The sequence below is a fragment of the Oncorhynchus nerka genome, linkage group LG22 (genome assembly GCF_034236695.1).
Source record: "Oncorhynchus nerka isolate Pitt River linkage group LG22, Oner_Uvic_2.0, whole genome shotgun sequence".
Lineage (NCBI taxonomy): Eukaryota > Metazoa > Chordata > Actinopteri > Salmoniformes > Salmonidae > Oncorhynchus > Oncorhynchus nerka.
Genome location: NC_088417.1, coordinates 92,111,641 through 92,255,819, shown reverse-complemented (window position 1 = coordinate 92,255,819; position 144,179 = coordinate 92,111,641). Strand labels below are relative to the sequence as shown.

Here is a 144,179-nt window from a genome sequence, read left to right as displayed (position 1 = left end):
ATCGACTAAAAACGCAATTAAATTGTTGCCATAACACAGTTACAGTCACTAACCCTCTAGATAACAAGAAAACAGCTCTGCTAGGCCGAGTAAAATGTCCAGAGTGAGGTGTTCTCTCATTTGTTTCTGGCAGTAGATAGCAAACTAGCCCCATTTAGCCAGTTAGCTTGGGTGCTTGACTGCCATCGTGAGGTCAATGACGCATGGATCATCCTTACTCCTCGGCCAGAGCGTTCAGTGTGCGCTCTGAACGCCCCGAAATATACGAACGGACAACCTAAACAAAAAAAAGCACTGAATCTGCACTTTGGCACTCCAGAATGAATTTACGAACTCACCCGAATGGCTCGTTGCTGCACTCTGGTGGTGATAAGGGAGGCTTGCACAAGAGAGACTAAATCAAATTGTATTGCTCACATACACGTGATTAGCAGATGTTATTGCGAGTGTAGCGAAATGCTTGTGCTTCTAGCTCCGACAGTGCAGTGGAGAAACTAATGTACTGTAATTCAATGTAATCTTTTGTTGCACTTAGAATGAGTGTTTGTGGTTATATTTTATCTCACATGTATATACTTTGTATCAAATGAAGTACCTCAGAGGAAGGCCCTAAATATAGTCTGTTCACACTGCTGCTACTCTGTTATTATCTATGCATCGTCACTTTAATAACTCTACCTACATGTACATATTACCTCAATTACCTCGACTAACCGATGCCCCCCGCACATTGACTCTGTACCGGTAGCCAGCTGCTAGCTTTTGTTATTTTAATGCTGCTCTTTAATTATTTCTTGAGTTTAGCATTGTACAAATGACAACTAGTGTGTGCTCTCTACTTCCCCCCAAAATATGTTTTAAGGTTAGTGGTTTGACGCACTGGAAACTCCCAGACTTTTCCATGGGATAACCAAAATAGGGATTCTTTGGTTGTCAGTTATTGGCGCTTTCAAGACAACTGGGGACTCGAAAAAATACGAGCCAAAATATGACGTCAGTGATTTTCAGGTCGGAAAGTCGGAACTACAAAGTAATGACGGGCATTCCGTCTCTTTATAGTGAGCCGGCTCGTTCGGCTCAGATCACCAAAAAGAACCAGCTCTTTTGGCTCGCAAACGGCTCTTTAAAAAAATATGTTTTGTATTTTTTCAAGTCAGTTTGCGATAGTTTGACTATGATTGATGTGTTAAAACAATTCTAATTAAGTTATTAAAATAAATCATACTCTACCTTAACCACAATGTTTTTAAAACTGCATTGGTTTGTTATGAAAAAGAATGCTATTAAACATTTGCATTTAAAGTATACATTTTGAATGTATATTAACAAAGTGCATATAAATGTAACAATTCAAAACGAATACAATCTGAACAACATAATAATAGAATATTGAACCATATCAAAGAAAAATAAATAACAATGTACACAACTGCAGCATCCCACTTAAAACATTAAACTGGTCCCTCTTTTCTCTCTCTTCTTTATTACCATGTTATAACCAGCAGCACACAGCAATGCTGACCATATTTTGCTTTTATGAGAGATTTGCATTCAGAAATGCAAGCTGCCTCACTTTCAAGGGGCTGATGCGGTTTCTTCTCTCGGTAATTATTTGTCCCGTTTTCGAGAAGACCCTCTCAGAGGGAACGGATGTGGCCACTATGCAGAGTCTCTATGTCAGGACTTTAGTAAGCCGTGGGTAGACAGAGGCCTTGTTCTTCCACCAGCTCAGAGCATCTGCAGATCTTTGGAGGAAGAATTTCTTGTTAACAATTGTTAGTTTTGGCAAGTCGGTTAGGACATCTACTTTGTGCATGACACAAGTCATTTTTCCAACAATTGTTTACAGACAGATTATTTCACTTATAATTCACTGTATCACAATTCCAGTTGGTCAGAAGTTTACATACACTAAGTTGACTGTGCCTTTAAACAGTTTGGAAGATTCCAGAAATTGATGTCATGGCTTTAGAAGCTTCTGATAGGCTAATTGACATCATTTGAGTCTTTCAAGGCCGACCTTCAAACTCAGTGCCTCTTTGCTTGACATCATCGGAATATCAAAAGAAATCAGCCAAGACCTCAGAAAACAAATGGAGACCTCCACAAGTCTGGTTCATCCTTGGTAGCAATTTCCAAACGCCTGAAGGTACCACTTTCATCTGTACAAACAATAGTACGCAAGTATAAACACCATGGGACCACGCAGCCGTCATACCGCTCAGGAAGGAGATGTGTTCTGTCTCCTAGAGATGAACGTACTTTGGTGCAAATCAATCCCAGAACAACAGCAAAGGACCTTGTGAAGATGCTGGAGGAAACAGGTACAAAAGTATCTATATCCACAGTAAAACGAGTCCTATATCGACATAACCTGAAAGGCCGCTCAGCAAGGAAGAAGCCACTGCTCCAAAACCACCATAAAAAAAAGCCAGACTACGGTTTGCAACTGCACATGGGGACAAAGATTGTACTTTGTGGAGAAATGTACTCTGGTCTGATGAAACACAAATAGAACTGTTTGGCCATAATGACCATTGTTATGTTTGGAGGAAAAATGGGGTGGCTTGCAAGCCGAAGAACACCATCCCAACCGTGAAGCACGGGGGTTGCAGCATCATGTTGTGGGGGTGCTTTGCTGCAGGAGAGACTGGTGCACTTCACAAAATAGATGGCATACTGAGGTAGGAAAATTATGTGGATATATTGAAGCAACATCTCCAGACATCAGCCAGGAAGTTGAATCTTGGTCGCAAATGGGTCTTCCATATGGACAATGACCCCAAGCATACTTCCAAAGTTGTGGCAAAATGGCTTAAGTGGTCAGTGGTAAGGCAAACTCCAGTAGCTTTTTGGACTCTTTCTCGCACTGAAGCCTGTGTGCTCTCGTACAGTCGTGGAATTTTTAAAGGGTTTTCCTGTTTGGAATTGTTTGCTGTGGGTTGCGGAGTAGGCCTACTTGACTGAGTGGATACATCATGTGTGGAGGTTCTGGCTCCACCACCATCACTAGCAAGCTCGCTAGTTTCTCGAAGCTCTGCCACAGCTAGCTTCACAGTTGGGTGCACAGTTAGCATATGCCGGTGTAGGTTGTGCGTAGAACTGGCTTCATATAAGATTTTGTTTTGGCATCCAAATGCTACTGTGCTTCCGACTCATTTTCCAGCTGTTGTTTTCACAGCTGTCCTTCCTCTCTTTCCTCGGCTGCTAAGTGTGTGACTGTGAGTGAGTTGGCTCGGCCCTCCCTCACGTTCATTGGTTGACACTCCATATCTGATTGACAGGAACAACAGGTGAGGCTGTTCGTCTGAGCAGACAGTCAGAACGAATGTGGGCACTTGAGCATTTAGGCCTATATTATTTATTTTTTTAAATTGTTCTTTGAATTAGTCATTCTATTCATTTAAATCTTTTGATTATTCATATCTTAATTTTATATATTTTTATAAATAGATTAAGCTCTTCTGATATGCAAGTCGGCTCCCAATGTTCACCTACAAGAGTCGACTCTTAGAGCCGACTCGTTCGCGAATGACCCATCGCTACTACAAAGAGGCCAGAGTTCCCAAGTTTGAATTCGGGTGTATCGAATGTCAGTTATTTTTAGTTTTTTTAACAATTAATTGACTGACATCGTTCAATCACTTGATTTCAATTTCGTTTTTAGCTCAATGTGCACATTGCTCTGCAGTTTCTCTAGAGATAAATCAGATCATGCACAAACTGTGCTATCTAGTAAATAAATCAAATCAAATGTATTTATATAGCCCTTTGTACATCAGCTGATATCTCAAAGTGCTGTACAGAAACCCAGCCTAAAACCCCAAACAGCAAGCAATGCAGGTGTAGAAGCACGGTGGCTAGGAAAAACTCCCTAGAAAGGCCAAAACCTATGAAGAAACCTAGAGAGGAACCAGGCTATGTGAGGTGGCCAGTCCTCTTCTGGCTGTGCCGGGTGGAGATTATAACAGAACATGGTCAAGATGTTAAAATGTTCATAAATGACCAGCATGGTCAAATAATAATAATCACAGACAGAACAGTTGAAACTGGAGCAGCAGCACGGCCAGGTGGACTGGGGACAGCAAGGAGTCATCATGTCAGGTAGTCCTGAGGCATGGTCCTAGGGCTCAGGTCTTCCGAGAGAAAGAAAGACAGAAAGAGAGAATTAGAGAGAGCATACTTAAATTCACACAGGACACCGGATAGGACAGGAGAAGTACTCCAGATATAACAAACTGAACCTAGCCCCCCGACACATAAACTACTGCAGCATGAATACTGGAGGCTGTGACAGGAGGGGTCAGGAGACACTGTGGCCCCATCCGATGACACCCCCGGACAGGGCCAAACAGGAAGGATATAACCCCACCCACTTTGCCAAAGCACAGCCCCCACACCACTAGAGGGATATCTTCAACCACCAACTTACCATCCTGAGACAAGGCCGAGTATAGCCCACAAAGATCTCCGCCATGGCACAACCCAAGGGGGGGGGGGCGCCAACCCAGACAGGAAGATCACATCAGTGACTCAACCCACTCAAGTGAAGAACCCCTCCAAGGGACGGTATGAAAGAGCCCTAGTAAGCCAGTGACTCAGCCCCTGTAATAGGGTTAGAGGCAGAGAATCCCAGTGGAAAGAAGGGAACCGGCCAGGCAGAGACAGCAAGTAAGCAGTTGTAGTTTCCATCAGGCCAATGTTCTACATAGTCTAGCGCAAAAAAAATGTGATAAGTAACTCAATGACCATAATCCATTGCGTGGCTACTTGTCTGGTCTATTGTTTTTTTTATACCTTCTACACAAAAGACAGAAGAATGCTTGATCCAGAGAGGATACACAGAGAGCAGTTTCTGCACAAGGTATCTCTACCTGAGTGATTAATAATTGGTATTCAGCAGGCATAAAAATATGCCTTATTTACTTTGAAGAACTATGAAAATTGTGATTTTGTTAGACAGCATAGGCAGCAGCTCTATAAGGATGAGATGATAACTTGGAATTGGTCAAGTGTCAGTTGTGCAGAGGTGAGGACGGAGTCAGGCGTAGGACACAGAACTGAGTAAAATAACGTACTTTACTCTGAAACATAAACAGCCAATAAATCCACGCAGGGAATACAAACCCTAACACAAAATACTAACACAAAACCAGGAACAATCATGCACAAAACATAATGGGAACCAGAGGGTTAAATATGGAAATAATAATAACGTAATGGGAACCAGGTGTGTACAATCAAGACATAACAAATAGAAAAAGAAAGCTAGAAAGCCAGTGACGACGACCGCCGAACGCCGCCCGAACAAGGAGAGGCACCAACTTCGGCGGAAGTCGTGACAGAATTAAATAATAAAGTAATCAAATAAAACCAATGTAATATACTCAACAATATAAATATTTTATTAAATTGTCCATCAGCAGTTGAAACAATAACAAAGTGATTTCCCCACCCCTGTTTTGGTAAGAAGCTCAGGGCTGGAGAAATGTAACCTCTCTCAAATGCATAGACAGAGCTATGGATGCAAGGACTAACCATCCAGGATATAAAAATGATAGTTTTAACCATGTTTTGAAGCTATATAGTGTTTGTTTATATTTACTTTGTTTACAAACGTTGGGGTAAAACAGTTTATATTTATGGTTCTCATGGAGTGTGAAAGATGAACTAAGCTCATGAGGCATTTATAAGTTATATTCTTCAAAAATCAATGTGTATATATCATTAATTTATCATTCCAAAAATGGACTCAACTTTAAACTTCTTAAATGTAACTACATCATGTAATCTAAAATGTAATCTACGTAATCCCCGAAAGTATTAAATAATGATAATAATATTTATCATGAGAGGACCATAAACAATAACTAGTAATGCTGCATACTCCAAGAAAGGTTCAAAGGCGTTACATTGTTTAGTGTTAGAGATGTTAAATTGGGTTCAAGTCCAGGCTCTGGCTGGGCCACTCAAGGACATTCAGAGACTTGTCCTGAAGCCACTCCTGCGTTGTCTTGGCTATGTGCTTAAGGTTGTTGTCCTGTTGGAAGGTGAACCTTCGCCCCAGTCTGTGGTCCTGAGCGCTCTGGAGCAGGTTTTCATCAAGGATCTCTCTGTACTTTGCTCTGTTCATCTTTCCCTCAATCCTGACTAGTCTCCCAGTCCCTGCCACTGAAAAACATAATTCAGGTCAAAGGGTTCAATCTCGGTTTCATCAGACCAGAAAATCTTGTTTCTCATGGTCTGAGAGTCTTTAGGTGCCTTTTGGAAAACTCCAAGCAGGCTGTCATGTGCCTTTTACTGAGGAGTAAATCTGGCCACTCTACCATATAGGCCACTCTACCACCTTATTGGTGGAGTGCTACAGAGATGGTTGTCCTTCTGGGAGATTCTCTCATCTCCACAGAGGAACTTTGGAGCTCCTTCAGAGTGACCATCGGGTTCCTGGTCACCTTCCTGACCATGGCCCTTCTCCTCCGATTACTCAGTTTGGCCGGGCAGCCAGCTCTAAAAAGAGTCTTGGTGTTTCGTAACTTCTTCCATTTAAGAATGATGGAGGCCACTGTGTTCTTGGGGACCTTCAATGCTGAATAATTGTTTTGGTGTCCTTCCCCAGATCTGTACCTCGACACAATCCTGTCTCAGAGCTCTATGGGCAATTCCTTCGACCTCATGGCTTGGTTTTGCTCTTCTTACATGCACTATCAACTGTAGGACTTTATATAGACAGGTGTGTGTCTTTCCAAATAATGTCCAATCAATTGAATGCTCCACAGGTGGACTCCAGTCAAGTTGTAGAAACAACTCAAGGATGATCAATGGAAACAGGATGTGTCTGAGCTCCAAAGGGTCTGAATACTTTCCAATGGCACTGTATATATATATATTTTTTAAAGCACTAATCACTCAGCACTACCTAGCACAGACCCAATCTTTGCACTTGAGGTGAGAGAACATTTTAATTTTGATCAACGGAGCCTCCTTCCAAACTAATGTCAGATGTTATTTAATACCATGGTAGAACAGATACGTTTGGGACAACAGAAGGAAGAAACTGGTATCTGAGGTAAGACACACCAAGATCCTCAGGGTGGAGCCACTGAGAGAGGAATAGGAAGAGGGAGCCCCAACTCGGTAGAGTTTCATTGTTTTGCCCACCAAGCAAGGAGTTTTTTTTTATGGAGGTCAATGAGAGAGTGTCGAATTTGGTACCCCTAAAATCTATTATTGTTACTAGTGTACTGATATAGTAGGACACGTGACATCCCGTCAACTTGTAAGTAAAACAAAAACTTCATATCGGTGTTGTCTCGAGATGGCTATGTCACGAATCCCACCGAAGATGGTGCCTCTTCCTGTTCGGGTGGCGCTCGGCGGTCGTCGTCGCCGACCTACTAGCTGCCACCGATCACCTTTTCTGTTTCATTTAGTTTTGTCTGATTAGTTGCACCTGTTTCTTGTTTAGGTTTTGGGCTATTTAAACCCGGTAGATCCGCCGGCTTTTGTGCTGGCTTGTTTTCTGTTATTTGATGTGTGTGATTTCTGTGGAAGTATTTTTGTTCTCGAACCGTTTCGTCCTGTTGTTTTGGACTGGGTCTTATTGCGCCCGTGTGTGTGGCGTTTGACTACCCTGCTCTCTGCGCCTGACTCCTCCACCCACTACTTCTAGAAGTACATGACAAGTTATGCATATTCATGGCATAAGGCTAGTAGCATAGCATCACTCTACATTGATTACAGGCGGTTGACGTCAACAACCTTCATCGAGTATTTCAAAAAGGATCACAATAATGAGATGTATCCACCAATCCAAAGAAAGGATAGGCGAAAGCTACACAGCGCGCCTTGCCGCTTTGTGGACAACAACTCCCATTGGTAGGACGGAGAAACATGTATATCCATCAGTATATCCATCATCTTTGACTAAACCAATCCCTGATTAGAGGGGAAGAAGGGGGGAAAAAGCTGTGCAATTGGTTTTAAGGGTCCAGGATTGATTTTGCGAGGTATAGACTGTCACAAATAGCATACAATCATTATCATGGCACATGTTTTACAATGTATTAGTGAGCATATCTTATGTGAATTAGAAAAAAAGACCAGAGTTGATGACTCGGTTTCAATTTGATGACCGAGATATTTCTTTAAGCAGGAATCATCGTCAGCATTTCCCATCAGCACCACCCGTCTTTCATGTCTTTAGACAATGTTTATTTTCTAGGAAATTGTGCAATGGACTGACTCAATCCATTCTTACTGTAGAGTTGCCATATGACTGAGACAGAAAGTGAAACTGCGTTGTCACAAGGTCTATAAGTCATCAAATGGTTCGACTCACAAAGAGTATCAAACAGTATCAAATACCTGGAGTACAGTAAACAACTGTGTTAATATAAAATGTGGCTGGAATCACTAATTTGCCTTCTGGGGTTTCATGGGAAGCATGGAAGGGAACTGTTTTTTCAATAAAATCCCCCAAAGTTGGACATCTCTGTATAAACATGTTATTATCTCTGTATTACACTTAGTAACTGTACAAGATATACAGTAAATAAATGCAATGACGAACCATGACCATAGGACCTAGGCCTTCAGAGGGACCAAAAATCTTCCAATAAGTTGTATGAAACGTAAAAATCTAGTAAATAACACAAAACAGAGCATCACTTAAAGCTACAATATGTAACTTTTTGGACGACCAGACCAAATTCACATAGAAATGTGCATTATAGATCTATCTTTCTAATTGAAAGCAAGTCTAAGAAGCTGTAGATCTGTTCTATGAGCTATTTCTATGCTTCCCCATTCTGAAGTTCTGTTTTTGTGTCTTTTACTTTCGGTTTTGTACACCAGCTTCTCACAGCTGAAAATACAATATTTTTGGTTATGGAAAATATATTTCACAACTGTTTAGATTGTACAATGATTATCTACACAATGAACGCTTGTTTTGTCACAAACTGAAATTAGGCGAACAATTAGTATTTTTGCAACCAGGAAATGGCAGAGCGATTTCTGCACAGTGCATCTTTAATGCACCTGACATAACTTCTGTAGATGGACCATTCTAGTTCTAAGTGAAGGAGAAGCAATGCTTTTTGATGACATTATGAGAAGGCCTAGACAAAGATGTTTATTACTAACCCAAGATTGACCACAGCCTGTCTTTCCATTGGGAGTAAATTAATCATAGTGGGCAGAACAAGCAAGGAGGTGGGCAGTGCCAAGAGCGAGCTAGTGAGATCCTATTTCCATATTTCCATTAGGGAACACCTACTCTGTGAAGTGCTCAATTCACCCTTGCACTCCTAAATGCCATTTAAAAAAAATTATAATTGGCAAAAGTCTATCAAATGAAATCCACTCTGTTTTTTACAGATTATAGTTTTGGTAACAGAAAACTGTATGGAGATCAAATGTTTAATCAATGAGAAAATTAGCAATGTTGGCCAAAATCCATCTCGCTCCATCTTCTCCGGCAACTGGGCTTCCTCTCGCTTCCTCTCATTAACATAATTGGTCGTGAGTGGAAACGCCAACCGGCGTAACTTTTAGATAACAGAAAATGTAGCATGATTAAACTGTTCGTTGACAATGTGTGTGCATGAGTCTTTTGTGTTCTCAGTCTTCTCCTGGCAGTTTACAGTCTCAGTGAGGAGTCTCTTTCTCTGTTGCCTTCTGGTACAGGTCACTGACAGTCACAAACAGTCTATCACCAGGATCAGTTGGAGCTGCCAAAAGGGGTCCAGGCAGGTCAGAGGTCACGTCTCTGTTGAGCCCAGGAGGGTGTTAGATCTTGAGGGTCCTGAGCCTCCCTGTGAACAGAACATAAAAGCGGGTTATAGTTTACAGTCCGAATGTTGCATGAGATGTTCTGCTGAACCTATTCATGTTATTGCTTAGAAAGTAGTAATGCCATTTTGTAACACTTTTAGTGTCTAAGGTTGGGACTTTCCTCTTTCTCGCTCTTTGGTTTTTAACACGCTGACTTCTCAAAATGCTATTGCAGTAATACTGTAAGTACAAACCATAGGAGGCTCCTGAGGGAAAGAATGGCTCATAATGGTAACCATGTATTTGATACCATACTATTCCATTCCAGCCATTACCACACGTGTTAGTGTTACCCTGCCATAACCCTTACCTTAACCGTTTTTTAAATTCCAACTTAAATGTGGTGTGGTCAGAGATGGGACGTCGCAAGGATCCCCTTTTGACTGTTCCTTACCACAATCCCATCCTCCCCAATTAAGGTGCCACCAACCTCCTGTGTTGTAAACTTGATTGAGACTGATAGGGGACTTTTCAAAAAAAAAATAAGGAATGACTAGCTCTATATCAGCCTGCCGGGACTTTTAAAGTAGGCCTTTAATACTCATCTCTATCGGCTACCCTTCCTATTAGAATTTGATGGTTGCTTTCATGATATGGTTAGATATATTTGTTTTGTTTAAAAAATATTTTTTATTTTATGCACTTTGAAATGTTTCTTTTTTAAATAAAAAGTACTTTACCAATGTAATAAATTATTATTGTTATTTATATTAGTAGTAGTAAACCACCCACATGATTTACCACAAGTGAACCCCCCGCAACACAAAAACAAACTGTGGGGGTGTTTCCACATGTGGCAGTTCAGATAGGTTTAGAAAGCACACACTCATGTTCTCACATGCTAAGTCATTGTCACAAGATTCTGATTTTTTTTCTTCCAGTCTCACACTAACTGTACATGATCATTCTGGCTTCAACATCAGTTACACCTTTAGAGGTTAAAGTACAAAGTACATACTTCCTCTCTAGGCTGTCTATCTCAGGCAACATGAAACAGTGGAAACTCCTTGTAGCAAACTTGAGATAAAAATGTGTGCAAATCAATTAAGAACTGAAGAAAAGTGAAATGTATGTTACCTTTCTGTCTGCGATACCCGAAGATGGTAGCTGCAATGATCATAGTCACCGTCAATGTCGTGCCCAATACAATAGAAAGGGTGTTAGGTTTACTCTCAATCACAGGTATTTCATCTATGGGTACAAAAGATAGGGAGAGTGAAACCATTTTATTTTTCATCATAAACTGTATATAATACTGCCTATGTTCTCAGTTAAAATGTCTAAACATTAAAAAAAAAACATTTAGGAAAGAGAACAATATTACACCAGATAAAGGGTTTTCAGAGAATTTCCAGAAATTGGTCAAGCTAAAAACAGCGAGGGCCTCCCGGGTGGCGCAGTGGTTAAGGGCAGCGCTAGCTGTGCCACCAGAGACTCTGGGTTCGGTTCGCGCCCAGGCTCTGTCGTAACCGGCCGCGACCGGGAGGTCCGTGGGGCAACGCACAATTGGCCTAGCGTCGCCCGGGTTTGGCCGGTAGGGATGTCCTTGTCTCATCGCGCACCAGCGACACCAGCGACTCCTGGTGCAAACCAAGGTTGCCAGGTGCACGGTGTTTCCTCTGACACATTGGTGCGGCTGGCTTCCGGGTTGGATGCGCACTGTGTTAAGAAGCAGTGCGGCTTGGTTGGGTTGTGTATCGGAGGACGCATGACTTTCAACCTTCGTCTCTCCCGAGCCCGTACGGGAGTTGTAAGCGATGAGACAAGATAGTAGCTACTAAACAATTGGATACCACGAAATTGGGGAGAAAATTAGGTAAAAATAAAATAAAAACCACAAAAAAAAAACTACAAAAAAATAAAAACAGCGCCACTACCAAGCAACGATGATTGGTAGAAGTTCTGACAAAAATGAGGTCTTCATGAAAAGATATATACACTATCTGCTAGTCATCTTCAAAGCCCATGTTTTTTTCCCCACATTGACTTATGACGCCTACAATGTGATTCATTGAATGGAAGGGTAAACATCACCCCCCGACACCTACGCTTTACAGCACTATGCTCATTCAGGAAAGCACCTGCGTTAAAGCACCTTATCACATCTACGTACTCTAACCCCCACTTTCCCCACTTTCCATTCAGAGGTTCAATTGACCTTGTTGTGCTTTCCCTATAATGTCACACTATAATCTCACAAGGTATTGCTTATAAATGTGTTGTGTATGAGTTATGTATGAGTTATGTATGAGTTATAAATGTGTTATGTATGAGTTATGTATGAGTTATAAATGTGTTATGTATGAGTTATGTATGAGTTATGTATGTGTTATGTATGTGTTATGTATGTGGTATGTATGTGTTATGTATGAGTTATGTATGTGGTATGTATGAGTTATGTATGAGTTATGTATGAGTTATGTATGAGTTATGTATGAGTTATGTATGAGTTATGTATGTGGTATGTATGAGTTATAAATGTGGTATGTATGAGTTATGTATGAGTTATGTATGAGTTATGTATGAGTTATGTATGAGTTATGTATGTGGTATGTATGAGTTATGTATGTGTTATGTATGAGTTATAAATGTGGTATGTATGAGTTATAAATGTGGTATGTATGAGTTATGTATGAGTTATGAATGTGGTATGTATGAGTTATGTATGAGTTATGAATGTGGTATGTATGAGTTATGTATGTGTTATGTATGAGTTATAAATGTGGTATGTATGAGTTATAAATGTGGTATGTATGAGTTATGTATGAGTTATGAATGTGGTATGTATGAGTTATGTATGAGTTATGAATGTGGTATGTATGAGTTATGTATGAGTTATGTATGAGTTATGTATGAGTTATAAATGTGGTATGTATGAGTTATAAATGTGGTATGTATGAGTTATAAATGTGGTATGTATGAGTTATAAATGTGGTATGTATGAGTTATAAATGTGGTATGTATGAGTTATGAATGTGTTATACATGTGGTATGTATGAGTTATAAATGTGTTATGTATGAGTTATGAATGTGTTTATGTATGAGTTATGAATGTGTTTATGTATGAGTTATGAATGTGTTTATGTATGAGTTATGAATGTGTTATATATGAGTTATGAATGTGTTATGAAGTCCTTATGTAGATGCCCTTCAAAAAGTGTAACCAAACAGGTAAATTCACCCACTTCATACCTGGGATGTCAAACCTGGCTGATGGACCCTTTGTAGCTTCACCTTTCTCCACCAAGGCACATGTATAGTTGTTTTTCTCAGAGTATTTGACTGTTATCTTGCTGGTGACATGGAAAAGCTGGTCTGGAGTTTTCACAACGGTGTCGTTGGATTTGATGTTCCTGAGACTCTTGTCTCTCCAGTTGATTGTGGCAAGAGGATAGCCCTCAGACTCACAGGCCAGCTCCACCTCATCTCCACCTCGTCTCTGCATGCTTTTGATGATAGTCTTATAGGTAGCTAAAGGACACATGAAAGTAGAATGATAAAACATTCAACTCTATTCCAATGCAGTGCTTATAATGTGTAACAACATGTGAATACAGTGTAATTAAAGTGTTGTATAAGAAAAACAAAGTAAAATGTTACCACATCTTTTTCAGACAAGTTCATTACTTAATATTGATTGACTGCTTATAAAAACTACGGTACTGTGCTATTGCAATGAAAGAGTTTTTAACTCACCTTTGACAGTCAAAGTGGTCTGTTTATAATCAGCTCCCCCCAATTCCACAAGACATCGGTACACCCCAGAGTCGTTGATCCTCAGACTGGACACATGTAGCTTGGCCCAGCCATTGGTCAGCTCCTCCGACACCAACCGTGCCCTGCCGCGGTACTGGAGATTCTGAGAAGTGAGGTCCTCCTGTCCGTTATCCATCCTGTACACCTCTACATCTGGAAGAGGCTGGACCCGTTGCCATACCACCGACAGGTTGGGGTCCCAGCCCCCAGGTTGGAACCTGCAGCCCATGGTGACATCACCATGGAACTCTGCCACGTGTGAGAGACTGTCCACCTCCACTGTGAACAAGGCTGGGGGGGGTCAGAGTTAGATTAGCAACATTGACATTATCATCCATATTGACATCAGATATCCAACAGTCAGTCAGAAGTCACAATAACCAGTCTAAAGTGTGCTCTAAACAACGGACAAAAAATATGAATGTGGCTTTGAGTCTATTGTATTATCGTGAATGTACTTTCAAAAGTCAATGACATACCTGCAAGAGTTGGCCATAAGACTACATGTAAAACCAAAAGAAAAGCCTGCTCCATTTGACCTAGAGAAGGAATGACATGTTTGAATTTTGGCAAACAATAGCTTTTGCAAGTGGAGTCCTGAGTTAAATAAAAAATGAGTCAGTCCTTTGAAATATAACAGAAATTGGCACACTAGAACTAGTGTATAAGTCTGGTCGGAACTGGTTATCTATCGGGTGCTCCAGCAACTGATGCAATGGAGAAAAGGCATGAAAGAATATGTATTCATTTGTTGCTGTGTAGTCTAACTTTATCTCCTGATTAGACCAGACTGGTATGAGTCAGCAGCATTGGCAGAAATAGAGCATATTACTTTCCTATAGGGGAGCTGGTAGCCTAGCGGTTAAGAGCATTGGGCCAGTAACTGAAAGGTTGCTAGTTCGAATCCCCGAGGCCGACTAGAGGAAAAATCTGTTAATGTGCCCTTGAACAAGGCTCTTAACTCTAATTGCTCTGTTTAAGAGCGTCTGGTTAATGACAAAAAAATATATTTAAATAATACCACTACTGATCATGGGTACCATTCTGCATCACGTACAGGCTCTCTCTGGTTAAGAACAGGGGGTGTAAATAAATGGAGTTGATAACACCAGGTTCAGTGCAGCTCTGATTTCATAGATTCCACTTTCAATCAATAAGAATAATACATCTAAATCATGGAAATCAATCACCCTTCTGAGGGTTTTATCACCGCAGCATAGTAAACCATGGTAAATGCATTTGTGTATAACAGAGGGTATGCTGAAACATAACAAGAGCTTTTCTGCTACAGTGAATAGGTTATTATGGGACATTCATTTAGTTATTTAACCCAAATAGTGGATTGGGGAAAGCCTTTCTCAGCAAAAGTCAACTCAAAATGTCCTGTCAGAGACAAATATATTATTTGTTAAAAATAAAATAAATCCTTAAAGTAAACATAACTTTATTAGTCTCCACAATATATCATCAAGTTTAAGTTTCTGATAAGCAAATAAAAGCTTTAAAATAATAGAAATGTATTAAAACAAACCAATAAAACATTGGCACATAAACTAAAGGAAGTTAAAAGCACTAAATGTAGTGTTCTATTACCTTTGCTGAAGTCTTGCTTGTTGTTTCAGAGTTCCTCTCACATCACATCAGTCATATATTCTGTTTTTTAAGAGTGCAACTTCCTCTCGATCTTCTCCCTCTACTGTTATTCTCGACATCCTCCCGTCAAAAGCCGAGCAGTTTCCTGATAGTGACTGTGCATACGAGATGCGATCATTTACTTATCTGGGAACAAAGAGGTGAATAACCTAGTATAACAACATTAGCCATTTATCACTATAAATTATCACTATTAACATAAACACCATTATAATTTAGGGCCAGGAGAATTCATGATAAAAAAAGGAGATTGGGATTGAGTACGATCGTAGAATCTGGATAAATTATATCTGCCTCTACAGATCTCTTAATTTTTATTGTTGATTTTTGTCGTAAATAGTCCTGGCCATAATGATAACGTTCATCAGAGTCATTTATTGTTACAATCCTCCTTTCATCTTGCACAATAATTGTAGGGTTTTTGTAATATCGAATGTAGGCTAAAGGAGGAAATCATCGAATCCCTCCCAAAATTACAAACGTTTTACTGTCAGGGTATAAAAAGTTATTTAACCCCTTATTTACTCAACAAGGAAGGACTTGGAAGTTACGGTAAAGGGGTAAGCCTGGCAGTCTATTATGATAGTCTCGGGCAATGAGCCAAAATACCCACTACAGCAAAGGAACACCCCAGCCCATACTACTTCCTTGTTCATTTCCATACGTTATTTATTAAAGGCCCAGTGCAGTCAAAAACGTGATATGCTATGTTTTATATATTGGTTGGAATAATACAGTGAAATTGTGAAAATTATGATAATGCCCTTTTAATGTAAGAGCCGTTTGAAACGACTCTTGAAATGTCAGCCTGTTTTGGCTTGCCTGGCCAAATGAGTGAACAAATCAGTAAGAAAGAAAGTTCTAAACTTCTCTGTCAAAAACAGCTAGTTTTGAGTTTTCCCAACTCAGACCACTCCCAGACAGTCCTGGCACAATTCTTGCTTGAGAAATTGTTCTTCGCTAACAAGCTATTTTTGTTTATTTTTGACCCTTTTAATTGAAAACAATCACAGTAAGTGCTTAACTGTTACCCAAAAATGATTTTACATTGAGATAAAAATGGCTGCATTGGACCCGACCAAATTCACATAGAAATACATGTTATAGATCTGTCATTCTCGTTGAAAGCAAGTCTTAGAAGCGGTAGATCTGTTCTATGTGTGCTATTTCTATGTGCACTGTTCCTAAATTTCGGTTTTGCATAGGAGTTTGTGTTCACACATGCACAAGTGATTTATTTGGATAAAAATGCTTTATCTGCCTACTCAATAAAAACTAGTTTGAACATTTTATGGAGAAAAAAAATGTATGTTTCTGAACTATGCATTATGCTGCCTTGATAACGACATGAGTGGCGCAAATTACTGTTCGATTGGAGAAAAGCGTTCCTCCCTCACCGCTTTTGCCTATTCATCACGGGCCATAGCCTGTGCACCACGGTTCAGTTTAACCGAATTTCCTCCGTGGCCAAAATCCGACCAATGAGAGAGTCTCCCGCGAGCTGTGGTCGTGGCACGCTAGTTTCGGGGACATTCAGGGTTGACGTGTTCTCGTTTTTCCAGTCAATTTTCCAGTCAAATTGGTACTTTTGATAAATTCGCTCAGAAGTGATTTAAAGTATACTGCATTATGTCAACTTTTCTTATGGATAACCGTATAAAGCGAAGGGTTTTACTCATGATCAGTTTTAGGGTCTGGAGCGCAGCGCTAATGGACATTTGAAATGGGCTTTATGGAACTCCGACTCAAGTAAAAGTGAAAGTCACCCAGTAAAATACTACTTGAGTAAAAGTCTAACAGTATTTGGTTTTAAATCTGCTTACGTACAAAAGTAAATGTAATTGCTCAAATATACTTAAGTATCAAAAGTAAAAGCCAGGGGCACGCTCCAACACTCAGACATAATTTACAAACCAAGCATATGTTTAGTGAGTCCGTCAGATCAGAGGCAGTAGGGATGACCAGGGATGTCAATTATACAATATCCCTGTCCTGCTAAGCATTCAAAATGTTACGAGTACTTTTGGGTATCAGGGAAAATGTAGGGAGTAAAAAGTACATACTTTTTTAAAGGAATGTCGTGAAGAAAAAGAAAACGTCAAAATTCTAAGTAGTAGAGTAAACGACTTAAGTAGTATTTTCAAGTATTCTACATAAGTACTTTACACAATTGGAAATGTCTATATTCCATTGGAACTTGTGTCAATGTAATGTTTACTGTAAATGTGTATTGTTTATTTCAATTTAGTTTATTATGTATTTCGCTTGCTTCGGCAAGTTGACATGTTTCCCATGACAATAAAGCCCTTTGAATTTATTTTGAATTGAGAAACACGAGTTTGAACTTCACTTAACTTTGTGGAGCAGCAGTCACCAACCAAGAAGGAGCGCAAGAAAGTTACTGCACACGCGCACTTCACAGAATACGAATTCCCTAACGGGCCCAGGCAGCGGGCCCAGACAGCAAAACTAGTGCACTGTAGTCTTGTTTACCACTGGCCAATCGGATGGCTCAGATTATCGTAGCAGGCATAAGAAATCTACAGGAAAGTTGATACTGTGAGATTTCAAAACCTTTAAAACCATGACTAGAGAGAGACTGTCAACGAATACAGCAAAGAGCTGCTGTTTTTATGAGTGAGTTCATGTTTAAGTTCTTACTCAGCACTGTCAACACTTTGTATTCAACACTTTTATAGGCCATAAAATGTGTTCTTCCTATTTCCATGAGCAACAACAAGCAGTAATGAATGAGTAGGAAAGTGTATCCATAGGTTTGTGTTGTTATTATTAACGGCTTGGGTCTTTTTTAATATCAAGGAATATTTAACTTTCTCTGTTCATAGGAGTAACAACATGAATTTGCGCATGAGGCAGAAATAATGTGGTGCGACTTGAGTTTCACCATCAGCTGGAAGACGGTGTCCTTTTTTGGTCAGTGTCAATGGAGGAAAGGTTGAGCATAGGGATATTGAGAGGCAGACACTCAGCCTGCTGCTCTCCCCTTCAGCAGAGACTGACCATCAGATGGAGGCACCATCAGCCCAGTAAATGAAAAATGAAAAGGAAATTATTGAAACGGATTCTCACTCAGCTGTTCCTCACAAGTAATAAAACAACAGATCTATTACCAGCGTGATCATATGGCCTATTTCAAATGTTTAAATATATATCTTTTTAAATGGCCTGAACAACAGTGCATTGGCAGGGCAATTCAAGCAAAGCCAATATGCAATGATAATGCACTGCACAAACCTCATTACTACAGAACTGTTTTTAATTGGTTAATGTTGCATAGGCTTACGTTTTTTAAGTCATGTTTTTAAAAAAATCTGAACTGCAGATCTCGGCTTGCAATTTGACTCAGAAAGTGATCATGACTCAGAAAGTGATCATGACTCAGAAAAGGTTGGTGACAACCGTTCTAGAGTTTTCCCTGTTAACACCATCAACGTTTCCCTTTACTGTGGCAATTGTGATCGAATCAATGCAATATTAGCCACTTTCAATGCAAAATACTGAAACAAAACAAACTATGCAAGATATTTTGTTGTAGGCTGAACGCATCGGAGTAGGATGCTATTGCATTGACACGCACTACTCAGTCCGTACTCCACACAGACTGGAGCGGCATAAACAATCAGAGCTGCATTCAACCTAGATGCAATAGGCCATTTCCATATATGGATCTATGCCATTTACTTTGAACTGGACTGTGTTTACAGCATGAGCAGTTCTGAGTAGATGAGCTTGTTTTGAGATCAAAGCGAGAGCTGCATGTAGCCACCTGTGCACTTTTTGTTCATTATCTTTGCTAGTTAGTGAGTTATTAGCCAAGTTATAGATCATTTGTAGTCAAAAACAGGGGAGTGATTGCTTCCTACTAGAGCACAAAACATGTACATGTCTAGTCATCTTTGAAAAGCAAGTCAGGTAAAGAGTTTTTTTTTGTCTAAAAGGGGCAGTGTTGTATTTTGAGAAAGGCTTGAATAAGCTAAGTAGCCAACAGGCAGAGGGTAGCATAATATGTCTGATTCTCTGTAATAATGGTATGGAAATAATTATGCATTTTATTGGTGGTTTATTGCATTAAACAACAAAATTTTCAGTTACATCCTTGTCTGAAGGACAAGTGGATAAACAGGTTAATGTCAAGCCCTGCATGTTTTTTTCAAAGGTAAATAAATAGCCTATAACTCAGTTTGTTGTAGAATTGTTTTATTATGCAATTATTAATGGCCATGTTTAGTTAATTAATTTGAAAGTTATCAATTGTGATCAGAGCTCTTTCGCAAATGCATCTTCTCACATTTAATGTCGGTTTCATTGTGGATTTTTCTCTTCTTGGATATGATACAAAAGCTTTGCACACCTTTATTTTGGGGATTTCTCCCATTCTTCTCTGCAGATCCTCTCAATCTCTGTTAGGTTGGAAGGGGAGTGTCGCTGCACAACTATTTCCAGGTCTCTCCAGAGATGTTAGATCGGGTTCAAGTCCGGGCTCTGGCTGGGCCACTCAAGGACATTCAGAGACTTGTCCTGAAGCCACTACTGCATTGTCTTGGCTGTGTGCTTAGGGTTGTTGTCCTGTTGGAAGAGAACCTTCTCCTCAGTCTGAGGTCCTGAGCGCTCTGGAGCAGGTTTTCATTAAGGATCTGTCTGCTCCTTTCATCTTTCCCTCAATCCTGACTAGTCTCCCAGTCCTTGTCACTGAAAAACATCCCCACAGCATGATGCTGCCACCACCATGCTTCACCGTAGGGATGGTGCGAGGTTTCTTCCAGATGTGATGCTTGGCATTCAGGCCAAATAATTCATCAGACCAGTTGTGCATTTTACTGAGGAGTGGCTTCCATCTGGCCACTCTACCATAAAGGCCTGATTGGAGTAGTGCTGCAGAGATGTTTGTCCTTCTGGAAGGTTCTCCCATCTCCACAGAGGAACTCTGGAGCGACCATTGGGTTCTTGGTCACCTTCCTAACCAAGGCCCTTCTCCCCTGATTGTTCAGTTTGGCTGGGTGGCTAGCTTTAGGAAGAGCCTTGGTGGTTACAAACTTCTTCCATCTAAGGATGATGGAGACCACTGTGTTCTTGGGGACCTTCAAAGCTGCAGCAATGTTTTGGTAGCCTTCCCCAGATCTGTGCCTCGACACAATCCTGTCTCGGAGCTCTACGGACATTTCCCTCGACCTCATGGCTTGGTTTTTGCTCTGACATGCACTGTCAACTGTGGGACCTTATATAGACAGGTGTGTGCCTTTCCAAATCATCTCCAATCAATTGAATATACCACAGGTGGACTCCAATCAAGTTGTAGAAACATCTCAAGGATGATCAATGGAAACAAGATGCACCGGAGCTCCATTTTGAGTCTCATAGCAACGGTTCTGAATACTTATGTAAATAAGGCATTTCTGTTTTTTTATACATTTCAAAAATGTCATTGTGGGGTATTGATGAGAAAAAAAATGTTTTTTAATCATTTTTAGAATAAGGCTGTAATCAAATCAAAATCAATTTTATTTATAAATCCCTTCTTACATCAACTGATATCTCAAAGTGCTGTACAGAAACTCAGCCTAAAACCCCAAACAGCAAGCGATGCAGGTGTAGAAGCACGGTGGCTAGGAAAAACTCCCTAGAAAGGCCAGAACCTAGGAAGAAACCTAGAGAGGAACCAGGCTATGAGGGGTGGCCAGTCCACTTCTGGCTGTGCTGGGTTGAACAAGCTGATGTCGTTCACCCCCCGGAAATCGTTCCAGAAGCGGAGGCTCCGTCCGGTTAGGGCACCAACACGATGGGGCTGCACCCTGCACTGTGGGACTCTTCTATGACCCCCATCCTCAGCATTGCCTCCACTTCCTGTTTCGCAGAGAACACCGCCGTGTTCCGATCGACCAGCTCCCTGAGCTCTTGCTTCTGGGTAGGGTCGAGGTCCTCATTGCTCGGGACCACCCCTGGTCCCGTTGGCGTCCTGGGTCCTGACCATAACACAGCCAAGGCTGTTCTCTCGTGCCACTTCTTACACAGGTTCACGTGGCAAATCTGTTGAGGTTTCCGTCTCCCCGGTTGCTAACCACCTCGAATGGTCCGTGCCATGTTGCCAGGAACTTACTTTCGGCCGTGGGGATTAAGACCAGCACCCTGTCTCCCACCTGGAATTGTCGGGGCTGGGCTCCCCGATTGTAAACCTGGGCTTGGGCGCTTTGGGCCTTCTCCATATGTTCCCTTATGATGGGCCATATGGCTGTCATCCGCTCCCTCATCGTCTCCACGTGCTCTACCATGCTGCGTAATGGGGTCGGTTGGGCTTCCCACAACTCCTTTGCGAGGTCCAGTAGGCCGCGTGGCTTCCTCCCGTAGAGGAGTTGGAACGGGGAAAACCCCGTGGAGGATTGGGGTACTTCTGGGATTGAGAACATTAGGTGGGGTATTAGCTGGTTCCAGTTCTTCCCGTCCTGCTCGATGACCTTCCGCAGCATCTGTTTGAGCGTTTTATTAAAGCATTAATTAGTCTTCTAGGTCAACATATAATGACAGAAGATACGCTGCATCTACAGTATCTAATTAAACACAAGTTGACTAACAAATAGGCTACCAAAATGTCGGAAATTAGAATCAGAAACATATCTAAATCAGGCAAAAGAATCCTGCACCCCCCCATCAAAAAATGGTTCTGTCGTCTGACTGTAGTCCACTCTCTTCTGTCTGTTTTCCGTAAACAAGCACTCTAACATGGAAATATGGCCGCGTGGGAACCCTAACCCTATAAAAGGTGTATCAATTTAACCTTTCGTTATTATTATTTCTCTCCAATATGAAAGATAAGGTCCTTTTTCTTGCAAAATCGTACCGCAAGCAATGCATGTCAATATTAAAAAATATAACAAAACTCCCCCCTACAAATGATGCCTTTGTCCAATGACTCTTATGTGTGATGTGATGGAACTGAGAGTTATGATGAAGGTCTAGCTATAGCCTAACCATCGTCAGAACAAGGCATTTCTAATAAAACAACAGATTAAATTCAAATGGGCTCAACATGAGTCTTCCCTAAAATAGGATTATTCTTTTTATGGTGTTATTTAGTTCGAGGATTTGACATACTCAACCAGTATTACTAACGATTTCCCCATTTTTGACGTTAGAAAAGTGTATAAGGCCCAAAGTGATGACAGCCCTGGTCTGTTATACCTATACAAGGTGTGGCCATTATCCGTTTCTTGGAGGAGGAAAAGGATATACGTTTCAGCTGTAAAACTGGGGCAAAACTTGTTGAAATCACAGCATTATGACATTAATAATGATCAATGACGTCTTCAAAAACCAGTTTTGCCTGGTTTCTGGTTGTAAAGACGTCATTTAAACGATTTTTTGCCCACTGGGTAACACACATTTTATTGATGCTCAGTATTTTCCCCTAGATTCTAAAACATCTCAGTAACACAGTAACACCGTCTTGAAGATGGAGTGAGGTGCTTCCGTTTGCTGGGGCTGAAGCAGGGTGTAAAACAGATTTGATTGGAATCGTTAAAAAGGGGTGGTTTTTGTGCAACAAGCCTTGACCAAAAGCTTTTTCTCTCTCCGTATTGTGGCCCAATACGTTTTTGATTTATTTTTTTGCCTGCGAGGCAATCAGCACCTGTGATCTGTGGTTGTGGCAGACCAATGTCATTATCAGACAATAGCCCATTGGGGGTGACAGACTTATTACTGTAAAATATTGTTCTGTTTTCCCCCACTTTCTCCCCTCTTTTACCTCCGCAAATGTAATAAATAATGACTAATGATGATTGGTTGATTGATCCCAAGCTTTCCAGATCGAGATTGGGGCTTCAGCATTATGCTCTGGTTCAGGTCATTTGGATTACTCAGATTGAGACAAATATATGTAGATATACATTTTTCCTGCAGGTTTTTTGAGGGAATTCAGGTATTCTATGATGTTTTTCCACAAGTATGGCATCTTTAACCATATAATTACATATAGCCGTCCCATTTCCCAAAATGAATCACATATAGTAATTCTGTATGTCATCGTGACTTCATGACAGCTGAGACTACATGTTCTGTATAAGTGTGTAATGTACAATTTGCTCAGACTCAGAAGTAAATGCATGTACTTTATAATAATTTTTGTATCTCAGATGTATTTTTTTTAAACAACAGGTTTTCGTGAGGATTAAGATATTCAATGGCATTTGTGGACCACAAGTTTGGCACCTCCTAACTGTCCTTGTGAGATGTGGCAGTAGGGTACATCAGCAGAGCACATGTTCTTCAGAAGCTTTTCATGTGTAATGCACCATTTACCATATGCCACATCACCATCATCATTGTAAAATGTGGTGGGTACATCTCTAACCGACACCGTTGTGTTATCAAGTGTCTAATACTGTGGTGACATTAATATGACTGTAGATGAAGAGAAAAAAAAAGTATTTTCTGGACAAAATCGATCGCATAGAATCAGAACATTACTGTTACCATCTTCTTCTCTTTGTAAATTACTATCTGACACTTGGAATGGTAATAGATGGAATCGACCTGGCAATTTAAAAGGATATCTGGCTCATGCAGCCTCTCCTTCTCTCCTACGTTAGGATTTCAAACCCATTGCATGTCAGGCAGAGGAGGAGTGTCTTTTCAAGTCATATCAAAGTAAATGACTGTTGGCTCACTGCTCGCCTGAATTGGACCACATGCTCAACAACGTCATTGGTCATTGTTGTGGAATCTTACAACGTTTTAAGTTATTGTCTATGACTTGATGATTAAATGGAGATGGTCAGTTTGTATGGGTACATCGTGCGTGATTGAAACTTATGACATTTTCAATTCATCCACTTTCAAAATATGAATTAAATATAGCCTACAAATTATAGGGATGTGGATCCTGATGTTCTGAGGAATGTGAAATAGAATAGATGAGTATTACACTTATCATGGTTAGTCTGTCATTTAAGATAGGCCTAGTCATTGACCCCCCCACTGTCTTTTTCACGAAGCTCATGTTGTTTACCTGTGTATGACGTAATGTGAGATGAGAAAACCATATAGCAATCAAAAGTTAGAGCTCATAACTAGACTCAACACACTAAAATAAAAGTTGTCTCATTGGTTTGAGTCGGGTTTTGATTATTTGAGAGGGTCCTGTGTTGAGTTGTCCATTTGATTTACTGCTCAGTAAAGGACATCATTCCACACGGCCTTTAGGAAATGTCAGTGAACTTCCTCCACACATTTCAGCGCCCATTCCACTTCATCACCTTTGTCACCTCCATGTTACTCCTCTGTTGTCCCTCGACTCTCCTCAGCCCACCCCTCTCCCGCCGAGTCACCCCTTCCTGGGGAGTCAGAGCAGACTTTAAGAACGGTGTCTCTTGGTGACGTCCAACTCCATTTGAGCATGATTTTGCAGTTAAGCCTTGAGTTGGCGAAGGTGAAGGGTCTTAATATGTCTTAGCTGCAGAGATTCAGACGTTGGCCTAGTGCCTTAGTCAGAGACATCAATGTTATCCAATGTGGTACACAATGGAAGGAATGTTTCCTGTCTGCCAGAAGGCTCTTGTGAGCTCCTATGCACTCTCCGAGGTAGATAAACAGTTAAGTGGGGCCACTACCTTACGAGGACCTAATAAAATACATTACACACTCCACTGAAGGTCTAAGCCTTTAAAATACACTATACTTTATATACTAACTGCACATATTTTCTCCAACAGATCTGTGATGTTTTCATATTTTTTTAATGAACAAAATGATGCTTCCTTAAAAGCAACCTCTGGTTTGATGACGCGGCGCCGTTGGTGGCAAAGGCTGAAATCGATGTCTGGTGGCCATATGGTCTAACGTGTCAGACCCATTGAAATGACTGCAGATGAGAATTCCCTAGCTGTCTGATGGTTATCAGAGAAATAGCAGCGTAGGCGGGAGTCCTGCCGTCCTCTATGTCACTACCTGACCAAAGACACCATGTGTTCCAAATGGCACACTATTGGCTAACGAGTGCACTTCTTGTGATCAGAGCCCTATGGGCCCTGGTTAAAAGTAGTACACTATATACGAAATAGGATACCATTTTTTGGACACTACCACTGGATTACTCTTCACTTCCCCCTCTGTGACCCGGCCCAGGGAGAGGCCTGGACTTGGGAAGTGATATATTCGGGACAGATCCACCAATGAGCTCTCTCCCACTCACGTCACAACACCATCACCTCCATATGCTCCATTCATGTTGCCATCTATAAAAAAATATGTGGAGCAGCAGCAACTCCCTGAGTTAACAGTACTCAGTTAATGGCGTTAACAGCACTCAGTTAATGGCGTTAACAGCACTCAGTTAAGGGGAGTTAACAGCGCTCAGTTAAGGGGAGTTAACAGCGCTCAGTTAAGGGGAGTTAACAGCGCCCAGTTAAGGGGAGTTAACAGCGCCCAGTTAAGGGGAGTTAACAGCGCTCAGTTAAGGGGAGTTAACAGCGCTCAGTTAAGGGGAGTTAACAGCGCTCAGTTAAGGGGAGTTAACAGCGCTCAGTTAAGGGGAGTTAACAGCGCTCAGTTAAGGGGAGTTAACATTGCTCAGTTAAGGGGAGTTAACAGAGCTCAGTTAAGGGGAGTTAACAGCGCTCAGTTAAGGGGAGTTAACATGGGAGTTAACATTTCTCAGTTAAGGGGAGTTAACATTGCTCACTTAAGGGGAGTTAACAGCGCTCAGTTAAGGGGAGTTAACATTGCTCAGTTAAGGGGAGTTAACAGAGCTCAGTTAAGGGGAGTTAACAGCGCTCAGTTAAGGGGAGTTAACAGCGCTCAGTTAAGGGGAGTTAACATTGCTCAGTTAAGGGGAGTTAACAGCGCTCAGTTAAGGGGAGTTAACATTGCTCAGTTAAGGGGAGTTAACAGCGCTCAGTTAAGGGGAGTTAACATTGCTCAGTTAAGGGGAGTTAACAGCGCTCAGTTAAGGGGAGTTAACATTGCTCAGTTAAGGGGAGTTAACATTGCTCAGTTAAGGGGAGTTAACAGCGCTCAGTTAAGGGGAGTTAACATTGCTCAGTTAAGGGGAGTTAACAGCGCTCAGTTAAGGGGAGTTAACATTGCTCAGTTAAGGGGAGTTAACAGCGCTCAGTTAAGGGGAGTTAACAGCACTCAGTTAAGGGGAGTTAACAGCACTCAGTTAAGGGGAGTTAACAGCGCTCAGTTAAGGGGAGTTAACAGCGCTCAGGGAAGACATGATGCTTATCCTAGCTCCTTGAGGACACAATGGCTTTCATAGTTGATTGGTCATTTACCCTCATCACCCTTGAAAATGTGGATAACATAGAACCCCCGTGGCCCCACCAACCCCCTCAGTATCTTGAAGACCAGTATATTAGACCTGGTCTCAAATACTAATTGAAATCATTTCAAATACTTTATCTGTGCTTATTTGTATCATGGGCCCAGTAGAATAATCGCAAAAGTGCAGCAAACTCCGCCCATCTGGCACTACAGGCAGGCTATAGCGAACCCCGCCCATTTGGCACTACAGGCAGGCTATAGCAAACCCCGCCCATCTGGCACTACAGGCAGGCTATAGCAAACCCCGCCCATCTGGCACTACAGGCAGGCTATAGCAAACCCCGCCCATCTGGCACTACAGGCAGGCTATAGCGAACCCCGCCCATTTGGCACTACAGGCAGGCTATAGCAAACCCCGCCCATCTGGCACTACAGGCAGGCTATAGCAAACCCCGCCCATCTGGCACTACAGGCAGGCTATAGCAAACCCCGCCCATCTGGCACTACAGGCAGGCTATAGCAAACCCCGCCCATCTGGCACTACAGGCAGGCTATAGCAAACGCTCACAAGTATTTGAACGATTACAATTAGTAGTCCTATTTCAACCCATTCTGCAGGATATAGACTCCAGGGTTCTCCCCAAAGGAAGGTAAGAGGGCGCTACGCCACCTTGTGGACTGGCTGCGCAACTATAAAAAATAAGTTTAAATTAAATATATATATATATATTATTATTTGTTATCATTTAAGGCCAGTTCTGCTCTAGATTGCAGGAAATGGCAGTTACATATGTTTATAACTTCTAAATTCTCTGAGTCAAACCTCCAGCCGTACTCAGCACCAGCTGAGTATTTGAGGAGAACTCTGCAGTCACTAATACAGAACAGTAGCTCTTGATTTTGATGTTTTCCCAATGATTTCTTTAAGCTAATGTTAAAGTGTTACTGAATGGCCACATGCCTGATGCTTTCATACCAAAGAAGTTGTAGTACTCCCAAGAAAAGCCAAGTGGTCTTCTCTAATCACCACAACTAAGTGCTTCTCCTTAAGGTGAAAGGTTTTTTATTGATTTAGAGTTATGTAACATGCTGGCTTGTGTAATCAATGGACTGATGATGACTAACTAACAAGTCACAAAACGAGCCAATCAGTCTCCATCCCTTGTCTTTCAGAAACACCAGACACTTCCTTCAGAGTGTTTATTTTTGTTGTTTGAAGAGTTGCACAAATGATAGTTGTAGGTACATTGACATATGCGTTTTTTAAAATTGAATACCATTTCCATTCAATTGTCTGGAGTCAATACATTACATTGTGCTTTGTACTCAGATGATGAGTTGGTAGAGCATGTGGCTTGCAACAGCAAGATGTTCGATTGCTGTGACCCTGCCTCACACAGGAAGCGGCGCAGGTCCTAATCCAGGCACTTGTCATCTCCCGTCTGGATTACTGCAACTCGCTGTTGGCTGGGCTCCCTGCCTGTGCCATTAAACCCCTACAACTCATCCAGAACGCCGCAGCCCGTCTGGTGTTCAACCTTCCCAAGTTCTCTCACGTCACCCCGCTCCTCCGCTCTCTCCACTGGCTTCCAGTTGAAGCTCGCATCCGCTACAAGACCATGGTGCTTGCCTACGGAGCTGTGAGGGGAACGGCACCTCAGTACCTCCAGGCTCTGATCAGGCCCTACACCCAAACAAGGGCACTGCGTTCATCCACCTCTGGCCTGCTCGCCTCCCTACCACTGAGGAAGTACAGTTCCCGCTCAGCCCAGTCAAAACTGTTCGCTGCTCTGGCCCCCCAATGGTGGAACAAACTCCCTCACGACGCCAGGACAGCGGAGTCAATCACCACCTTCCGGAGACACCTGAAACCCCACCTCTTTAAGGAATACCTAGGATAGGATAAAGTAATCGTTCTCACCCCCCCCTTAAAAGACCTAGATGCACTATTGTAAAGTGGCTGTTCCACTGGATGTCATAAGGTGAAAGCACCAATTTGTAAGTCGCTCTGGATAAGAGCGTCTGCTAAATGACTTAAATGTAAATGTTAAATGTGACCACTGTACCTAAAATGTATGCACGTATGACTCTTTGGATAAAAGGGTCTGCTAATGGCATACATTATTTATATATATTCATTTGATATTTTTGATGTTGTCTCCCACTCCTTCTGTTTTTGGCCACTTACTGTTAGAATATTTAATGTATTGCCACCAATGACCAATGATAATTGTCACGAAAATCATCCTCACATGACACACTATAATTTACGTCTCTATTATAAGGCCATATTTGAATGTCAATTGAATCGTATTTTTTCCAACCTAATCAACCGCCAGCCTTATGATCTATCTACATATTTCATAAAGCAAGTGGCATCTTTTGACATGACTTTTAGGGAATAAAGAGCTGTCATACAAAATGCCATGCATTCTCTCGTCTCTTCTCTCCGGATGATAATGGCGGCCATAAACGGGAAACAACGTAGAAAAAAAAGCATACTTGACCCGACAAAGAGTTCACCTAGGAATAAGAGTGCGATGGCGCTAGGGGTCGAGTGATCCCGAGACCCAAGTGCGTGTGTCTCAGCACTGAATCAAAGGGTGTCTGACTGCCTTCAAAGGATGTGAGGGGAATGCATTTAAAGGCCGGCTATGTCAAATTTACAGCCGTTTTTAGAGAATGCGTTTAATCTGTTTTAATATTCACTGAGGTGACAGAAGGAGAAACAGCAACCTTTCATATCCACCCTGAAGGTCTGAGGCTTTGTCATATCTTGAAGGCACTTAGTCTTAGTGTCCCGTCCCACAGTCTCATAATTTAATTGTCATGATAATGATGGCGATGAACTAGATTGAGTGACTCACAGTTCTATCCAAGCCAGGATGTGATGTCCGCAGGTTCCACTCCACTCTCCCAGTCCTGCGTCACTAGAGTATCAATATGTCTCCTCCCTCTCTCTGACCCCTACACATCACCCTCTTCTTACATCTATTGTCAGGGAGGCACGATGCCCCACAGAGGAAGTCGCACCAGAAGAGCCTGGTGTTCAAGGGTGTTCATATGTGTTTCTCCACCTCTCTTTGTTCCTTTCATTCATTTCACACTCACATCTCTTGAAACAACAAATACATCCTGCTATTTGTGTCGAAGAAATGCACATTAGCTATAGTCTATTCATTTATAGGGTGTGTGCCTTGAGATCAGAGTTTTGCAGCAGATAACGAGATTACAACCAAAAATGCGGATTTTTCTGGTTCTAAAAAGACATCAACTAAACGTCCTTTTACATCCTTTTACTTGGTGTAACGTCATAAAAGACGTCATAATAACATAATTTGAACCAGTTTTGCACGTTGGGATGTGTTCCCTGAGCTCTGACTGAGTATGTTTCTGTCCTGCCTGCCCTGCCCGGATGGAGACACAGACCCTGATGCAGAACCACATGAGAAAGAGGCAAATGGCCATGCAGATTGCCTGGTCCAGAGAGTTCCTCAAATACTTCTTCAGCCTGGCCACACTAGGCCTCACCCTCGGGTGGGTTCTCCACAGAGTTAACTAGGCCTCACCATCAGGTATGTTCTCCACAGAGTTAACTAGGCCTCACCATTGGGTGGGTCCTCCACAGAGTTAACTAGGCCTCACCATCGGGTGGGTCCTCCACAGAGTTAACTAGGTCCCACCATCGGGTGGGTCCTCCAAAGAGTTAACTAGGCCTCACCATCGGGTGGGTCCTCCACAGAGTTAACTAGGCCTCACCTCGGGTGGTTCTCCACAGAGTTAACTAGGCCTCACCCTCGGGTGTGTTCTCCACAGAGTTAACTAGGCCTCACCCTCGGGTGTGTTCTCCACAGAGTTAACTAGGTCCCACCATCGGGTGGGTCCTCCACAGAGTTAACTAGGCCTCACCATCGGGTGGGTCCTCCACAGAGTTAACTAGGTCTCACCATCGGGTGGGTTCTAGGCCTACATCATTTTAGTTCACATTAAGCCAGGGTTCTTCAATAGTTAGACATAGATGATTGATAATGTTTTAATACAATTAGATCATTGAAAAATGTATGTTCAGTTAATAAAGAGACTAATGAAGATGAGATTGACAAAAAAGACGAGGTAACACTTTGTTTGAACTGTATGTCATAAGTGTCACAATACTGTCATAAACATGACATAACATAACATGCCATATATCATGACAGTGATATTGTTGATGACAATATGATGACACTGTTGTGCTGCTGTTATGACTTACACTTCAAATCAAATCAAATTGTATTAGTCACATGCGCTGAAGACAACAGGTACAGTGATTACTTAAAAAGAAAATTTGAATAAGAAATAAAAAGTAACAAGTAATTAAAGAGCAGCAGTAAAATAACAATAGCGAGACTATATACAAGGGGTACCGGTACAGAGGCAATGTGTGGGGCCACCGGTTAGTCGAGGTAATTGAGGTAAAATGTACATGTTGTCACACCCTGATCTGTCTTTGTGATTGTCTCCTCCCCCCACCAGGTGTCACCTATCTTCCCCATTATCCCCTGTGTATTTATACCTGTGTTCTCTGTTTGTCCATTGCCAGTTCGTCTTGTTTGTCAAGTCAACCAGCGTTTTTGTGTCTTAGCTCCTGTTTTTCCCAGTCTCTCTTTTTCTCACCCTCCTGGTTTTGACCCTTGCCTGTCCTGACCCTGAGCCCGCATGCCTGACCACTGGCTACCCTGACCCTGCCTGCCATCCGGTACCTTTGCCCCACCTCTGGTTTACTGACCCCTGCCTGCATTGACCTGTCTATTGCCCCTGTTGGATTATTAAACCATTGTTCATTCGACGTTGTCTGCATCTGGGTCTGACCTTCATACCTGATACATGTATGTAGAGTTATTAAAGTGACTATGCATAGATGATAGCAACAGAGAGTACCAGTGGTGTAAAAGGGAGGGGGCACAATGCGAATAGTCTGGGTAGCCATTTAATTAGCTGTTCAGGAGTCTTATGGCTGGGGGGTAAAAGCTGTTTAGAAGCCTCTTGGACCTAGACTTGGCGCTCCGCTACTGCTTGCCGTGCTGTAGCAGAAAGAACTGTCTATGACTAGGGTGGCTGGAGTCTTTGACAATTATTAGGGCCTTCCTCTGACACCGCCTGCTGTAGAGGTCCTGGATGGCAGGAAGCTTCAGTGTTAACAGATGGTTGGATCTTCTGAAATGCACCTAGGACCACTGCTGTTGCCATTTCTTGCCGAGCTGAGTGACTATATTTCCTACCTGTTAGGTGTGAGATGCTCACTGATCTAAAGGGTTAGAGGGGTAACTGCTTCATGTGAAGTGCAGTGGACTTTTAAAGCCAAACTACTGTTTTATTTACAGCAGTGTGATGTGTGTACACAGTTCATTACCTGCTATTCACATACAGGTAATGGTTCAGTAGTTTCAGATTCAAGTGTTTAATAGTCACATGTGCAAGGTCGCAGATGTAGTTTCTGCCCATCGACAACATCTTCGTCATAACAAACGTATAAATACGTTGCCCTCGCCCATAATGTTCTGAGTGAAGCTAGCTAGTGTGATTTAAAAATAAATCATATCAATTGTTTTTAAGCAAATCATGATTGTTATAAGTCTTTTGTGTTCTACTGTATTATTGACTGTATGTTTGTTTTATTCCATGTGTAACTCTGTGTTGTTGAATGTGTCGAACTGCTTTGCTTTATCTTGACCAGGTCACAGTTGTAAATGAGAACTTGTTCTCAACTAACCTACCTGGTTAAATAAAGATGAAATAAAATAAAAAATCTCTGTCTTTGGATGCCAACACAAGCCTAGTATAGTAAACATAATGTTTTGCTGGTTAAAGCCAGGTTTTTCTGGTTGGTTTGCAACATCTCACAACCTAGATCCTAAATGTTTAATCTTGTGAACTAAGTTTATTTATGTTGATAATATAGGCTAAATGTGTGCCCCACCCATGCACAAATGTATATATTGGTTTGGTTTCACGCGTTTGAATGATTGTTTCAGGTGTTAGTTGATCTCTGTGACTGTCTAATGTAACTCTATCCCCACGTGAGCAGGGCTATTAAGAAGAGGAAGCTGGCTTTCTGTCCCCGTCATACCTCTCAGCTTCGTTCTGGCCTATCAGATGGACATGGCGTATGGAACGCTTATCTACCACATGGGGAGTACGTACTTCTCTCTTTACCACGTGTACTGACAGCTGACCTGAAACGTACTGTGTACACTCCGATATATTTTCCACATTGTCCTTTCCAGCAAGGTTCCAGAAATTATGCTGGATGCGTAACCAGACCAACGCAGTACAGCTAGGCTCAGCTCAGTGTTGGGGAAATGGTATTAGTCCCCTCTATTTTAGCTCACAATCACGTCTATAATGGTGATGTCACCAAAATATTTGAACAAATGGTATTAAAATCTCCCAATTTCAAGACTAAAACCGCCTCAAGCAGAAAGAGTTTGATTTTCATTCTGAAAACCAGAAACCTTGCTAGGCATACCAGTCCTCAAACGTCATTGAATGGATACATTTAACAGAGTGGCTGCGTTTCTCAATTCTCCGGAAGTCGGTTCCCGATAACTAAAAATTCTAAACTTCTGCGCATTTTCGCGATTCTATAGTTTACGCACAGTCTCTGCTCTATTCGCTGCCAAGAGAACAGGGTATTCTGGCGAATGGCGCTTGTTTAAGTTAGATCAAAGCTGAATCAATGTCTGCAAGATCACAATACTAACGATAGTATTCTACATAACTGAACCGAACATAATAGCACAACGTAAGTATAAGACGAAAAACACCACCTAATTTCTTATCACATTTTTTGCATGATTGTGCAAACGGTCGCATGTTTCTCTCATGCGGCCAGAACACAACAGCACACAACTCTAGGTGTAACAGTATAGGTTCCTTCCCTCTCCTCGCCCCTACCTGGGCTTGAACCAGGGACCCTGTGCACACACCACAAACAACCACCCTCGAAGCGTCGTTACCGATCGCTCCACAAAAGCCGCCGCAAGGGGAACAACTACTCTGTCTCAGCGCGAGTGACGTCACTGATTGAAACGCTATTAGCGCGCACCCCGCTAACTAGCTGGCCATTTCACATCGGTTACATAGGCAAAATATGTTCTTTGATTGAAACAAAACACAGGTATGATACAGTTTGTCAACACCATCTGCTCTAAAATTCGCTCAGTGTACATAATGCAAAACAACACTGTACTTAACTCAAGATCTAAATGCATATTCCCATGTAACTGATTGAGATCAAATGGTTGGCAACTTGAAGAATTGTCATTCACGATTGACAGTGAGAAATGTGAAGGGAGGGTGAGCACAAAAATGTGTGCTTAAAGTAGAGGTAAAGAAACATCATGCAGAATGGAATACAGATGTTTTGCTCTGGGGAAATGGCTTCCAGGGGGCGGTTACCGTGGGAAATGCAGCCTCAGCCTAAATTGAACGTGAGAAAACAATATTATTGTAGTCAGTTACTACAGTATGGCAGCTATAATTTCAACATTACTCGGGCCAGACCACCACATATTCATTTTAATATCAGTATCTTCATTGAAAGCAAAATGCACATTTTCCTGATCTTTTTCTTTGCTTGCTTGTTTTCTTTGCTCTCTGATTGATGTCACTTTCTGTCTGTGTGTGTCCCCAGATGAGGCAGAGAGCATCATGGTCTCAGAGCATGACCGATTGGACATTCCAAGTGGTGTGCCCAACTTCGTGAGCATTGAGAAGGTAAGAAGAACTCCCTGAGCTCCCTCTTTGAGAAATGACACAGACACTGTCCTGCCATGGGTGGGTGTTGTTCAGGGTTGTTCACACCTCTGATCTCCACCCCTGGAAGTCAGTGAGTGAAGCTCCTCTGTCCCCAAGATCAATTTTCATCAAGTCTTCGCCTCAGTTATGTTGCGTTTAGAATCAGTGTCAGTCGTGCCGTTTATGATGAGGGAGGACAATATTTTTTTCTTCATGATCATGGCCTTATTTCGACTACAGCATATTGTATGACTCATTTATATTCCATTCACCTAGTTCTATGTACAGTAACATTGATAGGTTTAGGCTACAACATGATACTCTAATTTTCTCTTTACCCATCATAAGGTTGCTACAACCTAGCCTATGAATGAAAGTTTACAACTTATGTGCACACAGGTCGAGAGAAAAATGTGACGTGACAGACAGTAACACATGGATAGACAGTGACACATTCAATACCGCCCTGCTCACTCTTGCCTGCATCTACTTGATCTAGGCTGTAATCATTATTCCAACAGTTGCAAACGAGAGTTTCTATTGGACAAATTCAGGTATGTTTATCCCTGTTTCGCTACGTTTGCTTCTGTTCAAGAAAAGTTTTTCATCTACAGCCCTAATTACTCGTAAACTCAGTTCACTTTCATAGCAGCGACGTTGCTCTCCTCCTCTCACCTTTTCCCTTCATTTGTGGACTTCAATGCACAACACATCAGCTGTATGTAGCCAGGCGTATGTGACCTTTCCAAGCCAAACCATATCTGCTACACAGCCTACATCGTTGTCACCATATTAGTTAAAGTAACATCATAGTTTTTTTTTTTTACCTTTATTTAACTAGGCAAGTCAGTTAAGAACAAATTCTTATTTACAATGACGGCCTACCAAGAGGCAAAAGGCCTCCTGTGGGGACGGGGGCTGGGATAAGAATAAAAATAAGACAAAACACAGATCACAACAAGAGAGACACCACAACACTACATAAACAGAGATCTAAGACAACATAGCACGGCAGCTACACATGACAACATGGCAGCAGCACAACATGGTGAATATAGTTAGTGTAGTTTTATCTAAAAAGGATAACTTTTTAAATGTTTTACCATTTTTGTGAAATTCACTGAAGAGGATGGTCCTCCCCTTCCTCATCTGAGGAGCCTCCACTGATTCGAATGATCTGAAACTCTGTCCTGTAAAACTCCCATAACGTTCAGATGTCCAAAACTGTTCAAAATGACCTTGCAAGTGTTAAATACGTGTTGGAAACTTGGTTAGCAACATACCCAGATAGATATTGAGTTTCCGATCGTTCCGAAGGTAAAATATTACAGCCACCCATCCATAGAGGACTGTTACGAATCCCTTTTGGTCCGACAGTCTAGGGGAGATGGTAACGAGACCCGTAACATAACTCATGCAAATGATTATAGTGAAAAAGTAAAAGTGAGAACAAAATAACCACGACAACTGAAATCTACCGTCAAACTCTGGGTTTATTGGAAAACACACGGTAATGGGGGGAGCAGGAAAAGGGGCTGAGCTGGACCCAAGGAAAGAAATAATAAGTATTCAAAAACACCCCTAAGCTAGACTAGCCTACTTTAACAACAGCTAACTAACCAAAAATACAGTGGGTGGTCCGCCCAGTTCTAACTAGTGTATTTAACAAAGTTTACCTACGGGTAGTGTATGCCCATGGGCGACTTGTCTTGGTTCCCCCTTTTCCCACCAGCAAACAAACACAAACACCATAACCAAAAACAATACTCACAGGTGATGACTTCTGATTGATGAATGGTGACTGATTGGGGAGTGATGATTTTCACCTGTGAGGGGAGAAGGAGAGAAAAGAAACACACACACAGGATACTCACAGGATACTTGTATCCGTAACAAGGACACTTATTGATGTGAAGGAGAAATGATTGTTGTGATCAGAATCTGTCCTGTTTTAGAATAATCCACACCAACGGTGCTCAGATATAGAAACCCTTAGAATGTGCCCACATTACAAGTGACCTCAATTGCTCACCTGTTGAAGTCAATACTCATCCATGCATAACTGTCCACAGTGTTTGTAAAAAGAACAGTCTAATTTATCTTTTACATGTGCACTATAAATATCATATCATTTACCTTCTTTTGGCTAACAAGTATTGCCAAAGTACCAGCGCTTTACATTCATAGTCTCTTTATTGTATTTGGACATTTAAAGAAGTTATTGATCCCGAATGGTGCAGCGGTATAAGGCACTGTATCTCAGTACATTGAACATAGTATGTAACCTATTCATGGACATTTGTTTTTCAATACTGATGTCACATTGTGTGATGATATGTACATCATATTACTGCTGCTGGTACTTTCCCTAACTTGAATAAAAGACAATGGTCTGATATTTCTTGACAAAGTTTACTTTCTCAAATAGAAAAAAAACGTATCCAACCATTTCCACAGAAATGATTCATTTTCTGCTGTCATAGTACCATCTCCACACACACACACACACACACACACACACACACACACAGGGTCAGTTATTAGCCTGTCATCATTTACAACACAAGTTGTTTATTGTAGATTAAGATTTGATTGGAGCCAGTCTCAGGTGTTTAGCTCTGAGCTGTTTCTCTAGAACCACAACGACCCAAACACAGATATTTCACTGTAATTCTGCCATATGAAAGAAATTATACTCGGAATACTGAAAAACTAAAAATATGAGGTCATTAATTATTACGCATCTAAGTGTGTGCGTGCGTAGGTGTGTATGCAATGTACGCGTATGCGTGGTATGTGTGCGCGTGCGTGTGCGCGTGTGTGAGCGAGCATGTTGGGGAGGAAGGGGAGTTGGCATCAGGTTGATGTGTATGGAGAGTAGGATATCATGACTCGCACACAAGATGGTGAGGGGTAGAGACTATAAAGAAGCTGCAAATGGTAGCGAGAGAGTCACTTCATGATATCCTACTGACGTCTACATTGACTGATAGAGTAGCAACAGCATCTAAAAAAGAAACTCTTCACACTTGCACCAGGACTGCACGCTAGGGCGACTTCAGTTGATCTCTACAACGAAACCAGCTCTACTTTAACTGAAAATGACTCTAAAGCTTACTACTGTGATCCTTGTGTGTGTTGGTAGTTTGTTCTTGTGTGCGAGCGCTCAAAGCCTATCACGAGACTACGGGGTGAAACTGTGCGGCAGAGAGTTTATAAGAGCCGTTATCTTCACGTGCGGCGGGTCCCGTTGGAAACGATCATTAGATGAACACTTGGGTACGTCTGCTAAAACATAATTTACGGTCTTCTAAACGCAAACACTCGTCGGTCATGTTGAACTGGTAAAACTGACTGTCATTCGCAGCTGCTGTATAATCTTGTTACTTTCATGCGAACGTTTTTGAAAGCTGATTTAAAAAAAAACTTTAACATGAGCTACATTATTAATTTCCATTCTGTTAAAGTTAAAACAGTAGCTATATTCTAAAATCAAAGTTGTTTCCTAACGTTTCGAAAGTCACATTTTTGGAAGTAGTATTTTGTCCGAGAACGCTGAAGAAACCTAATCTGCTTGATAATGCCACTTCAGCACCACAGACAGCTCCTTGATTGGAGAATGAGCGTGCCCTACTTTTGCCTCAAAGAAAAGGGTACTCTGATTACTGAGAAGTAGCCTAATTGAAATGCAATCATAGGTTAATTGTTGTGTCAGTTAGGCTAATTTGTAATTTCCTATTCAACGGTTGTTCAGAGCTCTTTCAATTAATTTAGCCAGGTGTGTCCGCATGGCACTCAGCATGGTTTCTGAGATTGCTATCCATGCAGAAACAGTATAGGACCTCTGATTTTCCCATATATTAATTGTTAAGGTGTCTTGACACATGGTGGGAAAAGAAAGAAAAAAAGAACCCAACTCATTTTGTATTTTGTAGGGATTTTCAGGCCTTTTATGTATTCACTTTGTACCAGTATTCACATTAGTCTATGCAGTGGAGATCTTAACGGGTGTCAACACCAACTGTACCACTCCCTCTGCTCTGACTCCTTCCAGATCCCTTCCAGCCCGGTTCCTATAGTGATGTCACAGAGGGCGAGGACAGCAGAATCAACTGGCCTCACGGACATGGTCTAGACCAGGCAGCAGACCACCCTCTCCAGCTCTCCTCCTCATCCTCCCTGGCAGACCTGCTCTCACTCTTGGGCGGAGTGGGAGACCATAGGGAGTTAATGGTTGATGTCAACCCCAGCGAGGGGCTTCAGAACCAGGCTTCAGCGCTGGGAGGAGTGGCCAAGAACCCGAGCATCAACTGGCCACGCCGCGACAGACAAAAGAGGAACTTTTCCCTGGGCTTAGCTGGCATGTGCTGTAACCAGGGTTGCACTAAGAATGACATTGGGCGTCTGTGCTGAGTGAGACTGGGGTAGTACAGTGGAGGTGGACACTGGCTGAGGGAGCTCCCCCTGTACAGAACGGAGAACGTTGCTCAAATTCTCCTTTCTGTACAGGGTGAGGAGAGCTCCACCTCTCTGTGTTGATGGACTGGGTGTGAGAGACAGCAGTTTTACATTTTAATTGTGTTTCCAGATAGGTTTGGGTTGTTGATGGGAGAACTTTAAAAACGGCTTTGTATACTTTTCTGTATATTGTGAAAGGAAAATAGTTGACATTTAATTTTAATTGCTCAAATTTTGTCTCATCGTTAAATTCATGACTTTGCTACTGAAGCAAGAGCATCATTGTACTTCCCTGAGAAATAAAATAGTTTGAATGACATGAAACATGTATCTCCCCTAACAACCCACCACAAATACCCCATTACAATACTGAGAAAAAAATGTTGTGTATGTAAAATGTTAAACATCAATATAAAGTATCTTTTGGAAATCACATCTTTATTTATTGACCTCTCTTTTGTTTGACCATGTCAAAATGTCTCATCCAGTCAATGGAAAAGCTATTTATTTTAATTTTTTATATAATGCTATTGCAAAAGAAGATCTTTATTATTATAATAAAAATGAATGATTTCATACGTGCATTCTACGAGGTAAAACCACTGATCAATCAGTCACAATCATGGTTATTGCAATGACTACCACGCTTCTACAGAACATCGGTTACACTTAGCACCACTACCCAGGTGTACCTGTGACAAGACCTCAAAGCTAGTTTACTCATGACGATTCAACCCCATTTAGTCTCAAAGCGATCATGAAAGACAATTGCCTGTATTTTACCTGTAAGGCATTGAGGAGACATGTCTCGCTCAGGAGGAGCTGCGAGCATCTTCACGGTTTCTCTCAGGAGGAACTGCGAGCATCTTCACGGTGTTTCTCTCAAGAGGAACTCCGAGCATCTTCACTGTGTTTCTCTCAGGAGGAACTGCGAGCATCTTCACTGTGTTTCTCTCAGGAGGAACTGCGAGCATCTTCACCATGTGTCTCTCAGGAGGAGCTGCGAGCATCTTCACCATGTGTCTCTCAGGAGGAGCTGCGAGCATCTTCACCATGTGTTCCTCTCAGGAGGAACTGCGAGCATCTTCACAGTGTTTCTCTCAAGAGGAACTGCGAGCATCTTCACTGTGTCTCCCTCAGGAGGAACTGCGAGCATCTTCACCATGTGTCCCTCTCAGGAGGAACTGCGAGCATCTTCACCATGTGTCTCTCTCAGGAGGAACGGCGAGCATCTTCACTGTCTCTCTCAGGAGGAACGGCGAGCATCTTCACCATGTGTCTCTCTCAGGAGGAACTGCGAGCATCTTCACCATGTGTCTCTCTCAGGAGGAACTGCGAGCATCTTCACTGTGTCTCTCAGGAGGAACTGCGAGCATCTTCACCATGTGTCTCTCTCAGGAGGAACTGCGAGCATCTTCACTGTGTCTCTCTCAGGAGGAACTGCGAGCATCTTCACTGTGTCTCTCTCAGGAGGAACTGCGAGCATCTTCACTGTGTCTCTCTCAGGAGGAACTGCGAGCATCTTCACCATGTGTCTCTCTCAGGAGGAACTGCGAGCATCTTCACTGTGTCTCTCTCAGGAGGAACTGCGAGCATCTTCACCATGCGTCTCTCTCAGGAGGAACTGCGAGCATCTTCACCATGCGTCTCTCTCAGGAGGAACTGCGAGCATCTTCACCATGCGTCTCTCTCAGGAGGAACTGCGAGCATCTTCACCATGCGTCTCTCTCAGGAGGAACTGCGAGCATCTTCACCATGCGTCTCTCTCAGGAGGAACTGCGAGCATCTTCACCATGCGTCTCTCTCAGGAGGAACTGCGAGCATCTTCACCATGTGTCTCTCTCAGGAGGAACTGCGAGCATCTTCACCATGTGTCTCTCTCAGGAGGAACTGCGAGCATCTTCACCATGTGTCTCTCTCAGGAGGAACTGCGAGCATCTTCACCATGTGTCTCTCTCAGGAGGAACTGCGAGCATCTTCACTGTGTCTCTCTCAGGAGGAACTGCGAGCATCTTCACCATGTGTCTCTCTCAGGAGGAACGGCGAGCATCTTCACTGTGTCTCTCAGGAGGAACTGCGAGCATCTTCACTGTGTCTCTCTCAGGAGGAACTGCGAGCATCTTCACCATGTGTCTCTCTCAGGAGGAACGGCGAGCATCTTCACTGTGTCTCTCAGGAGGAACTGCGAGCATCTTCACCATGTGTCTCTCTCAGGAGGAACTGCGAGCATCTTCACCATGTGTCTCTCTCAGGAGGAACGGCGAGCATCTTCACTGTGTCTCTCAGGAGGAACTGCGAACATCTTCACCATGTGTCTCTCTCAGGAGGAACTGCGAGCATCTTCACTGTGTCTCTCTCAGGAGGAACTGCGAGCATCTTCACTGTGTCTCTCTCAGGAGGAACTGCGAGCATCTTCACTGTGTCTCTCTCAGGAGGAACTGCGAGCATCTTCACTGTGTCTCTCTCAGGAGGAACTGCGAGCATCTTCACTGTGTCTCTCTCAGGAGGAACTGCGAGCATCTTCACTGTGTCTCTCTCAGGAGGAACTGCGAGCATCTTCACCATGTGTCTCTCTCAGGAGGAACTGCGAGCATCTTCACCATGTGTCTCTCTCAGGAGGAACTGCGAGCATCTTCACCATGTGTCTCTCTCAGGAGGAACTGCGAGCATCTTCACCATGTCTCTCTCTCAGGAGGAACTGCGAGCATCTTCACCATGTGTCTCTCTCAGGAGGAACTGCGAGCATCTTCACTGTGTCTCTCTCAGGAGGAACTGCGAGCATCTGCATCATGTTCAGGAGGAACTGCGAGCATCTTCACCATGTGTCTCTCTCAGGAGGAACTGCGAGCATCTTCACCTGTCTCTCTCAGGAGGAACTGCGAGCATCTTCACCATGTCTCTCAGGAGGAACTGCGAGCATCTTCACCATGTGTCTCTCTCAGGAGGAACTGCGAGCATCTTCACCATGTGTCTCTCTCAGGAGGAACTGCGAGCATCTTCACCATGTGTCTCTCTCAGGAGGAACTCAGCATCTTCACCATGTGTCTCTCTCAGGAGGAACTGCGAGCATCTTCACTGTGTCTCTCTCAGGAGGAACTGCGAGCATCTTCACCATGTGTCTCTCTCAGGAGGAACGGCGAGCATCTTCACTGTGTCTCTCAGGAGGAACTGCGAGCATCTTCACCATGTGTCTCTCTCAGGAGGAACTGCGAGCATCTTCACCATGTGTCTCTCTCAGGAGGAACTGCGAGCATCTTCACTGTGTCTCTCAGGAGGAACTGCGAGCATCTTCACCATGTGTCTCTCTCAGGAGGAACTGCGAGCATCTTCACTGTGTCTCTCTCAGGAGGAACTGCGAGCATCTTCACTGTGTCTCTCTCAGGAGGAACTGCGAGCATCTTCACTGTGTCTCTCTCAGGAGGAACTGCGAGCATCTTCACTGTGTCTCAGGAGGAACTGCGAGCATCTTCACCATGTGTCTCTCTCAGGAGGAACTGCGAGCATCTTCACTGTCTCTCTCAGGAGGAACTGCGAGCATCTTCACCATGTGTCTCTCTCAGGAGGAACTGCGAGCATCTTCACCATGTGTCTCTCTCAGGAGGAACTGCGAGCATCTTCACCATGTGTCTCTCTCAGGAGGAACTGCGAGCATCTTCACCATGTGTCTCTCTCAGGAGGAACTGCGAGCATCTTCACCATGTGTCTCTCTCAGGAGGAACTGCGAGCATCTTCACCATGTGTCTCTCTCAGGAGGAACTGCGAGCATCTTCACCATGTGTCTCTCTCAGGAGGAACTGCGAGCATCTTCACTGTGTCTCTCTCAGGAGGAACTGCGAGCATCTTCACTGTGTCTCTCTCAGGAGGAACTGCGAGCATCTTCACCATGTGTCTCTCTCAGGAGGAACGGCGAGCATCTTCACTGTGTCTCTCAGGAGGAACTGCGAGCATCTTCACCATGTGTCTCTCTCAGGAGGAACTGCGAGCATCTTCACCATGCGTCTCTCTCAGGAGGAACGGCGAGCATCTTCACTGTGTCTCTCAGGAGGAACTGCGAGCATCTTCACCATGTGTCTCTCTCAGGAGGAACGGCGAGCATCTTCACCATGTGTAAATGATATTTGAGAGCTGACTGTACAGTGTAGACAGAGACGAGCCACTGATCAATCTAATATGTTTAATGTGAGGCACGACAGGATGACTACAACCAAATAACATTGCAGTTCAACTTTAATAGTGGCTCTCTTATAAATAAAAAACATGAAGGTTACCCAAAGCAACAAAATACATTTCTGACCAGTTCTGCAATAACATTGACTGCTTTGATATAAAATAGCTGATCGTTTACAATCAATTTAGCCTATGGATTATTATTCATATTCAACAACAGCAGATTTACATTCAACACGCAAACACAGGGAAATACTGGCTTGTATATAAAAATATTAAAAATACGTTTTTTTTCTAAATACTTCCCACTTCTTCATGATCATGTTATGATTTTTTAATGAAAAAAAACATGTTCACACAAAACACTGACCTTGACATGACGGCATCATGTATGACTGTCAACACAGCTACCATAACATTCAATAACAGGTAGACAGCAACAAACAAGCAGACAGATTAAACCAGGGTGCCCCAACTGGCGGCCCGTGGGCCAAATTTAAACCATGGGTGGTTTTATTCTGAGCAAAAATGTTGTAAAAAATGTGTAAGAAATCTGTATTCCCATGCATAATAGACACAATGTGATCAGATACAAATTTAAGGAAGGTTTGAAATTATTATGTTTTAGACAAACATCTGTTTGTGCTTCTTGCGGTCAATTTGCTGTTCACAAATGATTTGTAATTATGTTCCAACCCTCTGACCATCCGCTCAAAAAAACAAAAACATATCGGCCTGCTTCTGGATCTAGTTGATGATCGCTGGATTAAACTCCATTATTACAATAGAGTAGTGGGACAAACAAAGCCTGTCAGCCCACATTGCTGCTTTACAGTTACAAATCATAGAGTCACTCTGACAGAATTAAAGACAGCATTACATTGCATCTCTATGGGCATGTTCTTCACGATGACTCTGTATGGACAGGTCACAGGACAGGTCACTATGTGTTTTGTCACAGGGGGGCACTATGTGTTTTGTCACAGGGGGGCACTATGTGTTTTGTCACAGGGGGGCACTATGTCTTTTGTCACAGGGGGCACTATGTGTTTTGTCACAGGGGGCACTATGCGTTTTGTCACAGGGAGGCACTATGCGTTTTGTCACAGGGAGGCACTATGCGTTTTGTCACAGGGAGGCACTATGCGTTTTGTCACAGGGAGGCACTATGTGTTTTGTCACAGGGGGCACTATGTGTTTTGTCACAGGGGGCACTATGTGTTTTGTCACAGGGGGCACTATGTGTTTTGTCACAGGGGGCACTATGTGTTTTGTCACAGGGGGCACTATGTGTTTTGTCACAGGGGGCACTATGTGTTTTGTCACAGGGGGCACTATGTGTTTGTCACAGGGGGCACTATGTGTTTTGTCACAGGGGGCACTATGTGTTTTGTCACAGGGGGCACTATGTGTTTTGTCACAGGGGGCACTATGTGTTTTGTCACAGGGGGCACTATGTGTTTTGTTACAGGGGGCACTATGTGTTTTGTCACAGGGGGCACTATGCGTTTTGTCACAGGGGGCACTATGTGTTTTGTTACAGGGAGGCACTATGTGTTTTGTCACAGGGGGCACTATGCGTTTTGTCACAGGGGGCACTATGTGTTTTGTCACTATGTGTTTGTCACAGGGGGCACTATGTGTTTTGTCACAGGGGGCACTATGTGTTTTGTCACAGGGGGGCACTATGTGTTTTGTCACAGGGGGGCACTATGTGTTTTGTTACAGGGGGGCACTATGTGTTTTGTCACAGGGGGGCACTATGCGTTTTGTCACAGTGGGGCACTATGTGTTTTGTTACAGGGAGGCACTATGTGTTTTGTCACAGGGGGGCACTATGCGTTTTGTCACAGGGGGCACTATGCGTTTTGTCACAGGGGGGCACTATGCGTTTTGTCACAGGGGGGCACTATGTGTTTTGTTACACACCAGATAGGTGTAGTGAAATGTGTTGTTTTAACCACAGTAGTACAACGCCCCTGGAGTAAATTAAGTACTTCGCTCAAGGGCACATGGACAGTTTTTCACCTTGTCGGCTTGGATATTCGAACCAGAGACCGTTTGCTCTAACCGCTAGGCTACCTGCATACTTACTTAAATGTCCATGAACTGAAATTCCACCTCATCTCTGCACTTCTCGTCTGTTGATGCTTTCACCTACACCATTTAGTCAGTCTCATTCCAAATATTGCTATGTAGCGACACTATATTGAAGACATTTTCCAACTGGCAGTGCACAGCATCCTAGACTCGTCAAGTTATAGAATATTATAAAAGGGGAAGCACACAAGTCAACAATTCCTTCTGCATGTTACTTTGCAATAGCCCAAGATTTCAGGGTACGACTATAAGTAGGCGGGTAGAGAAAACATAAATAAAGGTTGCACCCTTTGTCAAACATCTCCCTTCATTGTTTTCTCATCACCCTTTCCTCCCACGTCTTTGTGTCTCTAAAAGCAGTATTGCTTTATTAGTTCTTCCCTTAGGTGAAAAAGAGAAATGTGGTTTGACATAATCCACTTGAGTTAAGGAAGAAGGCAGTTGAACATCCTTTACTAACTGCACAGTACATATTCTGTGTTGCTTTCCCTCACGTGCCTTCTGTGTCGCCGTTAACACATCATCAACAGCTGGGTGTTCTGTGTTGCCTTTAACACATCATCAACAGCTGGGTGTTCTGTGTCGCCTTTAACACATCATCAACAGCTGGGTGTTTTGTGTTGCCGTTAACACATCATCAACAGCTGGGTGTTCTGTGTTGACTTTAACACATCATCAACAGCTGGGTGTTCTGTGTCGCCGTTAACACATCATCAACAGCTGGGTGTTCTGTGTTGCCTTTAACACATCATCAACAGCTGGGTGTTCTGTGTCGCCGTTAACACATCATCAACAGCTGGGTGTTCTGTGCTGGAGAGAGTCAGAGAGTCTGAAAGAAGTCAAACAGTGAAAACATCTCCAAATGGAGAAATGACGGCAACAAAGTAAAAGCATATGGTAATTTCAGAGATCCCCAGAATCCCTGAGAAAGTGGCTAGGTTTGATCACAAAGTAGACCATTTTTGAGCCTTGTCCCAGAATGCCATTGGTAATACTCCCCCGTTTTCTGCGCTCTGCTCCAGAAGACGGTTGGGTCAGGTGACTTCAATGTCGTCGTCTTTTAGAGTTGAGGCGTCGTCAGGGATGTATTCATTAGGGCACACTGTAGCAAAGCGCTTTGCAACAGAAAAGGAAACTGAGCGTTTCTTATTGGACAAGTCCAGGTAATCCCTTTCAGTCCGTTTGGTGCCTAATGAACACAACCCAGGTGATCGGTGTGGGCTGGGCCAGGCCCCTCCAGCAGAGACCTCCAGGAAGGGTTCCTCAGCCCTCCTTACTGTCCCGGAACATGTCCACGGTCTGGGCTAACTTCTTGAAGGTGGGCCGCAGGGCTGGGTCAATGTTCCAGCACTCGGTCATCATGTGCTGGATCTGAGGGGTACAGAGGGAGGCTCAAGGTTACGTTGCAATCAGAGGGACACTAAATTAGACAGACAGACTCACCTCCTCAGGGCATCCCTGGGGAGCAGGCAGTCTGTATCCTTTCTTCAGGAGATCTATGAGGTGATACACTATCATCTGACCCTGCTTGTCACGGCCCATCTTATCCATGAACGCCTGGAGAAGGGAAGGGGGGGGGATGAGAAAGAGGAGCAGGATGAGAAATACGGGGAGGATGATGATGATAAGGGGGGAGGATGAGGGGAGGAGGGGGAGGGAGAAGGAGGGAGGAGGAGGAAGAGGGAGGAGGAGTAGGGGGAGAGTGGGAAGTGGCGATAGAAGCTGTGTTAATTACAGCAGGATGACAGGTAAACTAAGAGAAATGCATTAGTGGAATTATCTATAAACCTTGTACAGAGACCACAATGGGATAAGAACGTCTCAATAGACATAATTATGAATATAACAAGTGTTATTCAAGCTCTTTCCACAGTAAGCAGCATCAAAGAGAGAAAGGTTGACAGAGGAGGCATCAAAGAGAGAAAGGTTGACAGAGGAGGCATCAAAGAGAGAAAGGTTGACAGAGAGAGGAGGCATCAAAGAGAGAAAGGTTGACAGAGGAGGCATCAAAGAGAGAAAGGTTGACAGAGGGGGCATCAAAGAGAGAAAAGTTGACAGAGGCGGCATCAAAGAGAGAAAGGTTGACAGAGGAGGCATCAAAGAGAGAAAGGTTGACAGAGAGAGGAGGCATCAAAGAGAGAAAGGTTGACTGAGACAGAGGAGGCATCAAAGAGAGAAAGGTTGACAGACAGAGGAGGCATCAAAGAGAGAAAGGTTGACAGACAGAGGAGGCATCAAAGAGAGAAAGGTTGACAGACAGAGGAGGCATCAAAGAGAGAAAGGTTGACAGACAGAGGAGGCATCAAAGAGAGAAAGGTTGACAGACAGAGGAGGCATTAAAGCATTACAGATGAAAAGTGAAAGTGAGGTGGAAGAAGAGGAGCAGAAGAAGATACGTACTGCCGGAGGACTGCAGTTCTTGTCACTGAACAGCTCATAGAGAACCACTCCAAAGCTCCACACGTCAGAGCCCACTGAAAACTTACTCTCTGTCAGAGACTCCGGGGCATACCTTCAACACAACAAAGTCAAATAAACTCACACACAAAATAAATACATAGAGGATTGTGTCAGAAAAATTCAGATTACTTTAAAATCAGGAAAAAAATACGCAGACTCATTCAAAAGAGTAAGAGATGTTGGAGGGAAACAAACGTATGATTCTCCCCTCGGTCTGCTGAGAAAAGTTGTGGTATCTTTTCTCACCAGAAGATGGGGCTCTCTCCCGGCTCTCTGACAGTGTAGTAGTCCTTGTCCTGAGGCAGGACCTTGGTAAGGCCAAAGTCTCCTATCTTCACCCTCAGCTCACTCTCTACCAGGATGTTACGAGTGGCCAAGTCGCGGTGGATGTAGCGTTTGGTCGCCAGGTAGTCCATGCCCTACAGAACACACAGGTGGAGGAAAGGCTGTTGTTTTACCATGGCAAACCCTAAGGATACTCCACATACCTCAACAATATATCCACATACATACTTCTCAAATAGATATTGATCAAATACATATTAACTGATGGTTCAATTCATTGTAAGAGACATTTCTTTCCGACGGTTTCTTTTGACCTCAGTAATGATGAGCGGCAGTGATGACATAACATCAATTATCATCATCATCATTTGATTGATTGATGGTATAACATACCATCTCCAAACAGCTGTTTTTACAGTATTACAGGAGTACAGTATTACAGGAGTACAGGATGACAGGAGTACAGTATACAGTATTACAGGAGTACAGTATTATAGGAGAATATTACAGGAGTACAGTATTACAGGAGTAAAGGAGTACATTATTACAGGAGTACAGTATTATAGGAGTACAGTATTACAGGAGTACAGTATTATAGGAGAATATTACAGGAGTGCAGTATTACAGGAGTACAGCATTACAGGAGTACAGTATTACAGGAGTAGAGGAGTACAGCATTACAGGAGTAGAGGAGTACAGCATTACAGGAGTAGAGGAGTACAGTATTACAGGAGTACAGCATTACAGGATTAGAGGAGTACAGAATTACAGGAGTACAGTATTACAGGAGAATATTATAGGAGTACAGTATTACAGGAGTAAAGGAGTACATTATTACAGGAGTACAGTATTACAGGAGTACAGTATTACAGGAGTACAGTATTACAGGAGTACAGCATTACAGGAGTACAGCATTACAGTATTACAGGAGTAGAGGAGTACAGTATTACAGGAGTACAGTATTACAGGATTAGAGGAGTACAGAATTACAGGAGTACAGCATTACAGGAGTAGAGGAGTACAGCATTACAGGAGTAGAGGAGTACAGCATTACAGTATTACAGGAGTAGAGGAGTACAGCATTACAGTATTACAGGAGTAGAGGAGTACAGCATTACAGGAGTATAGGAGTACAGTATTACAGGAGTAAGGAGTACATTATTACAGGAGTACAGTATTATAGGAGTACAGTATTACAGGAGTACAGGAGTAGAGGAGTACAGCATTACAGTATTACAGGAGTAGAGGAGTACAGCATTACAGGAGTAGAGGAGTACAGTATTACAGGAGTACAGCATTACAGGAGTAGAGGAGTACAGGAGTAGAGGAGTACAGGAGAATATTACAGGAGTACAGGAGTACAGTATTACAGGAGTACAGGAGAATATTACAGGAGTACAGCATTACAGGGGTAGAGGAGTACAGCATTACAGGAGTAGAGGAGTACAGCATTACAGGAGAATATTACAGGAGTACAGTATTACAGGAATAGAGGAGTACAGGAGAATATTACAGGAGTACAGCATTACAGGAGTAGAGGAGAATATTACAGGAGTACAGCATTACAGGGGTAGAGGAGTACAGCATTACAGGGGTAGAGGAGTACAGCATTACAGGAGTACAGCATTACAGGAGTACAGCATTACCGGAGTAGAGAAGTACAGCATTACAGGCGTACAGCATTACATGAGTACAGCATTACAGGAGTACAGCATTACAGGAGTACAGCATTACAGGAGTACAGCATTACAGCATTACAGGCGTACAGCATTACAGGCGTACAGCATTACATGAGTACAGCATTACAGGAGTACAGCATTACAGGAGTACAGCATTACAGGAGTAGAGGAGTACAGCATTACAGGCGTACAGCATTACAGGAGTACAGCATTACAGGAGTACAGCATTACAGGCGTACAGCATTACAGGAGTACAGCATTACAGGAGTACAGGAGTAGAGAAGTACAGCATTACAGGAGTACAGCATTACAGGAGTACAGCATTACAGGAGTACAGCATTACAGGAGTACAGTATTACAGGAGTACAGCATTACAGGAGTACAGCATTACAGGAGTACAGCATTACAGGAGTACAGCATTACAGGCGTACAGCATTACAGGAGTACATCATTACAGGCGTACAGCATTACAGGTGTACAGTATTATAGGAGTAGAAGAGTACAGCATTACAGGAGTAGAGAAGTAGTGTACCTTGCAGATCTGTGAGGCGTAGTGCAGGAGCTTCTTGTAGTCGAAGCGGGCCTTGTTCTTGATGAGGTAGTCCCTCAGACTGCCGTAGGGGAGGTACTCCATGATGAGACGCAGGTTCCTCCGGCCTAGGAATAGGGGAGGAAGAGGGTCAGACAGGCACCCAACAGAGGGAGGGAGAGAGAGGGTCAGACAGACACAGAACAGAGGGTCAGACAGACACAGAACAGAGGGTCAGACAGACACAGAACAGAGGGTCAGAGAGGAACGCAACAGAGGGAGGGAGAGAGAGGGTCAGACAGACACAGACAGAACAGAGGGCCAGAGAGAGAACAGAGGGTCAGTCAGACAGAACAGAGGGTCAGAGAGGAACACAACAGAGGAAGAGGAGATCAGGGTCTTTTATTTGTATTTTTATGGAGAGCTACAGTCTGAACTTGTCCAATAAGAACAGATGTTTGTTTTACCTTGCAAAAAGTCTTATTACAGTGTACGCTGAGGGCCCCTCTCTTCAGGGGCCCTCAGCCGTTCCTGATTGAACTGGTCAGCTAATTAACAAGCCCCTGATTAGGGAAATCAGTCCATGGCTACAATAACATTGTGAAATATCTGGAGGTCCCAGAGGAAAAGGTTTGAAAACCTCTGCGCTACTAAACACAACCCTGGCCTGTCTTTCACAAAATGGACACGATGCACTGATCTCCTGCCTTGGTAATTCACCCATGTTATTCTTTGAGGAGAGTGTACAATTATGAACTTGAAAATGTATTAATAAACCAATTAGTCACATTTGGGCGGTCTTGAGACAACATTTTGAACAGATATGCAATGGTTCATTGGATCTGTCTAAAACTTTACACATACACTGCTGTCATCTAGTGGCCAGAATCCAAATTGTGCCTTGGCTGGAATAATACATTATGGCCTTTCTCTTGCATTTCAAGGATGAAACAAGAAACAAACAAGAAAAGCATGTTTTTTTCTTTGTATTATCTTATACCAGATCTAGGGTAGCCTAATGGTTAGAGTGTAGAGGCGGCAGGGTAGCCTAGTGGTTAGAGTGTAGAGGCGGCAGGGTAGCCTAGTGGTTAGAGTGTTGGACTAGCAACCTGAAGGTTGCAAGTTCAAATCCCCAAGCTGACAAGGTACAAATCTGTTGTTCTGCTCCTGAACAAAGCAGTTAACCCACTGTTCCTAGGCCGTCATTGAAAATAAGAATTTGTTCTTAACTGACTTGCCTAGTTAAATAAAGGTAAAAATATATACATATATATTCTCCTACATTCATTTCACATTTCCACAAACTTCAAAGTGTTTCCTTTCAGATGGTACCAAGAAAATGCATATCCTTGGTTCAGGTCCGGAGCCTGTTAGATTTGGGTATGTCATTTTAGGTCATCCTTAAGATGCACTGATTCCCTGCCTTGGTGATTTAAGTTTCTCTAGTTATGATGATGGTAAATCTCACCAGCACTGTAACACACTCCCTTGTACTTGACGATGTTGTCATGCTGAAGGGACTTGAGGATCTCTATCTCACGTTCAAAGTCTCGGAGGTGTTCTGCTGTGCTGTGCTGCAGCTTCTTGACTGCCACAACCTCCCCAGTGTTATCCTGCAGAGGGTCATACCTACACATCTCCACACTGCCAAAGTTACCCTGAGAGAGAGAGCGAGAGAAGGAGTTAGAGAGAGGGGGAATAAAAAGTGTGGAGAGGGAGGGAGTTAGAGAGTAAAATGTGCAGAGGGAGTGAAAAGAGAGGAAAAAGAGCGACAGAGCGACTCCCATATCTACTGAGCAAAATACCAGTGTGACATCATAGCAGCAAGATTTGTGACCTGTTGCCACAAGAAAAGTTCAACCAGTGAAGGACAAACACCTTTGTAAATACAAGCATAAATATGGGTTATTTATTTTCCCTTTTGTACTTTAACCATTTGTACATCGTTACAACACTGTATAATATGACATTCAACATGTCTTTATTCTTTGGGAACTTCTGAGTGTAATGTTTACTGTTCCTTTTTATTCTTTATTTCACTCTTGTTTATATCGACTTCACTTGCTTTGGCAACATACACATATGTTTCCCATGCCAATAAAGCCCTTGACTTGAATTGAGACAGAGTGAGTGACAGAGAGAGTGACAGAGAGACAGAGAGTGAGTGAGAGAGAGAGAGACAGAGAGACAGAGAGTGAGAGAGAGAGAGACAGAGACAGAGAGTGAGTGAGAGAGAAAGTGACAGAGTGAGTGAGAGACATAAACTTCTGTATGTGTAATGTTTACTGTTGTCTACCTCACTTGCTTTGGCAATGTTAACACATGTTTCCCATGCCAATAAAGCCCTTGAATTGAATTGACAGAGAGTGAGTGAGAGACAGAGAGTGAGTGAGAGACAGTGAGTGGTGGCGTGTGTGTTGTCTAACCTTGCCCAGCTGCTTGAGGAAGATGAGATGTCTCTCTTCAAACTGAGCAGGGTTTTGGTTCTCAAAGGCCCCTGGGAACCCAAACCCTCTGGCCTTGTTGGGCACCATGTCACTCTCCACCAGCAACTCATAGTCTGCAGCAGGAGACAGGACATAATCAACACCTTCTGGAAATAAACCAAAACATACATACATCCTAATCTAGCATACATTTTTACCCAAAAGTGTCAGAGAACTGTCAACACTGACAGTGACCTAATAGCCTACATTCAGTATATCTTGCAGTTCATGCGAGAATGGAACTGACGTTGGCAGTGCCATGGTTTAACACACCGAGCCACTGGAACAGCATCAGTGAAATGACTAGTAGGACATGTTTGTCAGTCTGCAGAGCACTAGAAAGAGAGGAGACTACCGACCAGGTGTGAAGAGGCTGTTGAGGTCTCTGATAACAGCTCTGAAGGAGGGTCTGTTGGACGGCTCATAGTCCATACAGCTGTTGATCAGGTTGGCCAGCTCTGTCCACTTAGGAGCAGGCAGCTGGTGATGGTCTTCATAGAACAGACGTTTCTACAGAGGACAATAACGTCAACTATAAACAGAGGAACTCTAATACCTTACTAATAATGGATTATTATGCTGTGCATGACAGTTGGATAGTGTTTTTTAACAAGACAAAGACAAATAACCTGATGAAGACAATGTCAGAAGACAGTTTTAGTCCCAGTGTCCAGACAAGAGAACAGTACATCAACTATGTCTCTCTAAACATAACATACTGTAACATACCAGTAAACTGAGGCACAAAACCCTCAGGTTGGACATCTTCGACTTTGATTTAAACTAATTTGATTTCCTGCTTGTAAAAACTACCTTGATATTTGGCTGTAATTTACAGTGGGGCTATACCAACAATGAGACAGAAACAGGAGATGGAGTCCTGCCCTATAGACTGTTCTGGCTCGCACAAGGCTTACCATTACTCACTAAATTAAATTATATTAGAATTATATATCAATATATATATAGCAAAATATAAATATTCCATGAAAAGTGTTAATTGCACCTCCAGAAATCCTTACCTTGGAGCAGTCCAGTGTGCTGAGTGGTCTGTCTCCTCCACTACAGATCTCCCACAGAGTGGTGCCGAAGGCCCACTTATCTGTAGCCAGAGTCAGATGTCTGTCCTCCTCTAAACACTCTGGAGGTACCCAGGGGATGCGCTCCACAAGGACTGGAGGGACAGTGGAGGACAGGACGATGGGAATACATAGAGCACACAGACATTAAATATACTCCCTTCCTGAGCTGCTGTTCTGGTTTGTTTCTGCAATTGTATGCTTTTAGCTGTTAGTGTATAAAACATTAGGAACAAAGCCTCCAAGATGCCTTGCACCATGTGTCGCTGTGTAACCAAGCCAAACAGTCTACACATAGTATTGTAAAACAACGTGCAAAAGTTCAGTAAAGTACAATTTCTTAGTACAGTATCTCTTTGTAATAACTAATACAAGGGTCGGTACTCACCATCTTTGGGCAGCACAGTGATGCTGATTCCAGGGTCACTCAGTTTGATGAAGGGGGGGTTCCCAGTCTTCCTGTCCTCCTCTCGGATCAACAGGACATTCTTGGCACACACGTTCCCATGGACCAGGCTCTTGTCCTCCTGTTATTAAATTGAACATGGCGGACTGATTAGTGGCAGATTGAACACAAAAGTTACACCATTACGGAGATATCTGCCACTTAGCAGATTCAGTTGTATTCAATATGTTTTATTGTACAAAGAGGAGAGAGAAAGTGGGAAAGATAGGGGGGGGGGGTTAATTGATGGATTGATTGATTGGTCTTACCAGGTAATGCATAGCCCAGGCCAGCTGCTTGGCCACCTCTAGCTTCCAGGTGATGTTCACAGAGCTCTTCTTCTTCATCAGGTATGTATCCAGGGAGCCAAACTTCCCATATTCCTGCACCATCATGTCTGAAAGGGTTAGAATTCAACAAATTACAGCTGGACCAGTGTAGCACATCTACTAAAGGGGCTTAAAACTGCTAACAGAGGCTAACAGAGGAAAAGGTTGGGATGGAGACAGAGGGAGGCTAACAGAGGAAAAGGTTGGGATGGAGACAGAGGGAGGCTAACAGAGGAAAAGGTTGGGATGGAGACAGAGGGAGGCTAACAGAGGAAAAGGTTGGGATGGAGACAGAGGGAGGCTAACAGAGGAAAAGGTTGGGATGGAGACAGAGGGAGGCTAACAGAGGAAAAGGTTGGGATGGAGACAGAGGGAGGCTAACATAGGAAAAGGTTGGGATGGAGACAGAGGGAGGCTAACAGAGGAAAAGGTTGGGATGGAGACAGAGGGAGGCTAACAGAGGAAAAGGTTGGGATGGAGGTAGACTAACAGAGGAAAAGGTTGGGATGGAGACAGAGGGAGGCTAACAGAGGAAAAGGTTGGGATGGAGACAGAGGGAGGCTAACAGAGGAAAAGGTTGGGATGGAGACAGAGGGAGGCTAACAGAGGAAAAGGTTGGGATGGAGACAGAGGGAGGACAACAGAGGAAAAGGTTGGTATGGAGGTAGACTAACAGAGGAAAAGGTTGGTATGGAGGTAGACTAACAGAGGAAAAGGTTGGGATGGAGGTAGACTAACAGAGGAAAAGGTTGGGATGGAGGTAGAGGGAGGCTAACAGAGGAAAAGGTTGGGATGGAGGTAGAGGGAGGCTAACAGAGGAAAAGGTTGGGATGGAGGTAGAGGGAGGCTAACAGAGGAAAAGGTTGGGATGGAGACAGAGGGAGGCTAACAGAGGAAAAGGTTGGGATGGAGACAGAGGGAGGCTAACAGAGGAAAAGGTTGGGATGGAGGTAGACTAACAGAGGAAAAGGTTGGGATGGAGACAGAGGGAGGCTAACAGAGGAAAAGGTTGGGATGGAGACAGAGGGAGGCTAACAGAGGAAAAGGTTGGGATGGAGACAGAGGGAGGACAACAGAGGAAAAGGTTGGTATGGAGGTAGACTAACAGAGGAAAAGGTTGGTATGGAGGTAGACTAACAGAGGAAAAGGTTGGGATGGAGGTAGACTAACAGAGGAAAAGGTTGGGATGGAGGTAGAGGGAGGCTAACAGAGGAAAAGGTTGGGATGGAGGTAGAGGGAGGCTAACAGAGGAAAAGGTTGGGATGGAGGTAGACTAACAGAGGAAAAGGTTGGGATGGAGGTAGACTAACAGAGGAAAAGGTTGGGATGGAGGTAGACTAACAGAGGAAAAGGTTGGGATGGAGGTAGACTAACAGAGGTAAAGGTTGGGATGGAGGTAGACTAACAGAGGAAAAGGTTGGGATGGAGGTAGATTAACAGAGGAAAAGGTTGGGATGGAGTTAGACTAACAGAGGAAAAGGTTGGGATGGAGGTAGACTAACAGAGGAAAAGGTTGGGATGGAGGTAGACTAACAGAGGAAAAGGTTGGGATGGAGGTAGACTAACAGAGGAAAAGGTTGGGATGGAGGTAGACTAACAGAGGAAAAGGTTGGGATGGAGGTAGACTAACAGAGGAAAAGGTTGGGATGGAGGTAGACTAACAGAGGAAAAGGTTGGGATGGAGGTAGACTAACAGAGGAAAAGGTTGGGATGGAGGTAGACTAACAGAGGAAAAGGTTGGGATGGAGGTAGACTAACAGAGGAAAAGGTTGGGATGGAGGTAGAGGGAGGCTAACAGAGGAAAAGGTTGGGATGGAGGTAGACTAACAGAGGAAAAGGTTGGGATGGAGGTAGACTAACAGAGGAAAAGGTTGGGATGGAGGGAGGCTAACAGAGGAAAAGGTTGGGATGGAGGTAGACTAACAGAGGAAAAGGTTGGGATGGAGGTAGACTAACAGAGGAAAAGGTTGGGATGGAGGTAGACTAACAGAGGAAAAGGTTGGGATGGAGGTAGACTAACAGAGGAAAAGGTTGGGATGGAGGGTAGAGGTTGGGATGGAGGGCTAACAGAGGAAAAGGTTGGGATGGAGGTTGACTAACAGAGGAAAAGGTTGGGATGGAGGTAGACTAACAGAGGAAAAGGTTGGGATGGAGGTAGACTAACAGAGGAAAAGGTTGGGATGGAGGTAGATTAACAGAGGAAAAGGTTGGGATGGAGGTAGACTAACAGAGGTAAAGGTTGGGATGGAGGTAGACTAACAGAGGAAAAGGTTGGGATGGAGGTAGACTAACAGAGGAAAAGGTTGGGATGGAGGTAGAGGGAGGCTAACAGAGGAAAAGGTTGGGATGGAGGTAGACTAACAGAGGAAAAGGTTGGGATGGAGGTAGAGGGAGGCTAACAGAGGAAAAGGTTGGGATGGAGGTAGAGGGAGGCTAACAGAGGAAAAGGTTGGGATGGAGGTAGACTAACAGAGGAAAAGGTTGGGATGGAGGTTGACTAACAGAGGAAAAGGTTGGGATGGAGGTTGACTAACAGAGGAGGTAGACTAACAGAGGAAAAGGTTGGGATGGAGGTAGACTAACAGAGGAAAAGGTTGGGATGGAGGTAGACTAACAGAGGAAAAGGTTGGGATGGAGGTAGACTAACAGAGGAAAAGGTTGGGATGGAGGTAGACTAACAGAGGAAAAGGTTGGGATGGAGGTAGACTAACAGAGGAAAAGGTTGGGATGGAGGTAGACTAACAGAGGAAAAGGTTTGGAGGGATGGAGGTTGGGATGGAGGTAGACTAACAGAGGAAAAGGTTGGGATGGAGGTAGACTAACAGAGGAAAAGGACAAGGTTGGGATGGAGGTAGACTAACAGAGGAAAAGGTTGGGATGGAGGGATGGAGGTTGGGATGGAGGGACTAACAGAGGAAAAGGTTGGGATGGAGGTAGACTAACAGAGGAAAAGGTTGGGATGGAGGTAGACTAACAGAGGAAAAGGTTGGGATGGAGGTAGACTAACAGAGGAAAAGGTTGGGAGGTAGATTAACAGAGGAAAAGGTTGGGATGGAGGGATGGAAAAGGTTGGAATGGAGGTAGACTAACAGAGGAAAAGGTTGGGATGGAGGTAGACTAACAGAGGAAAAGGTTGGGATGGAGGTAGACTAACAGAGGAAAAGGTTGGGATGGAGGTAGACTAACAGAGGAAAAGGTTGGGATGGAGGTAGAGGGAGGCTAACAGAGGTAAAACGGTGAGAGGTATAATTTAGTTTGGTAATGTCACTTACTCTCCTCTCCGCAGACACACACGCCATAGGTGAGGAGCAGGTGCTTATGGGATAGCTGGCTCATCATACTGGCGGCTTCAAAGAACGACTGGAGAGAACAGAGAGAAGAGCCGTCAGACAGAGTTAAATATTGTATCGTAGGAAATGTAACCAAACATAGAAAATGAACACATTAATTGGCAAAACATTGTGCTAAATAAAATGACTGCAATGGAAGAGTCATGTCCCTTTCAAGAACCAATGCAAAAATAACTCCCAAGTCCATCTCCTTAACACTACATGTTGTTGGCTGGAGTTGAGGAGAGGTTCTCGACCAACCTCAGAGTAGTTTCGGTGAGCCTTATCCAGGATCTTAACAAGGACGTCCATCTGGTGAATCTCTCCGTAGTCTCCCAGCTCCTTCCTCACGCCACAGAAGATCTTAGTAAACGTCCCCTGACCCAGACTGTCTTTCTGTAACACACAGGGAACACCGGGTCTGAGATCCTCTCCCCTGGTCATCCAAAACATGTTGTGATGATGCCAACACATCCGCCCCTTAGTTCAATTGTATTTGTGAGTGTTTATTTCTATGTATACTTTATTAACCTACATTATTCATGTCATAGTTGAGATCTCATGCCACCATTTCACCTGAACCAGCTAAGGAGCAACAATTCAGTCTCTGATTGAAGTCCTCTATCATGTGTGTGAGTGGTAATGTCTGCAGGTACATGCAGGTGTATGTGAGGTCACAGGTGAAATAGGTCATTACACCATGATAGGAATGTTAATTTATTGATTTATTTCACCTTTATTTAACCAGGTAGGCAAGTTGAGAACAAATTCTCATTTACAATTGCGACCTGGCCAAGATAAAGCAAAGCAGTTCGACACATACAACAACACAGAGTTACACATGGAGTAAAACAAACATACAGTCAATAATACAGTAGAAAAATAAATCTATATACAATATGAGCAAATGAGGTGAGATAAGAGGTAAAGGCAAAAAAAGGCCATGGTGGCGAAGTAAATACAATATAGCAAGTAAAACACTGGAATTGTAGATTTGCAGTGGAAGAATGTGCAAAGTAGAAATAGAAATAATGGGGTGCAAAGGAGTAATCTGTGAGCTGCTCTGACAGCTGGTGCTTAAAGCTAGTGAGGGAGATAAGTGTTTCCAGTTTCAGAGATTTTTGTAGTTCGTTCCAGTCATTGGCAGCAGAGAACTGGAAGGAGAGGCGGCCAAAGGAAGAACTTGTTTTGGGGGTGACCAGAGAGATATACCTGCTGGAGCACGTGATACAGGTGGGTGCTGCTATGGTGACCAGCGAGCTGAGAAAAGGGGAATTTACCTAGCAGGGTCTTGTAGATGACCTGGAGCCAGTGGGTTTGGCGACGAGTATGAAGCGAGGGCCAGCCAATGAGAGCGTACAGGTCGCAGTGGTGGGTAGTGTATGGGGCTTTGGTGACAAAACGGATGGCACTGTGATAGACTGCATCCAATTTGTTGAGTAGAGTGTTGGAGGCTATTTTGTAAATGACATCGCCGAAGTCGAGGATCGGTAGGATGGTCAGTTTTACGAGGGTATGTTTAGCAACATGAGTGAAGGATGGTTTGTTGCGAAATAGGAAGCCGATTCAAGATTTAACTTTGGATTGGAGATGATTGATGTGAGTCTGGAAGGAGAGTTGTATGGCATTGAAGCTCGTCTAGAGGGTTGTTAACACAGTGTCCAAAGAAGGGCCAGAAGTATACAGAAAGGTGTCGTCTGGAGGGTTGTTAACACAGTGTCCAAACAAGGGCCAGAGGTATACAGAAAGGTGTCGTCTGGAGGGTTGTTAACACAGTGTCCAAAGAAGGGCCAGAAGTATACAGAATGGTGTCGTCTGGAGGGTTGTTAACACAGTGTCCAAAGAAGGGCCAGAAGTATACAGAATGGTGTCGTCTGGAGGGTTGTTAACACAGTGTCCAAAGAAGGGCCAGAGGTATACAGAATGGTGTCGTCTAGAGGGTTGTTAACACAGTGTCCAAACAAGGGCCAGAGGTATACAGAATGGTGTCGTCTAGAGGTTTGTTAACACAGTGTCCAAAGAAGGGCCAGAAGTATACAGAATGGTGTCGTCTGGAGGGTTGTTAACACAGTGTCCAAACAAGGGCCAGAAGTATACAGAATGGTGTCGTCTGGAGGGTTGTTAACACAGTGTCCAAAGAAGGGCCAGAAGTATACAGAATGGTGTCGTCTAGAGGGTTGTTAACACAGTGTCCAAAGAAGGGCCAGAGTATACAGAAAGGTGTCGTCTGGAGGGTTGTTAACACAGTGTCCAAAGAAGGGCCAGAAGTATACAGAATGGTGTCGTCTAGAGGGTTGTTAACACAGTGTCCAAAGAAGGGCCAGAAGTATACAGAATGGTGTCGTCTGGAGGGTTGTTAACACAGTGTCCAAAGAAGGGCCAGAAGTATACAGAATGGTGTAGTCTGGAGGGTTGTTAACACAGTGTCCAAAGAAGGGCCAGAAGTATACAGAATGGTGTCGTCTAGAGGGTTGTTAACACAGTGTCCAAAGAAGGGCCAGAAGTATACAGAATGGTGTCGTCTAGAGGGTTGTTAACACAGTGTCCAAAGAAGGGCCAGAAGTATACAGAATGGTGTCGTCTGGAGGGTTGTTAACACAGTGTCCAAAGAAGGGCCAGAAGTATACAGAATGGTGTCGTCTGGAGGGTTGTTAACACAGTGTCCAAAGAAGGGCCAGAAGTATACAGAATGGTGTCGTCTAGAGGGTTGTTAACACAGTGTCCAAAGAAGGGCCAGAAGTATACAGAATGGTGTCGTCTGGAGGGTTGTTAACACAGTGTCCAAAGAAGGGCCAGAAGTATACAGAATGGTGTCGTCTAGAGGGTTGTTAACAGTGTCCAAAGAAGGGCCAGAGGTATACAGAATGGTGTCGTCTAGAGGGTTGTTAACACAGTGTCCAAAGAAGGGCCAGAAGTATACAGAATGGTGTCGTCTAGAGGGTTGTTAACACAGTGTCCAAAGAAGGGCCAGAAGTATACAGAATGGTGTCATCTAGAGGGTTGTTAACACAGTGTCCAAAGAAGGGCCAGAAGTATACAGAATGGTGTCGTCTAGAGGGTTGTTAACACAGTGTCCAAACAAGGGCCAGAGGTATACAGAATGGTGTCATCTAGAGGGTTGTTAACACAGTGTCCAAACAAGGACAAGAGGTATACAGAAAGGTGTCGTCTGGAGGGTTGTTAACTGGCTGAAGGAGAAGGAGAGTGAGTGACAGAGAGGTAATCTTACGATGACAAGATCCTCCTTGCGTATCTTGTGGAAGACCATCTGGCTGATGTTGTGTCTGTGCAGAGAGGGGGACAGGGGAACCTCAGCACCCTGGTTACTGCGGCACACCAACAGGTTAGACTTGTCTGCAGATTCAGGTAACACAGAGATGAGGACGTTAAGTGAGTTAGGAGTACATCATCTAGTATTCTTTATAGGTCGTATTCATTAGGGCATACCGCAGCAAAAAAGGTTTTAAACGCTAAACAAAAACAAGTGGGACAGCTTAGGTAGACCCTGAACAGAGTGTGCAAAGCTGTCAACAAGGCAAAGGGTGGCTACTTTGCAAAATCTCAAATATATTTTGATTTGTTTAACACTTTTTTGGTTACAACATGATTCCATATGTGTTATTTCATAGTTTTGATGTCTTCACTATTATTCTACAATGTAGAAAATAGTAAAAGTAAAATAAAAACACTTCAATGAGTAGGAGTGTCCAAACTTTTGACTGGGACTGAATGTGACACAACATAATGTTATGTACAGTACGTGTAACCTAAGTGTTTCTGTTGTGTTTGACATCATGGTGAACATACGTGACCAAAATAAACCCTCTTGAACGTTATGACCTAGATGATGATCATTTTACAAGAGCAAGGACTATAATACTGCCGGGGCGGTAGCGTAGCCTAGGGGTTAGAGTGTTGGAGGTTGCAAGTTCAAATCCCCGAGCTGACATGGTACAAATCTGTCGTTTCTGCCCCTGAACAGGCAGTTAACCCACTGTTCCTAGGCCGTCATTGAAAATAAGAATTTGCCTGAAGGGTCTGGACTAAACACACTTAGCACCATGTCTCCTTTTAAACAATAGTGCATTCTTTTTATATAGTTAACTAGGCAAGTCAGTTGAGAACAAATTCTTATTTACAATGACGGCCTACCAAAAGGGCCTGGGATTAAAAATACAGTAAATAAAAATATAGAACAAAACACCCATCACGACAAGAGAGACACCACTACATAAAGAGACAACAACATAGCATGGCAGCAACACATGACAACACAGCATGGTAGCAACACAACATGACAACATTGTTCATCAAACTACTGTGAGAATATAGACTTAGTGTTGAGTGTGGCTGGAGAGCTGAGTCAGCCCACAGTTTATGATATTGTTTTAATCACAAAACACAGCTATGACCCTTATTCCCTGACCTCCTCACCTTTCGCTTTAGGCGGGCAGCACTTGGTGAACTGGAAGATGTGTCCGTCAGAGCGCAGAGCTTCCTTCTGGTAGCGGTGGAGCAGCTCCCTCAGAGAAGCAAAACTCTTCGTGGCCCCAGAGAGGATGTAGTCTCCCTGATCCGTCTTCACTATCTGGCAGTGCTTGTACTCAACTAGGCTGTCACACTGCAGGGGGACACAGATCAGATATGCACCCTACCACTCCCTATTGGTCCTTACCCTTCAAAGTTTGTAGATATGTAAGGTGTTAGCAATATGGCGAAAGCTGCACCAGTACGCCTGCATACCTATCCATACCTATCCAGACTAAACACACTTAGCACCATGTCTTTCAACAACCTGTATGGTATTATACTCACGCCCACTACAAAAGACAGGAAGTATTTGTTGTAGTCCTTAGGGCTGCTACGGAGGATGTACAGACCCTTCTGATTCCCAGACCGCCGCAGCTTACCGATAGCAAAGTCCATCCTGAGGATAGAGAGACAGGACAGATATGGTCAGTCATGAATAATTTTGCACACCCAATTTTTCAGTTTTTGATTTGTTAAAAAAGTTTGAAATATCCAATAAATGTCGTTCCACTTCATGATTGTGTCCCACTTGTTGTTGATTCTTCACAAAGAAATACAGTTTTATATCTTTATGTTTGAAGCCTGAAATGTGGCAAAAGGTCGCAAAGTTCAAGGGGGCCGAATACTTTCGCAAGGCACTGTATATGTGCTTGTATATGTGCAAGTTAGTGATGAGGAGGTTGACAGGGTTATATCCGCGGGACAAACGGGTTTAGGGTCATGACAATTTGCGGGTTGAATAAAAACAGAAGACAATGCCTTTAAAAATGAATAAATGTGCAATTTATATCTATAGGCTACATTTATATCTATAGGCTACATTTATATCTATAGGCTACATTTATATCTATAGGCTACATTTATATCTATAGGCTACATTTATATCTATAGGCTACATTTATATCTATAGGCTACATTTATATCTATAGGCTACATTTATATCTATAGGCTACATGTATATCTATAGGCTACATGTATATCTATAGGCTACATTTATATCTATAGGCTACATTTATATCTATAGGCTACATTTATATCTATAGGCTACATTTATATCTATATCTATAGGCTACATTTATATCTATAGGCTACATTTATATCTATAGGCTACATTTATATCTATAGGCTACATTTATATCTATAGGCTACATTTATATCTATAGGCTACATTTATATCTATAGGCTACATTTATATCTATAGGCTACATTTATATCTATAGGCTACATTTATATCTATAGGCTACATTTATATCTATAGGCTACATTTATATCTATAGGCTACATTTATATATATAGGCTACTTTATATCTATAGGCTACATTTATATCTATAGGCTACATTTATATCTATAGGCTACATTTATATCTATAGGCTACATTTATATCTATAGGCTACATTTATATCTATAGGCTACATTTATATCTATAGGCTACATTTATATCTATAGGCTACATTTATATCTATAGGCTACATTTATATCTATAGGCTACATTTATATCTATAGGCTACATTTATATACATTTATAGGCTACATTTATATCTATAGGCTACATTTATATCTATAGGCTACATTTATATCTATAGGCTACATTTATATCTATAGGCTACATTTATATCTATAGGCTACATTTATATCTATAGGCTACATTTATATCTATAGCTACATTTATATCTATAGGCTACATTTATATCTATAGGCTACATTTATATCTATAGGCTACATTTATATCTATAGGCTACATTTATATCTATAGGCTACATTTATATCTATAGGCTACATTTATATCTATAGGCTACATGAAATTATTTTAGATTATCTGTCATTAGTGCTTAAGCCTAAACTTTAGAGCCTAACAGTACGTTCGCCAAATAGCCGACACGCCAATCCCCAAATAGCCGACACGCCAATCCCCAAATAGCCGACACGCCAATCCCCAAATAGCCGACACGCCAATCCCCAAATAGCCGACACGCCAATCCCCAAATAGCCGACACGCCAATCCCCAAATGCTTTTGGGAACGGGCAGAAAAAGTTCAACGCAAAAAGGAAAAGCTGTGAAATGTAGAGTTGAAAATAAAGAGAAGGGAGACCAGAAAGTAATGTTTGGGAAAGATTTGGTGAAGTGGTACAAGAGGATGATAACAGTGTTGTGTGGTGATTGTGAGGCGCTGTACAAATTCAACAGTCACAAGATCGGACTTCAAATAGGCCAATGACAGGTCAAGGGAACTGTAGCCTACTGTTCAGATGGGTAAAATGGAAACTGAAATCTGGACTCTGACTGTAGGTCTATAACCTCTCACATTGCCTGAAGCTTAATTCAATGAGAGTTAATATTTTCTTGCACTAAAATGATACACCAAATGTAGGCTACATTTTGAATGGGGAACAGGAGTGGAGAAATAGGATTTATTTCTTTCAGTATCTTGAGAGAATGTGAATGGTCAGTTAGATACCGTCTGTAGAGGTGCTATATTTATCAGCATCATAAACACTGATAGTACTTCAACCACATTAAATATGCATCCAAGCTGAACTGAAATCTAATCAGAAACATGTTGGCTCGTTTACGAAGTCAGCTAGCTAAACAAGTGTGCTCGCATGCTCCCTTAAAAGACCTTCCCTTGAAGAACCTTTAAAAAGCGGCAATAGTATTGTTTGTCTATTTTGAAACACCGTAGCCAGTATACACTTCCTCAAAACAGTCATAATTCATCTAAGATAACTCAAGCAACCTGTCATTAACTTCAAAGTTTTTGCAGAAGAGATCTTAATTGCACTTTTTTTACATCTAACTAAGACGTTTGGTGCAGTATTTCTTAATGAAACAATGTGCATGAAAACGAGTCGTCTCTCGTTGAATGACAACACATCATTTATTGAAGAATCCCTACTGTTGACCAATCACCGACGAAGGGACGCAAGACTTCAGCTCCGAACTTCGGCTTGCCTCCAGAAAAATGTGTGTCCGAACAGCCGAAAAAACGCTAACCGAAGTCCAAAACAAACAGAAACGTCATAATATTTACACAAACTCTACCGAACTGTTTCGCATGGGAAGCATGCGGACACCTAAAATAGTTTATTTAGTCTTCTAGGGCAACATATCTAACATATCAGGCAAAACAAGTCCTGCACCCGCTATCAAATCGTTACGCCGTCTCCGACTAGCTAACTGTTGTGCATTTTCGATATTAGCAGGTTAGGGTGCAGGCCTCCGATTGTCATGTTATCACATATAGGTCAGGCGGTTGCGGATGGGTTATTCGCAATTGCGGGCAGGTGAACAAACCTGCTGAGCCACACACCCCTAGTACACGTGTCTATGTGTGTGTGGATGTTCTTGTGTTTGTACAGTATATGTGCTTAGTCTAGACTTACGAGACTGGACCATGGCAGTAACTCTGAATGGCCTCCAGCAGCCTAGGGGGCGCCACCTCTTTACACAGGAAGTGGTGAGCGTCGGCTATGAGCCGGTAGTAGCCATCCACCAAAGACACAAAGGACAGAGCCTCCGACAGGGAACGGAACTCCAGCTCCTGTGTAGCAGAGAGAGATGGAGGAGGATAAGAGGAAGGGTGGATCAGTCCTCTGTTACACATAATACATGAGACATGTTCCTGTTCTGATCTAACATAACAGCTGGTCTGAGTCTAAAATGTCACCCTGTTCCCCTACAAAGTGCACTTCGCCCTATGGCCCTGCTCAAAAGTAGTGCACTATATTGGAAATAGCTTGTCATTTCAGACACAAATTATGTCCTTGTCCCTGTCTGAGTTATGAGGTTAGCAGAGTCATCGTACCAGAGTCTGACTGTCCTGTCTGTTGATGGTGACGATACGACTCTCGATAGAGCCATCCTTGTTGGCTTGTTTGATGCTGATGTCAATAACTTCAGGGAAATCACAGTACGTCTGGAAACCCTATAGAGAGAGAGAGAGAGAGTAAGAGTAGTAGCAGCCACCCTGAATGCACAACCGTTTCAAACATCCTTTCTCTGACTCTCTATGACATTATTACAGGAGACTATTTGAACACATGACTAACTCGAGCCCCTTTGTGGTTGTCTCAACAGGTCATATGTGCTTTCAGAAAAGAGAAAGATAAAAGGAGAAGACGAGAAGGAAAAATAGGAAAGAAAAAGACGAGGACAACAAGGAACAAGAATAAAAAGGAAGAGAGAGTGAAAGAAGAATAGAGAAGAGAACGCTACTTCTCCCCCCTACCTTGTCTGCCTCCTTATCCTCCTCCCGGGACCACTGGATGCCGTTGTTTCCTGTGACGACGATGGTGACCTCTCCTTCCAAGGACTCAGTGACACGGAAGCACTCTGAGTAGAAGGCTGGGTGCAGCGTCTCCAGGTTCACCAGGTATTTGAGCTTGAGGTCACGAGCCGTGGCTTTACACTGGCTGAACTGCTGGATGAACTTCCTGAAGCGATGGCGGATCCTCTTCCGGGTCACAAAGTGGTACTCTTGGATATGGGCACGTATGTCCTTGGGCAGGAACAACTTATAGCTAGGGAGGGAAGGTGAAAGAATTTGTTTAGTTACAATTGGTACAACTAGTATCAATAGCAGCAAAGAGCTGAATTATGTGATACAACAAACACAATACAGATTTTAAGAACATGGGCTGGGGTGGATTGGAGTGAGGTGGGCTGGGGTGGATTGGAGTGAGTGGATTGGAGTGGAGGCGGGGGTGGAGTGGAGTGAGGCGGGGGTGGAGGTGGGCTGGGGTGGGAGTGAGGTGGGCTGGGGTGGATTGAGTGGGTGAGGCGGGGGTGGGTGGAGTGAGGCGGGGGTGGATTGGAGTGAGGCGGGGGTGGATTGGAGTGAGGTGGGCTGGGGTGGATTGGAGGCGGGGGTGGATTGGAGTGAGGCGGGGGTGGATTGGAGTGAGGCGGGGGTGGAGTGGGATTGGAGGCGGGGGTGGAGTGGAGTGAGGCGGGGGTGGGGTGGAGTGAGGTGGGCTGGGGTGGATTGGAGTGAGGCGGGGGGGGTGGAGTGGAGTGAGGCTGGGGTGGATTGGGGGTGGATTGGAGTGAGGGGGGGGGGTGGATTGGAGTGAGGTGGGCTGGGGTGGATTGGAGTGAGTGGATTGGAGTGAGGCTGGGGTGGAATGGAGTGAGGCGGGGGTGGAGTGGAGTGGAGTGAGGCGGGGGTGGAGTGGAGTGGAGTGAGTGGATTGGAGTGAGGCGGGCTGGGGTGGATTGGAGTGAGTGGTTTGGAGTGAGGAGGGAGTGGAGTGGAGTGAGGCGGGGGTGGAGTGGAGTGGAGTGAGGCGGGGGTGGAGTGGAGTGAGGTGATTTGTTTAACACTTTTTTGGTTACTACATGCTTCCATATGTGTTATTTCATAGTTTTGATGTCTTCACTGTTATTCTCGAATGTAGAAAATAGTAAAATAAAGAAAAACCCTTGAATGAGTAGGTGTTCTAAAACTTTTGACCGGTAGTGTACACATATCAGATATTCTTTCCCACTACAATATCATATGCCAAAACATAATTTGCATTGAACCCCGATTGTGATGTGTATGAACAGTACAACTCAGAGGTTGAAGGGGATCTAGGAATGATTAGGTGGCCAGGAAAGTGTCAGGTTTAGATTTTAGACAGGACACCGCCCAGGGTTAACATCTCTTCTTAAGTGACCGCAGGGAAGGCTCTGCATTCCACCTGGTTTGACCGTTGTGTACACATTGCTCTGTGATCAAACGGTTTTCAGCTCTGACAGTTTCTTCTCGGTTCAACATGCATCATCTTCCTCCTACCAGCCTCCTCACCTGGTGTCGTTATAGATGTCCACAGGGGACTGGCTACTCTCCTTAGCCATCCTCATCATGTCCAACACAGCCATGCCAAGACACTCCTCCTGGGTCTCATGGTCCACTGGGATAATCACCCAGCTATGCACAAAGTCACTACGCCACTGAGAGGAGGGAGGGAGGGAGATGTAGTAGATAGAAGTGTCATAAGGTGAAAACAAACAAGGCAAACGAGCGAGGGAGAGAGTAGAGAGAAAGAGAGAGGAGGGTTGGTAACGTTAACATATGACAGACAACAGCAGCAGACTGGCAGACACCCCGAACATATCACACGTCTGTTAAGGCATGAGGCAGTTGGTACACACCCCTATCTGTGGCATGCCCCGGTCTCTGTGGCATGCCCCGGTCTCTGTGGCATGCCCCAAATGGCACCCTAAATAGGGTAGTCTAAACAAATCGGACCTTCGGCAACACAGTGACTACGGTCTCAGTTCAATGATGCACCCGTGGAATAGATTAACTATGTCCCTACATCAATGCCTACATACAGTATAACTGAATCACTACAATAGGAAGATGGAGATCACTGAGGTAATTTTTAAAAACTAGACCTTAGACCCCGTGTTGCCTAGGGTTGGGTGTTCCAGACTCCATATAGTGTTGAAACTAGACCTTAGTCCCATTGTTGCCTAGGGTCAGGTGTTCCAGACTCCATATAGTGTTGAAACTAGACCTTAGTCCCATTGTTGCCTAGGGTCAGGTGTTCCAGACTCCATATAGTGTTGAAACTACACCTTAGTCCCATTGTTGCCTAGGGTCGGGTGTTCCAGACTCCATATAGTGTTGAAACTAAACCTTAGTCCCCGTGTTGCCTAGGGTCAGGTGTTCCAGACTCCATATAGTGTTGAAACTAGACCTTAGTCCCCGTGTTGCCTAGGGTCAGGTGTTCCAGACTCCATATAGTGTTGAAACTAGACCTTAGTCCCCGTGTTGCCTAGGGTCAGGTGTTCCAGACTCCATATAGTGTTTAAACTACACCTTAGTCCCCGTGTTGCCTAGGGTCGGGTGTTCCAGACTCCATATAGTGTTGAAACTAAACCTTAGTCCCCGTGTTGCCTAGGGTCGGGTGTTCCAGACTCCATATAGTGTTGAAACTAGACCTTAGTCCCCGTGTTGCCTAGGGTCAGGTGTTCCAGACTCCATATAGTGTTGAAACTACACCTTAGTCCCCGTGTTGCCTAGGGTCAGGTGTTCCAGACTCCATATAGTGTTGAAACTAGACCTTAGTCCCCGTGTTGCCTAGGGTCAGGTGTTCCAGACTCCATATAGTGTTGAAACTAGACCACCTAGGGTCAGGTGTTCCAGACCCATAGTGTTAGACCTTAGTCCCCTGCCTAGGGTCAGGTGTTCCAGACTCCATATAGTGTTTAAACTACACCTTAGTCCCCGTGTTGACTCCTAGTGTTGGGTTCAGGTGTTCCAGACTCCATATAGTGTTGAAACTACACCTTAGTCCCCGTGTTGCCTAGGGTCAGGTGTTCCAGACTCCATATAGTGTTGAAACTAGACCTTAGTCCCATTGTTGCCTAGGGTCAGGTGTTCCAGACTCCATATAGTGTTGAAACTAGACCTTAGTCCCCGTGTTGCCTATGGTCGGGTGTTCCAGACTCCATATAGTGTTGAAACTAGACCTTAGTCCCAGACTGGTCTAAAGTAGTGCAGCAGAGCCCTATGGGCCGTGGTCTAAAGTAGTGCACCAGAGCCCTATGGGCCGTGGTCTAAAGTAGTGTACCAGAGCCCTATGGACCGTGGTCTAAAGTAGTGCGCCAAAGCCCTATGGGCCGTGGTATAAAGTAGTGCACCAAAGCCCTATGGGCCGTGGTCTAAAGTAGTGCACCAAAGCCCTATGGGCCGTGGTCTAAAGTAGTGCACTATATTGGGAATAGGGTGCCACTTTGTCTGTTCATGCTGGCTAAGGAAGAGGTCCCCACAGGCAGGGTTACAACCTAACTGGGGAGAAAAGACTGCCTGTGTGTTTGAGGAGATCCATTTAACCAAGGTAGGATGCAGGCACAACCACTTCATTACATAATGATTAGTTATGCTATTTAAGACGCAAGGAGATTTGCAGTTCAGTGATTTGACTGCAATGTTGTCCATCTCAAACACGTACGCCCTGCATCTCTGCATCCCTCGTCTTCCTGACTGCCTTTTCTAGTTACAGCAAATAACAGCCTGACATGGTACGTGGGATACATGCAGCCATGTTTCCACAAGCTACACCTGAAGTATTACACTCCCCCTTTCATTGTTTTGCTCAACAACTTTCTGTTCTGCATCAAAAGCGATAGGGATCTTAGTGTGTGTGAGCTCTAGAACTATGGCCAGTCCAGTTGAACTTCTATTCTCTCTGTGGATAAACATCAAGTGAAACCACAGGAGACATTGGCCTCGGCTATACAAACAACACGTCAGTAGACAGAATGTCTTGAGGAACATAAGCCACATTTCCAAGAATAGAAACTAAAGAAAACTTACTTTTTTTACTTTTTTGTTTTTTTTACATGGAAACAAAGTACCTCAGTTCTCAGAACTGTGGAATAAAGTCAACACCGCTTTCCTCACAGAGCCTCCATTTTTCTATAATACAGATTTAAAGGGGCCATCCACCATTGAAACAATAAACTAAGGGATCCTGCCCCAGCCTCTGTCTTGGTAAAAAGCTGAGGGATGGGCCTGGAGAAATGGAACCACTCTTGAATTAATAAGCAGAGGTATTGATGCAAGGACTGACCATCCAAAATATCAACATTATAGTTATAAGCAGTTGTATACAGTGTTTATTTACATTTTTAATCTTTACAAATATTGAAGTAAAACAAGCTTGTGTTTCAGGTTCTGATGGGGTATTACTCATAAGCTCATAAGGCATTTATAAGTTATATTCTTCAAGAATCAATGGATGTAGCAATTGCGGCTTGCTCTTTAAAATGACAGCAGGACCTCACATCGTAACTAACGTATACAGGGTAATCTCTCCCACCCAGTGTGTTTTGTGACAATGTGAATGTGAAGATAAAAACTGAAAAGGACACCACAGTCCACACAGACATTCTAAAAACACGCACATACACACAAAAACACACCCTACCAGCCACAGCCTTCACCACTGCCTCTCACCCTCCCAACACCACTTCCCCTTTTCTTCAGCATATGTACGGACACACACACGGGTAGATTAGGCAGTTATTTACACCACACAGACTTTACAGCTTCGTTGATTGGTGATTGGTTTCTAGAAACCAGTTGCTTGGCAAAATCAATTTGGTCTCACCAGCTGGCTCTCTCTCTGTAGCAATTGAGCCAGGGGATGAGGTTACTTAATACCTCAGGTTACTGAAAGGTGGCTTTACAGGTAGGCTATTTCAGCGGAGTCTGTAGCATACATGTCAGACTAGAGCCCACATTTACAAAGCAACTCAGAGTCGTGCTCATTCATTATGATCTTTAAGGCAAAGCTGATCCAGGATCAGCATGCCTACACTCTTGAATTTCACACGACAAGACTGAGAAAACTTTCCTGGTAAAAAAAAATAGCCCAAGACTAACCTGAGCGAAGAGGTAGGACATGACGGTATCGTCGAACACCGGGCTGTCCATTCCCTTGTTGACCCCATAGCGGTGGGAACAGGAGCCTCCATACCAGCCAGGGAAGTAGTACCTGGGTGATGTAGAATTTTATTATCAATGTTTTTCATTTTCAATTATTCTAATCGGTCTGCAACCCAGAGTGTGTTAAGTTCTGGTTTAAATGAAACAGAATTCCCAGCTCACAATTATTCAAATAAATGTTTATTCACGAAAGCTCTCCCATTCACATAGAAAGATGTTCCTTTTATAACATTCTTCTAACCTACGCACACACATGCACACTAACATTAGGAGAGCCATCTTCTTCTCTACAATTTTAGTTTATCACTACCCAGCTGACAGTTCCAGTCCCCCCCAGAAAAAGGAAACCTGGAGGGGTTACTCCCTGTACAATCATACGTTCCCAGAGTTATAGCCGGGTCAGTTCAACCATAGTTGAATTGTTTCTAGGTGTTTTCTTAGGCATACACACATTCCTCTCACTCCCAGTCTAACCTAGTCGGACTTACGTTTAATATTTGTAATTACTCCTTATCCATGCTACATAACCTTTAATCCCTAATGGTTTAAGATAAACCTTATAAATGATTTTATCACGGGGGGATACAGAAAGGGAGAAGAAACAGGAAGAGGAGAGAAGATAAAGAAGAGGACTATATAAAAGACAAGCACATTGTGTCTAATACTACTACCGTACAATGATACTTTAATTATTGTGTCTAATACTACTACCGTACAATGATACTTTAATTATTGTGTCTAATACTACTACCGTACAATGATACTTTAATTATTGTGTCTAATACTACTACCGTACAATGATACTTTAATTATTGTGTCTAATACTACTACCGTACAATGATACTTTAATTATTGTGTCTAATACTACTACCGTACAATGATACTTTAATTATTGTGTCTAATACTACTACCGTACAATGATACTTTAATTATTGTGTCTAATACTACTACCGTACAATGATACTTTAATTATTGTGTCTAATACTACTACCGTACAATGATACTTTAATTATTGTGTCTAATACTACTACCGTACAATGATACTTTAATTATTGTGTCTAAATACTACTACCGTACCGTACAATGATACTTTAATTATTGTGTCTAATACTACTACCGTACAATGATACTTTAATTATTGTGTCTAATACTACTACCGTACAATGATACTTTAATTATTGTGTCTAATACTACTACCGTACAATGATACTTTAATTATTGTGTCTAATACTACTACCGTACAATGATACTTTAATTATTGTGTCTAATACTACTACCGTACAATGATACTTTAATTATTGTGTCTAATACTACTACCGTACAATGATACTTTAATTATTGTGTCTAATACTACTACCGTACAATGATACTTTAATTATTGTGTCTAATACTACTACCGTACAATGATACTTTAATTATTGTGTCTAATACTACTACCGTACAATGATACTTTAATTATTGTGTCTAATACTACTACCGTACAATGATACTTTAATTATTGTGTCTAATACTACTACCGTACAATGATACTTTAATTATTGTGTCTAATACTACTACCGTACAATGATACTTTAATTATTGTGTCTAATACTACTACCGTACAATGATACTTTAATTATTGTGTCTAATACTACTACCGTACAATGATACTTTAATTATTGTGTCTAATACTACTACCGTACAATGATACTTTAATTATTGTGTCTAATACTACTACCGTACAATGATACTTTAATTATTGTGTCTAATACTACTACCGTACAATGATACTTTAATTATTGTGTCTAATACTACTACCGTACAATGATACTTTAATTATTGTGTCTAATACTACTACCGTACAATGATACTTTAATTAAACGGCATATTTCACACTTTAATTCCTTCATATTTTTAATAGTCAATCTAATTGTTTCCTTTTCAACAGAAAAAATAAAATTTAGACCCCTGACCACACGCCACATCCTACCTCACTCTGAAGAGGAGACTGTCATTTGCTGATTGGTCGAGTTTGAGGATGTGATTGGGTGGGAACCACATGCGGTCGCTCTCCCTCATCAGGCCAAACAGGCTGCAATACAACGGTGACAGGCCTGGGATACAGGAGAGAACAGAATAATAACAACATTGACACCAAACACATCCATAGGGATAAGCAGAGCCATATGTATCCTTGTGGTTAGTGTGTCAGCCCTGAGATTGGAAGGTTGGGGATTTGATCCCCCGTCAAGTCATACCAAAGACTCCAAAATTGGGACCTGATGCCTCTATGCTTGGAACTTTAGTATTTAGGAGATGGATTAGGGTTAAGGCCCTGCGATAGACTAGCATCCTGTCCAGGGGGTGTCTCACCCTACAGAAATGGGAGGCAGAGCAATGGACATTAGACTGGTGGAAATCTGTCCTTTTGTCCAAATTTTAGATTTTTGGTTACAACCACCGTATCTGTGAGATGCAGAGTAGGTGAACAGATGATCTTCGCAAGTGTACTTCCCACCGTGAAGCATGGAGGAGGAGGTGTGATGGTGCTTTGCTGGTAACACAGTCTGTGATTTATTTAGAATTCAAGGCACACTTAACCAGCATGGCTACCACAGCATGCTTCAGCGATACGCCATCCCATCTGGTTTGCGCTCAGTGGGACTATCATTTGTTTTTCAACAAGACAACGGCCTCCACAAACCCCTGACCTCAACCCAATTGAGATGAGTTGGACCGCTGAGTGAAGGAAAAGCAGCCAACAAGTGCTTAGCATATGTGGGAACTCCTTCAAGACGGTTGGAAAAGCATTATGACCTTTAAGGCAAAGCCAATCCTAAATCAGCACTCCTACTCATGCACAAACACACAGGTGGTTATGGTCAACTGGTCCCTGTAAGAGGGTTGGGGTTGTGAGGGTTTAGAGTTTAGGATTTTAAGCTTGAGGCGAGACATTTCAGTGGATAGTATTGGGCCTCAGTCAGCTGTGCTCTATTCTGGAATCTTGGAGTCAAATCTGCTGTGCTCTGGTCTGGGTTCTGGAAGTGAAATCAGCCTTAGCTGTGCTCTGGTCTGGGCTCTGGGAGTGAAATCACTCTCAGCTGTGTTGTCTGGTCTGGGCTTCTGGGAGTGAAATCTGATTAACTGGCCAAAAGGCACCTACTGTATGAAATGGCACTCTTCTCAGCATGGAAATAACGTTGTAAAGAGCATTAAACCCACTAGCCATTTCAACAGCTTTAAAGTTATTAATAGATGTATGTTTTTCCCACGTATGTAGGCCTATAGCTTCGGGCTGCAATGTGTCCACAGGGGCAGCAGGGTAGCCTAGTGGTTAGAGCATTGGGCCAGTAACCAAAAGGTTGGTGGCTCAAATCCCAGAGCTGACAAGGTGAAAATCTGTCGTTCTGCCCATGAACAAGGCAGGGATCCAACTGTTCCTAGGCCGTCATTGCAAATAAGAATTTATTCTTAACTAACTTGCCTGGTTAAATACAAACATTTAAAATGTATGTATTTACACTACCCTTCAAAAGTTTGGGGTCACTTAGAAATGTCCTTGTTTTCCATGAAAACATATGTGAAATTAGTTGCAAAATGAATAGGAAATAGAGTCAATGATTTTTAATTGAAATAATAACTGTGTCCTTTCGTCAAAGAATCCTTCATTTGCAGCAACTACAGCCTTGCAGAATTTGGCATTTTAGTTGTCAATTTGTTGAGGTAATCTGAAGAGATTTCACCCCATGCTTCCTGAAGCACCTCCCACAAGTTGGATTGGCACTTAGGTACCATACAGTCAAGCTGCTCCCACAACAGCTCAATAGGGTTGAGATCCGGTGACTGCTGTCCACTCCATTATAGACAGAATACCAGCTGACTGCTTCTTCCCTAAATAGTTCTTGCATAGTTTAAGATGTTCTTTGGGTAATTGTTTTTTCTGCGTCTCACGAATGTTCAAACACCTCAAACTTAGATTTGTCTGTCCGTAACACTTTTTTTCCAATCTTCCTCTATCCAGTGTCTCTGTTCTTGCCCATCTTAAAATTTTATTTTAATTAGCCAGTCTGAGATATGGCTTTTTCTTTGCAACTCTGCCTAGAAGGCCAGCATCCCGGAGTCGCCTCTTCACTGTTGACATTGAGACTGGTGTTTTGCCGGTACTATTTAATGAAGCTGCCAGTTGAGAAGTTGTGAGGAGTCTGTTTCTCAAACTAGACATTAATGTACTTGTCCTCTTGCTCAGGTGTGCACCGGGGCCTCCCACTCCTCTTTCTATTCTGGTTAGAGCTGGTTTGCGCTGTTCTGTGAAGGGAGTAGCACACAGCGTTGTACAAGATCTTCAGTTTCTTGGCAATTTCTCACATGGAATAGCCTTCATTTCTCATAACAAGAATAGACTGACGAGTTTCAGAAGAAAGTGCTTTGTTTCTGGCCATTTTGAGCCTGTAATCGAGCCCACAAATGCTGATGCTCCAAATACTCAACTCGTCTAAAGGCTAGTTGTATTGCTTCTTTAAATCAGCACAACAGTTTTAAGCTGTGCTAACATAATTGCAAAAGGGTTTCTAATGATCAATTAGCCTTTTAAAATTATAAACATGGAATAGCTAACAACGTGCCATTGGAACACAGGATAGATGGTTGCTGATAATGGGCCTCTGTATGTCTATGTAAATATTCCATTAAAAAAAACATCTGCCGTTTCCAGCTACAATAACCATTTACAACATTAACAAAATCTACACTGTATTTCTGATCAATTTTATGTTATTTTAAGGGACAAAAAAAGTGATTTTCTTTCAAAAACAAGGACATTTATAACTGAACCCAAACTTTTGAAAGGGAGTGTATGCATGTGGGGCAAAAAAGTATGTAGTCAGCCACCAATTGTGCAAGTTCTCCCACTTAAAAAGATGAGAGAGGCCTGTAATTTTCATCATAGGTACACTTCAGCTATGACAGACAAAAGACCAAAAAATCCAGAAAATCACATTGTAGGATTTTTTATGAATTTATTTGCAAATTATGGTGAAAAATAAGTATTTGGTCACCTACAAACAAGCAAGATTTCTGGCTCTCACAGACCTGTATCTTCTTCTTTAAGAGGCTCCTCTGTCCTCCACTGGTTACCTGTATTAATGGCACCTGTTTGAAATTGTTACCAGTATAAAAGACACCTGTCCACAAACAGTCACACTCCAAACTCCACTATGGCCAAGACCAAAGAGCTGTCAAAGGACACCAGAAACAAAATTGTAGACCTGCACCAGGCTGGAAAGACTGCATCTGCAATAGGTAAGCAGCTTGGTTTGAAGAAATCAACTGTGGGAGCAATTATTAGGAAATGGAAGACATACAAGACCACTGATAATCTCCCTCGATCTGGGGCTCCACGCAAGATCTCACCCCGTGGGGTCAAAATGATCACAAGAACGGTGAGCAAAAATCCCAGAACCACACGGGGGGACCTAGTGAATGACCTGCAGAGAGCTGGGATCAAAGTAACAAAGCCTACCATCAGTAACACACTACGCCGCCAGGGACTCAAATCCTGCAGTGCCAGACGTGTCCCCCTGCTTAAGCCAGTACATGTCCAGGCCCGTCTGAAGTTTGCTAGAGAGCATTTGGATGATCCAGAAGAAGATTGGGAGAATGTCGTATGTTCAGATGAAACCAAAATATAACTTTTTGGTAAAAACTCAACTCGTCGTGTTTGGAGGACAAAGAATGCTGAGTTGCATCCAAAGAACACCATACCTACTGTGAAGCATGGGGGTGGAAACATCATGCTTTGGGGCTGTTTTTCTGCAAAGGGACCAGGACGACTGATCCGTGTAAAGGAAAGAATGAATGGGGCCATGTATCGTGAGATTTTGAGTGAAAACCTCCTTCCATCAGCAAGGGCATTGAAGATGAAACGTAGCTGGGTCTTTCAGCATGACAATGATCCCAAACACAACGCCCAGGCAACGAAGGAGTGGCTTTGTAAGAAGCATTTTAAGGTCCTGGAGTGGCCTAGCCAGTCTCCAGATCTCAACCCCATAGAAAATCTTTGGAGGGAGTTGAAAGTCTATGTTGCCCAGCAACAGCCCCAAAACATCACTGCTCTAGAGGAGATCTGCATGGAGGAATGGGCCAAAATACCAGCAACAGTGTGTGAAAACCTTGTGAAGACTTACAGAAAACGTTTGACCTCTGTTATATACCCTTTGTTGGCAATGACAAAGTATTGAGATAAACTTTTGTTTTTGACCAAATACTTATTTTCCACCATAATTTGCAAATAAATTCATAAAAAATCCTACAATGTGATTTTCTGGATTTTTTCTCCTCATTTTGTCTGTCATAGTTGAAGTGTACCTATGATGAAAATTACAGGCCTCTCATCTTTTTTAGTGGGAGAACTTGCACAATTGGTGGCTGACTAAATACTTTTTTGCCCCCCAAAAAATGTATACATCCTTCTGCAGGGAACAATTGTTTTCCCAGTTCTTTTTTTAATCATGGGAGTACTCCTAACAGTAAAACATGTCAAATGCCCATCCTTTCATTTTTATTTCGGCCCCCCAAAAATGTGCCAGCGATTAGCCCATGGATTGATGTTTTAACATTGTCTCAATGAAGAGTTTGGCGTTCGACTAGCCACGTGCAGTTACAAGCCTGCTAGAGTTAGCGGCAGGCGGACAAGCAATATCCACCGTCGTAGTACAGATGAAACCTGAGCTGGGAGCTGGACAGTTTTAGAAAACCCTGACTAGATCTAGTTTCAATAATAGTATACCCCTTTGGGCCAAGCCCTCAAAAACAACAACAACAACAACGTCTATGAGACGAGGGTGTGACAGACAGCAGATGAGAGAAACCGGAAGTGAGAATAGAGTGCTGTGTGACAAGAGGAAGAGAAGCCTAGGCGAGCGTATTGCATGGTGGAGGTTAGTAAGTTTGTTAGCTAGCCAGCCCCACTTTCTGCCTGTACGGGGAGACTGCGATATGGCAGCCTGGGGGAGCAGAGGAAGAATAGAATACAAGTCATTAGCCATCAAAGGGCGGACTGTCCACATATAAATAAAAGTACTAGATTGAGTGTATCTGTGGTCTGAGGAGCTTTGCCCATTCTACTAGACCTAATTATATGGTTGTCGCCTTCTCCCTTAGGTGCTCAGAATAACCTCTAAACTTCGTAACATAATAACTCTGACATGGCAACATAATCACTCCAGCATGTCGAGTTACACTGCAGTGTAGAGTAGTTAAACGTCAGAAGGTATAGGTGGACAGGGAGTGAGAGGAGTCAATTAAAAATAATCAGAGAGCGCCTGAGAGAGAGAGCCAAAGAGAGAGAGCCAAAGAGAGAGAGCCAAAGAGAGAAAAAACGAAAGCGAGAGAGTAAATGAAAGAGAGCGAGTGTAAGAGAGAGAGAGTGCTGCAGGGTGCATATCAGAGACCTTCTGGGGTGTGTTTGAGAGAGATAGAGTCATAGAGAACTAAAAATCAACAAGTCAACAGCCTGCTGAGGTCAGTGTATGAACACCCAGGTCAGTGGTAGGCTATATTCAACATAACTACACTACATGACTGTGGCTCCAAGACAAATTCAAGCAAAACTGCTATCAAGGCTTTTCCGGGTTGGGACTAAGAATATATTCTCTTTAAACTACATCTCGATGCATATTTACACTTTACAGATTAAACTGACAGATACAGAACAATGTTTACACTTTGAAGCAAAATTGAAGAAGGGTAATTTGGAATGAAAATAAGTTATTTTTTGAGTACTCTGTAAACCGGGCCAAACAGATAGCAGTTTGACACATTTGTCCTCTTGCACAGATGAGCTGAACTCCTCAAGTGGAGGTGTCAAATAGGTTTTAAAGCTAAAAATACACAGACTGTTGGACATCTAGTTAAACAACCACCACAACAACAACTGTATAACTGCTTAAAATTACATTAAGACTGATCAAGGAGAGATGGGTCTAAGTAGGCGGGTTCTGCTCTAACGGAAGAACAGACTACGCTTCAACTCAGGTACACCACTCGCTACCTACCGCCAAACATTGCACACGACTCTGCCAAGAAGCACAATGCTCAAATACTTCTGCGTTAGTCTTTGACTAATCAAATAATTAATTGATCAAATAATTAGTCTAATGAATCTGAGTACAGCCTCTCCAGGCCCAGATTACCCTAGTCACAAAACAGGTCTATACCAAGGGGATATGAAGCTTGATTTACTGCCATGGTGGCTGGTTACACACGTGCGGAATCCCAAATCAACCCTTCGCTTGCCAGCGCCAGACGTTCTATGCGTCTACATCTTAATTGGACGGGTGTTGCAGCGTCCCATATCCAGCAAGCATCAAACCCACAACCTCAGTTTACATTTACCGCTACAATGACTCCGTCTATGTCAAGACAAAATGAGAACCCCGTCTGCAGTAAACAATGACTAGAGTTGTAGTTCCACAAAGCCCTCAAGAGAAGTAACCCCGAGTCAGACTCTGTGCTAGTGAAAGAGGTCAGAGGAGATATTTGTGTGGATTACACTCCCTCCGCATTGAAACCTCTTCCTTGTGCTTCTGTCTGCGCTGAAAAGGTTTACTTTTATGGGTTAGGGATGGTTTGATGTTTGTTGTAGGGGCAATAAGAACAAACGGCATGCACTTTAGGCCCTGTAGGGCAGGAGATTGTCTCTGTGGGCTGCAGCATTGTGAGGGATAACACGTTTACATTTTTTACTCACGTTGGCCACAGAGAAGGAGAGCCCACAGGCTTTGGAAAGCGGGCCATGTCAGTGGCACTGTATTGTCCTCAAAGCGAGCAAAGAAGTTGTTTAATTTGTCTAGAATAGGAACCTGCTCTGCTTTCTGTGTGAGGAAAGGTAGTACTCTACAGGTGTTGTGGGAGCAAAAACCTATAGGAGAGTCAATGCCTTGATGTTTGCAGAGAATGACTGGGTGTTGTCCAGGATCACACCAAGACACTAATGTCAGGCCGGACACTAGTCTTGTGTTCAGAGCCAATGTTAGTTCTGATGGAGGCTGGGGCCAGTCTGTGATATGGGCGTTGCGTGGATTTGGATGAGCGGTGGAGTCTGGGCCCTTTGGTGTCAACAGCAGTCACAGGACATGGATGTGTGTGAGGTGTGGTTTTCAGAGGAGGTTGGTGTGAAGAGCTATAGGAGGACAGGCTCATTATAATAGCTGGCTGGAATGGAATAAACACAACGATAAAACACAACAAGCATATTGAATCCACAACTTGACTCCATTCTAGCCATTACATGACAGTCCTCCTATAGCTCCTCCCACCAGCCTCCACTGGTGGTGAGTGTCATCCACCCAGATGTGTGTGTCAGGGTCAGGGTTTCAGTTAGCCGGTAATTGCTTGCTTTTGGCCTTTTTTCCCCCCCAATAATTTGTTGTTGTTGTTGTTGCCAGCCAAATTGACCAACAAAAAAAAATCCCATTGCAAAATAATGCTTTTTATTAATTGATGGTAATACATTTAACCGACATGCTTATCGGTCTATAGGTTAATTTGCATATTTTAGTGTCATTAAAATTGGTGTGTGTGTATTTTCTTATTTATACAACACAACTATCACAGGCATACAGAGCCTATTTTGAGCGGGATGTCTGCTCAGTTGTGTAAAGTACAAAAGTAAAAAATACTTTGAAGTACTACTTAACTCGTTTTTTGGAGGTATCTGTAATTTACTTTTTATATTTGGGACCACTACATTCCTAAAGAAAATAATGTACTTATTACGCCATACATTTTCCTTGACACACAGAAGTACTAGTTACATTTTGAATACTTAGCAGGACAGGAAAATGGTCCAATTTACACACTTATCAAGAGAACATCCCTGGTCATCCCTATTGCCTCTGGCCTGGCGGACTCACTAAACAGAGAACATCCCTGGTCATCCCTATTGCCTCTGGCCTGGCGGACTCACTAAACAGAGAACATCCCTGGTCATCCCTATTGCCTCTGGCCTGGCGGACTCACTAAACCTCCATGGTCATCCCTACTGCATCTGGCCTGGCGGACTCACTAAACAGAGAACATCCCTGGTCATCCCTATTGCCTCTGGCCTGGCGGACTCACTAAACAGAGAACATCCCTGGTCATCCCTATTGCCTCTGGCCTGGCGGACTCACTAAACAGAGAACATCCCTGGTCATCCCTACTGCATCTGGCCTGGCGGACTCACTAAACAGAGAACATCCCTGGTCATCCCTATTGCCTCTGGCCTGGCGGACTCACTAAACAGAGAACATCCCTGGTCATCCCTATTGCCTCTGGCCTGGCGGACTCACTAAACAGAGAACATCCCTGGTCATCCCTATTGCCTCTGGCCTGGCGGACTCACTAAACAGAGAACATCCCTGGTCATCCCTATTGCCTCTGGCCTGGCGGACTCAATAAACAGAGAACATCCCTGGTCATCCCTATTGCCTCTGGCCTGGCGGACTCAATAAACACAAATGCTTTGTTTGTAAATAATGTCAGTGTTGAAGTGTGCCCCTGGCAATCTGGTTAAAAAAAACTTCTGCTGTCTGATTTGAAATCATTTATACTTTTACTTTTGATACTTAAGTATATTTGAGCAATTAAATGTACTTTTGGGTATTTTTTTCTATTAGAGCAGCAACTCTTCCTGGGATCCACACAAAATATGACATAATGCAAAACATTAATAGACAAAAACAAAACTACATAAAAACATTTAAGGCACACATAGCCTACGTATCAATACATACACACAAACTATCTAGGTGAAATAGGGGAGAGGCGTTGTGCCGTGAGGTCTTGCTTTATCTCTTTTTTTAAACCAGGTTTGCTGTTAATTTGAACAATATGATATGGAAAAGGAGTTCCGTGCAATAATGGCTGTATATAATACTGTACCCTTTCTTGAATTTGTTCTGGATTTGAGGACTGTGAAAAGAGCCCTGGTGGCATGTCTGGTCGGCCAAGTGTGTGTGTGTGTGTGTCAGAGCTGTGTGTAAGTTGACTACGCAAACAATTAGGGATTTTCAATATATTGTTTCTTACAAAAAGATGAAGTGATATGCAGTCAGTCTCTCCACAACTATTAGCCAAGAGAGAATGGCATGTATAGTACTTAAATCAGCCCTTTGATTACATTGAAGAACAAGACGTGCCACTCTGTTCTTGACCAGCTGCAGCTTAACTATGGCTTTCCTTGCAGCACTCGACTGGACAATAATCAATAATAATAATCAAAACTAGAGCCTGCAGGACTTGCTTTTTGAAGTGTGGTGTCAAAATAGCAGATCATATTTTTATTACGGACAGACCTCTACCCATCTTTACATCCATTGAATCTCTGTTTTGACCATGACAGTTTACAATCTAAGGTAATGCCAAGTAATTTAGTCTCTTCAACTTGTTCAACAGCCACACTATTCATTACCAGATTCAGCTGAGGTCTATAACTTAGGGAATGATTTGTACCAAATGTCAATGCTCTTAGTTTTAGAGATGTTCAGGACCGGTTTATTACTGGCCACCCATTCCAAAACAGACTAGAACTCTTTGTTAAGGGTTTCAGTGACTTCATTAGTTGTGGTTGCTGATACGTATGTGGCTGAATCATCAGCATACATGGACACACATGCTTTGTTTAATGCCAGTGGCAGGTCATTGGTAAAAATAGAAAAGAGTACAGGGCCTAAAAAAACTGCCCTGCGGTACACCACACTTTACCTAGAAAAGCTTCCATTAAAAGAAAACCCTTTACGTTCTATTAGAAAGATATCTCTGAATCCACACTAGAGGCTGTACCAAATGTTTGATGTATTATAATAATTGATTATGCTTATGTTGTATTAATATAAGGGGAGGGGTTATAAGACCCCTCCCTCCTTACATTTATAGGGTCCTAGACTACAGATGAACAATAAATACACACATTATATTAGGTTTAATATTGTTCCACAGTACTTTTCTAGGTTCTCTGCCTCTCATGAAGAAACTGTCTGAGAAATGTGTGACTGTGAGACAGAACTCTGCAGGGGAGTGTAAGAGATAGGAGACTAGTCAGACATTCCACTATAAATCAACTTGGACATTTACTGCTAAGCTTTTAGATAACACACTAAAAGCCTTGTTTATATAGCTGTGTAGGCATGATTTTGGTCTCATGAGTAAAAGGTCATGATGTAGGCAGTGACATCACTAAGGCTGGACTTCGGGTTTAATAAAAAAACAACTTGGGACCTTTTCTATTTTGCAGAACTTACTCAGAAACATGCGTCATGTTCCTGTTGTCAACTTCTGTCTGCAATTGCATTAATAAAGGTTTTTGAATTATTTAATTAAAGATAGTCATAATGCTAATTTCACCAATGAGCCCATGATTGACAAGGAACAAGGAAACGAACCCCAACACTATGACAGAGGTTGAAAAGCCATAACACATGAGTGTTTTCAACAAGTTATAGTCAATAATATCAAAGGTTGCACTGAAATCTAACAGTACAGATCCCACCATCTTCTTATCAATTTCTTTCAACCAATCATCAGTCGTGTGTGTCAATGTGTCAAATGTTGTGTCCTTCTCTATAAGCATGCTGAAAGTTTGATACTAATAGGTTTACAGAGAGAAACAATTTGTTCCAACAGTTTGCTAAGAGCTGGCAGCAAGCTGAAATGTCTGCTGTTAGAACCAGTAAAGGCAGCTTTACCACTCTTGGTTAGAGGAATGACTTTGGCTTCCCTCCAGGCCTGAGGACAAAGACTTTCCTCTAGACTCAGATGAAAGATATGACAGATAGGAGTGGCTATAGAGTCAGCTACCTTCCTCAGTAGCTTTCCATCTAAGTTGTGAAAGCCAGGAGGTTTGTCATTATTGATCGATAACAATCATTTTCCCACCTCTCCCACACTAACTTTACAGAATTCAAACTTGCCATGCTTTTCTTTCATAATTTCTTTTTTATGCATAAATACGATGGCTCACTGTTCGTTGTTGGCATTTCCTGCCTAAATTTACCCACTTTGCCAGTGAAGTAATCATAAAAATGATTGTCAACATCAAATGGTTTTGTGATGAATAAGCCATCTGATTCGATGAAAGACTGAGTTGAATGTCTTTCTGCCCATAATTTCATTTAAAAAGTACTCAAATGTTTTTCCATCATTCTTTATATATCATTGATCTTGGTTTCACAATACAGTTTCCTCTTTCGGGTTGAATTTAGTCACATATTCTCTCAATTTGCAGTAAGTCAGCCAGACAGATGTGCAGCCAGACTTTTGCCCCATCTCGTTCAACCATACAGATTTTAAATTCCTCATCAATCCAAGGAGACTGAACAGCTCTAACAGTCCGTTTTTTTAAAAACAGGTGCATGTTTATCAATAATTGAAAGAAGCAATTTCATAAATTCATCAAGAGCAGCGTCTGGAGGCTCCTTATTAAATCACATCGAACCTACATGTTTTTAACATCATCTACATAAGTCACAGCAAAATATTTGGTCTTATCTCTTATACACTATTTTAGGCCCAGCTGTTGAAACTTTGGCTTTCCTGCATATAGCCACTATATTGTGATCACTGCATCCAATGGGTAAGGATACAGCTTTAGAGTTCTACAGTATTAGTCAACATGTGATCTAAACAGTACATGTGGATGGTCTTGTTCCTGTAGTGTTTGAAAACACCCTGGTAGGTTGATTAATAACCTGAACCAGATTACAGGCACTGGTTACAGTGAGAAGCTTCCTCTTGAGTGGACAACTTGATCAAAACCAGTCAATATTTCAGGTCCCCATGAAAGTAGACCTCTGTTTACGTCACATACACAATCAACCATTTCACACATTATTAAGATACTGACTGTTAGCACTATGTTGCCTATAGCAACACCCCAAAAGAAAAGGCTTTAGATGTGCCAAGTGAACCTGCAACCACAACACTTCAATAACACTTGACATAAGATCTTCTCTAAGCATTACAGGGATATGGCTCTGAATATATACAGCAATTCCCCCTCCATAAGCATTACAGGGATATGGCTCTGAATATATACAGCAATTCCCCCTCCATAAGCATTACAGGGATATGGCTCTGAATATATACAGCAATTCCCCCTCCATAAGCATTACAGGGATATGGCTCTGAATATATACAGCAATTCCCCCTCCATAAGCATTACAGGGATATGGCTCTGAATATATACAGCAATTCCCCCTCCATAAGCATTACAGGGATATGGCTCTGAATATATACAGCAATTCCCCCTCCATAAGCATTACAGGGATGTGGCTCTGAATATATACAGCAATTCCCCCTCCATAAGCATTACAGGGATATGGCTCTGAATATATACAGCAATTCCCCCTCCATAAGCATTACAGGGATATGGCTCTGAATATATACAGCAATTCCCCCTCCATAAGCATTACAGGGATATGGCTCTGAATATATACAGCAATTCCCCTCCATAAGCATTACAGGGATATGGCTCTGAATATATACAGCAATTCCCCTCCATAAGCATTACAGGGATGTGGCTCTGAATATATACAGCAATTCCCCTCCATAAGCATTACAGGGATGTGGCTCTGAATATATACAGCAATTCCCCCTCCATAAGCATTACAGGGATGTGGCTCTGAATATATACAGCAATTCCCCCTCCATAAGCATTACAGGGATATGGCTCTGAATATATACAGCAATTCCCCCTCCATAAGCATTACAGGGATGTGGCTCTGAATATATACAGCAATTCCCCCTCCATAAGCATTACAGGGATGTGGCTCTGAATATATACAGCAATTCCCCCTCCATAAGCATTACAGGGATATGGCTCTGAATATATACAGCAATTCCCCCTCCATAAGCATTACAGGGATATGGCTCTGAATATATACAGCAATTCCCCCTCCATAAGCATTACAGGGATGTGGCTCTGAATATATACAGCAATTCCCCCTCCATAAGCATTACAGGGATGTGGCTCTGAATATATACAGCAATTCCCCCTCCATAAGCATTACAGGGATATGGCTCTGAATATATACAGCAATTCCCCCTCCATAAGCATTTCTCTCTCTTCTATAGCTGTTATATCCTTCTATTGCTAAAATTGTATCATCAAATTAATTATCTAAGTGAGTCTCAGAAATGGCTAATATATTAATGTTATCAAGTCATTGACTTCATGAACCTTATATCTAAGGTTGCCTATATTAATATGACAGATTTCCACCGGTCTAATGTCCATTGCTCGTGTTTCTTGGCTCAAGCATGTCTCTTCTTCTTGTTGGTGTCCTATAGTAGTGGTTTCTTTGCAGCAATTTTAAATTAACGAAACAATCACTAAAGTGTTTTAGCCAAACGTTAAGGCTAACGAAACAATCACTAAAGTGTTTTAGCCAAACGTTAAGGCTAACGAAACAGTCACTAAAGTGTTTTAGCCAAACGTTAAGGCTAACGAAACAGTCACTAAAGTGTTTTAGCCAAACGTTAAGGCTAACGAAACAATCACTAAAGTGTTTTAGCCAAACGTTAAGGCTAACGAAACAATCACTAAAGTGTTTTAGCCAAACGTTAAGGCTAACGAAACAATCACTAAAGTGTTTTAGCCAAACGTTAAGGCTAACGAAACAATCACTAAAGTGTTTTAGCCAAACGTTAAGGCTAACGAAACAATCACTAAAGTGTTTTAGCCAAACGTTAAGGCTAACGAAACAATCACTAAAGTGTTTTAGCCAAACGTTAAGGCTAACGAAACAATCACTAAAGTGTTTTAGCCAAACGTTAAGGCTAACGAAACAATCACTAAAGTGTTTTAGCCAAACGTTAAGGCTAACGAAACAATCACTAAAGTGTTTTAGCCAAACGTTAAGGCTAACGAAACAATCACTAAAGTGTTTTAGCCAAACGTTAAGGCTAACGAAACAGTCACTAAAGTGTTTTAGCCAAACGTTAAGGCTAACGAAACAATCACTAAAGTGTTTTAGCCAAACGTTAAGGCTAACGAAACAATCACTAAAGAGTTTTAGCCAAACGTTAAGGCTAACGAAACAATCACTAAAGTGTTTTAGCCAAACGTTAAGGCTAACGAAACAGTCACTAAAGTGTTTTAGCCAAACGTTAAGGCTAACGAAACAAGCGCTGAAGTGGTTTGGTTAAAGGCCAGAGAAGATGCTTTAGAGTTAGTCAGAGACAGAGGAGCGCAGTGAACAAAACGGCAAAGTCTCATAACCTGCCCACACTTTAATACCTCAAACAAGCACAGAGGGGAAAATAGCATGTCTATTATCTCATTCCCAAACTAAGCCCTACTAACCCGATGCAGTGTGTGTCCGATGCAGTGTGTCAGTCCTTGTTTATGGCTTTAATTCCACTCAACATTGTTCATGCTTTATTAAATCATTTGGAGCAGAAAAACATTGAGCACTGGCTCACTCACCGCATGCCTTGGCCGCGTCGATGCACAGCTCCTCAGCCACATAGTCCCCTGCCGGGTAGGTGAGCTCTTGGCTGTTGGCTCCGCCCTGGCCCAGGTGGTACAGGTGCACCCTCAGACAGGGAGGTGGAGCTACTTCCTGTTCCTGTTTGGTCTCGGAGACAGGAAGTGGGTTCAGGATGCAGCCGTTCTGATTGGACGAGGGACATAATGCAGACTCCATGTCCATCACTGTAGGGAAGGGAGAGAAATACGGTGTAGAGGGGAGGAGAGAGGGGAGGATAAAGAGTATGGGGGGGAGAGAGAGAAAGAGGTGGTGGGGGAGGGGCAGAGGGGAGAGTCAGCAGTCAGTTGAGTGTCATGATTATGACGCGGTGTCATTAGTGAGCTATAAACATGAACTGCTCTGCATTGTTTACAGTTCGTTATGGCCAATGCTGAGAATAGAACTTACAAACTAGGGTTTTTTCTGGATCCAAAAGGGACTTAGGTGGTGGGCTTGGCAGGGGGTGCGGCAAATAGCACTGTCACACCGGCCCGTCGACGCAGCTAGATTTTAGAGAACTCCCATCTTGACGATGTACAGACATTTTTAAGCCAATCAGAATGAGTTTTTCCACACAAAAAAAGGGTGGCTGGTTTCAGACAATCCCGCAAGTGAAGAAGCCAGATGTAGAGGTCCTGGGCTGGCGTGGTTACACATGGTCTGCGGTTGTGAAGCCAGGTTGGATGTACTGCCACATTCTCTAAACCGACGCTGGAGGCGGCTTACGGAGGAGAAATTAACATTCAACTCTCTGGCAACAGCTCTGGTGGACATTCCTGGAGTCCGCATAACAATTGGACGCTCCCTCAAAACATCTATGGCATTGTGTTGTGTGACAAAACAGTTCAGAGTGTGCTTTTATTGTCCCAGCAGAAGATGCACCTGTGCAAATGCTCATGCTGTTTAATCATCTTCTTGATATGCCACACCTGTCAGGTGGATGGATTATCTTGGCAAAGGAGAAATGCTCACTAACAGGGATGTAAACACATTACTGCACAAAATCTGGAATCTTGTATGTCAGCTCATGAAACCAACACTTTACAATTTGCATTTATATTTCAGTACACATATTCTGGGATGGATCTGACAGGACATTTTGTTGTTTCAAAACTAATTTGCACAAACATAAAATCAATACCGCTAAATACATTGATTTTGGAATTTTCAATTCTCCCTGTCTAGCTTTTACTTAGCTGATTGTTAGAGATATATGTTTGAACAGTTGAAGTCGGAAGTTTACATACACCTCCAATACACCTCCACAAGCCAAATACATTTAATCTCAGTTTTCACAATTCCTGACATTTAATCTTAGTAGAAATTCTGTTTTAGGTCAGGTAGGACAACCACTTTATTTTAAGAATGTGAAATGTCAAAATAATAGTAGAGAGAATGATTTATTTCAGCTTTTATTTCTTTCATCACATTCCCAGTGGGTCAGACGTTTACATACACTCAGTATTACTCACAGTATTTGGTAGCATTGTCTTTAAATTGTTTAACTTGGGTCAAACGTTTTGGGTAGCCTTCCACAAGCTTCCCACAATAAATTTTGGCCCATTCCCCCTGACAGAGCTGGTGTAAAGCAGGTTTGTAGGCCTCCTTGCTCGCACATGCTTTTTCAGTTTTGCCCACAAATGTTATATAGGCTTGAGGTCAGGGGTTTGTGATGCCCACTCCAATACCTTGACCTTGTTGTCCTTAAGCCATTTTGCCACAACTTTGGAAGTATGCTTGGGGCCATTGTCCATTTGGAAGACCCATTTCCAGATTCAACTTCCTGGCTGATGTCTTGAGATGTTGCTTCAATATATCCACGTAATTTTCTTCATGATGCCATCTATTTTGTGAAGTGCACCAGTCCCTCCTGCAGCAAAGCACCCCCACAACATGATGCTGCCACCCACAGTTGGGATGGTGTTGTTCGGCTTGCAAGCCTCCCCCTTTATCCTCCAAACATAACGATGGTCATTATGGCCAAACAGCTCTATTTCTGTTTCATCAGACCAGAGGACATTTCCCAAAAACGTACGATCTGTGTCCCCATGTGCAGTTGCAAACCATAGTCTAGCTTTTTATGGCGGTTTTGGTTTCTTCCTTGCTGAGCAGCCTTTCAGGTTATGTTGATATAGGACTCGTTTTACTGTGGATATAGATACTTTTGTTTCCTCCAGCATCTTCACATGGTTCTTCGCTGTTGTTCTGGGATTGATTTGCACTTTCCGTACCAAAGTACGTTAATCTCCAGGAGACCGAATGCGTCTCCTTCCTGAGCGGTATGACAGCGGCATAGTCCCATGGTGTTTATACTTGCGTACTATTGTTTGTACAGATGAACGGGGTACCTTCAGGCATTTGGAAATTGCTCCTAAGGATGAACCAGACTTGTGGAGGTCTACAATTTATTTTCTGAGGTCTTGGCTGATTTCTTTTAATTTTCCCATGATGTCAAGCAAAGAGGCACTGAGTTTGAAGGTAGACCTTGAAAAACATCCACAGGTACACCTCCAATTGACTCAAATTATGTAAATTAGCCTATCAGAAGCTTCTAAAGCCATGACATCAACTTCTGGAATCTTCCAAACTGTTTAAAGGCACAGTCAAATTAGTGTATGTAAACTTCTGACCCACTGGAATTGTGATACAGTGAATTTTAAGTGAAATAATCTGTCTATAATTATCATAATTATTTTATTTTTTAAATTACTTGCGTCATGCTCAAAGTAGATGTCCTAACCGACTTGCAAAAACTATAGTTTGTTAACAAGAAATTTGTGGAGTGGTTGAAAAACAAGTTAATGACTCCAACCAAAGTGTATGTCAACTTCCGACTTCAACTGTATGCACACACACACACACACACACACACACACACACACACACACACACACACACACACACACAGAAAGTATTCAGACCCTTTGACTTTTTCCATGTTACTTTAAAGCCTTATTCTAAAATGAATCAAATAAAAACAAATCCTCAATCTAAAACAATACCCCATAATGACAAAGCGAAAACAGGTTTAGAAATTTTTGCACATTTAAAAAAAAAAAAATACAGAAAAACCTTAACTATTCAGACCCTTTGCAATGAGACTCAACATTGAGCTCAGGTCCTGTTTCCTTTGATCATCCTTGAGATGTTTCTACAACACGATTCTCTGGTCTGATGAAACCAAGATTGAACTCTTTGGCCTGAAAGCCAAGCATCACGTCTGGAGGAATCCTGGCACCATCCTTACGGTGAAGCATGCTGGTGACAGCATCATGCTGTGGGGATGTTTTTCAACGGCAGGGACTAGGAGACTAGTCAGGATTGGAGGGAAAGATGAATGGAGCAAAGTACAGAGAGATTCTTGATGAAAACCTGCGTTCAGCACCTCAGACTGGGGTGAAGGTTCACCTTTCAACGGGACAACGACCCTAAGCACACAGTCAAGACAACGCAGGAGTGGCTTCGGGACAAGTCTCCGAATGTCCTTGAGTGGCCCAGCCAGAGCCCAGACTTGAACCCGATTGAACATCTCTGGAGAGACCTGAAAATAGCTGTGCAGCGACGCTCCCCATCCAACCTTACAGTGCTTGAGAGGATCTGCAGAGAAGAATGGGAAAAACTCCCCAAATATCATCATTGTATTTTTTTTTTTGCAAAAATCTCTAAAAACCTGTTTCTGTTTGTTATTATAGGATATTGTGTATAGATTGATGAGGGATAAAAAAAAAAGAAGATTTAATCCATTTTAGAATAAGGTAAACGTAACATAATGTGGACAAAGACAAGGGGTCTGAATACTTCCGAAGGCACTGTTTATAGGTCCATTATCGTTTTCTACATACTTTCTTTTAGTCTTAAGTTTACACTGGAAAGTGTTGGTCCATCACACATTATTGAAATTCTCTCAATGTTTGGACTTCACCCACAAAGATGACAATGACGGCAAAATCCCTACAATGTCAATATTTGTATTTATTACATTAACTGTTGCTGCTACTCTTCCTGGGGTCCAGCAAAATTAAGGCAGTTTATACCATTTTAAAACATTACAATATATTCACAGATTTCGCAACACACTGTGTGCCCTCAGGCGAAATAGAGTTCCATGTAGTCATGGCTCTATGTAGTACTATGTGCCTCCCATAGTCTGTTCTGGACTTGGGGACTGTGACGAGACCTCTTGTGGGGTATGCATGGGTGTCAGAACTGTGTGCCAGTAGTTTAGACAGACAGCTCGGTGCATTCAACATGTCAATACCTCTCATAAATAAAAGTAGTGATCAAATCAAATCAAATTTATTTATATAGCCCTTCGTACATCAGCTGATATCTCAAAGTGCTGTACAGAAACCCAGCCTAAAACCCCAAACAGCAAACAATGCAGGTGTAAAAGCACGGATGAAGTCAATCCTCCACTTTGAGCCAGGAGAGATTAATATTAGCTCCCTGTGTACAGCCAAGGGCCAGGCGTGCTGCCGTATTCTAATTGCAATTTACCTAAGTCCTTTTTTGTGGCACCTGACCACACGACTGAACAGTAGTCAAGGTGCGACAAAACCAGGGCTTGTAGGACCTGACTTGTTGATAGGGATGTGAATCACTGTCTATGCAAGTGTTATGCCTGAAGACTGTTGACAGTATTCAATGGAAAAAGAGTTAGTTCCTCAATCAGAGTTAGCAGCTAGAGACGGGTGATGTTCTGAAAACTAAAGGTTAAAGTTGACTCATGTCCAGGGTGTTCTGAAAGCATTAGATTAAATCAAATCCAATTTTATTAGTCACATGCGCGAATACATTTCACCTTACAGTGAAATACTTACTCACAAGCCCATAACCAACAATGCAGTTAACAAAAATATGAATAAGAAATATAAGTAACAAGTAATGAAAGAGCAGCAGTAAAATAACAATAGCGAGACTATATACAGGGGGGTACTGGTTAGTTGAGGCACCGGTTAGTTGAGGTATAGAGTGGAGGTAGAGTTATTAAAGTGACTATGCATAGATGATAACAACAGAGAGTATCAGCAGTGTAAAAGAGCAGGGGAGCGGGGGGGGGGTTAAAATACTAGCATGTATGAGGAACAAGTCATCATACCAACATTCCAGTAAAAATGTGCCATTGTACTTTGGTGTCCGTCTGTGGTATAGGCGGGCGTCTATACCACATAAGGCCAATCAAAACCAGAAAGAGTCGTCCATTCGTCTTCCTGCTACAATGAATGGGTTAAAGGGCAGGGTAGCCTGGTGGTTAGAGAGTTGGACTAGTAACCGGAAGGTTGCAAGTTCAAACCCCTGAGCTGACAAGGTACAAATCTGTCGTTCTGCCCCTGAACAGGCAGTTAACCCACTGTTCCTAAGCCGTCATTGAAAATAAGAATTTGTTCTTAACTGACTTGCCTAGTTAAATAAAGGTAAAATAAATTTTAAAAATGCAGGGGAGGGTACAGTAATCATATCTAAGCTGACAGTGCTACTCTTGGGATGGCAAACTACAATATGTCTGGAGCTAAGGGTCTTGTTCTGGAGTCTTTGTTCAGCGACAGGCCTGATTTGGAGGGTGGCTAGCTGGGATTCGTACAGAACAGTACAGGGGACAGGCCCATGCGAGCTGGCCTCGACTGGCAGAGCTCAGACAGTACTGCTGGGATGGCCTGACAAGTCCATTTAGCATCAGCAGACATCTGGAATTATGCCTAATCTGTGATAGATAGCCAGCCACTTTATGTCAATCCTACACCATCGACATGAGCAAGAGCAAACAGCCTCAGGCGGAGATAGAGATCTGAATGAATAAAAAATAAAAACAGTCCAGGGAATGTTCCAGAAACTAAAATGTATCCTAATTAGGGTGTACTGTTTGCATTCTTTATTGATTTATTGTAGTGGCATCTCATTGGAATTTGCTCGATGACTTCTAGATGCTATGTAGTGAATCAAACAATTATCTGCAGGTAGCAAGATGGATGCTGCTTTGCTGAGTCAACGACCCCCACCTACCTCAGATTGATGCTGTTTAGCTTTGCTGAGTCAGCAACCACCACCTACCTCAGATTGAAACCTGATGATTCATAGGTAAACTGTTGTAAGCCTAAAGCTGAAGGATAGAAAAGTACTGGGAAATAGCATGAGTAACAGCACCAGAGGGACAGTATAATCATGTCAAACGGTAGGCTTGCATCGTCGCTCTGATATAGTTGGTGGATCATATACTCTGCCTCATCTCCTCTCTCTCTTGGATTGCTTTTGTATCACTGTTTTATCAAAACATCTTATTATAAAAGTATGGTTATTATACATTATGGATATCATAATTGTTGGTGTAATTACAGGGTCTTAAAATTGTATTTTTGTATAATCTTTGTTCCACCATGTGAAACTTCTAACTGGTCACTACAACAGTAAAGAAATGTGCAAATTGCTATCTACACATCCGATAGATGTCTACCCCCATCGTAACCAGGTATGACACGGGAACAAAGGTGAGTATACATCCAGTATATGTTGTACTTAAATAAATACAGTAAGTTATACAAGGGCAATTCCACATTAACAGATCGACACCGAGCGTGCTTCTCAATATGCATACTACTGTGCTTCACAGTCTTATGCTCAGAGTGCATTCTCTGATGACTTTCTCTTAATTACGTTCTTGCGAGGACGAGAGTGTGGAGAGCATATAAAACATTCTATTTGATAAACACTCCCCCTACTGTATTACCTCACGCTGAGCAGCACTCCCCCTACTGTATTACCTCACGCTGAGCAGCACTCCCCCTACTGTATTACCTCACGCTGAGCAGCACTCCCCCTACTGTATTACCTCACACTGAGCAGCACTCCCCCTACTGTATTACCTCACACTGCACCTTCCCCTACTGTATTACCTCACACTGAACAGCACTCCCCCTACTGTATTACCTCACTGAGCAGCACTCCCCCTACTGTATTACCTCACGCTGAGCAGCACTCCCCCTACTGTATTACTCCTCACGCTGAGCAGCACTCCCCTACTGTATTACCTCACGCTGAGCAGCACTCCCCTACTGTATTACCTCACGCTGAGCAGCACTCCCCCTACTGTATTACCTCACGCTGAGCAGCACTCCCCCTACTGTATCTCCTCACGCTGAGCAGCACTCCCCCTACTGCATCACCTCACACTGAGCAGCACTCCCCCTACTGTATTACCTCACACTGAGCAGCACTCCCCTACTGTATTACCTCACGCTGAGCAGCACTCCCCCTACTGTATTACCTCACACTGAGCAGCACTTCCCCTACTGTATTACCTCACGCTGAGCAGCACTCCTACTGTATTACCTCACGCTGAGCAGCACTCCCCCTACTGTATTACCTCACGCTGAGCAGCACTCCCTCTACTGTATTACCTCACACTGAGCAGCACTACCCCTACTGTATTACCTCACACTGAGCAGCACTCCCCCTACTGTATTACCTCACGCTGAGCAGCACTCCCCCTACTGTATTACCTGCACCGAGCAGCACTCCCCCTACTGTATCACCTCACGCTGAGCAGCACTCCCCCTACTGTATTACCTCACGCTGAGCAGCACTCCCTCTACTGTATTACCTCACACTGAGCAGCACTCCCCCTACTGTATTACCTGACGCTGAGCAGCACTCCCCCTACTGTATTACCTGCACCGAGCAGCACTCCCCCTACTGTATCACCTCACGCTGAGCAGCACTCCCCCTACTGTATTACCTCACGCTGAGCAGCACTCCCTCTACTGTATTACCTCACACTGAGCAGCACTCCCCCTACTGTATTACCTGCACCGAGCAGCACTCCCCCTACTGTATCACCTCACGCTGAGCAGCACTCCCCCTACTGTATTACCTCACGCTGAGCAGCACTCCCTCTACTGTATTACCTCACACTGAGCAGCACTCCCCCTACTGTATTACCTCACACTGAGCAGCACTCCCCCTACTGTATTACCTCACGCTGAGCAGCACTCCTACTGTATTACCTCACGCTAAGCAGCACTCCCCCTACTGTATTACCTCACGCTGAGCAGCACTCCCCCTACTGTATTACCTGCACCGAGCAGCACTCCCCCTACTGTATCACCTCACGCTGAGCAGCACTCCCCCTACTGTATTACCTCACGCTGAGCAGCACTCCCTCTACTGTATTACCTCACACTGAGCAGCACTCCCTACTGTATTACCTCACGCTGAGCAGCACTCCCCTACTGTATTACCTCACGCTGAGCAGCACTCCCCTACTGTATTACCTCACGCTGAGCAGCACTCCCCCTACTGTATTACCTGCACCGAGCAGCACTCCCCCTACTGTATCACCTCACGCTGAGCAGCACTCCCCCTACTGTATTACCTCACGCTGAGCAGCACTCCCTCTACTGTATTCCCTCACACTGAGCAGCACTCCCCCTACTGTATTACCTCACACTGAGCAGCACTCCCCCTATTGTATCACCTGACGCTGAGCAGCACTCCCCCTACTGTATTACCTGACGCTGAGCAGCACTCCCCCTACTGTATTACCTGCACCGAGCAGCACTCCCCCTACTGTATCACCTGACGCTGAGCAGCACTCCCCCTACTGTATTACCTCACGCTGAGCAGCACTCCCTACTGTATTACCTGCACCGAGCAGCACTCCCCCTACTGTATCACCTGACGCTGAGCAGCACTCCCCCTACTGTATTACCTGACGCTGAGCAGCACTCCCCCTACTGTATTACCTGCACCGAGCAGCACTCCCCCTACTGTATTACCTCACGCTGAGCAGCACTCCCTCTACTGTATTACCTCACACTGAGCAGCACTCCCCCTACTGTATTACCTCACACTGAGCAGCACTCCCCTACTGTATTACCTCACGCTGAGCAGCACTCCCCTACTGTATTACCTCACGCTGAGCAGCACTCCCCTACTGTATTACCTGCACCGAGCAGCACTCCCCCTACTGTATCACCTCACGCTGAGCAGCACTCCCCCTACTGTATTACCTCACGCTGAGCAGCACTCCCTCTACTGTATTCCCTCACACTGAGCAGCACTCCCCTACTGTATTACCTCACACTGAGCAGCACTCCCCTACTGTATTACCTCACGCTGAGCAGCACTCCCCTACTGTATCTCCTCACGCTGAGCAGCACTCCCCTACTGTATTACCTCACGCTGAGCAGCACTCCCTATTGTATCACCTGACGCTGAGCAGCACTCCCCTACTGTATTACCTGACGCTGAGCAGCACTCCCTACTGTATTACCTCACGCTGAGCAGCACTCCCCTACTGTATTACCTGACGCTGAGCAGCACTCCCTACTGTATTACCTCACGCTGAGCAGCACTCCCCTACTGTATTACCTCACGCTGAGCAGCACTTGCACCGAGCAGCACTCCCCTACTGTATCACCTCACGCTGAGCAGCACTCCCCTACTGTATTACCTCACACTGAGCAGCACTCCCCTACTGTATTACCTCACACTGAGCAGCACTCCCCTACTGTATTACCTCACACTGAGCAGCACTCCCCTACTGTATTACCTGCACCTGAGCAGCACTCCCCTACTGTATTACCTGACGCTGAGCAGCACTCCCCTACTGTATTACCTGACGCTGAGCAGCACTCCCCTACTGTATTACCTCACGCTGAGCAGCACTCCCCTACTGTATTACCTGCACTGAGCAGCACTCCCCTACTGTATTACCGCTGAGCAGCACTGTATTACCTCACGCTGAGCAGCACTCCCCCTACTGTATTACCTCACGCTGAGCAGCACTCCCCCTACTGTATTACCTCACGCTGAGCAGCACTCCCCCTACTGTATTACCTCACGCTGAGCAGCACTCCCCTACTGTATTACCTCACGCTGAGCAGCACTCCCCTACTGTATTACCTCACGCTGAGCAGCACTCCCCTACTGTATTACCTCACACTGAGCAGCACTCCCCTACTGTATTACCTCACGCTGAGCAGCACTCCCCTACTGTATTACCTCACGCTGAGCAGCACTCCCCTACTGTATTACCTCACGCTGAGCAGCACTCCCCTACTGTATTACCTCACGCTGAGCAGCACTCCCCCTACTGTATTACCTCACGCTGAGCAGCACTCCCCTACTGTATTACCTCACACTGAGCAGCACTCCCCTACTGTATTACCTCACGCTGAGCAGCACTCCCCCTACTGTATTACCTCACGCTGAGCAGCACTCCCCTACTGTATTACCTCACGCTGAGCAGCACTCCCTACTGTATTACCTCACGCTGAGCAGCACTCCCCTACTGTATTACCTCACGCTGAGCAGCACTCCCCCTACTGTATTACCTCACGCTGAGCAGCACTCCCCTACTGTATTACCTCACGCTGAGCAGCACTCCCCTACTGTATTACCTCACGCTGAGCAGCACTCCCCTACTGTATTACCTCACGCTGAGCAGCACTCCCCTACTGTATTACCTCACGCTGAGCAGCACTCCCCTACTGTATTACCTCACACTGAGCAGCACTCCCCCTACTGTATTACCTCACACTGAGCAGCACTCCCTACTGTATTACCTCACGCTGAGCAGCACTCCTCTACTGTATTACCTCACACTGAGCAGCACTCCCCCTACTGTATTACCTCACGCTGAGCAGCACTCCCCTACTGTATTACCTCACGCTGAGCAGCACTCCCCTACTGTATTACCTCACGCTGAGCAGCACTCCCCTACTGTATTACCTCACGCTGAGCAGCACTCCCCTACTGTATTACCTCACGCTGAGCAGCACTCCCCCTACTGTATTACCTCACGCTGAGCAGCACTCCCCTACTGTATTACCTCACGCTGAGCAGCACTCCCCTACTGTATTACCTCACGCTGACTGCAGCACTCCCCTACTGTATTACCTCACACTGAGCAGCACTCCTCTACTGTATTACCTCACACTGAGCAGCACTCCCCTACTGTATTACCTCACACTGAGCAGCACTCCCCTACTGTATTACCTCACGCTGAGCAGCACTCCCCTACTGTATTACCTCACGCTGAGCAGCACTCCCCTACTGTATTACCTCACGCTGAGCAGCACTCCCCCTACTGTATTACCTCACACTGAGCAGCACTCCCCTACTGTATTACCTCACGCTGAGCAGCACTCCCCTACTGTATTACCTCACGCTGAGCAGCACTCCCCTACTGTATTACCTCACGCTGAGCAGCACTGCACCGAGCAGCACTCCCCTACTGTATTACCTCACGCTGAGCAGCACTCCCCCTACTGTATTACCTCACGCTGAGCAGCACTCCCTCTACTGTATTCCCTCACACTGAGCAGCACTCCCCTACTGTATTACCTCACACTGAGCAGCACTCCCCTACTGTATTACCTCACGCTGAGCAGCACTCCCCTACTGTATTACCTCACGCTGAGCAGCACTCCCTACTATTATGAGCAGCACTACTACTGTATTACCTCACGCTGAGCAGCACTCCCCTACTGTATTACCTCACGCTGAGCAGCACTCCCCTACTGTATTACCTCACGCTGAGCAGCACTCCCCTACTGTATTACCTCACGCTGAGCAGCACTCCCCCTACTGTATTACCTCACGCTGAGCAGCACTCCCTACTGTATTACCTCACGCTGAGCAGCACTCCCCTACTGTATACCTCACTGAGCAGCACTCCCCTACTGTATTACCTCACGCTGAGCAGCACTCCCCCTACTGTATTACCTCACGCTGAGCAGCACTCCCCCTACTGTATTACCTCACGCTGAGCAGCACTCCCCCTACTGTATTACCTCACGCTGAGCAGCACTCCCCCTACTGTATTACCTCACACTGAGCAGCACTCCCCTACTGTATTACCTCACACTGAGCAGCACTCCCCCTACTGTATTACCTCACACTGAGCAGCACTCCCCCTACTGTATTACCTCACACTGAGCAGCACTCCCCACTGTATTACCTCACGCTGAGCAGCACTCCCCTACTGTATTACCTCACGCTGAGCAGCACTCCCCTACTGTATTACCTCACGCTGAGCAGCACTCCCCTACTGTATTACCTCACGCTGAGCAGCACTCCCCTACTGTATTACCTCACGCTGAGCAGCACTCCCCCTACTGTATTACCTCACGCTGAGCAGCACTCCCCTACTGTATTACCTCACGCTGAGCAGCACTCCCCCTACTGTATTACCTCACACTGAGCAGCACTCCCCTACTGTATTACCTCACGCTGAGCAGCACTCCCCCTACTGTATTACCTCACACTGAGCAGCACTCCCCTACTGTATTACCTCACACTGAGCAGCACTCCCCTACTGTATTACCTCACGCTGAGCAGCACTCCCCTACTGTATTACCTCACGCTGAGCAGCACCCCTACTGTATTACCTCACGCTGAGCAGCACTCCCCTACTGTATTACCTCACACTGAGCAGCACTCCCCTACTGTATTACCTCACGCTGAGCACTCCCCTACTGTATTACCTCACGCTGAGCAGCACTCCCCCTACTGTATTACCTCACGCTGAGCAGCACTCCCCCTACTGTATTACCTCACGCTGAGCAGCACTCCCCCTACTGTATTACCTCACGCTGAGCAGCACTCCCCTACTGTATTACCTCACGCTGAGCAGCACTCCCCTACTGTATTACCTCACGCTGAGCAGCACTCCCCTACTGTATTACCTCACACTGAGCAGCACTCCCCCTACTGTATTACCTCACGCTGAGCAGCACTCCCCTACTGTATTACCTCACGCTGAGCAGCACTCCCCTACTGTATTACCTCACGCTGAGCAGCACTCCCCTACTGTATTACTCACACTGAGCAGCACTCCCCTACTGTATTACCTCACACTGAGCAGCACTCCCCTACTGTATTACCTCACGCTGAGCAGCACTCCCCTACTGTATTACCTCACGCTGAGCAGCAGCACTGTATTACCTCACCTGAGCAGCACTCCCCTACTGTATCACCTCACGCTGAGCAGCACTCCCCTACTGTATTACCTCACGCTGAGCAGCACTCCCTACTGTATTACCTCACGCTGAGCAGCACTCCCCTACTGTATTCCTCACGCTGAGCAGCACTCCCCTACTGTATTACCTCACACTGAGCAGCACTCCCCTACTGTATTACCTCACACTGAGCAGCACTCCCCTACTGTATTACCTCACACTGAGCAGCACTCCCCTACTGTATTACCTCACGCTGAGCAGCACTCCCCTACTGTATTACCTCACGCTGAGCAGCACTCCCCTACTGTATTACCTCACGCTGAGCTGCACTCCCCCTACTGTATTACCTCACGCTGAGCAGCACTCCCCTACTGTATTACCTCACGCTGAGCAGCACTCCCCTACTGTATTACCTCACGCTGAGCAGCACTCCCCTACTGTATTACCTCACGCTGAGCAGCACTCCCCTACTGTATCACCTCACGCTGAGCAGCACTCCCCCTACTGTATTACCTCACGCTGAGCAGCACTCCCTCTACTGTATTACCTCACACTGAGCAGCACTCCCCCTACTGTATTACCTCACACTGAGCAGCACTCCCCCTACTGTATTACCTCACGCTGAGCAGCACTCCCCTACTGTATTACCTCACGCTGAGCAGCACTCCCCTACTGTATTACCTCACGCTGAGCAGCACTCCCCTACTGTATTACCTCACGCTGAGCAGCACTGAGCCCCTACTGTATTACCTCACGCTGAGCAGCACTCCCTCTACTGTATTACCTCACGCTGAGCAGCACTCCCCCTACTGTATTACCTCACGCTGAGCAGCACTCCCCTACTGTATCACCTGACGCTGAGCACACCCCTACTGTATTACCTCACGCTGAGCAGCACTCCCCTACTGTATTACCTCACACTGAGCAGCACTCCTCTACTGTATTACCTCACGCTGAGCAGCACTCCCCTACTGTATTACCTCACGCTGAGCAGCACTCCCCTACTGTATTACCTCACGCTGAGCAGCACTCCCCTACTGTATTACCTCACGCTGAGCAGCACTCCCCTACTGTATTACCTCACGCTGAGCAGCACTCCCCCTACTGTATTACCTCACGCTGAGCAGCACTCCCCTACTGTATTACCTCACGCTGAGCAGCACTCCCCTACTGTATTACCTCACACTGAGCAGCACTCCCCTACTGTATTACCTCACGCTGAGCAGCACCCTACTGTATTACCTCACGCTGAGCAGCACTCCCCTACTGTATTACCTCACGCTGAGCAGCACTCCCCTACTGTATTACCTCACACTGAGCAGCACTCCCCTACTGTATTACCTCACACTGAGCAGCACTCCCCTACTGTATTACCTCACGCTGAGCAGCACTCCCCCTACTGTATTACCTCACGCTGAGCAGCACTTGCACCTCACGCTGAGCAGCACTCCCCTACTGTATATACCTCACGCTGAGCAGCACTCCCCTACTGTATTACCTCACGCTGAGCAGCACTCCCCTACTGTATTACCTCACGCTGAGCAGCACTCCCCTACTGTATTACCTCACGCTGAGCAGCACTCCCCTACTGTATTACCTCACACTGAGCAGCACTCCCCCTACTGTATTACCTCACACTGAGCAGCACTCCCCTACTGTATTACCTCACACTGAGCAGCACTCCCTACTGTATTACCTCACGCTGAGCAGCACTCCCCTACTGTATTACCTCACGCTGAGCAGCACTCCCCTACTGTATTACCTCACACTGAGCAGCACTTCCCCTACTGTATTACCTCACGCTGAGCAGCACTCCCCTACTGTATTACCTCACACTGAGCAGCACTCCCCTACTGTATTACCTCACGCTGAGCAGCACTCCCCCTACTGTATTACCTCACGCTGAGCAGCACTCCCCTACTGTATTACCTCACGCTGAGCAGCACTCCCCTACTGTATTACCTCACGCTGAGCAGCACTCCCTCTACTGTATTACCTCACACTGAGCAGCACTCCCCTACTGTATTACCTCACACTGAGCAGCACTCCCCCTACTGTATTACCTCACGCTGAGCAGCACTCCCCTACTGTATTACCTCACGCTGAGCAGCACTCCCCTACTGTATTACCTCACACTGAGCAGCACTCCCCTACTGTATTACCTCACGCTGAGCAGCACTCCCTACTGTATTACCTCACGCTGAGCAGCACTCCTCTACTGTATTACCTCACACTGAGCAGCACTCCCCTACTGTATTACCTCACGCTGAGCAGCACTCTCCCTATTGTATCACCTCACGCTGAGCAGCACTCCCCTACTGTATTACCTCACGCTGAGCAGCACTCCCCTACTGTATTACCTCACACTGAGCAGCACTCCTCTACTGTATTACCTCACGCTGAGCAGCACTCCCCTACTGTATTACCTCACGCTGAGCAGCACTCCCCTACTGTATTACCTCACGCTGAGCAGCACTCCCTACTGTATTACCTCACACTGAGCAGCACTCCCCTACTGTATTACCTCACGCTGAGCAGCACTCCCCTACTGTATTACCTCACGCTGAGCAGCACTCCCCTACTGTATTACCACGCTGAGCAGCACTCCCCTACTGTATTACCTCACACTGAGCAGCACTCCCTACTGTATTACCTCACACTGAGCAGCACTCCCCTACTGTATCACCTGACGCTGAGCAGCACTCCCCTACTGTATTACCTCACACTGAGCAGCACTTCCCTACTGTATTACCTCACGCTGAGCAGCACTCCTACTGTATTACCTCACGCTGAGCAGCACTCCCCTACTGTATTACCTCACGCTGAGCAGCACTCCCCTACTGTATTACCTCACACTGAGCAGCACTCCCCTACTGTATTACCTCACGCTGAGCAGCACTCCCCCTACTGTATTACCTCACGCTGAGCAGCACTCCCCTACTGTATTACCTCACACTGAGCAGCACTCCCCCTACTGTATTACCTCACACTGAGCAGCACTCCCCTACTGTATTACCTCACGCTGAGCAGCAGCACTTGCACGCTGAGCAGCACTCCCCTACTGTATCACCTCACGCTGAGCAGCACTCCCCTACTGTATTACCTCACGCTGAGCAGCACTCCCCCTACTGTATTACCTCACGCTGAGCAGCACTCCCCCTACTGTATTACCTGCACCGAGCAGCACTCCCCCTACTGTATCACCTCACGCTGAGCAGCACTCCCCCTACTGTATTACCTCACGCTGAGCAGCACTCCTCTACTGTATTACCTCACGCTGAGCAGCACTCCCCTACTGTATTACCTCACACTGAGCAGCACTCCCCTACTGTATTACCTCACGCTGAGCAGCACGCCCCTACTGTATTACCTCACACTGAGCAGCACTCCCCTACTGTATTACCTCACGCTGAGCAGCACTCCCCTACTGTATTACCTCACGCTGAGCAGCACTCCCTCTACTGTATTACCTCACACTGAGCAGCACTCCCCTACTGTATTACCTCACACTGAGCAGCACTCCCCTACTGTATTACCTCACGCTGAGCAGCACTTGCACCTGAGCAGCACTCCCCTACTGTATTACCTCACGCTGAGCAGCACTCCCCTACTGTATTACCTCACGCTGAGCAGCACTCCCCTACTGTATTACCTCACGCTGAGCAGCACTCCCCTACTGTATTACCTCACGCGCTGAGCAGCACTCCCTACTGTATTACCTCACGCTGAGCAGCACTTCTACTGTATTACCTCACACTGAGCAGCACTCCCCTACTGTATTACCTCACGCTGAGCAGCACTCCCCTACTGTATTACCTCACGCTGAGCAGCACTCCCCTACTGTATTACCTCACACTGAGCAGCACTCCCCTACTGTATTACCTCACGCTGAGCAGCACTCCCCCTACTGTATTACCTCACGCTGAGCAGCACTCCCCCTACTGTATTACCTCACGCTGAGCAGCACTCCCTACTGTATTACCTCACGCTGAGCAGCACTCCTCTACTGTATTACCTCACACTGAGCAGCACTCCCCTACTGTATTACCTCACGCTGAGCAGCATTACCTCACCTGAGCAGCACTCCCCTACTATATCACCTCACGCTGAGCAGCACTCCCCTACTGTATTACCTCACGCTGAGCAGCACTCCCCTACTGTATTACCTCACGCTGAGCAGCACTCCCCTACTGTATTACCTCACGCTGAGCAGCACTCCCCTACTGTATTACCTCACGCTGAGCAGCACTCCCCTACTGTATTACCTCACGCTGAGCAGCACTCCCCTACTGTATTACCTCACGCTGAGCAGCACTCCCCTACTGTATTACCTCACGCTGAGCAGCACTCCCCCTACTGTATTACCTCACGCTGAGCAGCACTCCCCCTACTGTATTACCTCACGCTGAGCAGCACTTGCACCGAGCAGCACTCCCCCTACTATATCACCTCACGCTGAGCAGCACTCCCCCTACTGTATTACCTCACGCTGAGCAGCACTCCCCTACTGTATTACCTCACGCTGAGCAGCACTCCCCCTACTGTATTACCTCACGCTGAGCAGCACTCCCCCTACTGTATCACCTCACGCTGAGCAGCACTCCCCTACTGTATTACCTCACGCTGAGCAGCACTCCCTCTACTGTATTACCTCACGCTGAGCAGCACTCCCCTACTGTATTACCTCACACTGAGCAGCACTCCCCTACTGTATTACCTCACGCTGAGCAGCACTCCCCTACTGTATTACCTCACGCTGAGCAGCACTCCCCCTACTGTATTACCTCACGCTGAGCAGCACTCCCCCTACTGTATTACCTCACGCTGAGCAGCACTCCCCCTACTGTATTACCTCACACTGAGCAGCACTCCCCCTACTGTATTACCTCACACTGAGCAGCACTCCCTATTGTATTACCTCACGCTGAGCAGCACTTGTATTACCTCACACCGAGCAGCACTCCCCTACTGTATCACCTCACGCTGAGCAGCACTCCCCTACTGTATTACCTCACGCTGAGCAGCACTCCCCTACTGTATTACCTCACGCTGAGCAGCACTCCCCTACTGTATTACCTCACGCTGAGCAGCACTCCCCTACTGTATTACCTCACGCTGAGCAGCACTCCCCTACTGTATTACCTCACGCTGAGCAGCACTCCCCTACTGTATTACCTCACGCTGAGCAGCACTCCCCCTACTGTATTACCGACCTCACACTGAGCAGCACTCCCCTACTGTATTACCTCACGCTGAGCAGCACTCCCCTACTGTATTACCTCACGCTGAGCAGCACTCCCCTACTGTATTACCTCACGCTGAGCAGCACTCCCCTACTGTATTACCTCACACTGAGCAGCACTCCCCTACTGTATTACCTCACACTGAGCAGCACCCCTATTGTATCACCTCACGCTGAGCAGCACTCCCCTACTGTATTACCTCACACTGAGCAGCACTTCCCCTACTGTATTACCTCACGCTGAGCAGCACTCCCTACTGTATTACCTCACGCTGAGCAGCACTCCCCTACTGTATTACCTCACGCTGAGCAGCACTCCCCCTACTGTATTACCTCACACTGAGCAGCACTCCCCCTACTGTATCACCTCACGCTGAGCAGCACCCCTACTGTATTACCTCACGCTGAGCAGCACTCCCTCTACTGTATTACCTCACGCTGAGCAGCACTCCCCTACTGTATTACCTCACACTGAGCAGCACTCCCCTACTGTATTACCTCACACTGAGCAGCACTCCCCTACTGTATTACCTCACGCTGAGCAGCACTCCCCTACTGTATTACCTCACGCTGAGCAGCACTCCCTCTACTGTATTACCTCACACTGAGCAGCACTCCCCTACTGTATTACCTCACACTGAGCAGCACTCCCCTACTGTATTACCTCACGCTGAGCAGCACTCCCCACTGTATTAGCAGCACTCCCCTACTATATTACCTCACGCTGAGCAGCACTCCCCTACTGTATTACCTCACGCTGAGCAGCACTCCCCTACTGTATTACCTCACGCTGAGCAGCACTCCCCCTACTGTATTACCTCACGCTGAGCAGCACTCCCCTACTGTATTACCTCACGCTGAGCAGCACTCCCCTACTGTATTACCTCACGCTGAGCAGCACTCCCCTACTGTATTACCTCACGCTGAGCAGCACTCCCCTACTGTATTACCTCACGCTGAGCAGCACTCCCCTACTGTATTACCTCACGCTGCAGCACTCCCCTACTGTATTACCTCACGCTGAGCAGCACTCCCCTACTGTATTACCTCACGCTGAGCAGCACTCCCCTACTGTATTACCTCACGCTGAGCAGCACTCCCTACTGTATTACCTCACGCTGAGCAGCACTCCCCTACTGTATTACCTCACGCTGAGCAGCACTCCCCTACTGTATTACCTCACACTGAGCAGCACTCCCCTACTGTATTACCTCACGCTGAGCAGCACTCCCCTACTGTATTACCTCACGCTGAGCAGCACTCGAGCAGCACTCCCCTACTGTATTACCTCACGCTGAGCAGCACTCCCCTACTGTATTACCTCACGCTGAGCAGCACTCCCCTACTGTATTACCTCACGCTGAGCAGCACTCCCCTACTGTATTACCTCACGCTGAGCAGCACTCCCCCTACTGTATTACCTCACGCTGAGCAGCACTCCCCCTACTGTATTACCTCACGCTGAGCAGCTCACTCCCCTACTGTATTACCTCACGCTGAGCAGCACTCCCCTACTGTATTACCTCACACTGAGCAGCACTCCCCTACTGTATTACCTCACGCTGAGCAGCACTCCCCTACTGTATTACCTCACGCTGAGCAGCACTCCCCTACTGTATTACCTCACGCTGAGCAGCACTCCCCTACTGTATTACCTCACACTGAGCAGCACTCCCCTACTGTATTACCTCACACTGAGCAGCACTCCCCCTACTGTATTACCTCACGCTGAGCAGCACTCCCCTACTGTATTACCTCACACTGAGCAGCACTTCCCCTACTGTATTACCTCACGCTGAGCAGCACTCCCCTACTGTATTACCTCACGCTGAGCAGCACTCCCCTACTGTATTACCTCACGCTGAGCAGCACTCCCCTACTGTATTACCTCACGCTGAGCAGCACTCCCCTACTGTATCACCTCACGCTGAGCAGCACTCCCCTACTGTATTACCTCACGCTGAGCAGCACTCCTCTACTGTATTACCTCACGCTGAGCAGCACTCCCCTACTGTATTACCTCACACTGAGCAGCACTCCCCTACTGTATTACCTCACGCTGAGCAGCACTCCCCTACTGTATTACCTCACGCTGAGCAGCACTCCCCTACTGTATTACCTCACGCTGAGCAGCACTCCTCTACTGTATTACCTCACACTGAGCAGCACTCCCCTACTGTATTACCTCACACTGAGCAGCACTCCCCCTACTGTATTACCTCACGCTGAGCAGCACACTGAGCAGCACTCCCCCTACTGTATTACCTCACGCTGAGCAGCACTCCCCTACTGTATTACCTCACGCTGAGCAGCACTCCCCTACTGTATTACCTCACGCTGAGCAGCACTCCCCCTACTGTATTACCTCACGCTGAGCAGCACTCCTCTACTGTATTACCTCACGCTGAGCAGCACTCCCCTACTGTATTACCTCACGCTGAGCAGCACTCCCCTACTGTATTACCTCACGCTGAGCAGCACTACCCCTACTGTATTACCTCACGCTGAGCAGCACTCCCCTACTGTATTACCTCACGCTGAGCACACTCACGCTGAGCAGCACTCCCCTACTGTATTACCTCACGCTGAGCAGCACTCCCCTACTGTATTACCTCACGCTGAGCAGCACTCCCCTACTGTATTACCTCACGCTGAGCAGCACTCCCCTACTGTATCACCTCACGCTGAGCAGCACTCCCCCTACTGTATTACCTCACGCTGAGCAGCACTCCCCTACTGTATTACCTCACGCTGAGCAGCACTCCCTACTGTATTACCTCACGCTGAGCAGCACTCCCCTACTGTATTACCTCACGCTGAGCAGCACTCCCCTACTGTATTACCTCACACTGAGCAGCACTCCCCTACTGTATTACCTCACACTGAGCAGCACTCCCCTACTGTATTACTCACGCTGAGCAGCACTCCCTCTACTGTATTACTCACGCTGAGCAGCACTCCCCTACTGTATTACCTCACGCTGAGCAGCACTCCCCTACTGTATTACCTCACGCTGAGCAGCACTCCCTACTGTATTACCTCACGCTGAGCAGCACTCCCCTACTGTATTACCTCACGCTGAGCAGCACTCCCCTACTGTATTACCTCACACTGAGCAGCACTCCCTACTGTATTACCTCACGCTGAGCAGCACTCCCCTACTGTATTACCTCACACTGAGCAGCACTCCCCTACTGTATTACCTCACACTGAGCAGCACTCCCCTACTGTATTACCTCACACTGAGCAGCACTCCCCTACTGTATTACCTCACACTGAGCAGCACTCCCCTACTGTATTACCTCACACTGAGCAGCACACCCCTACTAGTATTACCTCACACTGAGCAGCACTCCCCTACTGTATTACCTCACACTGAGCAGCACTCCCCTACTGTATTACCTCACACTGAGCAGCACTCCCCTACTGTATTACCTCACACTGAGCAGCACTCCCTACTGTATTACCTCACACTGAGCAGCACTCCTACTGTATTACCTCACACTGAGCAGCACTCCCCCTACTGTATTACCTCACACTGAGCAGCACTCCCTCTACTGTATTACCTCACGCTGAGCAGCACTCCCCTACTGTATTACCTCACGCTGAGCAGCACTCCCCTACTGTATTACCTCACACTGAGCAGCACTCCCCTACTGTATTACCTCACACTGAGCAGCACTCCCTCTACTGTATTACCTCACGCTGAGCAGCACTCCCCTACTGTATTACCTCACGCTGAGCAGCACTCCCCTACTGTATTACCTCACGCTGAGCAGCACTCCCCTACTGTATTACCTCACGCTGAGCAGCACTCCCCTACTGTATTACCTCACGCTGAGCAGCACTCCTCTACTGTATTACCTCACGCTGAGCAGCACTCCCCTACTGTATTACCTCACACTGAGCAGCACTCCCCTACTGTATTACCTCACGCTGAGCAGCACTCCCCTACTGTATTACCTCACACTGAGCAGCACTCCCCTACTGTATTACCTCACACTGAGCAGCACTCCCCTACTGTATTACCTCACACTGAGCAGCACTCCCCTACTGTATTACCTCACACTGAGCAGCACACCCCTACTGTATTACCTCACACTGAGCAGCACTCCCCTACTGTATTACCTCACGCTGAGCAGCACTCCCCTACTGTATTACCTCACACTGAGCAGCACTCCCCTACTGTATTACCTCACACTGAGCAGCACTCCCTACTGTATTACCTCACGCTGAGCAGCACTCCCCTACTGTATTACCTCACACTGAGCAGCACTCCCCTACTGTATTACCTCACGCTGAGCAGCACTCCCTCTACTGTATTACCTCACGCTGAGCAGCACTCCCCTACTGTATTACCTCACGCTGAGCAGCACTCCCCTACTGTATTACCTCACACTGAGCAGCACTCCCCCTACTGTATTACCTCACACTGAGCAGCACTCCCCTACTGTATTACCTCACGCTGAGCAGCACTCCCTACTGTATTACCTCACGCTGAGCAGCACTCCCCTACTGTATTACCTCACGCTGAGCAGCACTCCCCTACTGTATTACCTCACGCTGAGCAGCACTCCCTCTACTGTATTACCTCACGCTGAGCAGCACTACTGTATTACCTCACGCTGAGCAGCACTACTGTATTACCTCACGCTGAGCAGCACTCCCCTACTGTATTACCTCACGCTGAGCAGCACTCCCCTACTGTATTACCTCACGCTGAGCAGCACTCCCCTACTGTATTACCTCACGCTGAGCAGCACTCCCCTACTGTATTACCTCACGCTGAGCAGCACTCCCCTACTGTATTACCTCACGCTGAGCAGCACTCCCCTACTGTATTACCTCACACTGAGCAGCACTCCCCTACTGTATTACCTCACACTGAGCAGCACTCCCCTACTGTATTACCTCACGCTGAGCAGCACTCCCCTACTGTATTACCTCACACTGAGCAGCACTCCCCTACTGTATTACCTCACGCTGAGCAGCACTCCCTACTGTATTACCTCACGCTGAGCAGCACTCCCCTACTGTATTACCTCACGCTGAGCAGCACTCCCCTACTGTATTACCTCACGCTGAGCAGCACTCCCCTACTGTATTACCTCACGCTGAGCAGCACTCCCCTACTGTATTACCTCACGCTGAGCAGCACTCCCTCTACTGTATTACCTCACGCTGAGCAGCACTCCCCCTACTGTATTACCTCACACTGAGCAGCACTCCCCCTACTGTATCACCTCACACTGAGCAGCACTCCCCCTACTGTATTACCTCACGCTGAGCAGCACTCCCCTACTGTATTACCTCACGCTGAGCAGCACTCCTCTACTGTATTACCTCACACTGAGCAGCACTCCCCTACTGTATTACCTCACACTGAGCAGCACTCCCCCTACTGTATTACCTCACACTGAGCAGCACTCCCTCTACTGTATTACCTCACGCTGAGCAGCACTCCCCCTACTGTATTACCTCACGCTGAGCAGCACTCCCCTACTGTATTACCTCACGCTGAGCAGCACTCCCCTACTGTATTACCTCACACTGAGCAGCACTCCCCTACTGTATTACCTCACGCTGAGCAGCACTCCCCTACTGTATTACCTCACGCTGAGCAGCACTCCCCTACTGTATTACCTCACGCTGAGCAGCACTCCCTACTGTATTACCTCACGCTGAGCAGCACTCCCTACTGTATTACCTCACGCTGAGCAGCACTCCCTCTACTGTATTACCTCACACTGAGCAGCACTCCCCTACTGTATTACCTCACACTGAGCAGCACTCCCCCTACTGTATTACCTCACGCTGAGCAGCACTCCCCTACTGTATTACCTCACACTGAGCAGCACTCCCCTACTGTATTACCTCACACTGAGCAGCACTCCCCTACTGTATTACCTCACACTGAGCAGCACTCCCCTACTGTATTACCTCACACTGAGCAGCACTCCCCTACTGTATTACCTCACACTGAGCAGCACACCCCTACTGTATTACCTCACACTGAGCATCACTCCCCTACTGTATTACCTCACACTGAGCAGCACTCCCCTACTGTATTACCTCACGTATTACCTCACACTGAGCAGCACTCCCCTACTGTATTACCTCACACTGAGCAGCACTCCCCTACTGTATTACCTCACACTGAGCAGCACTCCCCTACTGTATTACCTCACACTGAGCAGCACTCCCCTACTGTATTACCTCACGCTGAGCAGCACTCCCCTACTGTATTACCTCACGCTGAGCAGCACTCCCCTACTGTATTACCTCACACTGAGCAGCACTCCCCTACTGTATTACCTCACACTGAGCAGCACTCCCCTACTGTATTACCTCACGCTGAGCAGCACTCCCCTACTGTATTACCTCACGCTGAGCAGCACTCCCCTACTGTATTACCTCACGCTGAGCAGCACTCCCTCTACTGTATTACCTCACACTGAGCAGCACTCCCCTACTGTATTACCTCACACTGAGCAGCACTCCCCTACTGTATTACCTCACGCTGAGCAGCACTCCCCTACTGTATTACCTCACACTGAGCAGCACTCCCCTACTGTATTACCTCACACTGAGCAGCACTTCTACTGTATTACCTCACACTGAGCAGCACTCCCCTACTGTATTACCTCACACTGAGCAGCACTTCTACTGTATTACCTCACACTGAGCAGCACACCCCTACTGTATTACCTCACACTGAGCATCACTCCCCTACTGTATTACCTCACACTGAGCAGCACTCCCCTACTGTATTACCTCACACTGAGCAGCACTCCCCTACTGTATTACCTCACACTGAGCAGCACTCCCCTACTGTATTACCTCACACTGAGCAGCACTCCCCTACTGTATTACCTCACACTGAGCAGCACTCCCCTACTGTATTACCTCACACTGAGCAGCACTACTGTATTACCTCACCCCCTACTGTATTACCTCACACTGAGCAGCACTCCCCTACTGTATTACCTCACACTGAGCAGCACTCCCCTACTGTATTACCTCACACTGAGCAGCACTCCCTCTACTGTATTACCTCACGCTGAGCAGCACTCCCTACTGTATTACCTCACGCTGAGCAGCACTCCCCTACTGTATTACCTCACACTGAGCAGCACACACTGAGCAGCACCCCCTACTGTATTACCTCACACTGAGCAGCACTCCCCTACTGTATTACTCACGCTGAGCAGCACTGAGCAGCACCTACTGTATTACCTCACGCTGAGCAGCACTCCCCTACTGTATTACCTCACGCTGAGCAGCACTCCCCTACTGTATTACCTCACGCTGAGCAGCACTCCTCTACTGTATTACCTCACGCTGAGCAGCACTCCCCTACTGTATTACCTCACGCTGAGCAGCACTCCCCCTACTGTATTACCTCACACTGAGCAGCACTCCCCCTACTGTATTACCTCACGCTGAGCAGCACTCCCCCTACTGTATTACCTCACGCTGAGCAGCACTCCCCCTACTGTATTACCTGACGCTGAGCAGCACTCCCCCTACTGTATTACCTCACACTGAGCAGCACTCCCCTACTGTATTACCTCACACTGAGCAGCACTCCCCCTATTGTATCACCTGACGCTGAGCAGCACTCCCCCTACTGTATTACCTCACACTGAGCAGCACTTCCCCTACTGTATTACCTCACGCTGAGCAGCACTCCTACTGTATTACCTCACGCTGAGCTGCACTCCCCCTACTGTATTACCTCACGCTGAGCAGCACTCCCCCTACTGTATTACCTGCACCGAGCAGCACTCCCCCTACTGTATCACCTCACGCTGAGCAGCACTCCCCCTACTGTATTACCTCACGCTGAGCAGCACTCCCTCTACTGTATTACCTCACGCTGAGCAGCACTCCCCCTACTGTATTACCTCACACTGAGCAGCACTCCCCCTACTGTATTACCTGCACCGAGCAGCACTCCCCCTACTGTATCACCTCACGCTGAGCAGCACTCCCCCTACTGTATTACCTCACGCTGAGCAGCACTCCCTCTACTGTATTCCCTCACACTGAGCAGCACTCCCCCTACTGTATTACCTCACACTGAGCAGCACTCCCCCTACTGTATTACCTCACACTGAGCAGCACTCCCTCTACTGTATTACCTCACGCTGAGCAGCACTCCCCCTACTGTATTACCTCACGCTGAGCAGCACTCCCCTACTGTATTACCTCACACTGAGCAGCACTCCCCTACTGTATTACCTCACACTGAGCAGCACTCCCCTACTGTATTACCTGACGCTGAGCAGCACTCCCCTACTGTATTACCTCACGCTGAGCAGCACTCCCCTACTGTATTACCTCACGCTGAGCAGCACTCCCCTACTGTATTACCTCACGCTGAGCAGCACTCCCCTACTGTATTACCTCACGCTGAGCAGCACTCCTCTACTGTATTACCTCACACTGAGCAGCACTCCCCTACTGTATTACCTCACACTGAGCAGCACTCCCCTACTGTATTACCTCACGCTGAGCAGCACTCCCCTACTGTATTACCTCACACTGAGCAGCACTCCCATACTGTATTACCTCACACTGAGCAGCACTCCCCTACTGTATTACCTCACACTGAGCAGCACTCCCCTACTGTATTACCTCACACTGAGCAGCACTCCCCTACTGTATTACCTCACACTGAGCAGCACACCCCTACTAGTATTACCTCACACTGAGCATCACTCCCCTACTGTATTACCTCACACTGAGCAGCACTCCCCTACTAGTATTACCTCACACTGAGCAGCACTCCCCATACTGTATTACCTCACACTGAGCAGCACTCCCCTACTGTATTACCTCACACTGAGCAGCACCCCTACTGTATTACCTCACACTGAGCAGCACTTCTACTGTATTACCTCACACTGAGCAGCACTCCCTCTACTGTATTACCTCACGCTGAGCAGCACTCCCCTACTGTATTACCTCACGCTGAGCAGCACTCCCCTACTGTATTACCTCACACTGAGCAGCACTCCCCTACTGTATTACCTCACACTGAGCAGCACTCCCCTACTGTATTACCTGACGCTGAGCAGCACTCCCCTACTGTATTACCTCACGCTGAGCAGCACTCCTCTACTGTATTACCTCACGCTGAGCAGCACTCCCCTACTGTATTACCTCACGCTGAGCAGCACTCCCCTACTGTATTACCTCACGCTGAGCAGCACTCCCTACTGTATTACCTCACGCTGAGCAGCACTCCCCTACTGTATTACCTCACACTGAGCAGCACTCCCTACTGTATTACCTCACGCTGAGCAGCACTCCCCTACTGTATTACCTCACGCTGAGCAGCACTCCCTACTGTATTACCACGCTGAGCAGCACTCCCCCTACTGTATTACCTCACACTGAGCAGCACTCCCCCTACTGTATTACCTCACACTGAGCAGCACTCCCCCTATTGTATCACCTGACGCTGAGCAGCACTCCCCCTACTGTATTACCTCACGCTGAGCAGCACTCCTACTGTATTACCTCACGCTGAGCTGCACTCCCCCTACTGTATTACCTCACGCTGAGCAGCACTCCCCCTACTGTATTACCTGCACCGAGCAGCACTCCCCCTACTGTATCACCTCACGCTGAGCAGCACTCCCCCTACTGTATTACCTCACGCTGAGCAGCACTCCCTCTACTGTATTACCTCACGCTGAGCAGCACTCCCCCTACTGTATTACCTCACACTGAGCAGCACTCCCCCTACTGTATTACCTGCACCGAGCAGCACTCCCCCTACTGTATCACCTCACGCTGAGCAGCACTCCCCCTACTGTATTACCTCACGCTGAGCAGCACTCCCTCTACTGTATTCCCTCACACTGAGCAGCACTCCCCCTACTGTATTACCTCACACTGAGCAGCACTCCCCCTATTGTATTACCTCACGCTGAGCAGCACTTGCACCGAGCAGCACTCCCCCTACTATATCACCTCACGCTGAGCAGCACTCCCCCTACTGTATTACCTCACGCTGAGCAGCACTCCCCCTACTGTATTACCTCACGCTGAGCAGCACTCCCCCTACTGTATTACCTCACGCTGAGCAGCACTCCCCCTACTGTATTACCTCACGCTGAGCAGCACTCCCCTACTGTATTACCTCACGCTGAGCAGCACTCCCCTACTGTATTACCTCACGCTGAGCAACACTCCCCTACTGTATTACCTCACGCTGAGCAGCACTCCCCTACTGTATTACCTCACGCTGAGCAGCACTCCCTACTGTATTACCTCACGCTGAGCAGCACTCCCCTACTGTATTACCTCACGCTGAGCAGCACTCCCCTACTGTATTACCTCACGCTGAGCAGCACTCCCCTACTGTATCACCTCACGCTGAGCAGCACTCCCCCTACTGTATCACCTCACGCTGAGCAGCACTCCCCTACTGTATTACCTCACGCTGAGCAGCACTCCCCTACTGTATTACCTCACGCTGAGCAGCACTCCCCTACTGTATCTCCTCACGCTGAGCAGCACTCCCCTACTGTATTACCTCACACTGAGCAGCACTCCCCCTACTGTATCACCTCACACTGAGCAGCACTCCCCTACTGTATTACCTCACGCTGAGCAGCACTCCCCTACTGTATTACCTCACGCTGAGCAGCACTCCCCTACTGTATTACCTCACGCTGAGCTGCACTCCCCTACTGTATTACCTGCACCGAGCAGCACTCCCCCTACTGTATCACCTCACGCTGAGCAGCACTCCCCCTACTGTATTACCTCACGCTGAGCAGCACTCCCTCTACTGTATTACCTCACACTGAGCAGCACTCCCCCTACTGTATTACCTCACACTGAGCAGCACTCCCCTACTGTATTACCTCACGCTGAGCAGCACTCCCCCTACTGTATTACCTCACACTGAGCAGCACTCCCCATACTGTATTACCTCACACTGAGCAGCACTCCCCCTACTGTATTACCTCACACTGAGCAGCACTCCCCCTACTGTATTACCTCACACTGAGCAGCACTCCCCCTACTGTATTACCTCACACTGAGCAGCACACCCCTACTAGTATTACCTCACACTGAGCATCACTCCCCCTACTGTATTACCTCACACTGAGCAGCACTCCCCCTACTAGTATTACCTCACACTGAGCAGCACTCCCCATACTGTATTACCTCACACTGAGCAGCACTCCCCCTACTGTATTACCTCACACTGAGCAGCACTCCCCCTACTGTATTACCTCACACTGAGCAGCACTCCCCCTACTGTATTACCTCACACTGAGCAGCACTCCCTCTACTGTATTACCTCACGCTGAGCAGCACTCCCCCTACTGTATTACCTCACGCTGAGCAGCACTCCCCCTACTGTATTACCTCACACTGAGCAGCACTCCCCCTACTGTATTACCTCACACTGAGCAGCACTCCCCCTACTGTATTACCTGACGCTGAGCAGCACTCCCCCTACTGTATTACCTCACGCTGAGCAGCACTCCCCCTACTGTATTACCTCACGCTGAGCAGCACTCCCCCTACTGTATTACCTCACGCTGAGCAGCACTCCCCCTACTGTATTACCTCACGCTGAGCAGCACTCCCTCTACTGTATTACCTCACACTGAGCAGCACTCCCCCTACTGTATTACCTCACACTGAGCAGCACTCCCCCTACTGTATTACCTCACGCTGAGCAGCACTCCCCCTACTGTATTACCTCACACTGAGCAGCACTCCCCATACTGTATTACCTCACACTGAGCAGCACTCCCCCTACTGTATTACCTCACACTGAGCAGCACTCCCCCTACTGTATTACCTCACACTGAGCAGCACTCCCCCTACTGTATTACCTCACACTGAGCAGCACACCCCTACTAGTATTACCTCACACTGAGCATCACTCCCCCTACTGTATTACCTCACACTGAGCAGCACTCCCCCTACTAGTATTACCTCACACTGAGCAGCACTCCCCATACTGTATTACCTCACACTGAGCAGCACTCCCCCTACTGTATTACCTCACACTGAGCAGCACTCCCCTACTGTATTACCTCACACTGAGCAGCACTCCCCCTACTGTATTACCTCACACTGAGCAGCACTCCCTCTACTGTATTACCTCACGCTGAGCAGCACTCCCCCTACTGTATTACCTCACGCTGAGCAGCACTCCCCCTACTGTATTACCTCACACTGAGCAGCACTCCCCCTACTGTATTACCTCACACTGAGCAGCACTCCCCTACTGTATTACCTGACGCTGAGCAGCACTCCCCTACTGTATTACCTCACGCTGAGCAGCACTCCCCTACTGTATTACCTCACGCTGAGCAGCACTCCCCTACTGTATTACCTCACGCTGAGCAGCACTCCCTATTGTATCACCTGACGCTGAGCAGCACTCCCCTACTGTATTACCTGACGCTGAGCAGCACTCCCCTACTGTATTACCTCACACTGAGCAGCACTCCTCTACTGTATTACCTCACACTGAGCAGCACTCCCCCTACTGTATTACCTGCACCGAGCAGCACTCCCCCTACTGTATTACCTCACGCTGAGCAGCACTCCCCCTACTGTATTACCTCACGCTGAGCAGCACTCCCCCTACTGTATTACCTCACGCTGAGCAGCACTCCCCCTACTGTATTACCTGCACCGAGCAGCACTCCCCCTACTGTATCACCTCACGCTGAGCAGCACTCCCCCTACTGTATTACCTCACGCTGAGCAGCACTCCCCCTACTGTATTACCTCACGCTGAGCAGCACTCCCCCTACTGTATTACCTCACGCTGAGCAGCACACCCCTACTAGTATTACCTCACACTGAGCATCACTCCCCCTACTGTATTACCTCACACTGAGCAGCACTCCCCCTACTAGTATTACCTCACACTGAGCAGCACTCCCCATACTGTATTACCTCACACTGAGCAGCACTCCCCCTACTGTATTACCTCACACTGAGCAGCACTCCCCCTACTGTATTACCTCACACTGAGCAGCACTCCCCCTACTAGTATTACCTCACACTGAGCAGCACTCCCCATACTGTATTACCTCACACTGAGCAGCACTCCCCTACTGTATTACCTCACACTGAGCAGCACTCCCCTACTGTATTACCTCACACTGAGCAGCACTCCCCTACTGTATTACCTCAAACTGAGCAGCACTCCCCTACTGTATTACCTCACGCTGAGCAGCACTCCCCTACTGTATTACCTCACGCTGAGCAGCACTCCCCTACTGTATTACCTCACGCTGAGCAGCACTCCCCTACTGTATTACCTCACGCTGAGCAGCACTCCCCTACTGTATCACCTCACGCTGAGCAGCACTCCCCTACTGTATTACCTCACGCTGAGCAGCACTCCCCTACTGTATTACCTCACGCTGAGCAGCACTCCCCTACTGTATTACCTCACGCTGAGCAGCACTCCCCTACTGTATTACCTCACGCTGAGCAGCACTCCCCCTACTGTATTACCTCACACTGAGCATCACTCCCCCTACTGTATTACCTCACACTGAGCAGCACACCCCTACTAGTATTACCTCACACTGAGCATCACTCCCCCTACTGTATTACCTCACACTGAGCAGCACTCCCCCTACTAGTATTACCTCACACTGAGCAGCACTCCCCATACTGTATTACCTCACACTGAGCAGCACTCCCCCTACTGTATTACCTCACACTGAGCAGCACTCCCCCTACTGTATTACCTCACGCTGAGCAGCACTCCCCCTACTGTATTACCTGACGCTGAGCAGCACTCCCCCTACTGTATTACCTCACGCTGAGCAGCACTCCCTCTACTGTATTACCTCACACTGAGCAGCACTCCCCCTACTGTATTACCTGCACCGAGCAGCACTCCCCCTACTGTATTACCTCACGCTGAGCAGCACTCCCCCTACTGTATTACCTCACGCTGAGCAGCACTCCCTCTACTGTATTACCTCACACTGAGCAGCACTCCCCTACTGTATTACCTGCACCGAGCAGCACTCCCCTACTGTATTACCTCACGCTGAGCAGCACTCCCCTACTGTATTACCTCACGCTGAGCAGCACTCCCCTACTGTATTACCTCACGCTGAGCAGCACTCCCCCTACTGTATTACCTGACGCTGAGCAGCACTCCCCCTACTGTATTACCTGACGCTGAGCAGCACTCCCCCTACTGTATTACCTGACGCTGAGCAGCACTCCCCCTACCGTATTACCTCACACTGAGCAGCACTCCCCCTACTGTATTACCTGACGCTGAGCAGCACTCCCCCTACTGTATTACCTCACGCTGAGCAGCACTCCCCCTACTGTATTACCTCACACTGAGCAGCACTCCCCATACTGTATTACCTCACACTGAGCAGCACTCCCCTACTGTATTACCTGACGCTGAGCAGCACTCCCCTACTGTATTACCTCACGCTGAGCAGCACTCCCCTACTGTATTACCTCACGCTGAGCAGCACTCCCCTACTGTATTACCTCACGCTGAGCAGCACTCCCCTACTGTATTACCTCACGCTGAGCAGCACTCCCCTACTGTATCACCTCACGCTGAGCAGCACTCCCCTACTGTATTACCTCACACTGAGCAGCACTCCCCTACTGTATTACCTCACGCTGAGCAGCACCCCCTACTGTATTACCTCACGCTGAGCAGCACTCCCCCTACTGTATTACCTCACACTGAGCAGCACTCCTCCTACTGTATTACCTCACGCTGAGCAGCACTCCCCCTACTGTATTACCTCACGCTGAGCAGCACTCCCCCTACTGTATTACCTCACGCTGAGCAGCACTCCCCCTACTGTATTACCTCACGCTGAGCAGCACTCCCCCTACTGTATTACCTTACATTGCTGCTAAACCTCTTACAGTACGTGAACCAAGACATTAAAAAAGGGCCTCCTACATGAAGCATCCTAGATCAGCACTCCTACTCTGAGAAGCTTGATACACGACCCCTGGTTTCAAATATTGTAGCTCAATTGTCTTTCTCAAAGAAGACCTAGCCCTACAGACACAAAACTTAGATTCTCAAACTTTCCCACAAAACTTCAGCCTGTATTGGTGTACCGTTGTGTGGCCAGATTAATTATGTGACGGATCTTGAATGGTCCGGAATGAAATGACCTGAAATAAACTGTAAGTATGAATGTAAGTATGAATGAACGGATATACACTTATCTGAAATGCTGATCTAACTCAACAGACTGTGTGCAATTCATGTATAGGACGAGTGTATGAATGATATAGGCTATGCAACCAGAAAATGATCAGCTCATATTTGATCTTAGCATGCTGTAAGCCTACAGTACACATTCAGTCTACCTTGCACTGACACAAAGTCCAAGGGTACACATCCTATACATGAGTTGAGGTCATATGGTTTGAAAAAGTAGGCCTAAATGGATGTACTGCTGTCAACACATGTCGTATCATAGGTCAAAAAAATATATATCTCAGCACACAGAGAGGAAGGCAACTTGGGAAATTTGGCAGTGCTACTGCATCCCAGTGTGTGTAGTGTTGTAAACCTAACTGCCAGTCTTCATGTTAGCGTTGCCATAAGAAGCTAGGCTCCCTTGCCTCCAACCCAGCTATTGGCACTCCTATAAAATATATATACAGTGGGGCAAAAAATGATTTAGTCAGCCACCAATTGTGCAAGTTCTCCCAAAGCATGATGGCTGACTAAATACTGTATTTCAGAAAGTCTACAAGGATTTCCATGACATGCAACTTTGACAAATGAAGGCCAGTGATACGATACATCTTTTAATTGCTGCAGCGAAACTAGGCTACACTGACTTCTTCTGTAAAGATGATGACTACATGCTCCTGGGTAGGTTCCGTGTGCTCCTGGGTGGGTTCCGTGTGCTCCTGGGTAGGTTCTGTGTGCTCCTGGGGTAGGTTCTGTGTGCTCCTGGGGTAGGTTCTGTGTGCTCCTGGGGTAGGTTCTGTGTGCTCCTGGGTAGGTTCTGTGTGCTCCTGGGGTAGGTTCTGTGTGCTCCTGGGTAGGTTCTGTGTGCTCCTGGGGTGGGTTCTGTGTGCTCCGGGGTGGGTTCTGTGTGCTCCTGGGGTGGGTTCTGTGTGCTCCTGGGGTGGGTTCTGTGTGCTCCTGGGGTGGGTTCTGTGTGCTCCTGGGGTAGATTCTGTGTGCTCCTGGGGTAGATTCTGTGTGCTCCTGGGGTAGATTCTGTGTGCTCCTGGGGTAGATTCTGTGTGCTCCTGGGGTAGATTCTGTGTGCTCCTGGGGTAGATTCTGTGTGCTCCTGGGGTAGGTTCTGTGTGCTCCTGTGGTAGATTCTGTGTGCTCCTGGGGTAGGTTCTGTGTGCTCCTGGGGTAGATTCTGTGTGCTCCTGGGGTAGGTTCTGTGTGCTCCTGGGGTAGATTCTGTGTGCTCCTGGGGTAGATTCTGTGTGCTCCTGGGGTAGATTCTGTGTGCTCCTGGGGTAGGTTCTGTGTGCTCCTGGGGTAGGTTCTGTGTGCTCCTGGGGTAGGTTCTGTGTGCTCCTGGGGTAGATTCTGTGTGCTCCTGGGGTAGATTCTGTGTGCTCCTGGGGTAGATTCTGTGTGCTCCTGGGGTAGATTCTGTGTGCTCCTGGGGTAGATTCTGTGTGCTCCTGGGGTAGATTCTGTGTGCTCCTGGGGTAGATTCTGTGTGCTCCTGGGGTAGATTCTGTGTGCTCCTGGGGTAGATTCTGTGTGCTCCTGGGGTAGATTCTGTGTGCTCCTGGGGTAGGTTCTGTGTGCTCCTGGGGTAGATTCTGTGTGCTCCTGGGGTAGGTTCTGTGTGCTCCTGGGGTAGATTCTGTGTGCTCCTGGGGTAGGTTCTGTGTGCTCCTGGGGTAGATTCTGTGTGCTCCTGGGGTAGATTCTGTGTGCTCCTGGGGTAGATTCTGTGTGCTCCTGGGGTAGGTTCTGTGTGCTCCTGGGGTAGATTCTGTGTGCTCCTGGGGTAGGTTCTGTGTGCTCCTGGGGTAGATTCTGTGTGCTCCTGGGGTAGATTCTGTGTGCTCCTGGGGTAGATTCTGTGTGCTCCTGGGGTAGGTTCTGTGTGCTCCTGGGGTAGATTCTGTGTGCTCCTGGGGTAGATTCTGTGTGCTCCTGGGGTAGATTCTGTGTGCTCCTGGGTAGGTTCTGTGTTTTTTTAGCTGTAGTTACTTACAGGGTATGCTGTGTTTAGATCTATACACATTTTATATGATCTGTATGTTTTCATTGGAACCCAGGACTCCCTGGAAAACAGTGGCAATTGTTACCTGGCTAAATAAATCAAATGAAACTCATTGCACTCGGGTGCTTGCTGCTATTAGGCTTGCTGACATTATGTTTCATAACCATAAAGATGCAAACCACACAGGCTAAACAAGGTCCACATAAACATGTTTCAGGCCCTCTGCGTCACACCACAGCTTGTTATTGTGCTTCACTTCTGCACTGTGGTGTGCCCCGCAGACGACGACGGCAGGAGAAAAGAGACATTAACATAAGTAGGTTGGCATGTAAATATACTGCCTTAACCTTACAGTATGACTATTTACGCAGCACTTTGACACTTCCTCTATTAGAACTCCTGCGTCTCTCTTTAAGAAGGTCCAGAATGCACAGCTCCCGTCACGTAGACAGTAGCCCAGAAAGAGCTGAACATGTCCTTCCTCTATGTTAAGCAAAATGAACTGACGCCACTTCACACGGCTGTTGTTCAGTCTCATACGTCATCAACTGAGCTAGTCTAAAATCTATATTTCTACAGCTGTTTGAACTCCTAAAGGTGGGTGGAGTTAATCAAAGGGTGTCTCCCAAATGGCACTCTATTCCCTATATAGCGCACTGTTTTTTGACAAGAGCCTTATTGGGAATAGGGTGACATTGGGGCACAGCCGTGCCAATGTCAATTAGGCTAGCTCAGTGTTCCTTCCACTGTCTCCATGCCAATTAGGCTAGCTCAGTGTTCCTTCCACAGTCTCCATGTCAATTAGGCTAGCTCAGTGTTCCTTCCACAGTCTCCATGCCAATTAGGCTAGCTCAGTGTTCCTTCCACAGTCTCCATGCCAATGTCAATTAGGCTAGTTCAGTGTTCCTTTCCACAGTCTCCATGTCAATTAGGCTAGCTCAGTGTTCCTTCCGCAGTCTCCATGCCAATGTCAATTAGGCCAGCTCAGTGTTCCTTCTGCAGTCTCCATGCCAATGTCAATTAGGCTAGCTCAGTGGTCCTTCCACAGTCTCCATGTCAATTAGGCTAGCTCAGTGTTCCGTCCACAGTCTCCATGCCAATTAGGCTAGCTCAGTGTTCCTTCCACAGTCTCCATGCCAATTAGGCTAGCTCAGTGTTCCTTCCACAGTCTCCATGCCAATTAGGCTAGCTCAGTGTTCCTTCCACTGTCTCCATGCCAATTAGGCTAGCTCAGTGTTCCTTCCCCACAGTCTCCATGCCAAATTAGGCTAGCTCAGTGTTCCTTCCACAGTCTCTGTTTTGGTGAAACAATAAAAACATGCTGCATGGGGTTCTCCCTGAAAAATCTTCTAAACCACCTCCCCCCTCACTTGTTTAGATCACACACACACACACACACACACACCCTAGTTTGTCAATGGTGTTTTGCTGTTATCGGCCCACAGGCAGAGAGAGTTAGCCTACTTGTTCCAGGCTTATCAGGGCTTTGGGGGAAACTGGGGTCAACCACTATCACTGCAGCCAGACTATGTCCTGTAGGCTGCCCTGCCTTGATGTCACATGGCTTGCTATATCTACTCTAATGGGTCTACAACTCTTACAAATGCTCCCGTCCTCGGTCCTGTCACCGACCTAATGTCAAAAGGAGTCTCATGCACTGCATCCGAGACATATTCACACAAGAGTTCTACCACTGGACACGGAATTCATGAGCAGGATGTTGTAAAGACGCAAAGCTTGTGTAAAGATGACAGGCAGCGCACGACAACGAGGAAGCTGCTCAAACACCCTTCTTCACAGGCTGCAGTAGGGGTGAGGTGGTAGCAACTAGCAAGGCCCCCTACCAACTCCACAATCAGGTCAATCACAAGGCATTATGGCAGAGAAACACCCCTCAACCTAACACAGAATGTTCATGGTTAGGTTGAGGGGTGGCTGGGTATAGCTACCATACCAGCCAGGGGTATTCAGTTCTTACCCTACGACGTCCAGACTACTGCTGGTTCTCTTCTACCTGATAATGAATTGAACCCACCAGTCCATGAGAAGAGGGGAAGACTGAAAAAGAACAGTGGAAATGGCTTGGAGGTCAAGATTTGAATTTGTGGGCACTATACTATACACAGGAAGCTATAGGGGGAAGGTGAGGGGAAGCCCCATAATGCTGCATAATGGCAGAGGAACATTGACAGCATGCTAGTTTTCAGGCAAGGGACGTGGGATAAGGGGCTTTGAGACCTGTACTGATTAGGCTACTTCTGCCATGCAAGAGAGGCAGCAGCTCAGAGTTGACCTGTGGTTGTCAGGTCTGCTACCTGGAATAATCCTCTCACAGCTAAGCCAGTTTGATTCGTCCAACAAATACTGTGGGTCCTCTATACTGGCTGACGCAAGCCAACAAAGCCAATCAGACGTCCTGTGAGAGAAACGAAGGGCTGGCACTCAACTAGTTGTATTGTGTGCTGTATAGGGGAGAAGTGACCAATGAGTGGACACTTGATCATCATACTTGCATAGAAACTGAAAGCTGCAAATATACTGAACAAAAATATAAAGGCAACAGGTAAAGTGTTGGTCCCGTGTTTCATGAGCTGAAATAAAAGATCACCGAATTTTCCCCATACACACAAAGAGCTTATTTCTCTCAAATGTTGGAAACATTAAAAAAATATATTTTTACATCCATGTTAGTGAGCATTTCTCCTTTGCCAAGATAATCCATCCACCTGACTGGTGTGGCATATCATGAAGCTGATCAAAAAAGCATGATCATTACACAGGTGCATCTGGAGGCGAAAGAAACACCTGTTTAGGAGAGGTGCTGGCTAGCAGAGTAGAACACCTGTTTAGGAGAGGTGCTGGCTAGCGGAGTAGAACACCTGTTTAGGAGAGGTGCTGGCTAGCGGAGTAGAACACCTGTTTAGGCGAGGTGCTGGCTAGCAGAGTAGAACACCTGTTTAGGAGAGGTGCTGGCTAGCGGAGTAGAACACCTGTTTAGGCGAGGTGCTGGCTAGCAGAGTAGAACACCTGTTTAGGCGAGGTGCTGGCTAGCAGAGTAGAACACCTGTTTAGGAGAGGTGCTGGCTAGCAGAGTAGAACACCTGTTTAGGCGAGGTGCTGGCTAGCAGAGTAGAACACCTGTTTAGGCGAGGTGCTGGCTAGCAGAGTAGAACACCTGTTTAGGCGAGGTGCTGGCTAGCAGAGTAGAACACCTGTTTAGGCGAGGTGCTGGCTAGCGGAGTAGAACACCTGTTTAGGCGAGGTGCTGGCTAGCAGAGTAGAACACCTGTTTAGGCGAGGTGCTGGCTAGCAGAGTAGAACACCTGTTTAGGCGAGGTGCTGGCTAGCAGAGTAGAACACCTGTTTAGGCGAGGTGCTGGCTAGCGGAGTAGAACACCTGTTTAGGCGAGGTGCTGGCTAGCAGAGTAGAACACCTGTTTAGGCGAGGTGCTGGCTAGCGGAGTAGAACACCTGTTAAGGAGAGGTGCTGGCTAGCGGAGTAGAACACCTGTTTAGGCGAGGTGCTGGCTAGCAGAGTAGAACACCTGTTTAGGCGAGGTGCTGGCTAGCAGAGTAGAACACCTGTTTAGGCGAGGTGCTGGCTAGCAGAGTAGAACACCTGTTTAGGCGAGGTGCTGGCTAGCAGAGTAGAACACCTGTTTAGGCGAGTAGGTGCTGGCTAGCAGAGTAGAACACCTGTTTAGGCGAGGTGCTGGCTAGCAGAGTAGAACACCTGTTTAGGCGAGGTGCTGGCTAGCAGAGTAGAACACCTGTTTAGGCGAGGTGCTGGCTAGCGGAGTAGAACACCTGTTTAGGCGAGGTGCTGGCTAGCAGAGTAGAACACCTGTTTAGGCGAGGTGCTGGCTAGCAGAGTAGAACACCTGTTTAGGCGAGGTGCTGGCTAGCAGAGTAGAACACCTGTTTAGGCGAGGTGCTGGCTAGCGGAGTAGAACACCTGTTTAGGCGAGGTGCTGGCTAGCAGAGTAGAACACCTGTTTAGGCGAGGTGCTGGCTAGCGGAGTAGAACACCTGTTAAGGAGAGGTGCTGGCTAGCGGAGTAGAACACCTGTTTAGGCGAGGTGCTGGCTAGCAGAGTAGAACACCTGTTAAGGAGAGGTGCTGGCTAGCGGAGTAGAACACCTGTTAAGGAGAGGTGCTGGCTAGCAGAGTAGAACACCTGTTTAGGCGAGGTGCTGGCTAGCGGAGTAGAACACCTGTTAAGGAGAGGTGCTGGCTAGCGGAGTAGAACACCTGTTTACGCGAGGTGCTGGCTAGCAGAGTAAAACACCTGTTTAGGAGAGGTGCTGGCTAGCGGAGTAGAACACCTGTTTAGGCGAGGTGCTGGCTAGCGGAGTAAAACACTTGAAAAAGAAAAGTCGCACACTCTAGGAGCTCAGATGCAACAATTGAATAACCTAATAACCAACGTTTCGACAAACAAGCTGTCTTCATCAGCGTACAATGACAAACACTGCGGGCCACTAGTTTATATAGTGTCAAAGGATACACAGGTGTCTGTAATCATGGCCAGGTGTGGCTTGATATCATTTTTTAAATTTACAGATACAAATAGAACATATAAAATAAAATAAATGCATCGCATACAATCATAGATACAATTTGGCTAGTAGTGAAGTCATCAAAACTATGAAATAACACATATGGAATCATGTAGGAACCAAAAAAAAGTGTTACACAGTTTTTATATTTGATATTCTTGAAAGGAGCCACCGTTTGCCTTGATGACAGCTTGCACACTCTTGGCATTCTCTCAACCAGCCTCACCTGGAATACTTTCCAACAGTCTTGGAGTTCCCACATATGCTTAACACTTGTTGGCTGTTTTTTTTTTGTTTTTTTTACCTCAGTCTGCAATCCAACTCATCCCAAACCATCTCAATTGGGTTGAGGTCAGGTGATTGTGGAGGCCAGGTCACCTGATGCAGCACTCCACTCTCCTTCTAGGTCAAATAGCTCTTACACCGCCTGGAGGGGGGTTGGGTCATTGTCTTGTTGAAAAACAAATGATAGTGGGACTAAGCCCAAACCAGATGGGATGGCGTATCGCTGCAGCATGCTGTAGTAGCTATGCTGGTTAAGTGTGCCTTGAATTCTAAATAAATCACAGACAGTGTCACCAGCAAAGCACCCCTACACCATCACACCTCCTCCTCCATGCTTCACGGTGGGAACCACACATGCGGAAATCATCCGTTCACTCACACCACGGCGGTTGGAACCAAAAATCAGACCAAAGAACACATTTCCACTGGTCTAATGTCCATTGCTCATGTTTCTTGGCTCAAGCAAGTCTCTTCTTATTGGTACCCTTTAGTAGTGATTTCTTTGCAGCAATTTCGACCATGAAGGCCTGATTCACGCAGTCTCCTCTGAACAGTTGATGTTGAGATGTGTCTGTTATTTTAACTTTTACCAAATAGAGCAATCGTCTGTAAACCACCTCTACCTTGTCACAACAATTGATTGGCTCAAACGTATTAAGGAAAGAAATTCCACAAATGAACTTTTAACAATGCACACCTGTTAATTGAAATGCATTCTAGGGGACTACCTCATGAAGCTGGTTGAGAGAATGCCAAGAGTGTGCAAAGCTGTCATCAAGCCAAAGGGTGGCTACTTTGAATAATCTGAAGTATAAAATATATTTTGATTTGTTTAACACTTGTTTTGGTTACTACATGATTCCATATGTGTTGTTTCATAGTTTTGATGTCTTCACTATTATTCTACAATGTAGAAAATAGTAAAAATAGAGAAAAACCCTGGAATGAGTAGGTGTGTCCAAACTTTTAACTGGTACTGTATATGGAGACTGTTAAGTGACAAAAATAACAGGTTAAATACATGTCCCAAAAAAATGGTGTTTCCTGATCTTTGTTATATCTCTCAGAGAGAGATATATATATATATATATATATATTTCAAGGGGCCAAAAATGTCTTGGGCCGTTCTGGCAATCGTAATTTACATCAGCTTTCTAGGGCAGTTTTCCAATAGCAATGGAACGTAGGCTTACGAGTGTTTTAACGATGCATCTTTCCTACAACGGCCAAAGATGTAACATGCGTTTCCCAAAATACCACGCAGACAACAGGTGCCTCAACAATGTTGCTAGGTGCATTGTTGAGGCACCTAGCGATTGATATGATCGAAAGAAAGGAAGCACTGCTTTCAAATCAGCATTCTCCCTTTCCAATCTTACCTTAACATTAGAATTATTCCACAATAATGACGACGGATCAGCTCCTAGAGATATATCACGTATGGCTACAAATATTGAGGCGACTTATTCTAATATTTACCCTATAACAATGTACTAAATCAAGACTTGGCACATCATTGTGCATGTTAAACATCATGAAATAGGCTACGTTGAGGCAAAAATGTCAGAGTAGCATACAAATAGCTAAATAAAACTCAGTTGAATTAACATGAAACTGATTTTAATATCATTCAAATATATAGGTCTTTGTAGTCTATACTTTATTTATCTTTTAACACAGTAATCGCGGTTTTCATGGGAAGTGTCTTTATATCCTTCACTTGTTATACAAATAAATGGGCAACTGTATTTGTAGTCAGTCACGTTCATTCTGAAGTTATCAGCGGTCACAGAAAAACAGATAAACATCTCGATTTTGTGTTTAGTGGAGATTGTGATAAGTGACGCGGAAGGGGGAAGCATTTAATGACATACTTAGCTGTTCTAGGAGTAACGATCAACTTTAGTAACAATGGTTTTAGGAAGCAGCTCAGAGATTTAATGATGCTAACAATGAACATAGCCTTAAAACTACAATATGTAACTTCTCGTGCGACCTGACCAAATTCTCATTGAAAAGGTGTGATATACAGTATATAAATATTTATAAACTGGGTGGTTCGAGCATTGAATGCTATAACACAGTATACCATGAGTATGACAAAACACAGAGTCATGGGTATGACTCCACGTTGCGTCGTGCTTAACAGCCCTTAACTGTGGTATATTGGCCATATATCACAAACCCCCGAGGTGGCTTATTGTTATTAGAAACTGGTTACCAACATAATTAGAGCAGTAAAAATAAATGTTGATGAATTTATGAAATTGCTTCTTCCAATGATTGATAAACATGCACCTGCATAGAAACTAGAGGTCGACCGATTATGATTTTTCAACGCCGATACCGATTATTGGAGGATCAAAAAAGCCGATACCGATTAATTGGACGGTATTTATTTTATTTGTAATTACAACCATACTGAATGAACACTTATTTTAATATAATACATCAATAAAATCAATTTAGCCTGAAATAAATAATGAAACATGTTCAATTTGGTTTAAATAATGCAAAAACAAAGTGATGGTAAAGTAAAGTAAAAGAAAGTAAAAGTGCAATATGTGCCATGTAAGAAAGCTAACGTTTTAAGTTCCTTGCTCAGAACATGAGAACATATGAAAGCTGGTGGTTCCTTTTAAAATGACTCTTCAATATTCCAAGGTAAGAAGTTTTAGGTTGTAGTTATTATAGGAATTATAGGACCATTTCTCTCTATACCATTTGTATTTCATATACCTTTGACTATTGGATGTTCTTATAGGCAGTTTAGTATTGCCAGTGTAACAGTATAGCTTCCATCCCGCTCCTCGCTCCTTCCTGGGTTCGAACCAGGAACACATCGACAGCAGCCACCCTCGAAGCAGCGTTACCCATCACTCCACAAAAGCCGCAGCCCTTGCAGTGCATGGGGAACAACTACTCCAAGTCTCAGAGCGAGTGACGTTTGAAACACTATTAGCGCGCAACCCGCTAACTAGGTAGTTATTTCACATCGGTTACACCAGCCTAATCTCGGGAGTTGATAGGCTTGAAGTCATAAACAGCTCAATGCTTGAAGCATTGCGAAGAGCTGCTGGCAAAACGCATGAAAGTGCTGTTTGAATGAATGCTTACGAGCCTGCTGGTTGGTGCCTACCATCACTCAGTCAGACTGCTCTATCAAATATCAAATCATAGACTTAATTATAACATAATAACACACAGAAATACGAGCCTTAGGTCATTAATATGGTCAATGATATGGTCATTAATATGGTCAAACTATCATTTTGAAAACAAAACATTTATTCTTTCAGTGAAATACGGAACCGTTCCGTATTTTATCTAACGGATGGCATCCCTAGGTCTAAATATTGCAGTTACATTACACAAGCTTCAATGTTATGTCATAATTATGTAAAATTCTGGCAAATTAGTTCGCAATGAGCCAAGCTGCCCAAACTGTTGCATATACCCTGACTCTGCGTGCAATGAACGCAAGAGAAGTGACAATTTCACCTGGTTAATATTGCCTTCTAACCTGGATTTCTTTTAGCTAAATATGCAGGTTCAAAAATATATACTTCTGTGTATTGATTTTAAGAAAGGCATTGATGTTTATGGTTAGGTACACATTGAGCTACAACAGTCCTTTTTCACGAATACGCACCGCATTGATTATATGCAACGCAGGACACGCTAGATAAACTGGTAATATCATCAACCATGTGTAGTTATAACTAGTGATTATGATTGATTGATTGATTGATTGTTTTTTATAAGTTTAATGCTAGCTGGCTTCTTACTGCATTCGCGTAACAGGCAGGCTCCTCGTGAGGCAGGTGGTTAGAGCGTTGGACTAGTTACATTTACATTACATTACATTTAAGTCATTTAGCAGACGCTCTTATCCAGAGCGACTTACAAATTGGTGCGTTCACCTTAAGACATCCAGTGGAACAGCCACTTTACAATAGTGCATCTAAATCTTTTAAGGGGGGAGGGGGTGAGAAGGATTACTTTATCCTATCCTAGGTATTCCTGAAAGAGGTGGGGTTTCAGGTGTCTCCGGAAGGTGGTGATTGACTCCGCTGTCCTGGCGTCGTGAGGGAGTTTGTTCCACCATTGGGGGGCCAGAGCAGCGAACAGTTTTGACTGGGCTGCGCAGGAACTGTACTTCCTCAGTGGTAGGGAGGCGAGCAGGCCAGAGGTGGATGAACGCAGTGCCCTTGTTTGGGTGTAGGGCCTGATCAGAGCCTGGAGGTACTGAGGTGCCGTTCCCCTCACAGCTCCGTAGGCAAGCACCATGGTCTTGTAGCGGATGCGAGCTTTAACTGGAAGCCAGTGGAGAGAGCGGAGGAGCGGGGTGACGTGAGAGAACTTGGGAAGGTTGAACACCAGACGGGCTGCGGCGTTCTGGATGAGTTGTAGGGGTTTAATGGCACAGGCAGGGAGCCCAGCCAACAGCGAGTTGCAGTAATCCAGACGGGAGATGACAAGTGCCTGGATTAGGACCTGCGCTGCTTCCTGTGTGAGGCAGGGTCGTACTCTGCGGATGTTGTAGAGCATGAACCTACAAGAACGGGCCACCGCCTTGATGTTAGTTGAGAACGACAGGGTGTTGTCCAGGATCACGCCAAGGTTCTTAGCGCTCTGGGAGGGGAGTAGTTAACCGTAAGGTTGCAAGATTGAATCCCTGAGCTGACAAGGTAAAAATCTGTCGTTCTGCCCCTGAACAAGGCAGTTAACCCACCGTTCCTAGGCCGTCATTGAAAATAAGAATGTGTTCTTCACCTGTTATGGCTGCATCCCTTTGAGAACAATTTCCGCCTGAAGACATACCCAAATCTAACTGCCTGTAGCTCAGCCCCAGAGGCAATGATATGCATATTCTTGGTATCATTTGAATGGGAACATTCTGAAGTTTGTGGAAATGTGAATTGAATGTAGGAGAATAACACAGTAGATCTGGTGGAAGAAAAGAGAAAGAAAGAGCATACGTTTTCTGTTTTTTATTGTTGTAGTATCATCTTTCACATGTACTAGAATAGCCACACAGTCAGATAGGATGCTGGAGATGATTTTGATGGCTAACACAAGAGGGCAACTGTAGGTGTGCAAAGTTTCCGACTGATAACTTCAGGAATGGGTGAGCTACATGACATTTAGCATGAAGTCACCCAGGTGTCCCACACAAGTTGCCCAAATGTACCCAAGTGGCCGAATTGGTGAAATGACCTATAACTATATACAGCAGTGCAAATAACTATATACAACACATCAAAAAGCAATTCTAACACACACAACAACAAAAAATGTTTTTAAAAATATGAGAAAATAAATATATATATATATATAAATAAAAATATATAAAAAACAGTACACCCCTTGGAAGTCCTCGTCACAGTATTTTGCTGCCTGTGCCATGTCCCATAGCAGTCTCTTTCTGATGTAAAGCAGAGGCAAACTGAACAAGTGGTGCATTTCATGCGACACAGAACACAACGACGCCTCCATGCTGTGCCCTTTTGGCCCTGAGGCACAGTCATGCCTGCAGTAATGAACTGTGGCATATGAACACCACTGGGGGCAGAGGTAGAGCAGGCAGCTTGGCACCGAGGGCTCCCAGTCGGAGTCGCTATCACTGTGAAAGAAAACATTTTAAAAAATGTGTATTGTATGAGCCTTTTATCATCACATAAAATAAACATATGTATTGTATAGAGCAGAGGGAACAGTCCCTAAGGTGAAGTGCTGTTCCATTCAACTCCGGCCATTGTTATAATATATATATATATATATATACACACACACACACACACACAAACCAACACACATACACACACAAACCAACACATACACACACAAAAACCACATATTTCATAGCAAAAAACAACAAAAAAAAAAAAACTTACCCGTCCAGAAGTACGTCCTGTCCTTGCAGAAACAGCTCCTCAGTTCGTTTAAATCATAACACTCAAAGATTCCTCAAACAAAAAAATCTGTCTCACTTTCACTATAGACTTTGCTTTACCTGATTTACCTTTCCGAAATACAGCTGCACATAAAAATCCTTACAGCAACTCCTCTGATCGTCAAGGCGAGAATGGAGTTCCCTGCGCGTGCGATTACAAACAAGGAATTGTGGTCCAACCCCAAACCATTACATACTGGCGTTTACCTCAGCTCATTGGCTATCTACCCAGCTAGATTTCAAGAAGATCAGTAGTCATTGGGCAGAAATATAGTCAATCAATGAAGCTTCGCTAAAATGATTGGTGCGTCAGGTAGTCATTTATCATTGTCTTCAAATCACCTCACTTCGGTCAATACTCCCAGCAAAAAAAATAATGTCAATGTCGTTTGGCTGTGTTGCAAACATCCAGAGGAATGCACTGAAACCCACCATGACTAGATAAACTATCGTTTGGCTGTGTTGCAAACATCCAGAGGAATGCACTGAAACCAACCATGACTAGATAAACTATCGTTTGGCTGTGTTGCAAACATCCAGAGGAATGCACTGAAAACAACCATGACTAGATAAACGATCGTTTGGCTGTGTTGCAAAAACCAGAGGAATGCACTGAAACCAACCATGACTAGATAAACTATTGTTTGGCTGTGTTGCAAACATCCAGAGGAATGCACTGAAACCAACCATGACTAGATAAACTATCGTTTGGCTGTGTTGCAAACATCCAGAGGAATGCACTGAAACCAACCATGACTAGATAAACTATCGTTTGGCTGTGTTGCAAACATCCAGAGGAATGCACTGAAACCAACCATGTAAACTATTGTTTACAGGGGGGAATCACGTCGAATGCTCCGTAAAAAAAAATTATAGAGATGGAATTCACGGCACAAACGGGTTACAAAATGTTTAGATTTAGGCTATAAAATGGATTATATCAAAGAAAACCGCACTTCATTTGATCACTGGGACCCACAGGAAGACAAATAAGAGCAAGATATCAGAATGTAAGTCATCATTTTACCTTCAGATGTGAATGTGTAAAAACTGTCATGGCGGAAAATGTTTCTGTTGTTGATTGCTCTTCTCAAACAAATGCATGGGATTTGTTCTCTGTAATAGCTATTTTAAATTGGAAAACGTAGTTTGATTACCAAGATTCTAATCTTTTGAAGGATGTAAGACACTTGCATTTTCAAGAATGTTTAATGTTACGAAGTTGTATTTTTAGTTGTCACTCTGAAATTTCCCCTGATGTTGGTCCCTGTACGGGGATCGCAGCCATAACAGGATTTATTAACCTCTTACAGCTATCCCCCTACTTTATTCAATTTCCGCCTGGAGACATACCTAAATCTAACGGTCTGTAGCTCAGGCCGAGGACCAAGTATATGCATATTCTTGGTTTCATTTGAAAGAAAACACTCTGAAGTTTGGTGTAAATGTGATAATACAATGAAAAAAAACATGTTTTTTCATTTTTATTGTTGTATCATCATCTTTAACATAATCACTAGTTAAACTAGTAATAATCAACTATGTGTAGTTATCTAGCTTGTCCTACGTTGCATATAATCAATGTGGTGCATGTTATCATCGAATCACAGCCTACTTCGCCAAACGGGGGATGATTTAACAAGCGCATTTGCAAAAAGCACTGTTGTTGCACCAATGTACCTAACCATAAACATCAATGCCTTTCTTAAAATCAATACACAAGTATAGATTTTTAAACCTGCATATTTAGTTAATATTGCCTGCTAACATGAATTTATTTTAACTAGGGGAATTGTGTCACTTCTCTTGCGTTCTGTGCAAGCAGAGTCAGGGTATATGCAGCAGTTTGGGCTGCCTGGATCGTTGCGAACTGTGCGAAGACCATTTCTTGCTAACAAAGACCGTAATTAATTTGCCAGAATTTTACATAATCATGACATAACATTTAAGGTTGGGTAATGTAACAGCAATATTTAGACTTCGGGATGCCACCCTTTCAATAAAAATATGGCATGGTTCCGTATTTCACTGAAAGAATAAACGTTATGTTTTTGAAATGACAATTTCTGGATTTGACCATATTAATGACCTACGGCTCGTATTTCTGTGTTTATTATTATTACTATAATTAAGTCTATGAATTGATATTTGATAGAGCAGTCTGAGCTATGGTAGGCAGCAGCAGACTCAGGGCATTCATTCAAACAGCACTTCCCTGCGTTTGCCATCAGCTCATCGCTGTGCTTCAAGCATTGCGCTGTTTATGACTTCAAGCCTATCAACTCCCGAGATTAGGCTGGCAATGCTATAGTGCCTATAAGAACATCCAATAGTCAAAGGTATATGAAATACAAATGGGGCAGCCAAATGTGTGCCTCCCCGTGGGTCTCCCAGTCACGGCCGGCTGCGAAAAAACCAGGACTCAAACCCAGAATCTCTAGTGGCACAGTGCCTTAGACCACTGCCACTCAGGAGGCACTATCATTTGTTTTTCAACAAGACAATGACCAAAAACACACCTCCAGGCTGTGTAAGGGCTATTTGACTAAGAAGGAGAGTGATGGAGTTCTGCATGAGATGGCCTGTCCTCCACAACCACCCGACCTCAACCCAATTGAAATTGTTTGGAATGAGTTGGACCGCAGACTGAAGGAAAAGCAGCCAACAAGTGCTCAGCATATGTGGAAACTCCTTCAAGAGTGTTGGAAAAGCATTCCAGGTGAAGCTGGTTCAGAGAATGCCAAGAGTGTGCAAAGCGTCATCAAGGCAAAGGGTGGCTACTTTAAAGAATCTAAAATAAAATATATTTCGATTTGTTTAACACTTTTTTGGTTTCTACATGATTCCATATGTGTTATTTCATAGTTTTGATATCGTCACTATTATTCTACAATGTAGAAAATAGTCAAAATAAAGAAAAACCCTTGAATGAGTAGGTGTTCAATCTTTTGACTGGTACTCTATGTCCATCTCATTAAACGCAAGTCTTAGAAGAGGTAGATCGGTCCTATGCGTCCTGTTCTTAAGTTTAATTTATTTTACTTCAGTTTTGCACACCAGCTTTAAACAGCGGAAAATACAATATTTGGGGTTATGGAAAAAATGTCACAGCGGTTTAGATTGTACAATGACACTAAAATAGCTTGTTTTGTCTCATAATCAGAAATTAGGCAGACTACTAGAATTTTAGTAAATGGCGGTTCTGCATAGTGCATATTTAAGATGCTTTTAGGAAACCAGGCTCAGGGCTTTTGGCACCACTAGGTTGCTACTCAGTAGTCAGCCAGCAGAGCTCTTGATTTCATGCTCCAGAGAGGACACGTTACAACCTTATTCAAAAATTGATATAATTCATTTTTCCCTCATCAATCTACACACAATACCCGATAATGACAAAAGCGAAAAATAGGTTGTTAGAAATGTTTGCAAATGTTTTAAAAATAAAAAACAGAAATACCTTATTTAAATAAGTATTCAAAACCTTTGCTATGAGACTTGAAATTGAGCTCAGGTGCATCCTGTTTCCATTGATCATCCTTGAGATGTTTCTACAGCTTGATTGGAGTCCACCTGTGGTCAATTCAATTGATTGGACATGATTTGGAAAGGCACATACCTATCTATATAAGGTCCCACAGTTGACAGTGCATGTCAGAGCAAAAACCAAGCCATGAGGTCAAAGGAATTTTCTGTAGAGCTCTGAGACAGGATTGTGTCGAGGCACAGATCTGGGGACATTTCTGCAGCATTGAAGGTCCCCAAGAACACAGTGGCCTCCATCAATCTTACATGGAAGAAGTTTGGAACCACCAAGACTCTTCTTCCTAGAGCTGTCTGCCCAGCCAAACTGAGCAATCAGGGGAGAAGGGCCATGGTCAGGGAGGTGACCAAGAACCCGATAGTCAGTCTGACAAAGCTCCAGAGCGTCCTCTGGGGAGAATCTTCCAGCACTCCACCAATCAGGCCTTCATGGTAGTGGCCAGACGGAAGCCACTCCTCAGTAAAAGGCACAACAGCCCACTTGGATTTTGCCAAAAGGCACCTAAAGACTCTCAGACCATGAGACAAGATTATTTGGTCTGATGATACCAAGATTTAACTATTTGGCCTGAATGCCAAGCATCATGTCTGGAGGAAACCTGGCAACATCCCTACGGTGAAGCATGGTGGTGGCAGCGTCATGCTGTGGGGATGTTTTTCAGCAGCAGGGACTGGGAGACTACTCAGGATCAAGGAAGGCAAAGATGAACGGCGCAAAGTACTGAGAGTTCCTTGATGAAAACCTGCACTCAGCACCTCAGACTGGGGTGAAGGTTCACCTTTCAACAGGACAACGACCCTAAGCACACAGCCAAGACAATGCAGGAGTGGCTTCGGGACAAGTCTCAATGTCCTTGAATGGCCCACCCACAGCCCGGACTTGAACCGGATCGAAAATCTCTGGAGACCTGAAAATAGCTGTGCAGCAATGCTCCCCATCCAACCTGACAGAGCTTTAGAGGATCTGCAGAGAAGAATGGGAGAAACTCTCCAAATACAGGTGTACCAAGCTTGTAGTGTCATACCCAAGACTTTAATAACTACCTGAATACGTATGTAAATGTTTGTTTTTTTTATATACATTTGCAAAAAGTTGTAAAACTGTTTTAACTTTGTTAATGTGGGTGTGTAGACTGGAGAAAGCCTTATTCTAAAATGTATTAAATCGGTTAACGTAACAACGTGGAAAAAGTCTAGGGGTATGAATACTTTCCTTATGCACTGTAAATCGGATGCATCACAGATATTGACTGTACGTTTATCCGCGTATGCAAACCTGAGTAGATTACCTTAAACAATTGTTGGACATCTTGGAAACATTCTCCAGTTCTTATTATACCTCTTGAGGTGACTCTTCGTTTGGTAATTAAACGGTTTCAGTCATGAATACACCCCTGGGCTGGGTTTCCCAAAAGCATCGTAGTACTAAGATCGTCTCTAGTTTCGATGGATGATCTTAGTACAACGATACTTTTAGGAAACCCAGCCAATGTCTCTCAGTTTCGCAATGCGTTTCCCCAGAAGTATCGGGATGTTGCGCCTCTGTTTGAAAACTGACAAGTGTGTGGGCGGAACTTGTGCTTACATGCAGTTCATACTGAGACTGGCTGTGTCACAGTGAATCACTGAAGAAAATAGAAAATAAAATCCCCTTTTATTACTTGAAATTCCTTAATAAAAAATGTACTGAAAACAGCCTCACTTGCTAATGCTAACCACCTGCTGTACAAGTTCTCTTTGTAGCAAGTGAAGAGGACTAAACTAGTTTTCTGGTCAGCTAATTTATCTAGCTAACGGATAAGCGATTGACAGTAGCTGTGCGTTTACTTACGTGAATGTTGCCCAACAGTTACCGTTTTGAATATCGTGGTTGTCGCTGTTCCGAATGACATGACTTTTGCAGAAATCAAGACCGCTAAGGTTACAGTCCGCGTGCTTCACCATTCATTTCGGCTCCTTCGTGTCACATTCATTAAAAGCCAGTAAGGCGTTAAACGTGCCTATACCTCGATTGTGAAATGTAATAGTCAACTAACTGACAAGGCAATGCCGCAATAGACCGATCATTGGAAGACTCGAACTGCTCGTGCAACGAGAACCGGACGTGACGACTGTTCAAAGGAGGAGAGGACGATTTTAAGTGGAAATGTCATTGCAAACTTCATTGGGAAACTGTTGTGGAGGGAGAAGGAAGGGTGCGATATGTGTAGCTACAGAACAGTCCAGCAGTCTGAGGAGTGGAAACGTATGTGTAATGACTGGCTAGTGCAGTGTTACTCACTATTTTGTTGTAAGGGAGCCACTTTGGGTTGAGAGAATCATTCAGAGGGTTGCACATATCTTTAATTTGTTGTACTTTTTCTTTCAATAACAATTGAGAGCAAATATCGAGCACGTGCAATTGATTTGACCTACAGCAAATCACAAATATATACATACACACATCAAATAGGCTACATCACAATAGTTTGTCAGGGAGCTAGGGTCAGTCTGTTATATCTGGAGTATTTCTCCCATCTTATCCGGTGTTCTGTGTGAATTTAAGTATGCTCCCTCTAATTCTCTCCCTCCCCTCTCCGAGGACCTGAGCGCTGGGACCATGCCTCAGGACTACCTGGCCTGATGACTCCTTGCTGTCCCCAGTCCACCTGGTCGTGCTGCTGCTCCAGTTTCAACTGTTCTGCCTGCGGCTATGGAACCATGACCTGTTCACCGGATGTGCTACCTTGTCCCTTCTCTTTCTCTCTCTACCACACCTGCTGTCTCTAACTCTGAATGCTCGGCAATGAAAAGCCAACTGACATTTACTCCTAAGATGCTGACCTGTTGCACCCTCTACAACCACTGTGGTTATTATTTGACCCTGCTGGTCATCTATGAACGTTTGAACATCTTGGCCATGTACTGTTATAATCTCCACCCGGCACAGCCAGAAGAGGACTGGCCACACCTAGGCTGGTTTTCTGTACAGCACTTTGACAGATGTAAAAGGGCTTTATAAATGAGATTTGATTGATATTAAGGGTTACCTTAGTAGTTGGGTGAGTGAAAATGCCCCTTCTGCTCCTTGACTGAGTTCATTCTAAATTTATAGTCTGTTGCTATCCTTGTGAGGCAATTCAGGTGTGGATTGGTCAGTCTGTTTCTCTATTTTTGTTTCACAATGTTCATTGTTCAAAATGTTGCTTCACATGAATAAGTGCTGACAAAAAATGGTCTCCTTTGGTACACACTGCTTCAGAAATGGATACACTGTATCTGACACAGGACTCAATAAATGGGTAACACCTTAGTTCACCTTGCAATGTGTAATTTTCCTGCAGCTCCACTATCTCACTCTCTATTCCAGCACGGTCAGGACAGAGGGTGGTGATGGCTGCGGTCAGAGATAACACTGGCACATGAAAGAGTTTCTCAATGAAGTTAAAACTCCTTGTACTCCATGATATCCTTGAATTTTGACTCAAACTCCAACTTCAACTCATCACGCACAAATGCATCATAGCTAAAATGTTGCTGTATGTCTGGGTTGGATGTGGTGACTGCCCTAAGTTCTGGGAAACTGTCAGGTATGAACAGTGTGGTGATTTTATTTTGAAATACTGTGACCAAATGCAGCATTTTTTCCCAGAGTTTTAGCTTTCCCTTGGAGCTGGAGACACTGTGTTCAGGTGGCAGGTGATGTCAGTTAAAAAAGCCATCTTGAATATCCACTGTGGATTATCCAGCTCTGGCTCCTTTCTCCCCTTGCTTGCAACAAATTCACGGAATTGAGGGAGGAGAGAGAGAAATCTCTCCAAATATCTGCCACAAGACAACCATCTCACCTCATTGTGAAATATCAAGTCTGGTATTCTTCCACCAACTGGCGGAATTGTCTGTGATTCAGTGCCCTCGCAATAATAATGTTCACCAGGCGCACCACTTGCTGCATCACATTCTGTAAATCACAGTCTTTGAGTTTAGCCACAAGTGCTTCCTGATGAATGATACAATGAAACGTAGCAAATTGGGGAATATCCTCTTTCTCATCAGGTCAGGCCTATGAGTCCTTTCTCCTTCCCTCGCATGTTTGGGTGCCGTCAGTGCACACAGATGCCAGATTTGACCAATCATCATTATTATTATCAGCAAAAAATGTAACAAGGGCTTTCAGAATATCCTCTCCTCATGTTTGTCCCTGAAGGGGCAGTAAACATAAAAGTTCCTCTCTGAACGACTCGTTTTGAGGGAATCTGACCCAAACACATAATTGGGCAATGTAACTTATATCAGTGCTTTCGTCAAGCGCAATACTTAAACACGGCGCCACGGGTATGTCAGTAATCAGTTGCTTACTGATGTCCTCACCAACATTTTTTATGCGTCTTGTTATGGTCGAGTCTGAGAGTTGCAGTACCTTAATTTGCTTTAAAAAAATAGCTTCCTTGTTTGTGTAATCAGCATACAATATTTTGTCTGAAGCCAAAAAACTTTATTTTACAATCTCCGCGTCTGTGAAGGCCTTCTTGTTTCTCACATGTATCCAAGCAAGCTCATATGTTGCCTCTGTCTTTTTCTCTGCAACAGCGCTAGATCTGTCTGTCATTTGTTGTTGTCCTTTTGAGTTGAGCTATGTTGTTGTTTCTGTGGTTGCTTTGTGGTGGATATTGTAATGACCTGACTAGATCACAAATGAACAATTGTCCAGACAGAGGCTTGAGTTTGCGAATTGACGGTTTATTAAACCAACTTTACACAGGCTACTGTTTGGGCCGTAGCACACGCCAAATAGATGACAGATAACCAATCGTGACCTTCTCTTGTGAAGCCCAGACGTAAGAGAGAGAGAACAAAGGCTGAACCTGGTCTTAACTTCCAATGCTCCACCCCCCTGCCCAACCCCCCTCCACGCCACTCCGCCAACCACCAGGATGCCCGGCATCAGAACATTCCAGGCATTCCCGTGATTGGCAGATAGCAGGTTGATTGACATGTCGGACCCCGCGAACACCGGGTACTGGTCAGTAGAACACAACCACCTCCTAGCCTAGCACATAACACACAGCTGTCTGTGCGGGTCGCTACAATATGTTTCGTCAAAGTAGGCAGGGTGTGACTGGAAATGTTGCTCTAAATTTGCTAATTTATATTTTTTTTACTGCCTTCTGGCAAATAAAACAAAGTGAGCTAGTCCCATCATGCAGTACAAAAAAATACTTGTCCGTCCATTTCTCTTGGAACTTTCTGTGTTCTTCTTGAATCGACCGTATTCTTCTCTTAGCCACCAGAACCATGTTAGCTACGTTATCTAGCTGCATTTCCCCATCGCAATCTTTGTGATTTTCCTGGTTCTCCAGTGGTTATTCGTTCATAGCTGTTACGTTGTTCTCCAGCTCTTCCCCCTCATTGTCCTTGTCAATAGATTTCCGTTTCTTTTTACTATAAATCGATCCATGTCGACAAGACTGCAAAATTAGCTAGTAGCAAACCGATATGTGTCGGTCGCTGTAGCTGAGCATGTCACGTTCTGACCTTAGTTATTTTATTATGTCTTTGTTTTAGTATGGTCAGGGCGTGAGTTGGGTTGGTTGTCTATGTTCCTTTTTCTATGTTTTGGGATTTCTGTGTTTGGCCTGGTATGGTTCTCAATCAGAGGTAGCTGTTTATCGTTGTCCCTGATTGAGAACAATATTTAGGTAGCCTGGTTTCACTGTTGAGTTGTGGGTGATTATTTTCCTGTTTAGTGTTTTTTTTGTCATTCACCTTACGGGACTGTTCGTTGGTCGTTTATTGTTTTGTTCAAGTGTTCTATTACTTAATTAAAAGATATGAACACTTACCACGCTGCGCTTTGGTCCTCACTTTCTTCATACGAAGACCGTTACAGAGCAGACCGTTACAGAGCAGTTGCGTTCTATTTCGGCAAATGTTCTATTTAGGCCTTTCTGTTCAACAGCTGCGCTATACTGCCATCTATCTCCCAGTCAGGGAACAATAGATATATTCAATTAAGTAATTCAGGCCTGCATTAAACACATTGAATTGAAATTGTATTACGAATGGAAAACAGGAAAAACCCAGCGAGCCACAAATTAAGGGAAAGTGGGCCGCATGCGGCCTGCGGGCCACACAATGAGTACCACTGAGCTAGTGTGTAGTCCAGGGGACGGAATGGAACAGTGCAGAGAGTCAACATTTTGCTAGCCTGATCCTTGATCTGTTTATGCAATTTTGCCAAGTCCTACTGTATGATTGTTGTCATGCCATGTTAACACGTTATCTATCTGGCACAAATAGATCAAAGACCACGCTTACATTTGGCTGATTGACAGAA

General features: G+C 44.9%; 3 protein-coding genes and 1 pseudogene across 3 annotated transcripts in view; 1 reads left to right on the top strand and 3 right to left on the bottom strand.

Annotated features, from left to right (window-relative positions):
- LOC115104831 (guanine nucleotide exchange factor subunit RIC1-like) overlaps window positions 1–68 on the bottom strand; it is a 99,640-nt gene extending 99,572 nt beyond the window's left edge. Inside the window, exon 1 of the mRNA XM_065007574.1 lies at window positions 1–68. This exon is cut by the window's left edge and continues 990 nt beyond it. The gene's annotated coding sequence lies outside the window, so the exon portion shown is untranslated.
- An 8,121-nt stretch (window positions 69–8,189) lies between these two features.
- LOC115105999 (programmed cell death 1 ligand 1-like) lies at window positions 8,190–17,634 on the bottom strand. The gene is made up of 6 exons (XM_029628557.2): window positions 15,184–17,634; window positions 14,070–14,129; window positions 13,531–13,881; window positions 13,027–13,305; window positions 10,912–11,025; window positions 8,190–9,815 (listed from the first exon to the last, which is right to left on the bottom strand). Exons 2-6 carry the CDS (start codon window positions 14,122–14,124, stop codon window positions 9,790–9,792), a joined length of 825 nt encoding a protein of 274 aa, XP_029484417.1. The 5' UTR covers window positions 14,125–14,129; window positions 15,184–17,634; the 3' UTR covers window positions 8,190–9,789.
- A 12,301-nt stretch (window positions 17,635–29,935) lies between these two features.
- On the top strand, window positions 29,936–38,526 carry LOC115104830 (plasminogen receptor (KT)-like; annotated as a pseudogene).
- A 6,032-nt stretch (window positions 38,527–44,558) lies between these two features.
- On the bottom strand, window positions 44,559–140,347 carry LOC115105998 (tyrosine-protein kinase JAK2-like). The gene is made up of 24 exons (XM_065007576.1): window positions 139,695–140,347; window positions 88,058–88,285; window positions 73,586–73,709; window positions 71,554–71,665; window positions 67,963–68,108; window positions 66,403–66,694; window positions 65,980–66,099; window positions 65,558–65,715; window positions 62,461–62,572; window positions 62,080–62,266; window positions 60,875–60,999; window positions 57,907–58,041; window positions 57,589–57,676; window positions 54,257–54,384; window positions 53,931–54,069; window positions 53,486–53,637; window positions 52,823–52,973; window positions 52,404–52,537; window positions 51,446–51,635; window positions 49,981–50,105; window positions 47,731–47,903; window positions 47,425–47,536; window positions 46,468–46,581; window positions 44,559–46,395 (listed from the first exon to the last, which is right to left on the bottom strand). The coding sequence occupies exons 1-24, from the start codon at window positions 139,753–139,755 to the stop codon at window positions 46,288–46,290; spliced, it is 3,414 nt and encodes a 1,137-aa protein (XP_064863648.1). The 5' UTR covers window positions 139,756–140,347; the 3' UTR covers window positions 44,559–46,287.
- Window positions 140,348–144,179: the final 3,832 nt, after the last annotated feature.

Bases quoted from the DNA above. Each gene is read 5' to 3' on its own strand.
- LOC115105999 (XM_029628557.2), bottom strand. From the start codon at position 14,124: ATGGAGCAGGCTTTTCTTTTGGTTTTACATGTAGTCTTATGGCCAACT. The intron at 13,882-14,069 runs GTATGTCATTGA...GACCCCCCCCAG, and splicing joins CTTATGGCCAACTCTTGCAG to CCTTGTTCACAGTGGAGGTG. The intron at 13,306-13,530 runs GTGAGTTAAAAA...TGTGTCCTTTAG, and splicing joins GACCACTTTGACTGTCAAAG to CTACCTATAAGACTATCATC.
- LOC115105998 (XM_065007576.1), bottom strand. From the start codon at position 139,755: ATGTCATTCGGAACAGCGACAACCACGATATTCAAAACGGTAACTGTT. The intron at 68,109-71,553 runs GTTAGTCTTGGG...CCCTCCTCTCAG, and splicing joins TGTCCTACCTCTTCGCTCAG to TGGCGTAGTGACTTTGTGCA. The intron at 62,267-62,460 runs GTGAGTATAATA...GTCCCCCTGCAG, and splicing joins TCCTGTCTTTTGTAGTGGGC to TGTGACAGCCTAGTTGAGTA.